This window comes from Lepisosteus oculatus, chromosome 6, assembly GCF_040954835.1.
Source record: "Lepisosteus oculatus isolate fLepOcu1 chromosome 6, fLepOcu1.hap2, whole genome shotgun sequence".
Classification (NCBI taxonomy): Eukaryota; Metazoa; Chordata; class Actinopteri; order Semionotiformes; family Lepisosteidae; genus Lepisosteus; species Lepisosteus oculatus.
This window is the reverse complement of record NC_090701.1, coordinates 12,922,128-13,066,306: the sequence shown is the minus strand read 5'-3', so window position 1 is coordinate 13,066,306 and position 144,179 is coordinate 12,922,128. Positions and strand designations below refer to the sequence as shown.

Here is a 144,179-nt window from a genome sequence, read left to right as displayed (position 1 = left end):
GCTGGCTTTTAGTGGTGAAGTTGAGATAATTCAAAATGTTGGCAAAAACAAGGACTGCAGGTGGAAATTTCTATCAATCATGTCCTTACATCAAAACCCTGGGTGTTGAGTGCAAACCTTTTTTTTCTGATGAAATATGAAGGTTACTGTGGCTTGATTAAAGCCACAGAAGTTAGCCACTCTGTACCAGCTGCTTATTCTCAGATCACTACTAAATTTTAATTCTCTGGGAGACACTTTATGTAAGGTTTATAAATCTCTTGTGTATAAAATTGTGCTGTGTTCAATTTTACTGTGAAGTGACAAGCTACAAACCTTCAAAAAAAGTTTTATGAAGTTTGATCATACATTATACAGATGTTAAATAGAAATAACTAAATATACAGTATAATGCATTAGTTTGAATTAAGTATAAACTGAGATGCCTTTCACTCAGTCTTATTTATAAATAACAATACAAAGGTACGAATAATTTAAGTTAGAATACCATGGGTTTTATTAAAAAAAAAATAGTCAGAAACAATGTTGTAAAAGATGTAACCTGGTAATTCCCTGTACTGATATAATTTATGTTTTAGTTGCAAAGCTTTCGTTTTACTACAACTGAATTTCTCTTTGAATGTGCTTTTGACCTTTATTCTAAACTTGTTACATATCGAGTCCTACTGTATCATAGTAAGGAAAGTGGTCAGGAAAATCCATCTACATTTCAATTTCAGGTGTGGTAAGTCTGTGTTAATTTAACCATTTTAATTTAATCAGTAATTAATTTAATGGTATCATATTAAAGATAAAATATCCCTGTCCTCCAAGTCGAACATAAATGCCATTAACAGGTGTTAGAGCCAATTTAAAAAGAGTAATGGGTGAGGTACTGTAAGTGTTTCATAGTGGTAATTTCTCTGTAAAAGTAAATGCTAAAAAGCAGCAAGACAAGATGAATTCATGTTAGACGTAACCATAACCATATGCTGAAACTCATAGAAATTCTATCATGCTTTGTATTGTTTGTGAAAGGATCTCTTTCATGATTTTGTGATTAGATTTTTGTAATTGTGAAAGTAGTTTAAAGTACGTGATTTGGTAATTTTGAAAGCAAAAGTATTTATAATTTCAAATTAAGCCTTGGAAAACTTTTGAGTGAAGTGACTGGCAGTCAAGACATGTACTGTACCTCCAATTACCAGGTCTAATAGTACTCCACAGCAGTGGTTCGCTACTCTAGTCCTAGAGAGCCACAGGGTATTCTGGTTTTCATTCAGCCTAAGCTCTACAGACTTTTGTTGAAGTAATCTTGTACTTTATTGAACAAATTTGACTTGTTTCCCGGGATCAAACCTAAAACACACCCTGGCAGCGGAAACATTACAAATTGAGGACTTGGCTGTGACTTTTTGTTTTCCAGAGGCTGCTTTCTTCCACTGAATGAAACTCTAACCTAAGACAGGGTTTATATTTGCAGCTGGTCAGTGGATTGAACTTTCAATTTATTTGGGTGATTGTTTTACATAAAATGTTATGACTACTGTTTAATGTGGCTGGCATAGTGGTGCAGTGGTTTGCATAGTTGCCTTGCAGCACTGGGGCCCTGGGTTCGATTCCTGTACACTTAGCTCTACCTGTGTTCTCTTGGGTTTCCTCTAGGTCCTCTGGTTTCCTCCCCAAGTTGAAACACATACTAGTTGATTAATCGCCCTTAATCGTGCCTGTGTCTGTATTTGCCCCCAACGTACTGGCTGTCCATCCAGGGCGAGGCTTGCCTTGTGTCTGTTGCTTGTCAGTATGTTAGAATATACAGTACAAGCTCACCTAACTAAGGGCAAAGAGCATTGCCAACCCAGTACCCTCAATTGATCTTTTTAACAATTTGATTTATTCTTGAAGAGAGGGTGACTGACACTGAGTAACAATGCGCGCAGTACGAAACAAAGCTTATACATAGAAAATCTGAGCTTACGAGCTAAAACTCTGGAAAATGGGGGCTGATTAAACAGACTTTAAGGTTCGACAAAGCTTCTGCATAGGGTTTTAAAGTTTTGCACTATCACAACCAAGTGCAATCTAAGAATATTTTAGTCTCCACTGAAGCTCATAAGTTTTTTTGGGGGGACTGCTGTTACGCTTACCAGACAAATGACGTTGCGACTGAGGATTAAAACGAATTTTTGAGTTGTCATTGAGAAAGAGCAGTCAGGGACTCACAGGCACAGTCACCCCATTCGCCTCCAAAAGAACATTACTCACATGTCATCCGAGAGAACATCTGAACTTGATTTCTTATATTGGTGTTTAACTTTGTTATTCAAAGGTATGTCGTTTACAGATTTGATTTTTAAAACACTTTTTTTTTGCTTCTGTAAAACTCTTTGATTATTTCCTGGCTGGGTGTCTTCTTTCTATGAAGTTGATTTTCATTTAATCGTTACATTTGCTATCGTACTTTGCTCTGCCCAACTCACCTCCCCTCAAGTTTTGTCAAAAAGCAGGATCTCCAGCTACAGGCATCAGCCATTCCTCCATGGCAAGTCCCGCTTGTGGTTTGGTTGGATCTGTGTAAAAAATTGCACTGCTTTGTGCTTAACAATACACCCTCTTATGTCTGGGAACACCAGGCATTACATAACATGTACGTTCTTGGCTTCTTAGGTACAGGTTGGTAGTACAGTAATAATCATGGCAAGGTTAATAAGACACATATTGATTACAGTAAGTTGTACAAACAAGTATAGTGCTTCACAACTAATAAGAGCTTATTATTTTATTTATTAAATTAATAATAAAGAAATGATTACAGTATTTCCAATACTATAAAACAGCAAGTCACTTTCCTAAGAGTATGGTACTCTTCCTCAGTGCTCAGGTTACCTGAATAGATTCTGGTTTCTTAGCATAAAGACCAATCAATCAGTCTCCTCCTGTGTTCTCTCTTCTCAGAGAAGATTTATGTATTCCCTGTGTATTGGATTTCCTATTTATCTTGACTTGAGGTCTACTTTGTCCTATGTCCTAAATTCAAATTCAAATTCAAAGAGCTTTATTGGCAAGACTGATGAAGTTCAGTGTTGCCAAAGCAATAACAGCTAGCATAAACATTCACAGACATTTACAAAAAAAAAAGATTCTTTGGGGGGCCCACTCTCAGTTTTCCATAGGCTGTGAGAATACGTACTAGTTTGCCAGTTCTATTGAGTTCTGTTGAGCTTCCTTGCCCTTCCCCTAATAGGAATGGAAAGTGGAACAGGAGTGGGAATTCTGGTGCTACTGCTATTCACTATTTTAGGGAAAAATATTTGCCTGATAGAGTATTTCTTGTAGTGCTGCAGTTCTGTAGTTCTGTCTTTGCGTCTCCCTGCTAACAGTGGAAGAGCAACCTGTCCTGTATGGACAGCCAGGTCTGCCAGTCCTGCCCAGTTTCTAAAGCAGTCACCGAATCAGGATGGTTACTGTTTACTTGATTACAGTTTTTGACATTCATCACTCACCGTTCATAAAATAAATTTAAGTTCTCTTTTGCAGGTACACGTTCTCAATATTGAGGATATCCAGTATCCAGATTGGGAAAGTGCTTCATTACAGGCCCTTACTAAAACGCTACATGTGGAAACACCAACAAAAGCAGCACACATACTGTAATCATCTGCAAAACCCTTAGACATGCGGTAAAAAGAAAGCTGCTAACCACATAAAATTAGTCTCAGCTATCTAGATTTATCTTAGATGTTCTAGAAGTTCTCTACGACACCTCTACAGCTGTCCTTCTGCAGCCACAAGAACTCTTTGTCTCAACATTATGGTTATAAATTCTGCCAGCACCACTCAAATTTTCCCTGCTTCTCGCTGGCAGCCTGCCAAGTGAAGGACTGCTCCAAAAACGTCCAAGGGCAATAGTGACACACAAACCCTGCAAAACAATAAAATATATACAGTATGTCAAAAAGAAGGAAAAGGAAACCACAGACAGGTGAGGAAAGGAGAATATACTGCACCTACTTTGCAGACATATTCCAAGAGTATGAAACATAAGCTAAAATATACATTTAAGTTTCTTTTGAGAATTCATCAAGGGAAAATAATATACATTTATTATTCCCTTCTTTAACAAAGACACCTCTGTAATAAATAAATGCTTCCTTCAAAGGAGCAATGTCCACGTCAATGAAGTATTGTGTTTATTCTGATATGTTTTTTTATAATTAAACATTTAATGCATTTTAGTGATTTTTACTGCAACTGGTATATAGTCTACAAAGCGTTATTTGTGCACATCAATATGGTTTCTGAGTTTTATGTTTCAGTGGATCTGTAGAACTATTGGAGCTCATGTTTTCCGTGATGCATTGCTTCAGATGAACCAGTTGAACCAGTTGAAGGTTTGAAACAGGTCATTAAGGGTTTTTACATTTTTTTATTTTTAAATGATTCACGTGTGCAAAGCACTTGTTTTGTGCCTGATTGTGTTTGTTTTTTACTACTGACCAGCCCTGAATGGCAGGCATTCTACTAGAGTATAGATATATTCATTTAGGTAGTTTTGAAATATGTTTAAGAACAAAAAATGTCTTTTTTTGCTTTTATTTCTTAGTTCTTTAGTTCTTGGTTACTTAAATCTGTTTTTGAAAAATAAAAGACAAAAGATTGTCAAGGCTGAGGAGGCTTATATGTTAAAAGAAAACTCATATAAACGAAGCATAGGTTTGTATAGAAACAGCATATGTAATGACAAACTCCTGTTAAACCACTTTATGTAGTAGTACACCATTACAATTGACCATAATACCACTGATAAGTACGACATGATCCATGGAAATCTTTAGTTCAAAATTAAATTAATTTTGTTTAGACATTAATAAAGTTATTTTCAACACAAGGAGTTATTAAGAGTATTATTTAAAGGACATCTGGATAGAACACAAAAAGGCAGATGACAGATGGTTAAACTCACACCTTGCATATGGTCACAGAACATTTTCAAATGTTGAACTTCCTATTGTAGTTTTAGGGGCTTTTAATTGAACCTAGATTAAACCTAGAGCTAAGCCTTTATACAGATCCAGAGTAAGCTTTCTACATCAACTTTCCAAATGAAAAAAACAATCCAAACATGAACAAATTAAAGGGTTGAAATTAAAACAGGGGTTTTCAGCTGTGACAGAGGGCTCTGACAATCCTGTTAGGATAGATGATTTGATTCTGACCACCATGTCCCAATTTACTCACTACTACACTGTACCTTATCCTGGCAACTTGCTTGCCTTTAAGAGAAGGTGATGTATGCTATTCTCACCATGTTTCTAAAATAGTAATTTCATGGTATTGAACGCTGTTGAAGGTATTGAACCACTGAAGCCACACCATTCTGTGAACATGTTTCAGCTATATACAACAGTATGGGCATCTACTACACATTTACCTTTTTTGACAAACAGCCTTTATGAGCTGAAATATTCAGTATTCTGAATGCAAGGAGCTTTAACAGTTCATTAAAGGATATTTTGGGAGAATCGAGCAAGATCAAATATTAAATGCCGTTTTCATGTATTATCTGTATTGTTCATAATTAAACTATCATAAATCGATATTTATGATGAGACTCAAAGAAGTTAAAGAATTAAAAGTAGCCAAGTATGTCTGGAAAACTCACAAGTATTTAAAACCATGTTAAGAATTTTATAGGAAAAAATGGCTGTAAACATAAAGCCAAATGGATTAACAACTGGTTTGTTGTTTGGTGATTACAAACTGAGGACCAGAAAATAAATAATCATTGATTCCCTTTATACAAAACCAAATACAAATGTGACATTTGGCTGAAAGACAAATGTAATCTGTTTAAGACAAACTGTTGAACTGAATATCTGAAAATAGAGCCTTTTGTCTCTTCCTGCAACTCAGGTGTCAGTTGACAATCTTTTTTCAAACTTGTGACATTTTTTTTCAATTTGAGTTGCCCAAAAAAGTAACTTGTTCATCTCCAGCTTAAATGCTTCAGGTCCTCTTGAACATTAACATGAGTTTGTTGTTCTTCAAAAGAAAACAGCATAACTGCTCTACTTCTCCCAGCTGTTGCTGGAGGGATGCCAGAAACATCAAAACAGAAGCAAATGTGTCTCTCAAGCACTGGAGAAGCACAAGGGGATTTGAGTATTTGAGTATTTGTGTTTAGATTTATAAATGTAAAGATGGAAATTAAAATCTTAAAAATAACAAAGTCTTTAACTGTAAACATTATATTTCAAAGTACATTTTTAGATCCAGAAATCCATAAATAGATTTAACATGTAAACACATCGGGCAGACTTTCACACTGTGTCAGTCAGTTGCAGAGCACTGCTTTGTGTTTGCAAGTTTAGCACTACCTCAGAGGCCCAGTATCAACCAAACACAATCGTTTTATCCAAAATATAATTTCCACCCTCTCCCTTCCATCCAACTTTCTCCACTGAAGCAAGCTGGAAACATCAGTGAACAGTATTTGTCCTTTACACACTGGTATTCTCAAAGAAATGGGAAGAGCAAAACAATTTCTGTACATGTACCATTAGACAGTCTAATAATTAATAGAACCATACTTCACCAAAGTCCTAACAATTTCCTTTTTCTCCTGCTCTCTGATTGCTAGATTTACTGTTTATTATTCTGTTCTGGAGTAGTTTAGCAGCATACTACTGTAGTAGGGGAACAAGTAATAGGTTTATTCCAAAGAAGGCTCATACCCGAAGAAGGCTCCACAGCCGCAATGCTGTGTTTTCTTTCTTCTCTTTTCAGCATCGAATAAACCTGTTTCTAGTTCCTTTGCAGCCTACGCATGCTGACGCAGCTACCCACCTGATCTACTACTGTAGTAGCTGTATACCTGCACTACACCAGTAATTTGTAAACCTGCTATTACAGGGTTTGCTTACCTACTTTATAGAAGCATGGTAATACTCAGGAAGGACTGCAGCGGGAACAGAATGTGACTATAGGTTTATATCACGATTTAACTTTACAAGCTTCTTTACCAATTTTGAATGATACTGCAGGGATATAAGGGAGATATATATATATACTGTATATATAATGCACAATGGTAATGTACCACTTGATATTAGAAATGGAAAAGGACGAAGATAAGAAATAGTGCCAATTTTAAAATATACAATGTGTTAGTGCTATGTGCTGTAGTAGTAAAAGATTGAGATTAAATTCACCGTACCTTGTGATGAAAAAAATCCTTAATTTATGTTTATTGTAAGTTCCATTTTCTTGTTCATTGTCAACAAAGACATTTTATACATCTAACTTATGACTGATTCTCATCCTGGTCAGTTTGTTCAGTTGACCAGGGAGGAGCCTTAGGGGTGAGTAAGTGGACAACTGCGTTTCTGCATTTCAAGATTATACACATTATTACTATTGGGGAAATAATAGTAATAGTAGTCTTCTGTTTTTTCTTAATCAGGCTCTTCAATTTCTTCATTCTTATTCTCAAATAGAGACACTTCTGATGTGATCATCAAATTAAACACACTTATTAGAAGCATCATGGAATAAAAATGTGATTCATACAGTAGTTCAGCTTATGCACATTTGATTTTGTTAATATAATCAAATTTATGCTTGTGTTTGAAGACAGAAGTCTTTGCACAGTAATGGAATGATAGAAAATTGGACAAATAGAACTCCAGGACTGTGAATTTCCATGAGCAGCCATTTGTAAACTGCTGATCAGTAAATCTGTGACACTAAATCTGATACTAACACTATAGACATGGGCAGACTGAAGTATTTTTAAAGAGTAAGGGGTTGTTGTCACACTGTGTCTTTAATTCAGATCCAGAATCTTCCTGCACTGCACCTTCTCACACCTGAATGTGAATGTGTGATAAGTAATTGACATGCGTCTCAGCAATAATGTGTGATTTAGTCCGTTTGAAAGTTGCCAAAAACCTTGCAGACATTAGTACATAAGGCTTCTTTTTTTGTGATATTCTGTGAATGCTCTTTTTACCGTTAAATCCTGTGTGTTCATTCTTTTACTGTAATTGATACCAAAGATTGAAATGTTCTGAGTACTGGTAACCAACAAAATAAGAGGACCTGCTTCTCTATAATACTAATTTTTAAAATGTTTTATCTAATAATAATGATATCATGGGTAATTATAGCACAAATGTTCTGTGTTGAACTTTGGTACAGTTTTATTTGCAACTCCAATATTGTTTTTATCCTTATACTGAGTACCCGATGTTGTGCCCTGACTACTGTAAACGATCAAACAACACAAACATGACACTGATCGGAAGGCAATATTTAATACATATTTAAAGCCAAACAACAAGATTTATCGTGACACAAAATCTTTTTCTCCCGCTTTCCTTGATTTCTGTGAAATAAATCATATGACTTTGAGATTCTTCGTTTTGGCAAACATGAAGTATTGAATAATGGCTTTTCACGAACATTTCTAAAAGATCACATCTGTGGGCTTTTGGGAGAGGGTAGCCAAAGAACGCGCAGCCTTGAAATATCCCGTGACTTCCTTTTATTTTGATAGGTTACGCAATACAGGCTGCAATAATGTGATGCACATTCTATTTTAAAAAATGGTTTTGTTGGGCGTGGATTCAAACCAATTGACAGGATCAAGAATAACACTCCACTTACCCAGCACAACCTCTCGCTAGTATTTTTGTATTTATTGATCAGGGTTTTGAATTCTCTAGATGTGTGGAGAACATATTCTTGTACTTATATTCAAAATTCTTCATGCTTCAAGTTTGAGGAGATAACATTTTGAAACCGCCTAAACATCTTTACAAAAAGTCAAACAGACTGTTTTTGTTTAACGCGTCTAATAGTTAAACATCCTTAAATACCCCTTGATTCATAGCAATATCACATCACAAAACAAAACAGAGTTTGCAGTTAAGTTTGTAAGGTACTTGAAATTGTACTTTCAGGAATAATACATGTATTCGTAATCACCCCGACATTATTTACAGTGGATGCAATAAAAATCATTGTTTTATAACATTTGTATACAGACAAATACTTGGATTCCATCTACTTTTTAGAGAGTAACAGCTGTTAAGTGAGTTACTTGAGTGTTTAGAAGAAAGATCATGTGTTTGCACCCACAAGGACTGAGAACAGAAAAAGTAGAAACAGCTGTTTTGTGAAAATTGTAACTAGCCTAAATGTAACTGTAAAATTAAACGGTGATGAGACCTTTAAAACTATTTTCTAGATTGCAGGCAAATGAGAGGAGAAATTAAACCATGATATACAGTATTTAAGTACAATTTTCATATATTTGAGTTTATTTTTTTAATCTTGCACCCACTATCAACATTTCTTTTACTTTCTTTGTGTACTTATTAAAAATATCCACAAGAAGGAAAATGCCTCTTTGACATCGAAAATTTGACAGCATGGTGCACTTTTTATTTTTTCAATCTTATTTCAGGCTTAAACATTGAAAACAAAGGGTAAAAGAACAGCAAGAGATAAATTGTGGAAAATTGTACTTCTCTGTCAAAGTGATCCTAAAACCATTAGTTGCTATAGCTACCTCAAAATAGCAGAGTTAACATCTCTCTTAGGCGTAAAAATAAATGTTTCCTGTTTTGACATATATGGATAGGTAAGACAGGAGAATGAAAGTTCCCATAGAAGGTCAACCCAGGTCTTTTTGCTGTTCAGTAAGTAACATTAAAATCTTTAACAACACCTATTATTCACAGATACAATAAAAATCTCTCTAATGTGCTGCTGCTGTCTAGAGCCTTTTAACTTTCCATTACTCAGAAGTCCCCCAGACTGTAACTAACCAAGCTATATACAGTACTGTTCTTTAAATTACAGAAAATACAGTACAGCAGTAAACAATAGTACAAAAAAAATGAGAATCTGAAATCAGGTATGGATACAAGGAACTATATTACCTAGATTGAAAACATTGCTTTAAACTTCACCTTGTAATCTTTTCAATGTTTCAGATGTTAGAGATTATAACTAATGATTAATGAAAGTAATACAGGTGTATACTGTACTTGACTTGTTCTTGTCTAAAACAAATATAATCTTAGTTTCTTATTTCTTACAAGCATTTTCAAAAGGGTTATTTTAAACTGACAGAAAGCAAACAAAATAAAAAAACATTACGAATTTTTTCTTCTAACATTACAAATTACCCTGTGAAATTGTTCACATGCCAGCTGACTGTTGTGCACAAACCTGCAATACAATTTTGAATAAAAAAGTGATGGGAATTTTGGGTGGATGAGGTTTAAAAATTGGATTATTCAAGGACAGGTATTTTGTTCATAGGGCTTTTGTGTGAAATAGCCCATTAATTCTAAAACACTGTAGAAATCTTAAGTAATACATATATATACAATGTAAACATATTCAAAATATTTTGTGCCGGTTGATGTTAGGAATTCTTTTTGTTTTTGTTTCAGCTGTCTGAACCATCAGAATTTACTCATCTTAAAATAATTAAAAAGTTGATCCTATTAGGACCTAGAAACAAATCTTGATAGTTGTATAGCTTTGTCAGTGGAAGATGTCATTGATCGAACTGGAAGATTGATTGTCTGCAAAAACAGTATTTAATTGCAATACATCAGCTGATGTAAAATAATTTTCACAAACGTGACATTCCAATAGTTCTTTTAAAAAAAAAAAACATGTTTTCTGTCTGAGGTAGTCACTTCCTAAAAATATACAGTGAATATTCTTAAAACCAATACATAATTATTGAATCAAGAAGAAAAAGACGTTAGAATTTATATTTAAGTAGTACTTTAAATGAATACATTCATAAAACAACTTGTGTCTGAAATGCCTGTTACTTTTTCAAGAACAATATTAGGTTGACCTTGTAAAATACTTTTGAATCTTTATGACTGGGTGGCTTAGTGGCACAGTGTTTAGTATTCTTGTCTAGCACAATTGGGGCCCTGGGTTCATTCCTGGGGTGCTATTAGTTTGGAGTTGTTTGTTCTCCCCATGTTCATGTGAGTTTCCTCCCACAATCCAGAGTCATACTGGTAGGTTAATTGGCTTATTGAAAATTGGCCCAAGTGTAAGTCTGTGCATGTCTGTGCTTGTATCAATGTGGACAATGGACTGGCATCACATAATTGGCTTGGGCTTCCCCGCCAACCTGTGCTGGATACTGGATACTAGATACTGTATCTGTATTTAGAAAAAGGATGGATGATTGTTTAATTGTAACATACAATTTTGAAGTTCCCAAGAGAAACAACTTATTCTGTAAGTTTAGAACATTGAGAGTTGTCTTGAATGCTTATGCAGCTGTGTGCAGTGTCCTTGAGGTGTAATACTTCTTAACTGAGGCTAAATTAATTGTCAGTTAAATCATTACATTAGGTCTCTGAAACCAAACCAAAATCAGGTAATCTGAAGACAGGTTAAGCCCCCTGAAAATAATTATTCTCTTCCTAAATATATTTATAATTTTACTTATTTAGGGACATTGATTTCCTATGTTGTGGAATCCGCAGGTTAAAATACATTTCTCCTTATTAAAGCATTGTTTGAAATACAGAAATGTATTCCCATTTATTTGAGCAAAATCCTTTTGTTTACTAGAATGCAGGTTTCTTACTGGACCTTTAAAGTGTTTTGTGTCTAGATGTGAGGTAGAATTCTATATTTCCTAGGTCTGTTGAAGGGAGCTGGTGGTCATAGAATTGTAAATACTGTATCTGTGAAATAGACATGAAACATTAAGCTTTCACCTGGTCAAAGAAATCATGTTCTTCAATGCGATTGGTTATTTCCTGTCCTCATTTTCATAACATGATTGAATTTGTCACGGTTCTTCAGTTTGACAACAATTTTTGTTTTTGTTGTCATCTGTATATATGCAAAAGTTATATATATATATTATATATATTAAAGGTACACAAACTAAAAAAATTAAATTACAGAAATGAGCTATTTCAGATTTTAATTTAATGCATCTCAGAACAGATACTTCAAAAAGAACACAAAGGGTATGAACTCTTTTTTGCTATTATACAGTATATCATAGAATCTATGTCCTTTCAAGAACATCTGAAAAGCAGCTTAAAGAAAAAATACTTTAGGATTTAGGCATCATTAATAAGCACAGAAAGCATGCTTCATTTTAACAGCGAGGACATATATCTGCCATGAATTAATCTCTTAGCCTTTGTTTCTTAGCTCATCTCTTTCCAGATGGTTTACATATGACAGAGGAATTTCCTTGATTTTTCTTAACCTGTTTGCCTACCTTCTGGTTTAATGCTACTGTTTTCTATTCCGTTTTACTGGTATTGCCATGATAGAAATGCTATTTATCAGAAAAATATATAATAACATTATTAATACTGTAAGTAGCCAGTTCCTTGCATTTTTATCCATCCATCCTTTTTCTCTCTGCTTTATTCAATATCAGAGTGGCAGTAAAGCCAAGAAATATGTTTAAATGGAATTTAAAATTCACTTTACATACTACTGTAGTGTGTATTGTACAGTAATCGAATGTGTTTAATTCTAACAGAACTTATTTTTTTGCATTGATTTCCGCAATGATCCTTTAAAAACTACAGTCACCGGAAAGCTTTCTTGTGTCCTCAGAACCATTTCGAAAAAACATGCAGCACAAACACTGAAATAGTATCCAGAGCTTGAACTTGAATCAATATAATACTGAAAATGAACAACAATGAATAAGTGCCACTGAACGTCTTTCCACAGTTTCAGGAGATAACCGTAATGTACACAGTGCTGAACTTCCAGAGAGTGGCACTAGTCCCAGGGATACATTCTGTTACTGCACAAGCTGATATGATGTATTGTTTATTTTTACAAGTTACAAATGTAAAAGGTAAAAAAAAAAAAATCAAATTTAAAATTAAAATCAATTTAGATTATGACCTGCTTCTATATTTACAAAAAAATGAAAGTACAATACTTTCAGATTGTAATTAATAATAACAAATTGCATAATAAGTAGATGAAAATGTTAAATAAGCTTTATTGATTAACTAAAAGCATTTCTGTTATATTTTGACATACGTATGTTTTTTTCTTTTATATATGATGTATGTATAAGGACCACAAAGATAAAAATTAAAATAGAAATTAAATGACTCATTCTTTGATGATATATCATTAAGAGTTGAGCATGGCACTATATCCTATGAAAATCATGATGCTCTTTTTGTTGTTTAAGCAGGACTGATCCTGATTAATACTCACATTGGAGACCAACATGAAATTGCTATAAGAGTAGTAAGAGTTAGTTTTTGCAGTTGAGATTTTAAGTACTTTAAAATAGCTCCCAGCAGCATGTTCAGTGATCAGTGATTTTTTTATTTATGGTCTACATTATTAAAATTGTTAAGGTGTACTATTTAAAAATGTATATTTTTTTTAGCAACAAAACAGAAAATGCTTTCTCATTGTATTGTTTGTAAGATATTTTATTTAAAAATTATTGCTGTTTATGTGGAGACTGCAGATGGAGGGGATTTGAATTTGTCTCAAAATCCTAATTTCAGGATTATCCCTTATTTTAATCAAAGACCTTAATATTCCAGTTAGAATAGCTTTATCCTGAACCTAGAATGCACATACTAACCTTGTGCTCTGAATATACTGAGCTTTCATCATTATAAGAAATATGAAATTGTGACCTTTTGGCCCATTTGATACTTTAATCAGCTTGATATACTACCTTTTCATGTTCCAATCTTCTACAACAGCAACAAAAACAAGATATTGTATTTGGTGACTATGTGTATGTGCAGTGAAAAACAATCATAAAATCAAAGCACTGCACACACATGAATGCACAACAAGTGCAAGTGTGGGTGGAAAAAGTATAGACAATTACTGATAATTTGAAACTGAAGTTTCTGAAAACCGGAAACTTGGAATAAAATTAAATATTACAATATGCACGCTGCATCTATAAATTATTTTTGAAAATATTGACAGTTTCAGAGTGTCCAATCATTGTATTGTACCCACTGTGTACAGCCACTGTGTACAGCCTGGTCTTCAGTGGTTTCAGAGTAAGAGTAAGAGTAAGAAGGCTTGAATCTGGAAATAGAGACTAAAATCATGCAATAAATCCTGAACATCTGGACCTAAACCATTTAGAGCCAGATACATGAACATAAGAACCCTCAAGTCCATTCTAAATTTCATTGGCAGCTGGGGCAATTTACAGAATATGAGAGTGAGGCTATGTGCTGATTCAGATTAGTTTTAGTTACCACACAAACTGCAGAATGCATGTTAGACTGAAGCTTGTTTAGTACTTGAGAAGATATTCCAGTAAATCAGTTCTTAAGTAAATAAACAGACTGTTTCTCTAAATGCTCCACATAGCTTATTATAGCTGCCCTTCTTTGGAATGTTCTGGAAATTCAGTTAGCCAAGTGATGTAGTAATTTGACTCTTCCCTTAGATTGTGTTGTAAATTAGTTAAATATTTATCTTAATACCCCCTATGTCTTGTGTCTTCTGACACACTAGAGCCTGGGACTTGTTTGGAGAGGTTTTGTATGGGACAGGGGCACTAATCAATATAAATATTCTCTTAAAACCTCCTGACTCACAATCATATTACGCATTAATATTATTAGCTGGTTAATGCATATTATTAGTTATGGAGATGAGTACTGGGAAATAGTTGTGAACATATGAGAATGCAATATAAGTAAGATCTAGCTGCATTAAAGACATCTCTATAGGCCTAGTGATATTGTTCATAAGGTAGTAGTGGGTGTCTTCCTCCACAACAGAAGAGATAATATCGGATGGTAAGAATGACCTGTTTATTAGCAGGGCATTCTTTCAACAGCTCCATGCCATGTCTTCCTCAAAGGCAGCTCATAGCTAACATATTGTCATGCCCTCTGCAGCCAGAGAGCGCTCCTAATCTGTCCTGTCCCTAGTTTCCTGCTTTGCTGTCCTTCCGGTTTCCCTCTTTCCTTGGGCTATATATTTCCGGGTCTCTTATTCTGCCTCGCTCGGCATTGACGTTCGGATGTCCTGAGACCCGCCTAGCACCAGGTCGCCTCACGTCCGCTACCTTAGGGCATAGGTTTCTATACGGCTCTCCAGAACTCTTTGCACTGACGAGCCCAGGCTAACTCCCCATTCCACCGCCTCACATAGGGTCTTTTTCGCTCTCCTGCCTCTCCACGGCTTGTCCCTTCCGACATCCGTGACACATATAGCACTGTATGCTCTACACCTGGATCAATTCTGTCCCTATCCCTATCAATCAACAGTGTTTGCAGGAGGAAGGTCAGGAAAAACATAAGGGCAGTGATTAAGGGTCCTCTGCACACACACTCCTTAATTTGTAGAAAAGTGACCTGACACTGCTCGTCTGTAAGATTGGTTTCAGCACAGCCCTTTGGGTGAGGTCTGCCAAGGGATGCTCAAGACCTTGAAAGTTAGGAATCAAGTGACGAGAGCAACCTGCAAGGCCCAAAGCATCTTAAGAAAGCTGTAACAAGGCGATCCACAATTATTTCAGTTTCGAGACACAGGCCATCCATCAAACTAGTTAATTTACTTTTCGTTAATCTACACAAAACTGTGTGGTCCCATTTGTTGTGTGATTCTCGCATCACCCCCTATTCCAGCATTTTTAATACTCAGTGTGTCCAAATTATGATTCCTAGGGCTTTCTGTACACAATGGATAATAAGGTTCGTACATCCTGCAGCAAACAAACCATATCTTCAACTTTACCTTGTAATTGCTGAATTGCCTTCGGCTGTTCAGCAACATATTGCTGGGATTGGTGATGACTGAAACAAAAAGAGGACCCCTTGTCCATTTTGTAAGTTAGAGATATGGATCTAAGTTTGTGGGGTTGGAGATGAAGTATTTCACTGACCATTTTAAAGAAAACTGTTTACAACAGTGACTAGAAGAGTTAATTGAATTCCACAGATTTTCCCTTATACCAAGAGCGCATACTTGCAGAGATATGCAAGAGTCAGGCCTCACTTCTGGCTAAATTTGGGAGCTTGCAACCAGTGCAAGAATAGTTTAATATGATTTCCTTTTATATTTCGGATCATTTAAAATAGGATGATTAAAACTAGGTAGGCCAGGGACTTAACTACTCTTGCAAAACCCCTGTCTAGAATAAACCCAGTATATAATGGTAGATTAATCATTTTACAATTAATACATGGAAAATCAGTATGCTTTAATATCTATAAGCTTTTTATTATTCTTTTGCGTTCAACACCTTTTTGTCAATAAGAACATTTCAAGATGCTCACAAATGGGACAAAGCTGGAAGATGAAAGGCTTCAGTATAAAAAAATTAGCAAGTCATTTTCTAAGATGCAGTTTACAGTCCGTTAAAACTTTCATTACATGTTTTGAAGACATTTTCAATTGAATATTTTCAGATGGGAGGTTTATTGATCTAGAGCTTTCTCTTTAAATAAAATTCTGCTTTGTAAATGTGAAATGCATTGCAAAGTCTAACATTATGAGGCAAGTCCAACATTTTTCTTCCAGGAATGTGTTCAGTTTTTCCAATACTATATTATTTTTTATTCTTCTTTTAGGTTTGATAAGTTAATTCTTTGACAAATTCTATTCTTTGGAATCTTGTACTGAAAATAAAAAAGTCAGTAACAAAATTTTTCAAAATTGAAAGGAAATGGAGCAAATTACTGTATATAATAATTGAACAGGAAGAAATATGTTTTTTAGTACTGTTCCAAATCTTCATTGTAGAGCAATTGCAGGGTCAGTCTTCTTGAAGTCCTACTTTTACTTGTGGGTAAGATTTAGTTCAGAGCATCCCTGAAAGCAGAAAATAGCCTTATAAATAAATACATCAAACCTGTTCTGTTCTTTGGTTTTAAAGATTATAGACCAGTTAAAATATTTAAACTTTTTTATCTTATCTTAAAGGTCTTCCTGAATCGATAACTTATTTTTTTCTTTTGAACTTGGTTCATGAATTCAGAGGTCTTTGAGCAATTTTCTTTTTCCTTCAAAATTTTGGTGTGGCTAATTCCTTTTTTCGTATATTCCTCTTATTCCTATCTGACCTCCCTTCTGTGTCTGCTTAACCCTCATGAGATCCAGTGCCCTGCAAACAAATTCACCCCCTTCCATGATATCCCATTACGTAGAATTCCAAATGATACAGTACTGTATATATAGTACTTTTTTAAATTTAATATTTTTATCATAACTTGAAGGCTGAAACTGACACTTACAATGTGCATACAAGACATTAAATATAAGCAAAAACTGTAAATAAAAAAAACTCAAGTATATTTATTACATAGTTATTTACACTCTTTTCTATGGCAAACAAATTAATTTACAGTAGGTGCGCATAATTAACTTAATGTTTAATTATCCTTAATTAACCACCCAGTTAGTTGAGAAAATTAATACAACTGTTCCTGAATGTACCCTCGATCATGTTATGCATTTCAAACAAATATTCAATCGCGAAGACCAAATATTAAAAAAAACATAATTTGTATAAATAATTGTACCACTCAGACACTGGAACAAGTAAAGGTTTGCTGAAATGAGAAGAAAAAACACTATGTTTTGGCTGAGGAGCCTTCTTCGGGTGTGTGATGTCCCCAATGTCCCCAACCAACTAGACAGAGCTTTGTTTGCACAGAAGCATGGGCCAAATTAAGACCTCCAGGTGTGCAAAATCACTTATCCAGAAATAATTGTAGATGTAGTTGCAGCTTACATTTTTAAAGATTCTTCCACAAAGTATTGAGTTAGAATTAATCAACATACTGTATTTTTTTATTATTTTTCTCTGCATATTGTTTTCTATCCTTTAACTTCTTTCACCTACAGTATGTCCAGTATGGGCATTCAGGTTTTAAGAATATTCACTTAAAAATGTGAAAGTATCATTTAATAATTAAATAATAGAAGGTTGCAATTTTATGGGACATCATTTGAAGGGAAAGTACTTTGTCATAACATCCTGATCCATTGCAGCAGAAAAGAAATGGGAGATGTTTTTAACAATGTTAAAAGAGGAAGGTCACCAAAATAAAAAAAGCTTCAATTTATTTAGTTAAACAGGCAAAATCCTTTTATGTATTTAGATATTAAAAAATGAACTATAAGTACACAGTAATGGGAGCCGGTCCGGGCTCCCGCGAAGCTTAGTTCTGGACCCTATGCAGACGGTATAATCCATAAGTAAGTGGAGAAGGACAACAGGGAGGATACGATGAGGATCAGGGTGGGTTGACAGACAGGGGGCATGACGGCGGTGATCTGGTGCTCGGGGGGTGTGGCCAAGGCAAAAGAGTACAAAGAGTCCAGGGGGGAAATCCGGTGCACAGTCCAAAGTCCAAAACCAGGTGATCCATTTAAGACGAATCAAAACATGGTTAAAATCCGGAACGGGATCCAGAACAGGGACAGGGAATAAAAACAGGCTAACGAGGCCAGGCGCTCAAAGCCCCGGACTCAGATGGTCAAGACTCCGTGATGAAACCTATGCCGTCGGGTCTCTCCTGGACCCGCTGGTAGGTGGGCTTACAGGCCTCCATCTCCCAATGCTGAGCCCAGAGTAGCAAGAGCGCTGGGCTTAAACAATGGGACATAAAACAGGTTGCAGGTGCACATAATTAGCTAAAATACAAAAGGGCCAGAGCGCCCTTAAGAGGAGGGATTCTGCTCTCAACATACACACATACAGTATGCCATGTCAAGAGTATATTCCAGAGCAGAACCTGGAGCAAAATAGACTGAAAGCTGTCTGCTTTTGAAGAAAAAAAAGTCAATTTAATTTACTTTTGCAAATCGTTCTTGATTGAATTTACTTGTAGTTGTGTGTGCTTATGCATTGAAAAGTTGACATCCTACATGAATTCAATCAGTTTTATTCTGTTCCCCTGTCAGAATGCTATCCAAGTACACTCTTCACTGTTAAATTAATTATATAGCTCCTGTTTGGCTGGACTAGCCCCAAGACAGAAAGAAGCAGATGGTAAATTGGACCAGCTGGTGTGACAACACATCTTTTTATGTATATGCAGCAGATACAGGGTAAATGAAATGTGCTTTTACATGACTCTACCAAGGACAACTCCTTTTACCTTCCTCTGTTGTTTAAAATACAATTAAAAAAATAGTATGATTTAGGAAAGACCTAAAATTCTAAAAGACCTAAAAATTTAATTATATTGAATTTAGCTATCCTTTACAGGTGATGGTACAATATTAATAAATTCTGTAATATGGTAACACAATGCTGAAATTCTGACATTCAGACCTAATACGATTTATTCCAAAATACTATCCTTGAAAGGTCTATATACCCTGCAGAACCTTAAAGATAGACATTATCTTAGATTGAAATAAAGATTTGTACAGTCTGTGCCTGTGAAGGAAACTTTGAAAGAATCAGACCTGGGGTAGGAGTTCACATTGTCTAGCTAGCTCAGAGATTGCAGAGCTGTGTTGCATGATATAATGAGTAATGAAATGAAGTGTGACCAGTTTTTTAGTCAGCTCTGTCAAGTTTTAAGAAAATATTATATCAACATGCTTTTGAAATTGTTAATCCTTTGGGTATACAAGAAAGAAATTTAATGTGATGGTTGGTCGACATCTTCCTAGCTAATTTTACAAATTAGAATTTTTTGCTTTGTAGTAAGATTTGACCAAGAAAATGAAATGTATTGTCTACCCTGCTGATCTGAAAGAGGAGTGAGGAGTATGAAAATATTTTTTGAAACAGCTAAAATAAAGAAACTCTGTGCTGAATTGCAGGTGATGACAGCTGGAGATGAAAGCTATGCAGTGCTTCGTGTGTGTGTTCTATTACATGTACTGTCTGAATGTCTGAAACAAGTCACAAACTACCCTGCCATTCTATCAAAGTCAACAACCTGGTTTTATTCAAGCTAGATAAGATCCTTGACTCAATTAAAACCTACCAACCAAACAAGCAAGATGAGTCAAATGGCTTCCTCATATTTCTAACTTTTTTTTAAATCTATAAAAAATTATCTGTGTTTGATTGTCCTTCTGCTATCCCAGAAAAACCTTTTAAAGTCTGTCCTTGTATATATTATTTTATTTGTTCTTCTGTGATTACTGTGAGTATATTTGCCCTGTGTTTTAACACTCTAATGTGGTTTTAAAGTCCATCTTCTTAAATGTTCTAGGACTTTGTCCTAGGTGGTCTCCCTACATTAGCACCCTGCCCTCTCCAAATCATCACACGCAAACACTAACCATCACCACATACTCATACGCACTCCACACCGCACATACTTGTGCACTGATACAACGCTCCTTCCTATTTAAACCCTTTCTCCTCAATCCACCCTCGCTCACCACTGAGACTTTTTCCTCAGCTAGAGCTACTCAACCCTTCGATCCTGAAAGTCTCTCGACCTTTCGATAACGACCTTTTTGCTTTACGTCCAAGACTCCTCTCCTTTGTCTAATGATTTGGATCCCGTCGCTTCATTTTCGGATTTTCGGCCAACTACCTCTCCTGCTACACACATGGTCCAGCTATCAACCTACGTTTGGGCATTACTGACACCTACACTCAGGAACATTGACTCTGCACTTCTTTCCCATGCAACTGCACTTTTCAATTCCCACCCTCTTGTCCATTACAAGTCTAGAACTATTGCTAATCACAGTCTGTGATTTTTTTTCCTTCTGAAAATGTATTCCTTAAAATGTTTAGCACAGTGTATTTTCAAGGAAGAAGTCGAGATGTTTGCTGAAGCAAGCTGTTTAAAAGAAGTTGACAAAAACACGTGGAAGGATTGTAGAGATGCTAGTGAATAGAAAAAGAATAATGATAATGATTTATATGGACATGCACAGTACATTTGATATGTACAGAATTTACCTATAAAATACATAGAGTATGTTATTGTATATTGCAAGTGGGTATGAATAAACATGTTTTTAACATGTTTTTTTTCATGGACAAGCAGTTCCATATTCACATGCATAATTTAAATATGGATGACATTGTTAATGGAAGTAATCAAAATCACAACCACAGCAACATAAATCTTTTACTTTTATTATTATTTGTATTTATCAATTATTTATACCATATCTTAAAACATGTGAACAAGACCTGTTCCATTTCATTTCGGTGCTATACTCAGTAAAACATTATTCTTTTTTGAGACTCATTTAAATGTAAAGATGAAATGCCCAAGAGGATACAATGTTCCTTTAACCTCATGCATTGCAATATTCTGCACATCCAAACCATACATATTAATATTAGATGCCAGATCTCGAGCAATTTGGAGTTCGGTTTTAGCTATAGACCAATGGAACATGTTTGGTGTATGTTGATATATACCCTTAGCAGAAACCCTTCTCAGATCAGGTCAGTTCATTTCATTCCGACTCTCCATAGTGTGTTACTTATCAAAAATAGAGAGAAAGACTAAAACAAAGTATGCAAAGAGGAACTACAAAACCATTAGCACAACTCATATTTAAAGCTTTTACTAAGATACAACCATGAACAGTTGTTTACTCCTTTAGCCTAGATAACCGGATTATTTGTTATTGATCAACTAAATCCTTAAATCCAAAAAAGCAGTCTTTCACTGTATTCAGGATTTCTGTTTTTAGTTATGCTACAAAATTAATAAGTCTCTAACACCTGGATCTTTTTAAGCTACTGTCTGGCCTGTTGTACTCTGATTGACTTGAAACTTGGGAATTTTTCCTACAGTAAAGTATTTGAATTACACATGTTGCAGTGTCACATTTTTTACACTCATAAGGGGTCATCACTTGCTTGTTGAAACATACCTCATACAGCTTATAGTTGATTCAGTGCATTCAATGAACACCTTCATAGTATAAACACTCAGGAAAACACATCACCTACAGTACATCACACCAACCATTAGAACTGCTTGCAGCTTTCTACTTCTAGACATTGTCATTTTGTTATTTTGTAACTTTTGTGATTTGTAAAAAAAAACATGTTTTTATTGAAATCTTAGTTCTGTGTTTTGAGCTGAATTTCAAAGTTAGTAAATTTAAAAAGTAAGCAAAAATGGTTAAGGAGAGGAACAGAGCAAGGTTGTGGTGATGAAGATGAAAAGTCCCGATCTGAGATACAGTATATTATTACTATTAATAAAACTATTGTTGTGGTTACAGGTCGGCCTGTCTTTTAAGTGATCCATCCTAAAGTGACAATTACTGTACACATGCATGTTTTGTCTTTTGATGAACGACAATCTGTCAAGTAATATTCAACATGCATTGAACAGAGATATCCCTTTAACATAATTGCAACAAAAATGTTAAACCCCTTCATTGATAATATTATTTATGACATTCATAGATTTCTGTATATTCGAACTAGTTCTAACATTAGTTATACCTATGAAAGTACTGTACAGCAAATAATGGAGAACGTTTCTGATATATAGGAATTCCTGCCTTGGCAGCTAACTGTATTTCCTGGAAACACACCATAGATTTCTGTCTGAAAACAATATCATATTCCAGTTAGTACCAAGGAATATTTAGTTGTAGATAAGGACATTGGAAGCTGCTCTGCACTGTGCCTAATTGCCTAGACAAATTTTGTGAACTACTGGATTTCATGTACCTTGGAACGTTTTTTGTCTCGCTCAATAAAAGTGTTTTCTCTACACAAACACTGTATATTATTGTGTGAACAGAGGACAGTGCTCAGAGAGGAAATCCCATTCTGGTCACAAGAAAAACTGGGAAGTATATCAGGTCGTGATGAAATTCCACTAGTGAATTGTTGTCTGCAACTTCATTTTGAGTTAATTTTGTATATGGTAGCAGCTATTGTAAAATTGGGGTCTTTTTCCACCCTGATGCACAATGCCATCCTGTGTTCAATTTGTACATGCTTACCTACTGACACTACCTCCCCTATTAGGCATCTAATTGTGATTCTGAAAGAGTTCTAATCAGATGAGTTTTGCTAAAAAAGTGATTGCTCACTGACTGTAATTTCCCTGCAGAGTTCTTGCTAGGAAACAGTGACACTAACCTGGTCTTGGAAATCTGCACGCTGTACTTATTTGCAATGAAGGAATGTGTATTTCTCTTTTGGATCCCCCAAAATCTGTATTTAAAGGTACTCTAATATATTTTACTATATTGCTTATTGCTCTTTCTACAGCACTGTAACTAGTACCTTTACCTCAGTACTACCTCTACTAAAAATCTTCTGACTCTCATACACAGCGTAGAGGAGAGAGAGGATCTTGTCTGCTTGGGTGTTCAAGTGGTGTCAGCAATATCTTTTGAATGATTTCTTTTGCACCCAAAAAAAGTAAGGATTCAAATTTAACCAGAGACCATGAATTGGCACAGAATGATAAGTGTAGTAAGTAAATGGAGTGTTAAGAGTTAGAATTTATTTTAAAATACTCAGAAGACTTTTAGTATGTCTGTTTAAGGTCTGGGTTCTCTCTCCTGTTTTTAATTTTGATTTCTGAAGAGCAGACACCCATCTTGTAAAACAAGGTGGGATTTGAAACCTGTGAAATTAGGTGGGACTTGAAGTAAGAAACAGTAGTGAATATGGGTCAATATTTTATATTTAAAATTATTTTTTATATCTTGAGTGCTTTTTTCTGTTTTCACTTCTAAGCTTCTCCTAAACTCAGACTGTAATACTGCTTTCAGTTGTAGTGCACTTTGAGATTCACTTATGAGAAGTGCACTATTATTATTATGGAAGCATATAAGATATTTCTACTAAAAAGACAGTATAAGTGCACATTTTGCACCCTTTAGATGATATTTCTTATACCTTTTAAGTGCATATTCAGGCAGTTCAGACCTGCTTTATGTTTCGCTCTGCTGAATTCTTTTTTATGATAATTTTATTGAAAGCTTTTGAGTAATCCCTTACACACATCCTTTACAATCCATTGAATCCCCAGCATTTAAGGATTATTCTCCTCACGGTTTGTGGACTCTCCTCATGTATTGAAGTGATATGTATTCATGGGCATGTACTACTTTGCATTTCCATTAACTTCAGAGGGAGAACTGACCTTTTTGTGTAGCATATACAGTTGACACCTCCCATCTCTCTGTGCTATAATGGCTTATTCAAAAATGTTAAGTAAATTCATTTGAAGTTTTTGTAGGCTTCCTCTTAGAATATTGCTGCCACCTTTAATAATGTTTAATTCCATAATAGTTACAGCATGATTGTCACGATCACTCCTCCTCTTAAGGGAGCTCCAGCTCGTTTGCCTTATTCCCCACACCTGTCCCTTGTTCCAGCCTCCTTCCTGGCCCTCTTTAAAAGCCAGACGCAGTCGCCAATCGAGGCTCTGCATCTGATTTCCATATCGTGTGAGCCCAGGTCCTGATGCGTCTGGCTCCATCATGTTTTTAAGTCTCTGTTCCTGTTCCCCTTGCTGGTTCTAAACCAGTTCCTGGTTTTAATCCTTCGTCGTGGATGGATCACCTGGCCATGGACTTATGCTTGTGTTTTTGGATTCCCCGTCTGGATTCCTTTTGGATTGTTTGCCTCCTCCACACCTCCCCCGTGCAACAGCGCACTTTGGACACACCCCCCTGTTTTCATCCCCGTATTCCTGCATGACCTTTTTCCCCAGTGTTTCCTCACTACTTTGGATTGTGTCGTCCGCATAGGGTCCGAAAAGAACTGTTCATTACAATGATATGTTATAGAGATCAGGCTTTAAGGCCAAACTATTCTGGCTTGTAATGGAAGTTAATAAGTTTAACATTAAGTACACAAAGATGCTAAGATATTTTATTGAAAATGTGGTTGTCATAGACATATAAAATAAGCATGTCCAGCCTTTTTTCAGAAGCTACATTTGTTTTCTGTCCACAAAGAAACGTACATTTAGAAAGACTATACAGTAGGGGTGCAGTCAGTGTAAATGCAAAAATGCTACACTATCATTCTTGGTATTTCAATTTTTTGAGAGTAAACGATCTATGAAAAATGATTCATTAGTGAAGAAGACAACATCTAAAGCTATTGACTTTCTTAGCTCTCAGTCAGTAAAGTTTAAATTAGTAATAGGTCATTATAAAGCATCTTTGCCTAACATTAGACCACTCATTATATCTATTTCAAATTGTGTGTTAGGCTTTTTTACAACCAAATATTTTTTTTTAATTTTATTTTAAAATAAATGTGAATTTTATTTTAATGTTTTAAAATGTCTGTTCAATTGCTTTTGTGTTGTTTTCCAACATAAAGTATTACCTGCTATTTCTAGTCTATATGTTACTGTTCTAAAAGAAGGAAATAATATTGAGGATTAACTACAGTACATGCAAAAATAACCCAAATTTGATAGCAGGAATGAATCAATGTAAAGGCCTGCCTGTTTGGACTACACATGCTGTATCTCCCAGTACAAACAGTAAACCAACACATTAGTATTGTTCATAGGCTCAACAAAGAAACTACAGTATGGGACCCATTACATTCACAGTCAACTACTGCTTAACTGGTTAGTTAACCTCACTTGTTTTATAACCCTGTAATTAATCACTTACACTTCATTAATGTTCCATTAATCTATCATACTATAGGTTACAAAGAATTAAAAATATGGATTAGAAAGTTTCTAAATTGTATTTGCAGCTCCTTCAGATAATAACATTATATTAATAAAGTACTAAAACAATAGTATTAATGTGATATATCTTTGGGTACCAGTATGTAGCATGTTTATAACTGTTTATAACACCATCAATAATATGTTAATAGATAAGTAATGGTCAGTAAAATAAAGGCTTAAACTATAGTGTCATTGTTTTTTCACATGCATACCTCTCTAAAAAAACATACTTCAAATTCAAATTCTTCAAGTCTTCAAATTATTTCCACTTAAATCCTCTGGTGTGGGTATCTGTGGTTTACACTGAGGATTTTGAAGACCTCAGTTAAATATACCCAAAGCCTTCTTTGCTCCTGGCTAAAGTGAATGGTTTCTTCTGATGTACAGTATGCTTAAAAGTCAAATCCTCTGGTGCAAAGACTGGTCTTTTCTAGCAGGCAGACATGATAAAATGCGGAACCTCATCAGCATGCTCAATTCATTCTGTCAGTTGTGACATTTCTCCAGGTTTTCATTGGCCATGAAATGGTTGATGTAATGAATTTGGGGCCTTTAGGATCTCGGTACTATTTACGCAGCCTGGTATAGAATTATTCTTCATTGGTTATATTTGCTATATCAGACTATCACTGTAAAAATCAAGTGCAAGTTGGACAGGTAGTCCAACTTGCACTTGATTTTTACAGTGATAGTCTGATTTATCATAAATAAAGTTTCTGAAATATTCTACTTGGTTAAATTGTGTGACAGTATTTAAAACTGTCTTATACCATGATTATAACTAATTTTTCATTAGCTTGTGTTTTACCAGTCTTTTTACTGGTTGGGACAGGCACTGTTAAGTTTTAATCTGAGTTTTACCTAAAGTGGTCTCTGATATACTCCAGAGCCAATCAAAACAAATTACAGTACTTAAAATACATGTATTAAATATCTAAATGTGTAAATTATGTGTAATTTATGTAATGTTATTAATAAATTATTTTTTAATTAAATGTTAGAAAACGACTGAAAAAATGCCCATGTTTATTTTTAAGTATTTAAGGATTTTTTCAGGAAGCTGGTAACACACAACAGGAAAGGTAGACTTTGTACAGAATCCTAACAATAGTCATTTAAATTATATTCCTCTGTCAATCTTTACAGTGCTCTTTCTCCACCAGGTACTTACTTCAACAGCTTGCTGCAATTTATTCATCTGCATTGTTTGATTTTTTTGTTTGATTGCAATCACAGCTGGACATGTTTTCAACTCAACTGTACTTTCTCAAATGACATGTGCTGGGCCCCTTCTTCTTACGCAACCTGATTTTTTCTGCTTCTTTTATTCTATCTTAAATCTAAGTTAAGATTGCTGCTGTGATCAGTATTTTGCAGCACTTAACTGCATAATTGTCTTTTGTTTTGCATATTTCTTTAATTGTACTTATATGTTTGAATGTATTCCGGCCTCTCGTTTTGTTCATCACTAAGTTTGTAATGGCTTGTCTTGACCTCTGGTTCTAATCATTGTTTAGCTTGCGATCTGACTCATTTAAATTAACGAAAGCACTGACAAGTGATGACAGATGAGCTGATAAGCCTGAAGACCCCTGATTCCATTGCTGTAAAAAGTGAAGTTCAAGAAACGAACTCCAGAAAAATAAACTGAACAGAGAACTCTACTGATCACTGTTGCTGATCCCTGTTGTCTACTTATAAGGTGTTGTTTGATTTTAGAATAGTTGATTGCCATTTTACAAAATGTCTTATGAGTGATTGCACAATTACAGCCGGTGACAATGTAATTAAACACAGTGAAAAAGATTACTGTAAGTTAGTAAGTTGTGGATTGAAAAAAAGCTTGATTATGATTTCTAATAAATATTTTAGATGCATTTTTTCAGTTCTTCTATAACCTTCTGCTCCCCCTATTTCTGTGCCTTATTTAAACAAACCTACTGTATCCCTGGGGTCAATGAACATCTTTTAACAATTTCTGAAAGTAAACAATACCAGCAGTATAGTAAGGTTTTATATACTGTATGTAGCTGTCATAGTGTTTCAGTACCAAGGGATCAATGCGATAAAAAATCCAAAAGGATATACATTAATTTAGTTACAGTAAGACAAATGTCATTTAAATTAATAAAGCAAATGCACAGCTAGCTTAGAATGACACATAAAACTACATTTAGCCAAAGAAATGTGGCGCTTTTTGTTTTCTTTTTATAGAATTTGTTTTTTGCTTGGAATAGCTTGATTGATTTTGCTAGCTCATTGCTATGTTCCACTTTGTGCGTGTTTATGTCTCTCTGTGTGAATGCATTAGTCTCGGTTGTGAGCTGCCCTTTCTGCTCCTCAAAATTTCAGTCTAATCTGAGCACCACACATGCCAATAGATGTCTGTGAAAAGATCTGAGTTCTTATACCAGATGGTGTTCTGAACATAATTCAAGTAATAAAGTGGTATGTTATTTATTTACACAAAACAAAGTAAAACACATTTTAGAATGTCTGCATTTTTAAATGAATGTGAAGTGAATGAAACGCCCAGAATAAATACATCTATGGTTAAAAAAATGAACTGATCTGAATTTAAAATTAAGAAATCCTTTAGTATTGTTGGTTTCTTGTATTTAAAAGTTTAAAATACTTACCAATGATGTAGAGTGGAAAACCAGCATTTTGATTTGTTTAAGCATATGCAATGTCTTGCACATTAATCATTTTTACTGTCTTAATAGTTTCTGTTTTTTAACATTTATGCAGGAATTATTTCTCATTCTTGAATCCATCCCCTTTTTTATCAATAACTCTGAATCAAGTCAAAGATCTATAGTCTTAAAATGTAAATCTTATGTAGTAAATGATGCATCCCAAAATATTTATAAGTAATTTAATGATTTACATAATAGTTAAATAATTTAATAAATACATAAGTACTCTATGAGTGGCATCCTGTTCAGGGTGTATCCTGCTTTGCGCTTGTAGCTTGCTAGGATAGGCTCCGGCATCCTGTGCGATTCTGTATTGGATAATGTGGTTAGAAAATGGAAGGAGAGATAAGTACACAGTTTACAAAAATGTACAAAGAATTAAAAATGAAATATGCTGTGACACCAAGTGGTCATAGGGTTTTACTGCATGACATGTTGAATAAGGGAAATTATCTGGACTGGCGCTATAGGACTGACAAGAACTGTTTGAGTTCGGTTTTCATGTTTTCCCCTCTTACCCCAGTCATGTTTAACCATTCTGTCCATTACCTGCACTCTTGTTGCAATTTGCTATCCTGCCGTTAGTGTGTTTGAATCCTGCTATAAACCCCCCATAGACTGGGCACTATGGTTTACAAATGGGACTGGTGGTGAGCAACTGTGTGAGTTTGCATTGTCACTGGAGTTCCTCATAAACAGTTCTTTCCCTTGTGATCATTCTACTTGACGATGCTTTTATTCAAAGCTACAATTTCTCCTTGACCATCCTACTTATAATACTATATTGGTATGATGTCAGAAACAGGAGGACACAATGGAAGATATCTACAGGGTCACCATATCCATTCAGCAGTAACACAGAGAGTCAGCACGCATCTCTTCAGGGATCCTTAGTACTTATTACTCTGTATCAGGGCTGAGGCTAGAAGTACACTGTCACAGGCATCAGGCTAAACCAGAGGAGATCAACCATCTCACTCTAGGGCTGTAATACCTAGCAAGCTAAACTGACACCCCAGTCAACACAAGGATGGCCACGAGCTCAGAGAGAACACCACCCTATTTGAGTGGTGAACAATCCTAATCTTTTTGACTCCCCGTGCACAGATGCATAGTACTGTACAGTACATATGGTGCTAAAAGGCAGTATTTAAGAAAAACCAAATATTAAGTATAGTATTAGTTTATTAGTATTACTATAGTATTAAATACCAAAATGGGAGACAAACCAATTAATAAATTATACAAGTGGAGAGAATAATCATTTAAATAAAATGTTACAATGAAACCCTTCAGTTTAGTAAAAAAACAGTACTGTATCTGTTTTTGTGTATTCATTTCTTCCCGTGAAGCAGCTCGACTTACTTGACTGGGATTTCTATTGGCACAGTTTAAGTAGTGCTGTCATCCCCCTCCACTTATAATCATTTTTCAATGACTGCCAGACATTTTGTGTGCCTGATGAGCAGCTTCTTTGGCAGGAAACGCTTTGACAAATAGCATTCTTGGCCTCCATTTTAATTTGCGCCACAGTTTTGTTCAATGGAAACACCGATTTTGGTAACCACATGGATGGCGCGCTCACATGATGAACATCCAAATCAAGATTAGATTTTCTTTAAAGGTTGTATTCTGCTCCCTCAATTGGAAGGCAGTTGTAACCCTAGGAATTCTGTATGAAAATACAGACCTGAAATGCGGGGGTGTATATCTTGAAACACTTTTAGAATAATTTGAGCAGGGACTTGCAGTATGTCAGTATGTGTGTGCTGCAAAGGAACAAGTAGAGTTCACCTCACCTCATTCCTGAAAAGGGCTCCACAGATGAAATGCTGTGCATTTTTTCAAATAATGAAGAATTATTATCAAGAATAATCCATTTATTTTTTTTATAAAAAAGGTACTGTATGTCATTATCCTCCCTTGAGTAAAACCAGGCAGTAAGGTTGGCAAAATATTTGTTCAAACTTTTAGTGATGGCACAGTCTTCCTGTGTATTGCAAACCCTATGTTGTATGTAATGGAGATCATGGTGTAAAGCTTAACATATGAGAGTTTTTTTCTTTATTTCACAATCTTAATTTCTAGACAATTTACGGTGCTGCAGATATGCGTATATTAAGCTTGCGTGTTTTTATAATTAGAAGCAACATTAATTAATATCCAACATTATGCATGCTATTTCGGGAACGCCAATCTTTCGCACTGATTACACACATTGCCCTAAAGCACTTGCCATTTTACAGTACAGTATGTGACCTTCATACTCCGCAGACCCATTCAGTTACTTTCACAATTTACTACGAGTCCTGTTTATCTCCTGGCGCACCAACAGGCAAGTCCAGGTTTCGACATCGTAGTGTGTTGTGGATTTCATTTCCATTTATCCTCTTTTGTGTTCTGTACATGTTTTCCCATATATTTAGATAAAGTGTTTTTTAAACGTGGTTTGAAAATATATTAACTGGAGGGAAGGGGTTAACTTAAAAAATATCCGTGCCAAAATAAATCTAACACTGGTTTGTACAGTATATAGTTAATATATTCATTTTAAAGAAAATAAAAATAATTATATTATCTTGAAAGGACATTGTCAGACTGTCTGTTCGTTTTGAATTCTTTCGGACTGGTTTTGATCATTTTTACGTTAATTTAAAACCATTTGACATTCCCCTTGCTGAGTTTATGCGCTTACTGTACTAAAGTTATCAAATAATACGCTTTCCTCTGCCGGGGGTGCTAGTTGTGTGAGGGTAACCTCTGACAGTGAAGGGACGGTTAAAGTGCCGGGGGGAAGTTGTGATTTGCTGCTTATAAAAGTCATAGCTCAGTGCTTTTCCCTTTTCTGACTAAAGTAACATACTCGATCACTGTCAGGGCTGTGGATAGCCTGTCTTCTCCAGAAGGGACAGAAGAAGTGAGCGAATCAAAGCAGGGAATCGCGTTCTGTTTGATCGTCTTTTTTTTGACAGCTTCAGACTCCGCTGCTGAAATAACACATATTTTGCAACTGGGACAGTGAGCGGAGTTTGGTTGCTTTCTTTCATTGGGAGTTATAAAAATATATGTGTGTATTTTTATATATATATAAATCGATGTGCTTGACCACTGAAGAGGAAACAGCTACTCATTGTAACACTTCCCGATTCTATGAAAGCGAACCCGATGAGTTCTGAACGGAGTACTCGCATTTTGGAAAGCTGACAGAGCAATTATGATGAGAAATACCCTTATTATAATTTTCTTAACATTTAGGTGCCTGTCTTTTGTAAGTAATCTTTATTTTTGTTGTTCTTTTATATGTTATGCATTAACTTTATTTTTTATTGACATGCAACGATAAACGTTATCATTATTACTATGCACGAATGTACTGTATATACCTTCAGTAAAATAGCAATTCGCTGACAGAATTGTGATTTTTAAGTAGAAGTACAAAACTGAAGTCTGTCTAATTCTTCATCTTTATGTTTCTTGGAAAGCCATAGTGGTTTGTAGAAGGATGTATTATATATTATGTGGGCATATTACAGAGGGCTTAATAAATATTTAAAGAAAACTTTTTAGAAGTGTAAGTATAGATTTATACTGTTAAGTAGACATACTGTAATTCTGTGGTGATACTCTACCGAAATATTAGCTGTTTCGGATTAAGTTAAGCAGGAAGTGCTGTTAAATATTTACTTCTACGACGAAAAGTAGCAGTCTTTTAGGTTTATGGATGTGTAGAGAGAAACATTTTGATAATGTCAAGGAAGACCTGACAATGAGTCCATTCGATTTCAATGGAAACGTAATGGATGTACTTCATATTGGCTTCTCATGATTACCCTTTAAGATTACCATCAATGTGAATTAAAGATGTCTAAATAACAAGCTTGGTTTCTTTTCATCCAAACTAATTAATTATCACTAACAGTCAATAATTGCTATAGTAGTAACAAACACTAGCTTAGCCTTTGAGTAAATCTGAATGCCTATAAAGTAACTTTCAATCTCAATCTTTCAGTAATACTTTCAATCTCCAGATTTTGTTCAAGATGTCTAAGGCTTCTGTACAATACTGTAGCATACTGTATACTGTGCAGAATATATTCACTTAGTTGATTTGGACAGAAAAAGTGCCTTCAAAGACAACTCTTTTATTTTCTACGCAATGGAAAATTTACCACACATACTGTCTGCACGCATGTATTGTGATATGTAACCACTTGATAGATTTTGCTAATAAAGCATTTGAAAGTTTGATAGATTTGCCTCTTTTCGTAGATTTTCCAGTCTTTCATTTGGTTTAGTTTTTTTTGAAAGTGTTGTAGCTACAAGGGTTTGTATCACTGCTTGTTACTAAAAAGGAAAATGTACTAGGTTACTGCCCATAGACACTACATAATAAGATCATGTCTAAATTGCTATTAAAAAAATAAGTACTTGTATAACAATTAAGACATGTTTTGCTGTTAACGGCTGCTTATCATCAATAAGATATGCTAAGTATGGTTGCATAATGTCAATGGTTCAGACAAAAACAATACAGTTGAGATCTAATGTTTGGAATTTTTAGTCCTTTTTATTTTCTTAAATATTACATGAACCTTTTCCATGAAACTTTTTCTGTGGCGGTATTAGTCACAGAAGCTGTGAGCATATGCAGGCACGATATCATCTACTGTACTGTAGATACAGACAAGACTTGTAAGCAAAATACAGAACTGTATATGTAACAGATATTTGATACAGTTGTTTGCATATTCGTTATTGAGCTACATAAATACAAATTGTATCACTAATGCCATACCACATTACCTAAATCCGTAACAAATGGAACTTTGTTTGTCTTTAAATGCAATGATAAAGAAATGGATATGTTTGGAGGCACTGCAAGAGTGTAGGGATTAACCCATAAAAGGCAACAATATTTTGCACATTTGTAGCAACATTACTTTGCATATTTGTAGTTGTATGCAATAATACTTTGAAAGCTGCAGTGTTCATTGGGGTTTACATATGCTGATAAAGGTTCTTCAGGTTTGAAAATTGTTGAATCGACTGAGATGTACCAATAATAATCTTGTTTCCAGTAACTGTCACTACGATCACAAACAACTGTAAATTCATGCCTTCAGGCCTCCTACCCTGTCACGCTGAGAAATAAATACAGGGTATTTTTAAATGAACTCCAAGTAGCTGTCAGTTTCTTTATTAGGAATGATTTTTTCTAGTATTTTTTCTTATTATCTCTTGACCCAGGAATTGGTCACATTCTGGTAAATTTGACTGGATCTCTGGGCAAGGAGCATACAAACCCAATAACAACAAGGACAGTCATAAACTACTTGCCCGGGCTGTTTCTTGAATGAAATACTGTAATACTGTATATATAATGTCAAGTCTTTTCAGTAATCCTAGTGGGCTTTCTAAGATTAATTTCCCCGATGAGTAGAATGAAGACTGTGAGGAAATCTTTGAACTGAGTTTTATTTCGAGCATGTAGTCTTTTTTTCCCATTGCTTTTTAGAAAATCTAGTAAAAGCTGTGTGGGCTGAGGGTTACTAGCAGCCTGCTGCAGTCTTTCCTGAATAAGGATTTTTTAAACATACCTTCCTTACTTCTAGAAGCAGGACTTAATAATGCAAATATCTGAGCTGATTGGGACATATGATGATCTCTACCAGATTTATCAGCACTGTGCTCAAATCAGAGCAATCTTCCTCTGCTAAAAATAAACATAGAAGAATTAGTCAAATATAAACATAGCAAGATGACGATGACAGTTGTATTTACAGGTATGGTATTCTTCAAATTGCATTGTGTTCCTCATTGGTTTTACAAACAACAGGTATTACAAATACACACATCTTTTCTTATGTATGAAAATATTGAGAAATATTAGTTCAGTTTAGCTTCAGTCGAGTTACTTTACAACTGCACTGCTAATATATTGTGATTTTTAAGTAACTTGCATGAATGGACATTCTGTTAAACTCTTTTACTTGTAATCAAAGTAAGTACATGATTACTTTTACAAATGATTACTTTTCAAAGAAATCAAGATGCTATATGGAGAAAAATAATGTGGTTTGATTCCTTTATTCTTTATTCATCTTTCCCTTGTTGATTCATAATTTAACTGGATGGTACCATTTGTTTCCTGATTATAAAGAGCTGAATTTGTTTACCACGCTTAATGAATTCTAAAACAGTTTGTTGCTTATAGGCTCACAAGGTTTAGATAATGGATTGCCTCTAAGCTTTGCTGAAAACGGAGTATGCAGTAACCAAAATTAATTTCTTTATCCCTTGCTCAGGAGTAGGATGCATGATACACATCCAATAACAAAGAAAACAAGCCATATTTGTAAGCGCTTTTTTATTTATTAAAATTTGAGAAACTGAATTGATAACGAAGTGCAAACTCTCTCTTTATGTACTTTTCCAAAGGACTGTCTCAAACTTTCCATCCCATACCTTATTAATGTGCTTAGGAGAGAGTGTGTCGTAATGCAATTAAATTTGTTCTTAAAGTTTTTTCCATCTTTTGCCAAGAGCTGGCATTCGTTTTATATCATAAGAGAAATGATCTGGGTGGTGCTTGAAGATGGGAGGTGGCACATAAAACAAGTACCCAGCCAAAAATCTTGGAGTTTCAAGTTAATCACCAAAGGACCTACAGTAGCAGGTCACCACTTGAATGTCCAGAAGACTGTGCCTTTGTACCCCAGACCTAATACAGAAATAAGCCACAATTATTGGTAATGTACTTTGGAGACCCATGTGGACCATTGGATCATTGTGATTAATCCAGACCCAATACCTTTTGTTTAGATGATCCATCCTGGGCATATGAGGATACAGGTAGAGGCAGGTACTGTACATCAAGTCAAGTTTACCTAGGTTACCTGGTGAATGGACTTAAAAAAACTCCTGTATGTGGCCAAGTGACCAAAAAACCTGATAAGAACTGAAGCAGACACTTAACACAGTATGTAGTGCTGCCAACATTTTTTTACCATAGTTACCTGCCTTTGTAAGGTGTAATAAGCATTGAGAAAACAAATCAACGTTTTTTTTTTAACAAGTCCACACAGCTCTTATGATGATATAAATTGCACGTTATTTGGAAATGCCTATATTTAAACTTTGCGAGCAATAATAATGCAGATATCATAATGTGTCATCTAGCTGGGTGGTGCACTTCAGTGATGAATGAAGTGGGTCCCCTCCTACTACAGCACAGTTGAAATCGTTTGGGAATTAGAACACTATATAACCATAATTAATAATTATATATTGTTATATAACACACTAATTATTATACAGTATGTGGATAAGCATTTTGTTTAAAAATTAACCAACTTCAATTACATCTAAGGATTGTTAAAAAACTGAAATTGGTATCTGGGATGTTGGTTTTGTCAAGCATTAGGAAGGAAGAGAAGTCCTAGGAAATTAATCTCACTTGTTAATTGATTCATTGTTATTTAAAGTCAAGTGCCATGGTAGGAATAAACACTGAATGTCATTTTCTATCAAATAGGAAATGAAATGATATGTAGTTAATGTAAAAATCAAAGAAGTCTGCTAAATTACCCAAGCATTTTATTTTTTAAGTTACGAATCAATATGAATTCTCTAGAGAATTACCGTGCATTTTTCTGATATACTGCAAGCCCCAGAACATTGCACTATTCAAAGGTGAAAGCTCCATCTGCTAGACAGAAACAGTGAATCTAAATGGTTTGCAGTCTCTTTGCTTGTTGTTAAAATGCACTTAGCAGGAGATCACTGTAAATAGGGTAAAATCTATTCATGTCTAAAACCACATTATGGAATTAAGGTTTGACTGTTGTTTTATTGAGCTCTGTCCATAAAGTGGAAAAAATAGCAACTAGGCTCAGTGAAAAGTGATGGGCTGGTATCAGTGGCCACAGTTTATACAGAGATCTGAAACAGTTTGTACAGACCACCCAAACTGAACAAACATGCACAAATAAATTGGACAATATGTCTGTAAATGGTCTTACTTCGCTGATTGTCTGATGCAGTATGAGATACATTGATTTCTTGGGTTGAGTCCCTGCCAAGCTGAGTTGATGATTTTGGATAAGGACCACTAAGAAGCCGTTTTTCTTCTTGTTATAATGAATTGGCTTCGGTGAGATGATCTGAACTGAGCACTATTCACACGGATTTCTCGGTTTGCAAGTGTCCCTTGATGGGATTAACAGTATAAAAAGAGTATCTTCCTCAGCACTTAGTTTGAAATAGAGTTCTGTGAGGCTGTAAAAGTGACTCAAGGGACATATTGTAACTGCAGCATTTAAGCTGAAGTACTACTATTCAGCATGTTTAAAATGGAACAGCAAACAAACTACTATAAAATGGAAATGTTTTGCTTACTATAATTTTAACATACATCTGTATTTATGGGTAACTTTAGGGTTGTAATTGAGTACACAAAAAACAAAATAATTAGATAAATCTAATTAGAATACAGGAAAACTGACTTTTAAAATTTGTAACACTGACATACCACTGTACTGACATACCATTGTACAAGCAAAAATTTTGTAATACTTTATATTCTGAGAGGTATTAAAATGCAACAAATGTGATTAGTTCCATTACTCATTTGTTGCATTAATAATGCATTTCAATATATAAACATGCTAGTTATGAATATTTCATAAATATTAATCAGATTGTTAGGAAAACACAATAACATATTAATAAAACATGTGAGATAGGTGTCTTAAATGAAGTAATAATACTTTCCAGTAATTCTCAATTACCGTAGGTGCATAAAAAACTCCCTTTATTCTAACACATACATAGATACATACAGTACAAACAAGCACACATTCTTTCTTTTGTTCCGAAGAAACTATTAATTTTGCTTGTGACAAATACATAAGCCACAGCCACTCATGTGACCTGTTCATTTGTTTTGAATGCTTTGAAATAAAAGCATCAAACACTCTGCAAAGCCTACTTGACCTCTTATAATAGTAGCAATGCTTTGATGGTTGTTAGTCTACATTGCGCTGTGTCCTTGGAGATGTGTGGGTTCTGCTGTGAATCCCAGTGGAATGAGAATGGATGTTTCTAGCAATTATACCATAAGGCTATAGGTGTGTCAACATCAAGAGGCCTTATCAACTACAACTTGGTTTGGCCAGTTGCTTCATTCACAGGCCAGTGTCTCCTATATGCATGGGAATCCCCCATATGCTTTCTGTTTACTTATTATTACTTATTATATCACATGTACAGTACTGTATGCTTACCAGTGCCAGCATGTTAAATCGCAGCATAAGCCACATTACAAGGGATTCCCAATTACCACCCACTCTCTGAAAAGGAAATATCAAATTTCACCTCAAGTAAAAAGGAGGGTTTAGAAAACATTGATTGTTTTCCCTGCAGTTTCAGTATTTTTCCAAAGTGGCATAGTTTCTGTACTTGTCTTTCGTAATTGGGAATTGTGTTTTCGTCTCAGCGTATTTTATACTTAAATGTCTTTGTGGATTATTTACATGTGTGCATGTAACCAACAGTACATATGTAATATGAGCCCCTATTACTATATATAAAATCCTCTACAGTATATAATAAATATGGAGATTAAATTGATTCAGAATAACTCATGTTCACAAATGTGTTGGGTAGTAAATCATGTTTTCTATATGCTGATAAGACTAATATGTAGTCTGGGAGCCCATGTTTGTAGTTAAAGCGACAACGTCTATTTGTTTGGCAGCAAAGGTGAACTAATTGCCTTCCATCTTTCTGTTTCAGTGTAGGGAATGGCATTGGGGTGTGCTGGAGGAAAGCATTGAGCAATCATCAGTATGTAGATCCTCCATTTGAAGTGAAGCTTCCTTGAAATAATTAACAGTTCAAGCAGGATGACCTTCTACCATGAAGTAAAGGGGAGTGCCTCTTGTTACAAGGGGAAAATGTTTTTCCTCTACTGGAGCACTGCCCCAAATCTACTTGGCATTTTTAGATAAAGGTTTCTTTTCTCCCTACCAATATGCTTATAATCTCTTAATATTTTTGAAATATGGATTGTAGTGTTAGGCTATATTGCCCTTTCTTTGACAGTAGTTGACAAGGATAACCTAAAAAAACATGCATGAATTTAGTTTAACTCTTGACACCTGTAAGATTACATGGGGAAAAATGTATGCAGTTTTAGAACAGGTCCCGAATCTTTCTAAAAACATAACTGGAATAAACAAAATGGAAAAGATGCACAGTACAAGATTTTTTTTAAGATCACTTTATTGGCCATATACAATTTCTTGTAGTAGGAATTTGTCTTTTCAAATACCTCAACTTGCTCTCCATGAGACACACAGACAGGGAGAGAAGTCAGAACACAGGGTCAGCCATTGATACGGCCCCCCTGGAGCAGTTGGGGTTAAGGACCTTGCCCAATAGAGTAGGATTCCTCTCCCAGCCGCAGGATACGAACTGGCAACCTTCCAGCCACAGGCGCAGATCCTTAGCCACAGAGCAACTGCACCAGTCCGTTAAATAAATTCAGAATACAGTACCAGAGATTTCTCTGATAGCATGAAAACAATGCGTCAAATGTGTAGCACCAACTTTTCTAGAGGCTCTTTTCTGATTCTTTTAGGTTCAAAAGTAGTAAGATCTGATTATACATAAAAAGTTGATGCTTTAGGAGCAACTGTGTAGAGCAGCTCAGTAGGTCCCCTCTGTACTAGTTTTGAACATGGTGGCTATACTTATGTATGCAAATAAAGTAGGTAAACTAATAATGGTGGCCAAGGATAGAGAAGTGGCAGTAAAGGTCTCCCTTTAACCAGACAATTCAAATATTCAGGTCAGGGCAGGGGAAGTGGATCACCAAATTGGGAATAAGATGTGGTGAATTTCTTTACAACTCATCATGATAGATTGCCCTCGGGTGATCTGGTCAGCCAGAACTGCCAGGACGATGCACTGGGCATGGTGTTACTGCCCTTGCTTTCTTCATAAATATATTCCCTAACCAACGTCACTCCCTCTTTTGCTTTTAGCCAGGCATAGATCAGATGTAATGTTTCCATCTTAGAAGAACACTTCTCTGTTGCTCCTGTAACTGTGTGCATGCCCTCTACGCTTCATTCATTCCTACTAGAACAAGCGCAAGGGCAAGCCGAGCAAGCCAAGTCAAGCACACAAGGGCAAGTTCTGCAGAGACAGAATCTAGTCATCTCAGCAGGGGGTGCCCAGTGACACCTGGACCTCAACCAGTTAAAACTGTAGCTTTGGCCCCAGAACGGGTGTGCCAATTGGCTAGAGGTCTGTCACAGTCTGTCACCTCCTCTATAGAGAGCAGTAGGGTTTCTTTGACAAGGTCTCCAAGTGAAAAGTGTTTCAAAAGTTGATTCTGGCCAGCAAACATGACCCTGTCTTAAACCCCACGCTGGTTATTCTGCAACTGTTTTTCGTGATCTCCTAGAGCAAGGCAAGTGTTAGTCCATGATACAAGTACATACTGCAACTTGAGTATAACATGGCAAAATTGACAGTGTCTCTGTTGAGTAATTGTCTGCCAGTGCTTTACTTTGCCCTTTCTTTGCTTCCCAAATGTCTATGACATATGGCAGCATCCGTCAGTATATAAGGATTTCACCCTCCATTGCCAGGGTTGTTGAAGTCTCTCTGACATCTGACAAGGAGGCCCTTGTCTTAAAAGCCATGCTGTCTTATGCTTCAAGTTATTCTCTCATGGCTCAGTGGTTGTCTTTTACCCAAAAGAAACAAGGTTTTGCATGCATAACCTTGGACTTTTGAAGGAGAAGACAATTGATTAAATGCTTCATTGCAGTAGGTCCCTCACTAAGAGATCATGATTTTGATTCAATAGTTATCATCAGTCAGAAAGGAAAGCAAGATATGTCTTGCCAATACAAATCTGAAGTGTTTTGCAATCCAGCATTTCAGTTTTACTGTATGTCTCATTCATCTATAATGTAATGTCTGATAAAAAAAATAAAATTTGAATCATAATGATGTTGATCAGTCAACCAGCAACTGACAAATTATTCTGGTTTACTTTTTGTAAGGTCAATGGAATCCACCCAGAATGTCGCTTTTTTGTGGAAATACAGAGAGAAGAGGTAGAATGCTATGACATTCTGAAGAAATTAGGAGGGTCAGACTCCAAAGGTAAGAGAGATCTAATTTATATATGTATTTGATTTTTCTGTGCAGAAGTTCAGAAAGTCAATCTGTGACTTGTGGTGGTCCACTACCCATATTTTGGTCCCATTATGATACTCCTGTCATATACCTTTACACTCACCACACCTGATAGTGACAATTAGTAACCTAAAGATAACAGCAGATGAACTAAAGGTCTAAAATTAACAGAATAGCTAATCTGCTGCATTTTAGTTCATAGTTTCTTTTTCTGTTTTTTTTTCTTCTTTTCCTGCAACTTCAGCTTGGATTTTTATACTTTAAAATGGATTCTTCCAGCACTGAAAATCAGTACTGCACAAGTTGAACCCGTAAGAGCATAGAAGTCTTACTCACTGGATTGTGAGCATGTTAGTTTTCCAGGGAATCACATTCAACAACATGACTGCCCAGTTCATTCCACACACATAAGACACTTTGCCTTATGTGGTGGGTGCATAGCTGCCCAGCTGTAGTCACAGTCACCTGAGGATATAAAACCACATTCAGTACTGCCATTCACTAAACAGTGAAATGCAAAAGTAGTCTCAGTTACTGGGGGATTATGTCACTGTAACAGGTTCAAAATAAAGTACATACACTTATTTTACAGGTCCTTACATTTAAACTAATCTTAAAGTAGTCATTGGGACTATGTCAGTAAATTTGTAGAGTATGAATTTCTGAATCTTGTCATATTCTTATTATTTATATTCTCCTCAAATCAAAATAAAATGGGTCAGTTAATCTAACTGATGAAGCTTTCTCAACCAAATTCCTCCAATCTATAATTTTCTTCATCTTTTGAACATACCAAAACTGAACATTGAATTCTACTCTTTTATTAGAAGATTGTACTGTGTAATTTGAAAAGTACTTAACGTGCTTCATATTACTGTATGTAAATATCATGAAACATCATGTCCTTTCCTTGCTTAGATGAATCAACGTATTCAGCTAAATCCCTTTTGTATCTTAAAAGAGGTGTTTATGTAAAAAAGAAATGCACACAATAATATCTGGTTAACAGATAGTGCTAAAAATCCTGAAAATTGTATTTTAAAACCGTCCAGTACCTTGGCATAGAATGGCATAGTAAGGTCATGCTTTATATGTAATATGTATGATAAGAAGAACATTTTCATAATTTGCTTTTATTCTGACAGAAAATGAATGAGTTGATGTTTTGGATTGATCATTTACTTCACGTAGTATCGTTATGGAAGAACTGCTGGTTGCTGAACAAATATGGCAGAAGTTCTCAAAATATAGGATGCATCTATCAATATATTCACAATGCAAAAACAATGCAAAAACACCTGCTGTTAAATTTGATTTGAAAGGTTCACTGATATATGTAAAAATTACATGTAAAATAAAAGTTTACGTCCAGCCATGAGTTACTATTTTATGCCTAAAAATATCAGTGTTCAGAGATATATGGTATATTCCAAAACATTTAAAATAAAAAATACATAGTTTAGAAATGTAGATAATTTAGCTTCCACTTTTTGTATTTAAGAATTTCACAATATTTTTTGTATTTCTATTCAATATGGGCTTTTAAAGCTGTAGTAATCTCTACCTTTTCTCTTCATGTTCCAGCTCATACTGATTCAGTTAACGTAAAGAAGCTCCAAAAAGGAGGATTAGGGGAGATTTAAGTACAATGAACTCTTAAGGAGCTTTGGGGCATTAGGCATCCGCTTAAATGTAAAGTTCATTTATTGTGAAACCTTACTCTGAAATACATCTCTTCAACAGATACCTTCAAATATCAATGTACTATTGCACTGGGTTTTAGGATTCAGATACTGATACATTTGTGTTTTCTTCCTCACAATTTTTTTCTTGCTCATAAAAATAATAATTAAATATGCAGTAATATACTAAACAGCTGCATAACCTTTGTTCATATTCAGCTATTTTCCATTATTTATGCTAAAAGAAATTAAATTGTATTTGTGTAATAGGCATCTGAGGATGACCTATGGAAGATGGCCATCGTTTTTTGGCATATAATATGGACTAAATATTTTTTTGGACATTGGTCGAGAAACCATGAATATATTTGGCACAAGTAATGAAGTTAAAGGACTGAGTTAGCGAATACATCAAAAAACAGAATGTTAAAAAGCCAAACCAGCACAACACTATTTTGAAGTACACAAGTGTAAAACCCAATTGTTAAATGGAAAGAAGATTTACTTTCTGAATTAGTTACCGCAATGGTTGAAGAGGTTTCCTAATGTTTTTAACAGCATTATACTATTATTATTATTATACTCCTTCCATGTGCACCTATCACTTGAACTTGGTTCGGTAGAAAATTTGTATTTCTAACTGAAGGCAAATTCACAAGAGAAAATTGTTCAGACTGGAAGACCCTGAGGGCTTCTGCAAAGTGAAGAATGTTCAAAAAAGGACAGTATACACAGTATAAGTCACAAAATGGCCAATCTTGAGTAAACTGAAACCGCGTAATCTGTTCTATCACATTTTACTGTAGTACGGCTTCATGGCAGCTCAAAGCGACTAACAAAGAATGATCAAAAGTGAAGCAGATAAATACATTTGGAAGCCAAGGTTGTGTATACACAAGGGCCAGGTACTACACAATAGGTATTTTGGCCACTCTTTAGTCACAGTTTACTTACTCTCATTAGTAACATTCAGTAGTTTTAATTTAAATGAGATATAGTTAGTGGGTGGCATTGTAACTATCTAGTATCACATGTAGCAGTACACTGCTGTCTGTTGTATTTAGAACAGTTGAAAGGTTTAGAGAGATATATAGTAGGGCTTTTAATGACTTATTCATTGACATGCTCATAAAACAGAGCTGAATGAGTGTGCCTGTACCTGAGATTTGTGAGACTGCAGCTGAAAATGAGAGCTTAGTTTTGTTAAGTATGTTATTGTTTTTTAGATGATTCTTCTATTCCTTCTTTTCCAGTCACTGCATTGTCTGCAACGGGGCATTAATCATTTGACCTCTTCAGTTTCTGGTGCAGTGGTAGCAAGCACAGTGTAAAAAATACAAGCAGACAGATGGAAAATAACACATTAGCAGCATTTTACTTACTGTCTAGTATTTCTCAAAGGTCCATTCCAGCCCTGCTTTTTTTAAAAAGTCAATAAATCTGAAGAAAACTTTCTACAAAGTTAAAAATAATTACCTATTTATGTAATACTCTCTTAAAATAAACAATAAGTTAAAATAAACAAAAATAAGTTATTTATATATATTATGTTAATTTAAGATATCAGAAATAAGTTTCATATGTAAAATATTTTTCTTATTTTTATATAGTTTTGGAACATTGATTGATACATTTTATTTCATTATACTATCAGATGTACAGTATTGCATTACATTTGGTGCAGTTACACAAAGATTCCTAAATGCGTGTGTCTGAAAAATGTCTTTATTTAGTTGGGGTGCTATTGATAATGTTGAATATTTCCGTATTTGCTTATAATGCAGATGAACAGACAACAAATAATCTTCACGTGGTCTGCACACTCCAACACTGTTACATAATTTGATTAAACGGATTTTCTGGGACAAGTAATTCCAGTACAGAAGCATAAAGATCGTTGTCTCTCTGCCAGAACTTATTGGTCTGTCCAATATCAGTATCAACTGGATCACATGCCACATTTACTATTTTATTTTTTTTCATCTGTTAAATTCAGCAAATAAATTGTAATTTTGTATTAAAATGTGTAGAAATATATCATGCTTAAGTTTGTATCCTGCAGAGGTTGTGTTAACTTCTTTTTACTTTGAGATTGTGTGAAACACGCAATTTGATCAGGGGTGCCCAAACGGCATACAACTGTAATCTTACATTTTTTACCATGCTTCTACTTTGAAGGTTTTTCCAGGATTTGGGAGCTCAGAGTTTTAAATGCCTTAATCAGGGCAGAATACTTAATTTGATTTGATTAAATTGATATACTACCTTAATATGTGTTAGGTGTGTTTTCGTGCAGATACAGTTATGGGGAAAGTAATGATAGTGAATAAGCCAAATATGTTCCAAAGTGTGGAGTAAATGAAATCTGACATGTTTCATTTCAGTAAATGCAGAAGTTCTCAGGGCAGAGGTAGTCTGAGTTTTGAGAACAATGGAGGTCCTGTGGCTATCTTAGTATGAATGACAGTATGAATGACACTATCAGATGATAGTGGTGTGCTTGCAAACATAATACACATCAAGGTTGGAAACAACAAAAAATAGAAATAGTGATCAGGCAGCCGTGGCCAAACAGGATCAGCCACGAAAATTAGTGATTGTAAAAGTTATTCAGTATTTTTTTAAGAGAAGGCTATGAACAGGTTGTTAAGGGTCAAGCCAAGAAAAATGCTCTAGTGTCATATTGTGAAAAGGTGAAGTGAGGAGTGAGACTTTGATGACATGGCGTTAATTGAGTTGAATTAATCAGCACTTGCTGATTAAGTAAAAAGTGAAGAGTATGGGAATAAATGTGAATGCTCTAGTACATGGTGCTCATTGAAGAGTTAAACTGAAGAGTATAAGAAACTGGGTGTAAGTGAGTGCATACAAAAAGTGTGCAACATATAAGGATATATCTAAAATGTAATTTTTTTGTAAAAACAAAAGTGACCTCCTGACATTGTCAGAGCTCTGGTGCCAAGTATGCCAATGTCATCACTAGGGGCAAGTTTTATCAACTTTTTGTTGATGAAATCTGAACAATTTTAATTCAACCAGTGCTGCAGGTCATAAGAATTCTATTGGCTCTGACCATCATCTTTGTTAACATAGGAACCCAATTATTTTATACAAATGCAAGTTTTTCTGTCACACTACCTTTCTAGAATAATGTTTCTAGGCTGTGTTTGAACATGAGCAACACTTTCTATATTGGATGGAAAAAAAAACTTTATGAATCCTATAGGCTTCTCGTATTGTAAGCAGTTATTTAATTATTGCCTAAAAATACATGTAAGTATATCATTTTGCCTTACTACAATGAAGTCTTAAACAACCCAGATGTTAAAGTCTTTGAAATGTTTTTTGTTAATTAAAATTATAGAATAATGCTAGAATGGTCCTTTGGTAAGATTAGATTAAGGTCCTATGTAGATTCATAGGACCTTAATCCAAGAATGGTAATTACACTTATGTTTTACTCAGATAAACAAAACCCAAAAACCAATTAAACTAGAATCAACTCCCAATAACAAATGGAATGTACAGGGTGTTTCAAAATGTCATGGCAGTTTGTATCAGAAGAATCCAGGTGCAATAACATAGCACGTTAACTTTTACAAATGAGTTTTAGTAAAACCTTATTTGCAGGGTTGTACAGGGTTCTGTTTTTAAGAACACAATGAACAGAACTGACCCTTAACATTAGTTGAAATAAATATTTGTATTGTCATATTTTTACAGCTTCAGATCAAGACATTTATAAAAAAAACTCCTCGCTTCTTCAACAATAATATATTCTGTGTTCTAGCAGACCATAAATGTTAATAATCTGTATTATAATCTGTATATTTTGTAATAATCTGTAAACAAAATGTATTAATCTATCATACATTAAGCAAATACATTTTAGTTTATGTAATTATATATATCCAAATATATACCCAGTTGTCACAAAAAAAATCTGTCAACTGACATTTAGTGAGAGCTTGACATTTTCTGAAAACAGTTCCCCTCTCTTACTCTCATTCTAAACATTTGCAAAATAGGTCAATTACAATGAGGTTAATTCATTGATTCTGCTTTACTGAATTGAATGGAGTTCTGGAACATCAAAGCGATTAAGTAAGTTAATGGATGAAAGAATGACCAGTCATTAAGTGAAACATGTCGACCAGTTAAAGTCAATATATTTAAACAATTACAGCAAGATTGAGAAAGGAAATGGCTAAAAACTTTGGATCTCATTCCTTCTCCCCTGCTCTCAATAGGTACATAAAATAACTCCTACACAAAATATATCTTGTCTGGCAATTATGTTATTTTACAACACCTCAAGATAGAACTGTGATTTTGCCTCCTTCTCCTCAGCCTCTACTTACTTTTTAAGCTTTGTCTGTCAAGGGGAGTAGCAAAATACTGACTCTCTACTAAGGGTTTGCTACTGGTCAGACAAGTGAATCCTCAGTGATTATCTAAAGGACTGGGAATACCTTTAAAGGTGAAACCACAAGGTGAAACCACAGTCAATACTCCAATTTGGGCTTCTGTTCTAGAAATAACATATCATATGAGTTCTTTGTCTGATTTATAAGTATTGAGTACTTATAGTATAGTATAGTATAGTAGTTACTAACTACTGTAGTAACAAATGTAATATCCATCCATGTTTTTTTTTTAAACTGTAACCAATTCAGGGTCACAGGGGAGCAGGAGCCTATCCTTGCAAGCAGTGGGCACAGGGCAGGATACACACTGGATGGAATGCCACTCCATTACAGGGCAGACAAATACATACACTCACACAAATGCCAGTTTTCCCAGAAGCCAATTATCCTGCCAAAGTGTCTGGACTTTGGGAGGAAACTGGAGCACCTGAAGGAAACCCAGACAAACATAGTGGAAAGCATACTCACCTCATTCAGATAGCACCCCAGAAACCAGGCAGATAGCACCCCAGAAACAAGAAAACAAAAACAATTGTTAAATTGTATCAGAATTATTTTTCAAGAGATCCATAAATCCACAAGCAACCACAACAGTTATGGCTTCAGCATTATTAAAGTACCAATGAAGGCAAATTTTTCATTTTTTCCCCAAACACGTGTGACTGATTTCAGAAGAAATGCCAGTCATATATGGCTGACAAAAATAAGATTAAAACAACAACTTAAATGCAAGAGTATAATTTCAGAAACGTAGAATGCTGGAAAAGTGAAATGTTCACTAAGTCATGCATATCTTACAGACAGTATCTTTTAGCAAATTACTGTTTCCTGTACATAACCCTGGCCTTTTCGGACTATTGCAAGATACAGAGAACTGAAAACAGTAGTCAGTGATATAATCTGGATAATGCTGAAAGCAGAAACACCCCCAGATGATGGTCATATTCATATTTTTAAATCACCTGAATCTGATGTTGTGAGAAATTATACGAGAATGTAATTCTTATCAATGGAAGTAGCAGGTATTTGTAATGATATTCAGTCCCTTGCAAGGTCTTTGCAAGACCATTAGCATTATATCTCAAGCATATATCTGATGAAGGAAGTTCATGTAAGCCATGAGACTTTTAATATTCAGTGGGGTGAAAATGACAGATCAGTACTTCTGTAGTCATGCACCCTCCGGCTTATATTGTAGATGTAGAAAAAGTTGAATTTACATCACTATAAAATCATCAAAAAATAAGGAGGATCAATAACGGGGTGTGCTTATGTAAAAATAAATAAAAAACTACATATTTGCATTTATATGTAGAAACAGGCATTTCACATTTGAGCTGCTATTTAAACCAATTTTCAGACCAAATTTGTGTTCTTTAACTATAGTTTACATTGTTTACCTTTACTTCTTTAGATATGTGCATTATATACGGTATCTATATCTTATTTGTCCTATTTTCAAGATAAAATCCATTTTACAAGAAGTCATGGACAGCATTGAAAGCATAAAGAAAGTTGAAGGACACAAGTAACTGATGAAATTGTTGCTTTTTATGATTGCATTATAATAACCCACTGCAACTAGGTCACCCATAAAGGAGAAAAGGCATAATTTATAGCAAAAAAATAAAGGCAGGGGGATTTCCTGGTATATGATAATGGATCTGGATGTGAGGTTTTGTGTAGTACTGTACATCGATGGAGTCCTAGTAATGTGTCTGATTCATATAATCTGCATGATATAAAGACCAGCCTTTAACTTGTTTAAAAAGAAAATCCCTTTTTTACTGTAATACTCATCACTACTCACCATATTTAGTAAAGAATGACAGAATGAGAGTAATGTACCGTAATGAATTTAGTATTCTCAGTATTTTGGTTACAAATAACGCTATGGATAAGTATCTTAAATACCTCTAGACATTAAGTATTTAATAGGTGCTTGAAGCAAAACTGGCTTTCATTATTCTGGCTTTGAGAATCTTAAACAAAATTTGAAAACATTTTTGCACCGCTAATAAGTCCATTAATAGAAAAGGTCACGAATGATGTGTCCCCAATATTGAAACTGCTCCGTATCTAATGTGGAACTGGCCTTTTTCTGTTTCAAATAACTTGTTAGTCGATTGAATTCACTGCAGCATCTTCTGAACAGTGAAGATGGACAAACACACATATAGCTCCTCTAAAATGTGGGACTGACACTTTCAATAAGGTTGTGTTTTTGTTTTTCCATTCCAAACTTCATACCCATCAATAGCACTCATCTAGTTGCGAACTGTGAGAGTTGTATGCACAGCTGGCTAATGGCTCACCTTAAAATCAAACACCAAATCCCTAATCTACAGCCCTATCGTGTACTAAGCCTTTATCTGCTGAGATATGTATAAGATCTGATTAAATCTTTCCTATTACATATCAGAAATGTACTGCAACTGCCCAATAAGATTTTTGAATGGATAATTACAGTACATACTTAAGTATACAGTATGTATGGCTAAAGTACTGTACTGTGTGTCTTTATTTGTTTTTCCAGGTCACTTCCAAGTCACTTCATAGTGATTGCATAAAACATCCCCTGAGCAAACAATATGAATAATTTCAGTTTTGATATTTAATTATTAATAAAATATATATTTTAAATAATTTGAGTAGTGTATCTACTGTAGCAAAGAGCTTGATTCTTTTGAGAATCTCTCTTCCTTCTACTCAAGCATAATTAGTTTAAATGCAGGTCTTGCACAAGCTATGACAGGCTATGTGCATATTTGACTCATATTTGACCTCTCTTATGTATTAATGTAGGATACAAATTCACCCTGACATTTAAGGAGACACATTTTTGCTTTAATGGCATTTCCCTCCATTCTCAGGATTTGTGTTTTTGAGAATGCAAAGGTTTTTTTGTTTTCTGTTAATAAGGTTGGCCTGATTGATTGGAAGGATTCAACTGCTAAAATACTGTATTTAACTGAAGCAGTTTTACCATAGGATTTTCACAATTTTCCTAGTGGGCAGGACATCCATGGCATATCTCTCGTGTTCTCATTTCACAAGGAAGCAATTAATACACAAGCAGCATGAGGAGAGCATTGTCCTGTCGTTGGGATATGCTTGCAGGAAGTGAGGACTTCATCAGCTTTGTACTGTGTAATCAGGTTACCATCAAGCACTACAAGTTCTGTAGTACAAAGTCACACCTGGCCAGGCCATAACACTTTGAGGAGGACATGTTGATTGTGGAGAAGTGTTCTGACTCAGGATCTCCCAGATTGTGGTTTATCCTTGACAGACTATTCGGTTATAAATTCTTATGGCGTTAGGGATGGCTGGCGAGTGACAGTGCACTGAATTAATCCAGGCTCCAGCATACCGATGACATACAGGCGTTGATCTCTTGACAAGCAGGGAATGTTGGTTTTGAATTGCCACAACCATAACCAGGAACAAGTGACTTACTGTATAGCTAACAGGATGCACCAGCAACAGCTGGATAAAGTGGACCTGAACTTGCAGTCAAACAAATTGTTTAGTATTAAGTTAGAGGATGCAAATAATACTTTACTAATGCTTAACAACCTGTTACCATTTAACTAAACATCAATGGAGTTTTACAGTATATGTAAGAAGAATCTCATATTTGTTAGCAAAAACAAAAATATTCCATTATTCACTGACACAATTTATGTCTTTATATTTTTACAGATCACAAATAATTTTGAAATAAAATTTAGAATCCCCAATATATAGCATTACAGAAAATTTGGAGGGGCTCATAATTAAAGTAAATGTGTTTTTAGAATTGTTGTTAATATACTATGCATGTCTACTTTAATGAACACAGATAGTTGTATTTACACTGTATTCTTTTCCTGAGATACAACCAGCTTCTCGGTTATCCTTACATTAAAGCTACAGTACTATACAGTATATGTACAAAAGACCGTACATCAATTGCAGCATCAGAATAGTTTTAAATGCCCAGTATTTTTTCCACTTAAAATAGAATTTGCATGACTTCAATTCATTCATAAAGTAAGCAGATTTAAATGTTCTCTAGCTAGATCTTTGTAATCAGAATGTCAATCTTTGAACATACTGTATAAATACCAAATTAAAAATGTTTGTCATTCATTCATTCCAACCAATAATGTTGGTGACAGTAAACACCTGAAATCTCATTTGTTAAACAACACTAACACATGTAAAAGAAACAAAGCACCCTCTATTATTCATGGTAATAGAATGAGTTACTTGGTTAATGTTCACCAGTTTGTTTTTTATTGTTCTGTTTTTGTTGTGGATGGATGATCAATTAGAATTCATTTTGGAAATAGACTATTAACCTATTACTGAAACGGTGAATTGAAGTGTGCATTTATTCATATTTTCTATATTTTAAACATGTACTTTATTCAACCCAGGTTACTTCAATATTCTGTTTTTTTAAATGATTAGCATTGGTAATACGTGTTTGAGCAAATGTCCAAAATCTCTGTAAAAACACTGCAGTTATTAATTTTTATTTTTTTCTGGTAGTGAGAAATGTTGTAGAATGAAAAGTGAAAAATGTTGTTTTTTTACTCTACCATTATTTTTCCATTTGTGTATTGGTAAGTGTATTATGTGTTGTTAGGAAAGTGCATTATGCCAACAATATTTTTCAACTGTTTCCTGTGAGTGATGGGAGATAATCCATGACAACTGAGTGGGATGCCAGGATATTTGAAAAAATAATGTCTTGGTACACACTCCCCTCAGCAAGACATTACATGGAGAACTTTGGTTAAACAAACACAAACATGCTGCCATATGAATAGTGACAACTGCGGAAGTAAGGGATTCTGTGCATCCATACATCCATTTGCTTTATCCAAAACAGAGTCTCATGGGAACCAGAGCATATCCCTGCAAGGGACAGACACAAGGCAGGATAAACTCTTGACAGGATGCCAATCTAGCACAGGCCACACAGAGACACACACACTCACACCAGGGCCAATTTTCACAGAAGCCAATTAATCTACCAGTATATCGCTAGATGTGTGAAAGAAAACTGGAGCACCTGGTGGAAACCCACGCAAACACAGGAAGAACATACAAACTCCACGCAGATAGCAAACTTGGAAGTGAACTGAGGGCCCCAGCACTTTGATGCGGTCTATTGCTGCACGATGCAGCCTTTTCGGGGATTCTAGTTTTGATTGAATATGTTTCTTATTGTGTCATTATTATGTTGACAGGATGCAGGGGAATGTGGGATAACATCACCTGCTGGAATCCTGCTGACATTGGGGAGACAGTCACTGTTCCTTGTCCAAAATCGATCAGCTCCTTATACAATACAAACGGTATTTCTGTTTTTATTATTTCTTTTTTCTTGTGGTCAAGTGTGCAGTGGTTTACAAGCATCATTACAAACATGAAATGTGGTTTGAACTTGTAATGCTTCAGCTTTGTTACTACAGTATATTTATTTAAATGTTTATTTCAAGTACCAAATAATGGAAGGTTTACACACTCTTCTAGACTCAATTTTGAAGTCACTTCACATAGTCCTGGATTATATTTTAAAAGGGGAATCACAACAATATTTAATTCACAATAAACAACAATATATGTCCTTGTGAAATGGGATATATTATGCTGGCAGACTTCAAGATCCCTTCCCTTATTTGCTAATAAGTATATCTGTACACCTCAGACTTGTCATTTTCAAAAGTATCACTGTCTATTCCCTTTTATTTAGTCCTAATTACCTAACAGAACGTTTTTAGTTTTCTTTTCTTAATAGTACTCCATGATTATTTACAGGTAACTTTCACAGAAATGTTATTATCATAGATGCTAAACTGTATTTAATCACATTAATATGATCATTTATGCTCTGTTGGTTACACTGCTTCATTTAGTTTTTATCCTGTAGTGCAATGCAGTGTCATCCCAGGATGTCTAACAACCTGAAACATCGGATATGCCCAGATATTAAAATCATTTTGTGTTCAGTGTTGTTATATCTGTGTGCCAAAACTGCTTATTAGGATGTGACTTGGACTTGCTCATTTGATTGTGTGTCTCTTTTAACCATCCTACAATCTTTGTGCTGATGTTTTTTTTAATCCACGGCTTAAGTGCTAAAATCCAGAAATAATTTTATCTGAAAAAAAGTGTTCACATTAAACATTTCAATAATGTGACATTTTTTTTTCAAAATTTGGAGCATTGTTTTGGACACTAAGGCTATAAGGAGCTACAGTGAATATGCAGTCTAACACTATACCCAAGGTATAACTTTTACTAGTCTTTGCATTACTGTACATGTGGAATAGTTGATAGGGCTCTGTTGTTGTATCCTTAAGGAAGCTCCTTCACTTAGATTGCTTTAGTAAAATGCCCAGCTGTATAGATGGGTGAAAATGTACAGTAAGTAACTTTGAATAAAAGTGTCAGCCAAATATGTTAACGGCAAAGACTTCAACAATAATGATGTGTCTGACTTTGAGAAATTTAATTTTTAAATTTGTCATTTTTCAATACTTAGAGGACTCTGTGTGAAAAATGATAGTGTCCATAGTTTAATTGTCCATTTACACAGTTCACAGGAATCCATGTAATGTTCCTCTAAAAAGGCATTCATTATTGTTGGACAGTAAATAATGGTGAATTTTCACATAAATTAAATAAAGCTATTTAATGACACACTATGATGCACCTTTGTTTAGATTTGTCTATGGAATATCTTTGGTTTATGACAGGTTAGATGTGTGTGTAAGTACCATACAAATAGGGATATTTACCTTTATTTTCACAAATTATCATGGTCAGCATTTCTTCAGATGCCAAGAAATCAGAGGACCAGGTGAAGTCCCACATGAATTTTGCAAGAAGGTGCAAAAAACTTGACGTGAAATGCCAGTCACCTTATAAAATCAAAAGCTTTTTCATAAATTGCTCAATAAATATCACATCTCATGAATTACTTAATTGTTCTCCGTACATTAGATTTCTATGTTTTATGTTTCCTATTGTTTTCCTAATTTTTAGATTCCAAGAAAATGTTTTCTCTTTCTTTCTTACCTGGAGTTGACAAAATAGTAAATATGTAATGTACACAGCCTCTCAGCCTTGAAATATGGATGGTATTTTACTTTCCTGCTGTGCAGATGGTATATTAAAATATTGCTGCTTTGCTCTGAGAAGGATTTCTTTTTTAACATAAAGTTAAGTCTTGTACTATCTTGCAGAGACAAAAAGCTATTTTTAAGTTGCTGCTATGTAAAATCTGTACTTTTTTTAATTCCACAGACAGTTGGCTACTAAGCTTATTAATATGTATTTTGAAATAAGCCGGATTTAAGAACAGCCCACATGGCAATAAAATCTGCATCATAGTATTGCAGTAATGTCTGTATAATGCACAATATTGTGTCTTTTTACTTGGTTTTCCTACATAGCTATACTGTACATTTTCTGTAGGCATTTGAATGACAGCATAATTCCAGGTTGGTCTCATTCGTCAAAGTATTATATTTTCTTAATATTATATTTCTTAATCCTGTTTAACACCATTTGAAAGGAGTTTGATTTAAATTTTGAAGGCTCTGCTAGTACTCGGTTCCTAAAAAAATAAATCCTGTATTTTCTATAGGTTTTTCTTGTTTTAAGTTAAAAATGCTTTTTTATCTGACAATATCATGGTGCGATGAACACATGGGTGTAGAAACCCAGCAAAACAAGTTTTTTCCCCCCAGTTTTGTCTTTAAATACCTTAAATGAAGGATTGGTCTCTATATGAATAAATGGGTATTAAATTATGTTAAGAAATTGAAATAATGAAGGAAGAAATTGCAGTAATTTTACAAAACCTTACAAAAAAAGACAAAATTATCTATTGAGACATTGTTACAAGGGCAGAGAAATGGGGGGTGGACTGTTGTGTCAGCTGTAGGGTAATTGCTGCAGAAAGGGCCGTAGTATGATGAGATGTGGAAAGACATTAAGAGAGTATTGACCATTTTCAGTAGAAAGAATTATTGCTTTCACATTTTGCCTTTAAAAAGCATATTTAATACCCTTCTACTGTGTTTGGTTGTCAACTGTATTAATGACAAAAAAGTGCTACAGAATTAAAAATGAATCTACAGTACATACTGTATAAGTTATAAATCATATTGTAACTAAAGATACTACTACTGTATGTGTATTTCATTATCTTACCTCAGCTGGTTACCTCATTACAACATAATGCCAGGAGAGCTAATGAAGCAGTGATTATGAACAACCATTGATCTGGTTGACATACAGACCTTCAGTGACCTCTTTGAAATGCATTGCTGTGTATGCTACTGTATGATCTTACTTAAATTAGTTAAGGTAGCAAACAGGTTTATTTTTTTTTCTTTAATCCTTAAACTATGTAAATCAAATTGAGATCAAATTATAATTTGCAAAGATGACCTACAAAGCACAGAAGGCATGGAGGCGCAGGGGTTAGCATTGCTGTCTCACAGCGCTGGAGCCCTGGGTTCAGTTCCTTGGGTGCTATCTGATTGGGGTTTATATCTTCTCCTCGTGTTTGTGTGGGTTTTTTCAGGGTGTTTCAGTTTCTTCCCACAGTCCAAAGACATACCGGTACAGTAGGTTAATGGGTTTCTGGGAAAATTGGTCGTAGATGGTGAGTGTGTGTTTTTGTATTTACTGTATGTCCCTTGGGATGCCCTGGTGTCCCATCCAGGGTGTACACTGCCTTGTGTCCGTTGCTTGCTGGGATAGGCTCTGACTTCCTGTGACCCTTAATTGACAAAAGTGGTTAGGAGATGGATGGATGGATCTGTGGAGTAACACTTTATTCAGCAGGGTGTTTATTTGAGTAATATGAGTGAACAAGGGTACAACAACAGTGCCTTATCTAGGATTTGAACTCATGACTTTCCTCAGCACTTCCACATAGTCCAGAACTTTAATGCTCACTGCCCGATATTAAAATGGTTCTAATGGAGGAAAATAGCTGCTGAGTTGAATTATATGGTAAATATATATTTGTTTCTGTTTTCCAGGGTTTATAAGTAAAAACTGTACAGCTAATGGATGGTCAGGTATCTTCCCAAACATAACCATTGCTTGTGGACTCCACACCCTTGCAGGGTCTGAACAAAAACAGGTAGGCAAGTTCAAAAACATATTTAGCTGTGACATAGCTAGAAGATAGACTGTTACATGTGCACCTAAATATCATGTAATACTACCAGGACTACCAAAAACTGCTAGCTCATCAAGTACAAACACTCATTCAGAATGGATGATTAGCTTTATTCACTGGTAAAAAATAAGAGAGGGATGCTCTTTGTTGTGCCCAGTTGGCCTTGATTTTGTTTTGGGTGACCAGAAAAACACACTACAATTATAGTTCTGATATAAAAATCCCACTATCTAGTATATTACTGTAGTCTAAATGCACTCTTGCATATATAGTAAGGCCATTTTAGTAATACCATTGCAGTTTAGTCCAAAATGAGGGGGCCTTCAGTTCCCAGAATTCAGTCAAGAAGAGTCTGACTTAGATGGCTGAATCAAATACACAAAGAATAATATTATGCTAAATTAAACTAATGCCATTATTTGATCACCTTACCTAAGAAATTCTCCTAAATACTTAGAGTAATTCAGCAGGATGTAAAATAGAAGATACAATTTCCTACAAGCTATAAAGTTTGATTTCCACTTTTATTATTTCAAATGTATTTTATTATTCTTTTCAAAAGCAATGCCTCTTTGGAAAAATATGCCTTAATTTGGTTATGATCCTTTTAGGAATCTTAAATAAACAAGCAATCCCTCCTTACTATAAAGGGTGAGTCAGTCTGATGATGTTTTATCAGCCAAAAATGGCAGGCAAAGGCAGTATCTGTGCTTAATAATTAGACCAGTTTACTATCAGAAACATCTATCCAAGTTAGGTTTATTTTGCAACTTTATCTTTTAGCTTCAACTGAATGTTTTGAGAGGCAATACTGAGATATCTGCTTATCTACAATTAAATAATCCCCATAAGAGATTTAAATAGATACCTTTTTAAAATAAGCAAAACTGTCTACTGGTTCTCCATTTTGGAATGGAGTATACTTTTAGTGTTTCATCCAATATTTTAGTTTAGAAAGGAAAGTGAAAAAACATGATGTCTCAGTCTAGTTTTATTGTGTCTGCCAATTTGGGCACTTCATACAAAACGCCATAAATGTATGCCTCATCAGATTAATTATCAGTCTTCCACTGCTTTGTTTTATAGAATTTGGGTTTATTTTCTTAATTTCCTGTAATGCATGTTTCCTGTTCTGAATTCTCATAAACCAAATATGAGGTATTTGCGTGGTCTTTCAATATCTGCTGTTTTTTGTATTCTGCTTAGCTTTAGAACCTGTCTGGCTTGATGGTGCAACGCATAGATATTTGAATTAATTTCAAGCCCTTTAAAGGGGATTTTCTTTGGGTGCTTGAAGTCTATCACACATTTAGACAACATGGCCAACCCAACAGAGTTAATAGCATCTTATCACAGCATCAGTGTTTGTAGTGCCAGCTTTGGAGCGAACACAGATGTTGGTGCATCTGTCCTTTGTAAAAAAACATATTATTAAAAACATATTGCTGAAGCTGACAACAGGAGGGTCTTGATATTTTCTGTTTGTGGTTTTATTTTTTCCATAGATAATTTTAAAAGGGAGGAAAGAAACTGAGGAATATTTCTGATCAGGGAAACACATTCATACTTTATTTATAGTTAAGTTTTTCACTATCATCTCTGGCTTTCATCCACCCATGCCCCAGTTATTTGAAGACCCTGTGAAGACTGCCTTTAGATGACATTTTGATGGAAAGACTTGAGAAAGCCCTTTTAAAATACTTTTTATTACATTCACGATATCGCTGATCGTGGACTTCGTATTCCCTCATGACTGAGGCAATTTCAATGGGACCAAGTGAACTGTAGCTATAATGTACTTTAAAGGGAGGCCAAATGGACTTTGACAATGAAGGCTTTTTGTTCAAAAAGTGCTTTCAGTCAAGCTATGAAGATCCCTTGTGTAGATGCAGGGCTTTAAAATAGAGATTTACAAAATAGAAGACTGTTTGGGCTTTTTCTTCACACAAACATGTCTAATGTGAAATAAATATTAGCCATATTATGTATTGCTACTGTATATTTGTCATAGAAAATGTTATTTCAGAGTCTTTGGAGGATCAGACTCTTTCCAACCATCTCTTCCCTGGTATCCTTTTAAAACGCCTCTTTCCATTAGTTTGTATTTGCATCCCTTAAGACATCAAACATCTGAGAAACAGATCTCTATTGTGCTGGCTTCTTGTTTTCTCCCTTCAGCCAATCTCCAAATAGCAGAATGAAGGTTTGCCACATAAAAATACCACATTCAGCTGGTTCTCTTCAGCTGCATGATACATAAATAGTCAAGGTTCCTTCCCACTCCTTAAAACAGCTTTCAGAGATTGGTAGTATGTCATGCACTTACCACTTTCACTCCACAGACTGGTATCCAGAAGCACTCTGTTATGAATCATTCATAGAACCTGATGCAGAAGCAACTTTAGTGACAACGTTGTGGTTTAAACTTAACCTCCTGGGTGCCAGTCAGTTTATTGAGGTCAAGTAGTTCAGGTGGTTAGCTGCGTCAGCATGCATAGGCTGCAAAGGAACAAGTAATAGGTTTCCATGCTGAAAAAAAGAAGAGAGAAAACACAACGTTTCGGCCATGGAGCCTTCTTGAGGTAGACACCTGAAGAAGGGCCCACGGCCGAAACGTTGTGTTTTCTCTCATTTTTTTTTTCAGCATGGAATAAACCTATTACTTGTTCCTTATTGAGGTCAAGATCACTGTAAAGCTCTTTGGAACTATTTGTGTTGAGTTAATAAAAAAACAGTAGACCTGCCTTCTCAATTTGGATGGTTAATTTGAGGTCAAATATGTTATAAACTGGGCATCAGATTTTAACTGATTACAACTTCCTCTACTTTTAAAATTAATCTGAAGTTTGTTTTTATGTATTGTCTTAAAGAATGTGCCTTGTGGTTTACTTTTAAATGGTATCAGTTATTCTCTGTAAAATGTCTTAGTGGTATTGGTAGATGTCTGCTGCAATTCTAAATGTTTTAAGAGATTGTGTAACTCTTATCCTCTCAGGCTTTCCATATTTGAAGACTAGGGCTTTATGTTACACATTAATTTTCATAATTATTGAATTTATCCATTTTCAGGTTCTATTATGTTTTGTTTTGTGTTTTTTAAATGGTTATTTATTTACTATTTTACATTGTCAACATGTAATCACCCCAGAATTAGGATTCTCATAAAACGTCTAAAAGCTCTAAGAATCAATGGAACGTTCAATGGAACGTGTTGTGTGACTAATTGTTAGAGCATAGACTTTGTAAATGACAGGATTACAAGTCACTCAGTGCCATTGCATTGTTACTCTACATTGTATTTAGCCGTTTGAGTTGACCCAGATTTCAAAATAATTCATTAATGTTTAGTATGCTTGACCAACTTCAAGCTCTGGATAGGGAGAATAGTGCCGTAGTGTGCATTTCTCCTATTTGTCAATGAGGCCAAAATGCATGTGGAAGTTGGGGAGTTCATTTTAAGTACTTAACAAGATAGTTTAAGGGAGCTTTAGAAATATATTGTTTGCCATTCCCTGGATATTAAGTACTATATGGACTGCTAAATGCCAAAATTAATTACTTATAGAAATCTGAACGTAAATGTCTAATATGCTTTGGATTGATTCTAAATTTTATTTAATGGTTTTAAAGTTTTTTTCTTACTTGAACAATTGCTTTTTTCACGTGCTGTATGTAGTTTTAAAGCATGTGCATGGGTCTCTCCCTTAACAGTGTGATGTTCTGCTGCCGGTTTTTGTATGTGTGTGCAAATTTAATTCTTGTGCACTTCTTCTCAATAATCTTTGCAGAGCCATTTCAAAAGCCATTTACTCTGGAAAATCAGTTATCATGCCACAGTAAATTTTAAGGGTGAAAACAATAGAAACTTTTACTGAATACACATAAAATTCAAAAGCATAAGAAGAATAAATTAAGAAATCAATTACACAAACTACTTCTTTAATTTACAATACTCATACAAACACAAAGAAAAACATAACACTATGGTGATAATTGACCACTTAGACAATCAGAGCATCTTTACAATCTCTGAGTGATTATATGAAGTATGGCTTTGCGAAATCCCTTGATCTCAGTCTCATCAATGTGAAGCAGAAATTTCACAAGTATTGTATTAAGTTCTATCCTTCTACTCTCTTATTGAATCTGAAATAATAACTAGCCTCAGTCTTTATTTATCCCCTTTTGTTTTGACTTTTTGACAGCCTCATTCAAATCAACTCTCCGACGTTTACTGAAACTGGAAATATTATGTTCTTTCATTCTAGCTCCAGAACATTATGCTAAAGAATCTTTTTCTCTTCCTTAAGAACCCCCAATAAACAGCAACTACAAAAAAACACAAAAAACACTTTGAAAACGAGAGCACAAGCTTTGGCTGTGATCGCAAAGAAAGCACTGCTGCATCATGGCATCCTTAACCACAATACCTTACGCACGCGCAGAAACAAACAGCTTTTCGGTGGCGCTGAATTCAAATGTTTGCAGAAGGTTCTCGGCCAAAATCGGTCACTTTCAAACTTCAAAGTTTGGATTAGTGAAATTTCATTCTTATAACAAATTACAGGGTACAAATTCTTCATGTTTGGATTAACGAAAATTCGTATACCGAGCGTTCTTTTACAGGGTACAAGTGTATTTCAATGACAATATATTTCACATGCATAATCTTCCAGCACAGCATTCATTCTATGAACTACCATGGATATCATTTTATCTAGACAGTGACCTATCCACTCCAGCGGGACTAATTCCATCACAATGCAGCTTGTCAAAAAGATGAGCATCCAGCTCTTCATGATTGTGACCACGCACAATCAGTCTTCTGTCAGGCTACCTTTCCTTTTGTCTCACATCCCATGTTCTCTCAAATGGGCCAAATGTACGAATCCCTCTTCCTTCCCTCCATCAGGGCCTGGTCACTCCTTTCCTTTCAGGTAGTGCTTCCCTCATAAGCTCGTCAAGGCCACAACCACCCTCTTTTTTCCAGTAGCCTCTTCCTCTGTTAGAAGCGTTTCAGCTCTTATAGCATTGCATATGCTCTGAGTCCCTTCCCATGCTGAAGCTTGGAGCAGACTCTCTTCTTTTCTGATTGCTCTTCATTAGTGGCTCTGCACCTTTAGCTAATTCTATGTTGTTTAATTAATTAACTTCATATGAAATGCCATAATGCAGCCTGAGCAACCTTGGGAGGGTGTTGTGACCCCCTTTTGTTCCTTCCTGAAACTTATTACAGACATTCGGACACGATATGTATACAGTATCACTCAACTGGCAACTATCTCATTATTGTTCCATGCTGAATTTATGCTCAAACATTTGGCTCTTTTAAATTGGTGAGGCTGGAGCAGAGGAGAGGTTAGCTGATGACACAACTAGAAGAATGACGTAGGCACTCATCTGTGGAAGATGTTTCCAGCGTGATGATGTCTGTGAAAGGAACAAGTGATGTCTAAAGTACACAGAAATATGCTATTATGATCTTTTGAGTGGAGATGTAGAATTTAGAGTTGTTTTTAGTGGCTAAGGTAACACGTAGTGGACTGTCTTGTGCTCAAACGTCTAGGGATGTTGTGTTTGTACTTTTATGACTACGTTGCTATGGTTAGTGTTTAAATTGTGTCCCATTCACAATTCATGTTATAACAGATCTTAGCTTAGTTACATCATAAAGTGGGCTGATATTGTGCAGAAGAGCTTTGACAAGAACAAACCACACAGAGCCACTTTAAAATATTTAATTAGATGATTAATAGCAAGTATAAAACATAAAGGAACAATAGATATCACATCCATCTTCTTATTGCCTAATTTAATATTTCTTGCATATGCTACAACATGCACCATGGGCAAAACTTTTCTAAATTTTTGTCATAATGAGACCTACATCTTTAAATTAATGCAGTACAATTATAAAAATAATTAATCACTACTAAAGTCTAAAGGAATTTTTGTAAAATACTTTCTGGAAAATATCAAATGTTTTGTAATGCAGAATCTTAGCCAAGCATACAGACAAGCTAGTAAACTATGCACATTTAGGGAAGTTATTCTGTCTTTAAATTTAAGTTGAGAGTAATCAATTTTGTAAATACTAAGCTGGACGTTGCTCTATGAAATCAAGCAGAAAAATACAAAGATATAGGGATTCATGTTCTGTGGGAGCAATAAGGAAGCACAACTGAGGGCACGCTATATCAGCCAAAAGGTTAATGCTACTTTCGAGCAAGGAAGACACAGTAAATGGTCCATTTTTTTCCCCAAGTGAGGAAAAACTTTCATCAGCATTTACTTACAAGTATGAAGATTTCCATAACACCGCCACTGTTGATAGGACACTGCTTATCATTGATGTCCACTGCACAGTATAAACTACCTACAGTAAAATGTCAAGACAATTCCTATTGTTTTGAAATTTTATTTCATATGTATATTGGGTTATATATCTAGATCTAGCAGACGTGATGAAATAAAATCTATAATCTCAGGATCTTTATTATTAAACTCAAGGATAACTTGTGTGTGATTGTGTGTCAGGGCAGCAGTGGTACTGTGGTTAGCAGTGCTGCCTCACTGCGCTGGAGTCCTGGATTCGATAACTGGGGTGTTAATTGGCTACTGTAAAACATGACTGTCTGTGTGTGCCCTGCGATGGACTGGCATACCGTCCAGGGCGTATCCTGCCATTGCTTGCCGAGATCGGCTCAGGTTCCTCTGCGACCCTCTTTTTGATAAAGGGTTTGGGAAATGAATGGTTGAATGGATGGACTGGGAGTCATAAACATGTCTTCTCACTCCAACACTCAACCTTGATGTCTCACAGTGGGAAAAGAAACCCTGCAGCTGCATTGTAGTAAATGATAAATGAGATGAATGTGTTTTTTGCAAAGGAATAAAAAAAGGTTATGCTGAAAACAGAAAGAAGAAACACAGTATTTTGGCTATTGAGCCTTCTTCAGGTATTTTGTATACAGTATGTACAAATATTACAGCAGACATATCAATGGTAAGGTCAAGATTTTACAGACTTTCATATTCCTATTGCTTTGATTTTGTTGATTTTTGTTAATATTTTATTGCGGTGAGTAAAATATTTATCTTAGTTCTTCTGGGAGGTTTTATTGCCAAGAATAACATCAGTGAAGGAGCCGTAGTCATGAAAGGATTGCGTACAGTGCAAACTATAAAGGTGATATATTTCATTTTTTTAAATATTTTTTCTCTCATGTTATTCAAAATGAAAAGTGCCATGGTTGTAAAAGTCAGTATTGATTTGGAAACAAATAGAACACTATGTTTTCCTGGCCACATACTGTTTACTGCTTTATAACTTGTGGTTCCAAATGCCACTTGACATTGTCATTCTGGTGGTGCTCATGCTGTTCACCTTTTTGCAAAATGAAAGGGAACTATTTTTTTTTTAAAGTAGCTTGTTTTTTTTTTCTGTGAATTCCAGAGGGCTACTTTGAATAGACATTTCTTTTGATGCCGTTTCAGAACGTTTCATTCCTGTGATGTGCCAGCTTTCATTTTTCAAAGTGCAATCATGCAGAATCCCACCGGAGTGAAAAGTGACTTCCAATCATAAGAGACAAGTGTGTCAGCTTGTCTGTTGTAATCGTGCATGTCTTTGTAAATGGGGCTGATTTACAATCAAGCAAATCGGTAGTAGCTGAATCTTGGGTTTGTAGGTGTTCTCCTTCTTTACTACAGATGAAAGCTATTCATCACATTTTACATGAAAGCACTTCAGGCAGAAAATTGCTGCCTGAACATAATCTACCTTTTACTCTGTTGTAAAGTGAGTTCTTGTTTTATTGTGTAAGATATCTAAAAACAGTGCTGTTCTTTTTCTTTATTCAGTCCAGTGGAACTAGACAGGCTTATAGGAAATTCCGAGGAACCAACATGCTCCTTGTCACATTTTTAGTTTTTCTCTGGCTTCCACACAAGTTTTTGATGACTTTGAAGTGCTGAGAAGAGCAACTGTAAAAATAAAAGGATGTACACCTGACCTCCTACAAAGCACGAATGCTCTGATAATAAGTGGCAGGGTCATGAGGGAGCTTGTGTGACATTTATTTTGCAGGGGATTTTCTTTGACTTTGTTATTTATCATACTTCAGCCATGGGGGGAGGAGGAATTTTGCCAATGCACTCATCATCTGCAAAGGGGAAATAAACTCTAAACCTCTTTCATCACGGGATGGAAAATTGATCTGTTCTTTTTAAGATATCTCACAGCATTGTCTTCTTTTAGTGACTTTCTCAAAACAGATGTCTCTTTTGTACAGGAATATCTTTTTTTATTATGTTGATTGTTCAGATTTTTTGTGATTCATTGCAGGGTAGAGACCATCATCTGCTGACTAAGTTGTAAAAATGGGTCATTAGGCCATCAGTGTTCATTGAATAACAATTGGTGGCACTTTTGTGTCAAATATTGGTCCATTAGTTTTTACTGGAGCTCTCTGCAGAAGGGATTAATTGCTATTAGTTGGTGGCTGAAAACACTAATACTGGTATTAGATATTACAAGTATTATGTATTTTCCTATCTAGGTTTTGTTAAATGTCAGCACATTAAAATCTACTCTTTGTCACGTATCCATTAATTAGAAATAGATGAAATTCTGAATACCAATTTTTGCTCCAGTTAACCATATAACATGTTCTATTCTTGACTGATATACAGGACATTCCCTCAGCAGTTTAATATGACTTTATTATGGAGTGCCTCAAAAATTAATATCTCTTCAATATTTTTCTTTGCTCTGCACACAATGTCAGATACTGTATTGTCCATTTCATTTGTATTACGACATTTTAGTTTCATTTTGTTTCTCAGTGGCCTAATTCTGATACATGTTGACATGTGAAGTGATGGGAGCTGATTCCATTTAACTGTGAAACCCATTTAAAGAAATTATTTTAAAGAAAATCTAAACAGTTTGCTTTTTTGGGCAGGGGACTGAAACAATTGAATAGATTTTGCTAATGGTGCAAAATGTTAAATAAACACGGTCACAACTAAACAATCAGAAAACAAAAAAAAAAGACAATCAAAAACAGAAAGTATTAATTTTAATTAAGGTTCTTAAAGGTCAGTGGTATTCATTTTATAATCGCTTTTGCTCATTTGCAAGGAGGCAACATTTCTTTACATAAAACTGCAAACTAGTTGAGTGTTTTTATAAAGAAAAGTTGACAGGTGAAATATATTTCACATCTTTAGACAGTTTAAAGACAGTGATGATATTTCAATGCGAAATATTCAAAAGATATGCTTACTGTAAATGCAAGCTACTGTAATTCTTTGTATTAGAAGAGAAGCTGGCAATGTTTTATTTTTGGAAACTGTCTTGAATTGGATTTAATGTAGTGACTACAGCACTTTGAAACAGCCTGTTTCGTTTTGTTTTCTTTCTATACATTCTCTTTGTCAGTTTTAGTACTTACTGTACATACTGATCTTTATACTGTATTTATGCGTTGTACTTCAGTATGTAAGTAATTTAGTTCAAAATAAATAAAACATTGGACACATTTACATGGAATGATCTTTATTTAAAAGGATTAAAAAGGTGGGCACTAGATATTCATAATCTTTAAAATATATTGAATATTAAGCAAATGTATGAGGATTCTTTATGAAGTTATAATATTCCTGACTGTTTGTAAAGTTCATGGTGATCATTATTTAGTTCTCTGAAAATATTTAGTTTGTGTTTATACACACTATTGGTGCAATATTTAGTGATTACGGTTTATGGACACTCTTAGCCAATCTTAAAATACAGCATTGCATGAGAATGTTGTTTATGAATAAAATTCCACATAATTTAATCACACTGCTACTCAAATGTTGAACATTTTTATGTGACATAATGTTATTATGCTACTCAGACTTTATTATAAAAAATAAGCTCCGATTGTTTTATGTAGAATAAAGTCATTTTTGAACCCAGTTATCACATTCTGTCCTGAGATCTATGATTAGCTAGTACATTTCTCTTGAAAAGATTGAATATCATACCATAGCTTCTCCTTTAATAATTTGTTTATAGTACTATTTTTACTTCTACTGCATGAGAAAAGAACAGATTATACATAAACTTTCTCCTTTCAACTTGCTGCTCACCATATGTAGTTTTTTTTTCATCTTATGTTTGGCCAAAATGTCACTGAAAACAAGTGCAATGGCAAATATTAATCAGTGCAGCCTATTGCTCGCATTAGTTCCAAGACAAATTCAAGTATATTTCGATGTTTTGCAGGGCTCCTTTGGCAAATTGATGAAAAGTCTTCTACACTGTCCAATTGCCTTTACTGTTCAGGTAAAACAGTTAAAAAAACAGTGGCAGATGGGCCAAAATCCCTTTTTGTCAAATAAGATTTAAAAATACTAATTTGTTTTCTTCTTATGGTGCTATGTCTCTCATTGTCTCACAATGCTTAACTGCTTAGTTTAGATTTCCCAATCAGAAAAAAGTCACAGACTAAATATACAGACTCCATACTGGAGTATACTACTTCACTCCATAGTAGAGGCCAAAGTATGCAAATATGAAAAAAAACAACTATGTTTTGTTCAGAAACTGAATGCATAATGCCTTCAATATAAAATTGGGGTTTTTCCACAACTTTTATAAAATATTTCATTTTTTTTGCAATGCTCATACTGTAAATAAGATCAACCGCCCTAGACTTGTAGAGCCAAAACCAAGGCTTTATTTGTCATAAGCACATGATAAATGTTAGAAATGAGAGGAGGCTATTTGGCACTTAGCTCTTTTGGTCATTAGTAGATAATTAATCTGAAGATCCCATCTAGCCATTTCTTGAAAAAAGCCAGGGTATCATTTTTAACGACAAGGCTAGGTAGCTTGTAATATACTCCTACAGCCCTTTAAAAAGATGCCCTTAGTCATCATTTTAAAGGCTTGGTACTGTATTTTATGTTGTTTTTTAATCAGTTAAGTAGATACAGTAGTTTGTTCAAAGGCCATCCTCAGGGACCAGAAGTAACCAGTTGTGATATAACAAGCCATAGAATTTCATAATTAAAGTTTCATAATTTCTTTCCGAAAATTGTGACTTTTCAGTTCATCCATCCCTGGCTTGCTATGATGAAGAAGGATTTGAGCACAAAAGGCCAACTAAAAATGAAAATGTTGGATTGGATATGCAACCTCTGAAATTTGACAAGTAACAAAACAACAGAAGATATAATGAGGTCAACCAAATAATTTTACTTGCCACTGTTGCTGGACATTAAAAATTTGCAAAGACAGTAGTAAAACATGTTATTTCCATCAATATAACACATCTTTGCTTAGTAATCCTAAATGAATGGTTTATAAAACATTTTTTAGTTTTCCTTTGTCAGAGAAGCTTAGCACTCAAAATGTATTATATGTCCACATCCTTAAAGTCCTTCTGTATGTCATCTGGATATAAACTTAATAAAAAAACATTTTGAATTATGTTACATTATTTTCATCAAAAGCCACTGTGTGACTGCTTTTTTATAGGAATCAGTTCTGCTCTCTTTGCTGTGTGGTAAACTATATTCAGTTACTTTGTCTAACTTCACAACACAACTTCAATTGCCTCCCTGTAAGAATACATTTTCCCCAGATCCCAAGCCATTACTGACAACCACATTATAATTTAACCATTATTTTACTTTCACTAAACATATCAGTGAAAATTGTATAGTAAAGTGAACATGAAAATGGGGGGGTTATATATAGGGTAGGTGTTAGGGTTTTGTGCATTTACTGGGACAATTGTTAATTGTAGCAGTAAATCACAAAATAATTCTTCGATGGCTTTTAGAAAATTGACCTTGCAGAAAAACTCAACAATGCACACACTTGGATACTAATACACGAGAATACATTTATTAATACAGTACATAAAATGTGCATATAAACATAACAGATCTTATAGTTAGGGTTAGTAGAATACAAAAGGTACAGTGCCTTGCGAAAGTATTCGGCCCCCTTGAACTTTTCAACCTTTTGCCACATTTCAGGCTTCAAACATAAAGATATAAATTTTTTATTTTATGTGAAGAATCACCAACAAGTGGGACACAATTGTGAAGTGGAACGAAATCTATTGGATTTTTGAAACTTTTTTAACTAATAAAAAAATGAAAAGTGGGGCGTGCAAAATTATTCGGCCCCCTTGCGTTAATACTTTGTAGAGCCACCTTTTGCTGCGATTACAGCTGCAAGTCGCTTGGGGTATGTCTCTATCAGTTTTGCACATCGAGAGACTGAAATTCTTGCCCATTCTTCCTTGCAAAACAGCTCGAGCTCAGTGAGGTTGGATGGAGAGCGTTTGTGAACAGCAGTTTTCAGCTCTTTCCACAGATTCTCGATTGGATTCAGGTCTGGACTTTGACTTGGCCATTCAAACACCTGGATACGTTTATTTGTGAACCATTCCTTTGTAGATTTTGCTGTATGTTTGGGATCATTGTCTTGTTGGAAGATAAATCTCCGTCCCAGTTTCAGGTCTTTTGCAGACTCCAACAGGTTTTCATCCAGAATGGTCCTGTATTTGGCTGCATCCATCTTCCCCTCAATTTTAACCATCTTCCCTGTCCCTGCTGAAGAAAAGCAGGCCCAAACCATGATGCTGCCACCACCATGTTTGACAGTGGGGATGGTGTGTTGAGGGTGATGAGCTGTGTCGCTTTTACGCCAAACATATCATTTTGCATTGTGGCCAAAAAGTTCGATTTTGGTTTCATCTGACCAGAGCACCTTCTTCCACATGTTTGGGGTGTCTCCCAGGTGGCTTGTGGCAAACTTTAGACGAGACTTTTTATGGATATCTTTGAGAAATGGCTTTCTTCTTGCCACTCTTCCATAAAGGCCAGATTTGTGCAGTGTAAGACTGATTGTTGTCCTATGGACAGACTCTCCCACCTCAGCTGTAGTTCTCTGCAGTTCATCCAGAGTGATCATGGGCCTCTTGGCTGCATCTCTGATCAGTCTTCTCCTTGTCTGAGCTGAAAGTTTAGAGGGACGGCCAGGTCTTGGTAGATTTGCAGTGGTCTGATACTCCTTCCATTTCAAGATGATCGCTTGCACAGTGCTCCTTGGGATGTTTGAAGCTTGGGAAATCTTTTTGTATCCAAATCCGGCTTTAAACTTCTCCACAACAGTATTACGGACCTGCCTGGTGTGTTCCTTGGTCTTCATGATGCTCTCTGCGCTTTCAACAGAACCTTGAGACTATCACAGAGCAGGTGCATTTATACAGAGACTTGATTACACACAGGTGGATTCTATTTATCACCATCAGTCATTTAGGACAACATTGGATCATTCAGAGATCCTCGCTGAACTTCTGGAGTGAGTTTGCTGCACTGAAAGTAAAGGGGCCGAATAATTTTGCACGCCCCACTTTTCATTTTTTTATTAGTTAAAAAAGTTTCAAAAATCCAATAGATTTCGTTCCACTTCACAATTGTGTCCCACTTGTTGGTGATTCTTCACATAAAATAAAAAAATTATATCTTTATGTTTGAAGCCTGAAATGTGGCAAAAGGTTGAAAAGTTCAAGGGGGCCGAATACTTTCGCAAGGCACTGTATATATTCAAATGTGTATATATTACAAATACCAAGAGATACATACTGTACATTCATTTATACCGTTTCGTTAATGAGCTTTTACACTAGATACTCAAAAGATAGTACATCACTCATATGAATTACTGTAAATTGACATCAACTAGGGTTGAGGTAACAATTGAATTCTCGAGCTGCAGTGTACAGTAGAATGTTGAATACTCATCCAATGTAAAAATTATAATTTAATAATTGCTTACACTTATATAGCGCTTTTCTGGACACTCCACTCAAAGCGCTTTACAGGTAATGGGGACTCCCCTCCACCAATGTGCAGCATCCACCTGGATGATGCGACGGCAGCCATAGTGCACTAGAACGCTCCCCACGCACCAGCTATCAGTGGGGAGGAGAGCAGAGGAATGAAGCCAATTCATAAAGGGGGATTATTAGGAGGCCATGATTGGTAAGGGCCAATGGGAAATTTGGCCAGGACGCAGGGGTTACACCCCTATGTGGATTCAGATCTCCACAGGCTGTTGCTGTGTCCAATTGGCGTCCCCTGGCTCAGAGCCAGGCAGTCCTGGTGCAGCTGGAGGTTTGGGAGAAGGAGAGAGAGATTCCCGCTGCGGCGCGCTGGCAATGCCTCTCTGAGGACATGGCTAGTTAGATCTGGCTGAACTAGCAGCACTTTTTTGTGCTTGTAAAACAAACATTTACAGCACAGACGTACATCATGTTCTGTACATGTTCTTCAAACCCTTGTGTACACAGTATATAACATTTAAGCAGTCTGTCATGAATATTTTACTAACTTAAGGTCAATTGTTTTCAAGTAATATTTAAAGAAAGTTACTTGCTAATTTAAAAAGTTGTTCCTTTTTAACTTAATCTTCTTACACCAATGTTTCTCTTTTGCAGTTGATTTTTTACCTGGTGGTGAAAACTTTGTACACTCTAGGATACAGCGCCTCTTTCATAGCACTGACCACAGGGAGTGCAATTCTCTGTCTTTTCAGGTGAGGATTCTCTTTTTTTTCTTCAAAAGTACTGACAGTTAATCCTTAGGAATCTCTGTTCTGCTCTTCAAGCGTTCCTTTTTAGTTTCATGGGTGCAGATAGGTGAAAATAATGTTAATGATGTTAAATTATGCATTTTATATGGCCCTAGTGAGATTGTTTACTGGGTGATAGAGAAGGGGTAAAGAATTATTTTGAACAGATAAGCAAACTGGAAGCAAGCTTCATGCTAATGTTGATAAAATGAAAAAATCTGGCTACTAGTGAAAAGTTCGATTTTTTACCTCTGTCTATTATTAACCACCATTGAGGTTGCTCACCGTTTCAAATATGTAGGAATAGTAGTAGATGAACATTTAAACTTTGTAGAAAATACCAATTGCATTTTACGAAGGCCAGCCAGCATCTATTTTTCATCAAGAAGCTGAAAGGGTTCGGTTGATTTAAAATGATTTAGAGAGGCATTGTAGAATGTTGGTGGAAACATTTCCTTTGGTTTTGGTTTTTAGTTTTTACTGTGCGGTATCCTAAGTATAAAAAATAAAGGGGAAATTGGCCAGAATTGTTAGTTAATATTGCTAGTAAAATAATAATAATAAGTGGTCAACCAGAGAAACAGCTTAAAGATCTTATTACAGTATATTGCAGTTCAAAGGAAAGCTCAGCTTATCATTGATAACCCCTCCTACCATCTTCATTCCCAGTTTCAATTGCTACAGTACCTTCAGGGTGACTTTTTAGAATGCCTATACCCAAGAAAAATGACTACGAGAAATATTTTGTTCCCTGTGCAATTGGTCTGTAAAACACAGATCTAAGAAGTTTCCTGTCAGCTATCAGATTAGTGTAACGATAATGTAATATGGGCTGAGCGAGATGATTATACAGTATGTATTGTTGAATGGCTAGAACTACTGTATTATTTTTTACTTGAGTTAATTTGATTGAATGAATTTAATGTTGAGTGTTATTTGTTTTTGTTGCTTTTTATGGTGATGCCATAGAATAATTTCCACCCATATGTATGGACAATAAAGTTCTACAACAATAATGTTTTTTACAGTGCTTACGGGTTTATTAACACATTTATAACAAAGGTAAACAAACATGTTGAAAATATACATAATTGCCACTGTATTATTTGGAAAGAACATGTGCTTTCAGTGTAACATTGTTTTTCATAGGACCTTAGACTGATTTTTAGTTAGGTAGTTTCATTCAAGCCAAACACAATAGCCCATCAGTACCAGAACTTATCCTGGTTTCTCGGAATGAATCAATCAGAGAGTATATGCCTCTGCTCCTGGGTAGACCACTAGTCAATCATAAGACTACCCCAGCAATGTAGGATCCCATTAATACAGCCGAGTGAAGTACCTCACTCAAGGGGGCAACAGCAGGGTCTGCAGCAAGGGCTTCAACCCACAAACCAACAGATATGAGTTCAGAGAACTACCCACTACGTTAGACTAATCAAATGGGAGACTGCATTGTGTGTATAACATTTAAAGCATGTAAATTAAATTAATGAATATGATGTCATTTTGACACAAAGGCACTAAAAGAGAGGAAAAAAAGTCATGATTGAATGGCAGTTTGTATTCCTACTGTTGATTTTTCTAAGCGCTGGTGTTTATCTAACCCTAGGGACTTTTCCATCAAATGCTAATCTAGTTGTCTGCTCACCAGAAAGCTGAATGGCTTTAGCTAGTCTGAGTTGGTGAGATTGATTATCAGACAATGACTACTTTAAACAAAGAAAATCTGCCTGAAGACCAAGGACCATTTAGATTAAGCAATGTGCCACAGCACTAACTTTGCAATTGGTGGAAAAAATATTAAGGATGGAAAATATCCTTTTAGGCTTCCACAATACTGATATAAGTTTCACCACATACTGTATAATAAGACTCATATAGGTATGATTTTGTTCAGTGTCAGCATTGCTTGGGGTTTTTGAAAAGGTCACAGATTTCACTTCAATCGGGAAAATAACATTTTTGTTTAGTGGGTTTGAAGCTCTGAGACATACTGTACCCATGACTGCAGTTTATATCCAGGTTCATATAGCATATGCTATATCTATGCAGTAGTAAACTTACAGTGGCAGAACATGTATTATGCTTACTTCCATTATCTTTTAGAAAATAAGATTTATTCTTTAAGGGCTCGAATGATATTCAAGAACAGTATTTCAAGAATGAGGATGACTAATAATTTATTATCATTTTAGATTTTTATGTGAAATATTTCTTTGTACAGTACTTTGCACTCTGTATGTGCACCAGATTTAAGTAGGATAAAGAAAGACCAGTCAAGAGTCATGACTGATACTTTTCTACGAAGTGTGTAAACAATGTAGAGTGTTAGGGGAATTTTCCAAGTATAGTCACAGTCTCTAAACATTCATCTTAAATAGATGTGAAGTATTCAGCAATGTTTCATTCTTTGTTTCTTGAATAGCGTCTCAGCATTATATATGGACATTTTGGCTTATTATGTATTATGTTTAAATGAAATGCATGGCAACTATCTCATAAATAAAAGAAGAACATATTAGCAGATCCTTCCAACTACTTATTCATACAATACAGTAGAGAAGACTGGCCAGTTTAACTATCATAGATTTGAGAGGAATGCCAAAAACTGAGTTGTACTTTTTTTTAAAGGACAAAAGTAGTAGCAATGTGTAGCAATGTGTAGTAAGTGGAAACACTTATTATCAAATAATAATTATCAGAACTTTATTTGTATCATACTGTATGTATCATGTATTTGTATCATATGTGAAAAAACCACGAAGTGTGAAGTATAAAGACTTAGGACTTTACTGGGAAGGCTGTTTGGATATCATGGATAATTCAAAATACACCATGCTTATCCTGGAGTTAACCAAGTCTGTGGGTCATGTGAGGAACCCAGCTACAGGACAGAACATGCAAGCAGATACGACCAAATAAATATTGCTCTCAATTTCCAAACAGTTCTGCCAACAAATATTAGGTAGCAAATCACATTGGAACATTCCTGCTGCACAATCCTGCTGTAAAATGTCTGCTGCACAATCTGTACTTATTCACTCATACATTGCATTATATAAGTCTTTACAGTAACTAATGAGCAGGAAGGGCCGCATCATGTCACAGTCTGTGGGAACTTGAGTGCGAGTTTGCGACAACATGGTGACTTACAGTACTTTCACAAAGGTCACGATTCTAAATGTGTCCATTTTTTCTGTATGATCAGTTAATTTATTTTGTCACTGAGATTTAATAACCAGTCTCGGAGTTGGGACTGCAGTTCTTCTTTAAATAGTCTGTTATTGATGAGACAGGCATGCTTGTAAATTTAGCACAAGTGGAATAACTGGTTGACTGTCGGGTTTTTAGAGGCTTTGCCGGTTACTGTAGTAGTTCTCTCCGCAGTGTACCTTTAGAAGCAAACATGACAAATACAGCATACACTTTAAGAAAAGAGGTTGCTGAAAAAATTGGGAATTTATTTCACTTGTCTAAACATATTGGTGTACCTTGCCACATTCAATTTTTTCTAATGCAGCCCTAAACAGGCTCAGGGACATCAGACATTTGATTCACTTACTAGCGACGGAGTAGTCACGGTATTTAATGTCACTTTTTTGCTGGAGAGAGGATTGTTTCATTTCCCTTCCAGAACAAATAAATGCATTTTTTTTCAGTGGTGGGTTTATGGTTAAAGGAAAGAAAGCAAAGTAACTTAAAGTGAAATTACACTATTTATTTTTTATTCACAGGAAACTTCACTGTACCCGAAATTACATCCACTTGAACCTGTTCTTCTCTTTCATTGTGAAAACAGTCTCTGTCTTTGTCAAGGATGAGATTCTATATTCATCTTCCAGTCTTACACAGTGTACAGAGGATCTTTCGCTGGTGAGGATTCATTTCCTGTTGTATTTCAGGATGTGCTTCTCCATTTTATCTGCCTTGTCATATAAGATATCAATCATTAAAGTTCCTTAAAGTCCCAAATGGTTCACCATTTTTGAAAAGATGCTTCTTTTTGCTAACTACTATAGTTTAATTGCATGGGCGGTTCGTGAAACTCCTCAGCAAAAGTAAATAGTTGATATCTTAACTTTTTAACATTTTTAAATGTTTTTTTTTGGTAAACGTAGGTTAGACATGCAACAAATCAAAATGGTCATGCTGAGTTGTGATACACTTGAACAATCCTAAAGTGTGCTCCCCATCAGTAAGAAGGATTCATAGGAAGAAAAAAAGAGTTACTGCAACATTTACAATATTTCTGATACAAGTGTACAAAGAGTGGTAGATACTGTATGTTCCATTATCTACCAAGCAGCCTGTACCAGTAAGACTCATGTCCAGCTTCCCTTTCACCTTTGTAAAGGGGTGACAGAATGAAACAATATGATGCAATAATGAAAAAGATGCACTGCATTATCTTCTGAAGTCGGAATTCATGTATCTTCAGTATAATAATACTATAATGATAAATGATACTAATGTATCATTAAGTGTTTTTGCTTAATGCTAATTATATTTTAAAATATAATTTCAGATTGGCTGCAAGGCGAGTTTGGTTATTTTCCAGTACTGCGCTATGGCAAACTATTTCTGGCTATTGGTGGAAGGCCTATATCTTCATACTCTGCTAGTGGCAATTTTCTCAGAAAACAGACACTTTAAAGTTTATCTCCTCATTGGCTGGGGTAAGTAGTGATTTTCACTTTATTGTTCATAATATGAGGTGTGAAGTCCAATGTTTCAGTGTGATATATCATGTAAAATGGTAAAAACAAAACTGAGGAAATAAAGAGAAGTGTAACATGTTGCCAGTGTCACTGAATCTTAGATTTACACTCCCTGCTATCTACAGTATATGAGAATAAAAAGCTCTTTGCTACAAAAAGAGAAGTAAAATGTACATAGAACTAATATGTGTGATCAAAACTAGAGGAAACAAAAACAACGTTTTGAATAAAAAAGTACTGTAATTGAAGTAAAAAGTATAAAAGTATGGCAGTTATCATACAGTCTCCTATTCATAGTATTAATTTCCTATCAATTCCTATTCAGTGGAACTCTTATTTCCATTTTCTGTTTTTCATACTGGTAAAGCTCTTGATTACTTGCATGTATTACATCTTTTGTTAATTAGGCATTTTAACTGTTTTCTGCATTCAACCATTGATTTCCTGCTTTTGGTTTGTTGTTACCACGTACTGTCAAAAATAGAAATCCATTCAGGCTGTTCTCAACCTGTCTAATCAATCGTTGCTCCTTTACAGATATCTAAGCAGCTCTTAGGTTACTATTTTTGGAGTTCCAGCTGAAGGGCTGTCTATTTGCCACATTGACTGAAGTATAAATACAGATGTTGAACATGTTCTCATCATCTTGACCAGGATGTAGTTCCCCTCATTCAAACAGACTAAACCATTTAATACTAAGATTAGTTGAAAGCTTTTAAAATTATGTTCACATTTTGGTGGGAATTACAGTTAGGGTGGGGGCTTGATTTAATCCTATTCTTAGTTATGCATAGGTGTAATTGCTTAAATTTCAATTAGTGAAATGAATATACAGTAGTCTTTACTGGAATTAATTGTTTCTCCACCCAAATTATTTGGAATTCCTGTCTCATTTGTTGGCTACTAATGGGAAATATAGACCTCCTCGGTTTTTTCTTCTGTAGCTTCAGCATGCCTGAAGACCTCAAACTCTCTGAATGTCTTGGTCTGCCCAGAGTCCTGGCAGAGCAAAGAGTTAAAAACGCCTTACTGTTTTATATTACTTGCTGTCTTTTCCCTCTGTTCTGTTAGCAAGAGGTAAGAAGTGAGGACAAGGTCTCTCTCCTCTAAAGTATCTCTGTGCCTTAAAGTGTTACAAAACCTCACCTCCATTGTGAAACATGGCTGACCACACCCAGCCACCATACTGCACATACAGAAGGAGGTCCAGTTACCAGGCCCATTGATCAGTAGTGCAATGTACAATTTCTGTTTTGTGGAAAATCATATTCATATGCATTAAACCTGGAAGGATGTATAAGTGAGTTATATACAGTACATGAAAAAGAAACTAGTACTTTACATATAATTAACTTTTTTATCCCTTCACTTTCACATAACCCATACTTTTTGGGTTCAAATTCAGATTTTCTGCTGAATTTTAAAGATTATTGTGCCAACAAACAAAGTAGGACAGTTTGCATATTTTAGGTTAATCTATTTGGATCCACTTAAAATCATATCTGCTTCTTGATACATTTCTTCATCATTCACCTAACATTTTCTTGTCTTTTGTATCAAGTCTCTTTTTAATGTGCAACCTTTAAAAGCACGCTGAGCAATTTCCTGGACAGGAAATGGTACAAGCTGATTAGCTCTGAACCTGTGGATGCAAAAGGATATAGAATCACCAAAGTAAAGCATTTCATTTGAATGTGCATTTACTTCAGCCTTCATTTGTGGTCTGCCTAAATCCTGTTGCTGACCTGAATCTCTGTAGTTTAAGATGTAACCCTAATCGGTGGTTTCCTGTTCTTGTGACTCCCTTATACAGTATGTGTTGTGCACAGTTTGCTGCACATGCCTAAAACCAAGATAGTAGAGATCTTAACTATGATGAACTCAAGCTAATAAATGATATGTTAAAGCAATTTCAAAAGATATGCTTTCAGATCTTCCTTTTTATAAAAAAATGTCTTGCCGCCTTGAATGGAAACTCTGACGCCTAACCTTTCAAGCCTCAGTTGAGAAACAACTCTTTTCTGGATGACAGTAAATTAAAAATAAAAAAAACTAATAAAGAAGAGAAACAGCTGCCCATTATTATTACATACGCACAGTATTTAATATTTACAGCAACATCCTACTGTATGCAGTGGCCTATGTATTTAAAATGACAACAGGGTCCATCTTGGAGTGGAAATATGAGATGCAACAAGCAACATAATAAGCCCTGGGAGTGTTACTGGCAAAACCAGGACTTGGACAAGGAACCTCCTTGTCACAAGGCTCTCCTTAACCACTGGATTATCTGATCTGAAATGGATGTTTAAAAACGGTAAAAAAATCTGATATATATTGTACGGCAGAAAGAGCGTGAATTAATAAAATACTGTAAATGAGTTGGAATTAAGGTAAGAAAACAGGTTTGAACACCAAAATCCATAGCAAGTAAATTTATAAACAATACTAGGACTCTTCTTTATAGTCAAGTGAACAATAGTCAGGTAAAGAATCTGAAGACACAAGCATCCATTTATTTACAATAATTAAAAACTACATACAAGAGACACAAACAATTATCTTAAAATTATTTACAGAGACAGAATATTTATTTCCAGCACTCGACGGAAAAAAAATAAAAAAACAATTGGTTTCCGGCGCCAGCAAGATGGCAACAGTAGAAAGCCCTTGCTGTGTGACTGTTTTAATGTTTATTTATACGTAAATGCTCTTGTTTTGTCTTGGACGCTCAATGGCTGTCATTACTTATACCAGACAAACACTTTTAAAACTGAGGACAGACTCCTTAGGGTCATCAGACAACTGTTTTCACATACCGGACCCCATCTGCCGGACCGGACAGAGATGCAACAACAGCAGGTGGGCAGACGCCTGGGGAGACGAGGTGGCGTATTAGCACATCTACGGAGGCATCCGCAGAGACCACTGCTGCCATTTAGTCTATTTTGTTAGCTTATGTTCAGTCACTGGATAATAAGATTGACGAGGTACACTGTCGGATCAACATGGAAAGGGACCTGAGGGAATGCAGAGTGTACGCCTTCACTGAAACCTGGCTGAATGCATGCGTCCCGGACACCGCCATCCAGCCAAAGGGGTTCACCGTTTACCATATGGACAAAAACCACCAAGCAACCGGCAAACACAAAGGAGGAGGCGTTTGCTTCCTGGTCAACAGCAAATGGTGCACGGACGTGGAGGTAATTTCTAAATCCTGCTCACAGAATCTAGAACACCTGACCATAAAATGTCGACCCTTTTATTTGCAGAGGGAGTTTTCCCCCACCATTATCATGGCCATTTACGTTCAACCTCAAGCCAGCGTGGAAGCAGCTCACAGCGAACTCCATGGCATTATCAGCAAGCATGAAAACTCCTACCCAGAAGCTATCTCAATTCTAGTTGGGGACATCAATCACTGCAATCTGAGGAAAGTACTGCAAAAATGCATTCAGGACATCACTACCGAAAAGAGAAGGCAATATTCTGAACCACTGCTACAAAACAATATAAGGAGCAAGTCCTTTTCGGCAAGTCGGACCACATACGTAGCTTTCCTTTTGCTTCCGGACTACTAACAGAGACTGAAGACCTCCCCCATTGCGAATGGGTCAGTGCGCTGTTGGTCTGAGGAGGGGGAAAGCAGGTTAATAGACTGCTTTGATTGTACAGACTGGGACGCATTCAGAGCTCCCGACAAAGATTTAAATGAGTATACAGATGGGTCACCAGCCATATTAAATACCGCACCGACAATTGTGTACCAGAAAAGAAAATTTGGACATTTCCCAATCAGAAGCCATGGTTCAACAACGAAATTCGCAATGAAATAAAAGGTAGATCCGCCGCATTCAAATCAGGGGATTCAGCTGTACTGCTAATCATGGTATTAGAAAGACATAAAACATACTAAATGGAGCTACAGAGTGTGGCTTGAAATGCAAAGGGTCGACACCCGGAGGCTGTGGCAGGGATTACAGTCAATCACAGGCTACAAGTGCTGCAGCCAGGAGATTGACATGAACAATACATCACTGCCTGATAAGCTGAACCATTTTTATGCCCGCTTTGATGCTCTGAACACAGACTATTGAGAAGACCCCAGGTGTATAGGGAAAGTTTGCTCTGAAACTCTCAGAGCAGGACGTGCAGAAAACTCTGAGTAGGGTGAAAATCCATAAGGCTGCAGGGCTTGATAGGATACCACCCCACGTCCTCAGAATATGTGCAGTCCAGCTGACCACAGTATTTACGGGCATCTTTACCTCCTCCCTGTCATAGTCCATTGTCCCCACCTGCTTAAAAAGCACCATTGTTCCACTCCCCACTAAGGCAAAAGTGACGTGCCTTATTACCGTCCAGTAGCATTAACATCTGTGGTGATGAAATGCCTGGAGAAGCTGGTGTTGTCACACATCAACTCCTCCATCAGAGAGTCCCTGGACCCCTTGCAGTTTACCTACCAGAACAACAAATCAGTAGATGATGCTGTCTCCCTAGCTCTACATACGACCTGGACACTAAGATCTCATATGTGAGAATGCTGTTTGTGGACTACAGTTCAGCATTCAATTTAATCATACCCAGCCAACTGGTGATAAAGCTCCGGGGACGGACTGCAAGGTTGTACTCCCTATTCACTCAGAACTGCACAGCAAGACACAGCAACAACTGCATCATTAAATTTGCAGATGATACAATTATAGTAGGCCTGATCAGTGATGATGACGAGTACACTTACTGGGATGTACTGTAAGTTGTACAGCTGCTGAGATGGTGACTTTGCAATAACCTTGACTTGAACAAGAGTAAAACAAAATAACTAATACTATACTTTTCGGAGACACAGGCAGCATACTCGAAGCCCACTCAGTATTGATGGAATGGAAGTGGAAACAGTCACCAGCTTTAGTTTTTTGGGTATTCACATTTCTAATGACCTAACCTGTACTGTGAACATTGACATTATGTTGAAGAAGGCTCAGCAGTGCCTCTATTTCCTGAGGTGCTTCAAGCAATCGGGGATGCCAGTACTTGTGATGCTGAACTTCTACTGCTGCACCATTGAGAGTGTCCTCACCAACGGGATCACCGTGTGGTATGGCAACACCTCTTCTCAAGAAAAAAAGGCACTGCAGAGAATGGTGAATGTGGCCCAGAAGATCATCGGCTGTGGTCTCTACGAGATTAAACAGCTCTATGTGGACCATTGCCGTGGTAGAATTCTGGCCAACACAGAGGACAGTCACCACCCCAGGCATTAGCTCTTCACCCCACTGCCCTCAGGAAAGAGATGCAAGAGTATAGGGACACTTACCACTAGATTCTTCAATAGCTTCTACCCACAAGCAGTGTAATTGGCGAACACATTTGGCTATGCTCCTCGGACCACACCTACACCATCTGCCTCATTATAATTTTATTTATTTCACATCTGCAGTCATTGTTTAGATGTCTGCATTGTTTACATTCCAACTGTTTACTTGTACATTATCTACTGTTTGTTGTATATTGTCTTGATGCACTGTCTGCACTTTGTGTTTTACACTTTTTTTTAACAATCGAGAGACTTTCTGTAAGTAAGAATTCATTGTATCAGTAAGTCTACCAGTTACATAGGGCAATAAAGTTCCAGTTCAGGTTCACTGCTCCAGACCTTATAGAGCTCAAAGCCAACCTCGCTCATCTCCTCAAAGATCGACCAATCTATTTGACGTGATTCAAGACACAGCTGTCAAAAAAAACCCTTCACAGAACAGTCTGCTTTAGCTGTCAAAAAACCCTTCACAGAACAGTCTGCTTTCTAAAATCATTTTTCCTAAACCAAAAAAAATATTGTCAGAGAGTCCTTCCAGGCAGGTATTAAAAAGCAAATAAATATTCCTCAAGTCATAAAAAACCACAGTCCCTACAGGCTGTAGGAAAGTAGTGCTTACTCACAGCACTCTAGCTTCTTCAGTTCGGAAGGATGAGAATGAGAATTATGATGGTGGCACATTTGATACACTGACATACAATCTTCTAAACTTGTCATTTACCTCTTAGCTTGCTATTTTGTAACTATATTTGGGCATCTTCCACATACGTCTCTGTCTGTTCTTACCTATCACTCAAAGGGAGAATATTCAGTATTCGGATGGAGCCATTCACATACTGTATGCGGTAGCAGTTTTTCCTGTGGCAAGCTTGCCAGAGCTTAATGCTCTATCATTCAGGACACCCAACTTCACTTTTCACTTGCTGAAGAAGATCAATAGGTGAAAGTTGTGGTGTGTTATTCTTTCTGTTACAGTAATGTTTCACTACTGTACTTCTTTAAATCCACCTAATATGGAATCATGTAACTAAAGGGACATTTTCGATTATTCACATTATTGATTCATTAATGATAAATAATTAAAAAATAATATACATACAGTATATAGCAAGTATAGGCTGTGAAAAAAAACATTTTTCTTCATAAACATTTTATAAATCAACATCTTTAATTTGGTCACTCACTGTGGTTATTTTGGGAAACCGGACTATCAAGTCTAATTTTCTTTTCCAAGACCAAAGTAAAGACTGACTTCCGATAGAACTGAGTGGTGGTGAGGAGAAAGGGGAGTAGCTACAGTATTAAGATATATATCTTAATATACCCCTGACACACAACATTATACTGTATATAAAAGAATAATTAAAAATGCAAGTTTGTTTACAAATAATACAAAACAAACATAATTCGTGGTTAAAGTCATACAGTTGATTTTGTTTATCTTGCACACTGCACTGTGTAATTAAATCGTGTTTTATTATTTTTATAGGAATTCCAGCTGTGTTTGTAATTGCATGGATTGTGGCAAGGATATATTTGGAAGATACTGGGTAAGTAGAGAAGTCAGTGTCAGCAATGTTGTTAGAAAATATTAGATGGGTTACAGGAAAATGCTGTGAACCTCATTTAAATCTTATTCCGTTTGCATTATAGAAGCAAGCCACATTGAATATGTTAATTCATCAATAATTCACTGATAATTATAAACACAGTAATAAAGCTAAATAATATTTTTTCAACATAGTCCTTAAATCTGGAAACTGTTTCTTTGTCCAAATCTAGCTTCCACTAATTAGTTGATGGGCATATTAAAATGAGTGATTGACTAAACATATTTTTTAAACATGCCATTTTTTCTTTTGTTTTTCACCCCATTTAAATTCTTTATTGCCTTTTTTGCTACACACATTGAAAGAGTCTGATGAATATCTCTACAAAGGTAGTAAAAAACCAAGACAGCGATTATTCTAATCCTTAAAAAAATACAATTACAAGGCAAAACCTTGAGCGAACAAAACAGTTCCTCTGGAGCAGTGTAGTATGGGATATGTACTGTATCAGCAAGAGAACAAATTGTACAGAACTCCTATTTTGTCATTATGTAACTTTTGTCACCAAATGATAGCTACCAAGTTTAAAGTTAATTGGCCAAACGTTTTTGAAAAGAACAACTAGAATTATGGGACATGTTTCAGCAAGCATGTAATGACCCAGTGTGGGCGTACAAAATATTGCCACCTCTAAGATGGAATTTTATTCTTTTCTTTCTGAAAAAATTAAATATTATGAAATGACATGCAGTAGGTAAGAAAAGTATAAACTGTGTTGGTAGTTAGTTTCCCTTTATAGGTTTTTGGTTATACGCAATTCATTTAAGCATATCGAAACTGCAAACAATATGTAGTTAAAAAAATCATGGCACTAAACTATATTTAATAAATGTGAACTGAAATTCACATTTAATTTCAGTAATTTTAACTAGATTCCTATGATCCACACTATGCAATCCAAGGTTCAAGTTTGTGTTTGCAATAAAAATGGTTAACCTGAGTGACAGTTTCTCTTTGTGGTCTCCATCATTGGTTAATCATGTACTGTAATTGTGCAAAATGCGTTTCAAAGGCCTGTCTGACAGATTTATTCCACTTCAAGTGGCTGTGTTAGAAAAGGGCTAGTTATGGTACAGTACACTAAAATTTTATTAGTATATTAGAACAAATACTGCCAGTGTATTTGGGTTTTTGAAGTAAACACCTAGAGTATGTCCTTCAGCCTTAGAGTTTCAATGCCCCACCAATGTGTTTCTGGGATCATCTAAGTATGCATACTTGAAGACGATTACCAGTTATTCAGTGTAGTGTTTGTAATAGAAATGCTCTTGTATTGTCCTTTGTAGATGGCCAGGAGAGCTAAAATAAAAACAAGTTTACTATTTTTTTCATTACTCTACTGAGTAATGCACCAAAACTAAGTTTTGAGTAGACTTAAACTGTGCAGGTCGATGTGATCCACAACACAATGGATGTATCTATTTATCAACATAATACGAGGGTTAAACTGGATGGATGATAGAAGTACACAACATTTTCATAATACACAGGATGAAGAATATAAACTCAAAATGTGTTGTTTTCTTAGATTACCCTGGCTAATTTCTTTTTCAGTTGTTGGGATATGACTGATAAAGATACTCCAAAATGGATTATCAACAGCCCAATTATAATTTCCATTGTAGTAAGTACAGCATAATCTTTTTTTTTTACATACTTTGTGCTCATGAGTGATAATGAAAAAATATATATTCTTTAATCCTGTGGTGAAATTGAAAAGTGTGAAGCCACAGCATTATACAAGATAAAACACGCAGAAGGAAAATGTATCACAGCTGAGGTTCACCTCTCCAGAGATTCATGTGCATATTTCATTGTACCTCACTTATGAGAGTCTGCAGGCAGTGAAATAGAAAGCAATGCTTGAATATGTATAAGCTGATGTATTATTGCAGTGTTCATCTACATCACTTGACACTGAGGGAATGCTGAATAAGTGACATTCTGAGATGCAAAATGAGACAGAAATGTGCTTTGATAGGAATTTCTATGCATCTCCTTTTTTTTTTTTGAGAAGCAGTAAAAAAATCTTTCATTTAATTGTTTCTGTTTCCTATCCTTTTCACTCATGCTGTAATTAAGCCTTTCAAAAAAACAAGTCAGAGTCACCCTATAAACCTCTGAGAGCATGTTTCTTTACCTGATCTTCTCTGTAGTGGGGCTGCAGGCACAGAAAGACTGCAGGTGTTTGTTGAACTTTAATGGTAGATGACATGGGTCCCCAATTATCTGTAAATCGCTTCGGGATCCTTTATTATACACTAATTTGTTGGTGGGTTTGTTGTTGTCTTAAGACTTTGTGAACACATCGGGTAAAACATGAAGCTGACACTCCACTGTTAGACAAGACCGTTGAAGATATCAAATACTGTCTTACTTTGGGATTTTCCAATCAGGGAATGTGTTTGAGTCTTAAATGACCCTGATGAAATTATTCTGATGTACACAAATGTAATTAAAAACATTTTAATAATAAAAAACACTTACCATCTTGTTATGACCCCAAGTGTCTAGGGGAAAAGGGGTGTAACATTTAGGATAGTTCTTTTGGAAGCAGGGGGGGTTTTGGTGAGGGACTAGGAAGCGTGATAAGGGTAAGGAACTAGAGTGGTGCCAAAGGAAAGAAAATAAACAAAAATGGAGCTGGCTAGGACAGTGAGGGAAAGCTAATCTGACTACAAAACAAACCCCGAAACACACGGTCTTCGGTGTCTTCAACGCCCTAGCTAACCTGCACTGACTACCCAAAACCATACAAGACAAACGGCACTCACCCGTACTAAACTAGTGTACTAATACAAAATCAACTAAGTGTGTAAGTGTATCCAACAACCTAAACTAACCTTATATACAGAAGTTCACACAAAAACACAAGTGAACCAGAAAGACAAATAAGGGAAAACAAGAGTAATAAATAGGAGCAGGGTACAAAAAGAACACAAAAGTTGAACATGTAACACTGGGGCAAGGTAATGACAAAACAAGGATGAACACACAAACAAACGAAAGTACAAAGAAACTAACGTAAATACAACAAAACAACAAAGCCGAAGCTATACGAAAATACACACACACAAAGCAAAACAAACCAACAAACGAAGCCGAAGCAATAACCAGGAGCGAAGCGAAGCGAAGCGATAACCAAAACCGAACAGGACCAAAGTCAAACAAAAGGCCTCTTCTTTCCTAAAGCCTCCATGTTATATAGTGAATAAGATGTGTTCTGATTGGCTGAGGGCTGTTTGATGATGACATCATATTGAAACAGTGGTGTGATGGTTGGCCAATGGGGAAGGTAGAACAATCAAGGGTCAACAGTGTGGACATAACAGAAAAAACACACACAGAACACACACTGGGACGTAACACATCTTAACTATAAAAAAGTGCAAACGATAGCATTCGGAATGTTTACACTGCACAGTCAGAGCTGGGACATGCAGATCAGACAGACATTTAACAGAGGTTTTCTTGCTTGCATACACAAATACTGTATACTGCAGTTCTGTAAAAAACAGCATAATTAGTGTAGAGAATAAATGCCCATTAGGGTATTAGACCTGCTAATTTAGAGTACCCAGATGACAGGGGCGTTTTTGGCCTTGTGCAAGGGAGAAAATGTTCTGTTCTTATATGATCTGTGAATAAAGATTACACAGAAATTAACCCTAACAGATAGTTAAGGGTTTTTACCATTATCCAAGAAGGCATGAGATGACTGTACGTCGTTATTTCACATACTGTACCATTTTTGGACTATGTAGCACTGCAGCTGATACAGTACTGTACATGCCTGCTCAGTCATACCAAACAAATGCAGAATTAAAATATATCATAAGCTGAACAATGCACAGACATTGCACTGTAGATTTTAAGATTAAAAAGAGAGCTTTATTAAATACATGTAACTACTGTGTTACTGTAAACTAATAATTCAACATTGCAAGGTGCTGAGAAGTAAAAAAGACAGTAGCTGAGGCACACTAAAGTATTTCAGTGACCCTGACGATATATTCAACCAAATAAAAATAATAAAGAAGGTGATCCTTTTGGATTGAATGGTTTATTGTTTTTGCTTTTTGTGGTGTTCATTTTTTTAAAGAAAATATTTTTTCTTTGCCTTTCTTTCAGCTAAATTTTCTTCTTTTTATAAGCATAATAAGAATCTTGGTACAGAAGCTGATGTGTCCTGATGTTGGAGGAAATGATCAGTCCCAATACAAGTAAGTTTCCATTCAAGACATAAAATAGACAGTTTGCTTGTTTGGATTGCTTGGATTCATTTGGGCTTTAGCAAGACATTTCAGGCAACATTTTCTGGCGCTTAACATACAGTACATGTGTCGACTCGACGTATCACAGGATTTTGCTCCTCCCTTTTTCCCAGCTGCAGATGACATGTTAACAATTAAAAATGAAAAAGTGTTTATTAAAAACAGCAGCTATTTGATTCCACGTCATGTGGTAAGTCTACAAGTGTCAAATGAGTTTTAAAAATGCAAAATGAAGGATAACATCTTCATTAAACAGAGCTTTATTTTCTTTTTTTTTGGTAGTGGTTTCTGTACCTTCACTACAGTTTCCAGAAACTGCTTGTGAAGAGGAGAGTGTACAAGCTTCATTTTACACTTGAAGATTATTTAAAATATACCTTTATGCAAATATTGCCTATAGTGACTTTAACAAAACAGCAGGTGCTAGACACTGGGAACTCTTTTATCTAAGGGGACTTTCAATGATATCTTTTGTGACCTCAACTGAAAGCTTTTTAAAGTTTTTTAAGTGAGCAGAATATATAAATGTCTGAGGAATTATTACATTTCACTCAATGTTTTTTTTTTCCAAAATTAATAGTATAGTGTAACATAGTCTATAAAATCCTGACAGAGTCTATCAACTTACTGTGTGCACTGGGTTAATATGAGATGTGTTTTTCCTCCTTCATTATATTAACAGGCAATCTGATATTGAGCTTTAGATTTTCGCTTCTCCTATGATTCCTTGATTCTGGTCTGTAAAGTGCATTAGGAAAATTTCCTACCCATTAAATCACTGATGTTACATTAAGATCTAATTGCCAGTTTGTTGTACTGTGCAGTACTGTAAGTTTGAAACCAATTACGTTTATACATTTCGTGCATTTTAGCAATAGACTAGAATTTAATTCTTATATACATACTATACATCTGCAAAACATATCAAATATAACAAATGACATAAAGTTACCAGGAATTATATAAAAATAAAACATACAAACACACTGTAGTTTTCAAATTTGATGGCATAATAAAATACCGCATTGTTCTGGCCAAATCATATCAGTCACTGGCCTTATAAAATGTGTGCAATATAAAATGTCATATTTTGCCTACATGTAAAGTATTTATACAGTTAAACAGAAAAATCGCAAATTGTTTCTGTTTTGTATAATTTTACTGAGAATAATTATAGAAAGTGTAGAATAATAGCTTAGAGAGGAAATATTCAATTATGGTGTAAAAAGCACAAAATGAAAAATGAACTAAACTAATTTCATACATTGGCAGTTATAGACAATTCCTTTGATCAGAAATCATCACTTAATGATTATTAGTGTTATGAACAAAATAGAGAAAATCCAGGCTGCTGTCTCAACATGTGACATGATATAATTCAAGTAGCTACAAAAATGGATTACAAAGAGTATGCACATGCATACATATTTCCCACAGTGTAATGGGAAAGGTAAATAAGACTGCAAAGAATGATGGATGCCACTCATCTTTTCTGAGTGATTAGTCCACTGCTGCTCTTTTATTAATCACGTCTGCAATATTCAGAGACGAGCTGACAAAACCTAGAAATCATCTACTGGCATGATGGGAGAAGTGGTGGATAATCGTCTTAGATCCCACTGGTCACATGGAGACAGAAGGTCATTCGCTGTTGAGGGAATGAGATCCAAGAATTTGCATTTACAAAGAGAAAAAAGGCTAACGAAAAAAAAAAAACAGGTCCAAATGTGATAACATCTGTATTTCACTGACAGATTGCTTTTTAAGACCCTTTGGGAAAACAGAAGGCAGCCAAATCTTTCATTTTCCCACATGGCATTGCCTTAACTGAGCTATCTCCATTCGATATCGCCTGTTCATATTTGTTTGTGCCAATCTATGACCCTCTTTCCACGTGGTTATGTAAGAGTAGCAGTCAAAATGAAACTGTCCAAGTGCGAGTATAAAACCTGCTATAAATCAGGTGGTGAGGGTGAGGATGTGGTCCTCTGAAAGAAAAGTAAGGGACAGACACTCATTCACTCACGCACTCACTCACTCACTCAGCAAGCACACTGTTCTTATTAATGTAGAATAGGGCTTCGTAATGAGTGTTTAAAATAGACTTGGTGTAACCACTTTATAAAAATAGTTTATTATAAAATACATGAGTTAGTACAGTACCTTAGATGTAATGACACAGTGTAATGACTAATTAATAGTCCATTCAACAGCCTGTGTTGGAGATTATGTCCTTTAACCAGCACCAGATACAGTATGTGGGAAGTGGTTTGAGTATAAAGCCCAGAATATCGAATATTTCACTGGTTATTACTGTATGTGACAGGTAGTATCCCTAAATGCTCCATCACTAACCCTCCACCCATCCCAGAGGGAAACATTTAGAAACTGCTTTTATAACATTTTGAGTTCATATAATGAAATCAAGTCTTTTAAATAAAAGCATCTGTTTCTGGATCTTGTAGACAGAGTTTTACTTAGTCTTAGTTTTATCCAAAAAGCCAGGTTGACATTGTGTTTCCTACAGCCCTTGATCTGACTTTGGGAAGTGACTGATCAAACCCTTTTAATTGCATGTAAGATCTACAGCTGAAATTGCGACAGTCCCTTGTTGTTTAGATGAGACTTCTCAATCTCATTCTGAGACTTGAAAGTAGCACACACAGTGTGTCGGCACTTCTCGCACGGAGATGGATAGGCATAATGAGGAACAGTTAAGCAAATAATATAACAGTTAAGCCCAAATGGTTAAGTTTCTATGTACCCAAATGGGAGCACAGATAATTTTATGTGGTTCATTTATTATACATAAACATTGTATAATGTTTATTGTACAGTGATTTGGTTGATGCTTTTGCATGAGGCTGTTAAACAGGGTAAAATTATTAAAGCAAATCCATTAGATACACACACAAAAATACAGTAGCTCAGGTAGAGCAGTAGGACTTTACATATATAAAGAAATCTAATTCATAAAGGAGAGAGAGATATACAAAAGCAAATATGTATCATGTATTACAATTAATGCAAAGCACTACGTATAATACAAAATAGGAAGATTTTCTTTTATAATACGTCAGGAGTGGTAACTATGGCCTTGATACTGTATATGTTCATGGAAAATTCCCTGTAACTTGTGTGGAGGAAATACGTAAGTATATGTGACGTTTTCTTTGCAAAATTTGGTGTCAATTAAAAGTACCATTGTTAAACTTCGTTACCATTTAAACTCCCTTTCTGTTAATGGTTAATACTTGGCTGTCCTTCAGTGTTTTAAAATTCGTACAAAATTATTATTTTCTGCGGCTTTTATTTCAGTGTAGAGTTAACCTGGGAAACATCTCCTTATGTCCACTGCAGAAATAAAATTGGGTTCTTTACAAATTCAAGGGGTCTAATAGTTTACTGTCACAATTTACTGGAAAATAAATATCATGCGATTATCTTGTTTTGCTTTTCAGAAAATAGTGACTAGAGGAAAATACTGTCATTATCAAAATGAAAGTGTTACATGATTTTATAGGATTTTTTCAGTGTTTCCTAAAATTATTACAAATTAAAATTACACCTATTGTTTACTTAGGTTTGTAGTACTCTAAATCTGTACTCAACCAGAAAAGAAAGTGTTATAATCAAAAAGAGTAAAGACTGTGCTCAGGTAAGGCACAGAATTGTTTTGTGTTTATTACTGCCATATTTACTGTATTTAGCAAGATGAGACACTAAACCTTATAAATATGACTTAATTCATGAATTCATGGTTACTTTGTAAACACTTCACATACTGTATTTAACAGCGCATATTGATAATAATGGTTTTAACTTGCTGCCAGTGAAAACAGACTATTTTTTATTTCCATGGTTTTGGTTCAGTATTCTTGGAGTTGCATGAGAAAACGGATCCAAAACCATGGAAATAAAAAAGTGTGATTAGCACAAGGATTGTTTTCCCACACAGAAGGCATTGCATGTGGGTTTGACCTAAGGTTTTGCCCTTTGCTTGATTTCCTTTGGGCTCTCTTTACTTTGGCTTGCTGGATATAATTTGTTTCAAACTTGTGCTGTAACATCATCCTTCACTGCATGTTCCAGTCACAAGGATCCATTTCCCATTTCGTTTGAGATATTTCAAGATACAGATCAGTTGTTAGCAGCCATGATGCATTTGTTTTCTTTACAATTAATGCTTTGTAGCTTTTTAGACTCTGTAAATGTACTATACTCTACTGATAAAATGTGACTGTTTTCAGGAGACTGGCCAAATCCACTCTGCTGCTGATCCCATTGTTTGGAGTGCATTACATCGTGTTTGTTTCACAGACTTTGTCACCAGAATATCAAGTATCTTTTGAACTCGCCATCGGTTCCTTCCAGGTAAAACCTCCATTTGACTTATTACCATGTCATCAAAGGAACTAACTGTTTACAAAAAAAGCATCTAATGTTTTTTTTTTTTTAAATGTGATTGCAGGGTCTTGTGGTTGCCATCCTCTACTGCTTTTTAAACAGTGAGGTAAGTTCTTTTGAGTTGCACTCCATGTATGAAATGAGATATTGGATTTCAGACAGGGTAACATAATTGGGATAACCATCCCTTTATAAAAAGGCAAAGATTATAGCCTTAATCACACAGAAAGATGTAGCTGACATCAAATGTAGCCATGAGCTTTTTCAGCACTCATACAATGGATATCAAATTTTACATTTTGCTAACATATATGTGCATGATAAAGAAACCATTGACTTGTTATTGACTTATTAAGTTAATACTCTCTGTCTTCAAGATTACACCTTTAAATGTCACGAAGCGTCTTTCAGGACCCTATGCAGACAGCACAATCCGGAAGGGAGTGAGAAAACACGGGGAAAAAGACTAGGATAGGGGCTGGAAGAAGAACAGGGGGCATGTCCAAGGTGCGCTGGTGTTCGGGGCTGTGTGTCCAGGGCAAACAAGTCAAAGGGAGTCCGCAAGATAATCCAGGGAAAGCCAATGTCCAAATCTGGGTGATCCATCGTGACACAGATAAACGGAGTTAAAAGCAAGAGCCGGATCCGGCAAAGGGTCAGAAGCTCCCTGATCCTGGACCCAGATGGTCAAGATGCCGTTGTGAAGCCTATGCCGTCGAGTCGCTCCTGGACTCACGAGTAGGCGGGATTCCGGGCGTCCATCTTCCAAAGCTGAGCCCAGATTGGCAGGAACGTCTGGCTTTTATAGCAAAGGGGCAGGAACCGAAGGCAGGTGCAGGAGATTACGAATAAAACAAGGAAGGGCTGGAGCGTCCTTAAGAGGAGGGGTTTATGATCATGACATTAAAATGTGATAAAATTGACTAAGAATCATAAAGTCACTTTATAACAACACCCTGCCCTAATGCTGTTTAATAGCACTGTAAGAGATTTGATTCTTAAATTATATCATTTTAATGTTGTTGGATACACAAATGCTGTCCATTACTTATATTTGTATTGACCAAATACCTCTGTTGAGGGTTTGAAGCTAAATCACAAGTAACTTTATTAGGTTTTTTGTTATACAAAAATATTAATTTAACCAAGTAATACATTTTTGACCTAATGCTTTAAAAGCTATTTATTCCTGCCTCAGTTATTTTATTATACATTTACTTTTTATGGTGCCGTGATGAATTATGTAATTCATCATTTACACTAAGTATTCAATTACTCAGTAAATACTGTGTCTTATTAAGGTGTTTTATATACATTTTTATAATACTGAAAAAATACAAAATCACTGATGCATGAAAACATCGAGCCCCAATTCATCAATAGTACAGTACTTAACTTAATGTTACTCATGTTGCTATCACTTCCCAAAAATTTCGTTTCTGACTGTTTTTTGGAAAACTCTTTTCAGGTACAAGGAGAACTGAAAAGGAAATGGAGGAGTATGTGTTTGAACTGGCATGTGAGCCGAGACTATGGATTACACAGATCTGTTTCCAGAAATGGATCTGAGAATACAACCCATTTTCATCGCAATTCAAGGGCACAGTCTTTCCTACAGACGGAAACCACTGTCCTATAAAAGAGCTGTTTTGATTTGGATATAAAGACCATCTATAATCTGGATGATATGTGAACATCAGACTATGTATAGTACATCTTTGAAGAAAAATAAGATGTTCACATACTGCTGCGATATTCTGTTCTTATGTACATGTTTTATAGAAAAATCAATTCCAGGGGCCTTTTTGTTTTCATTGTATTAATTATTGATTCAGAAAACCCACATTATACATCACTTATTGTGAAAACTAACTCCTGTCATACTCCTGATTTGTTGCAAAAATTATTCCAGTCTCAATAAAGACTGACAGGTTTAATATTTTTTAAGAAATAAGATCAACCAGAAAAGGAATCATAGAATAACTATTTTCAGTTTCTTTTATAATTATTTCTGAAAATTTGATTATAATGTTTTGCAAAAACCATACACCAATCTTAAGTTTGTGTAACACACTAGATTACACATTATGTTTGAGTAGATAGCTGTGACAGCATGAGTAGGCTGCAAAGGAACAAATGAAGGTTCGTTCCAATGTCAAAGGTAAAAAAAGAAGAAACAACCGTTCGGCTATAGAGCCTTCTTCAGGTATGAGGGAGAGAGTCAAAGAAGGAGATAAATAAGGTGGAGGAGAACAAAAGATCGAGTAGTTAATAAGGGGCAAGGAGGAAGTGAGAATGAGTGTCCAAACCCGGGAGGAAACGGAGGAAAGTGGTGAAAATTCTAAATCTGCAAACGAATAGAAAGGATTTAGAAGGAGACGAGTCTGTTGTTGAGAGAAAGGGGAAGGAGTGATCCAAGTTTCAGGATAATTGTGGTTTGGGACTTCTTTCTGCAGTAGGAGTTCCAAGACCCCTCTGTGAGGATACAGATTGAGAGATCAGAAAAAGTTTGGCCATTAGAGGTGAAAAGGGAAACTATTGGTATGGATCCTTACAGCTCTCACGTTTCCTTCTCTTCTTCCTGTCTCAACAATGTAAACGGCTATTTACATTTAGGGTAAAAGTTACCACTTCTTCAATTGATAGCATTTTTTAAATTATTGACAATATCTTTGCCTCTGTTGAAATCTTCAAAATACCATGTAATTTCTCTAATTTAAATGAACAGCAGAGAGTAGGAATCCTTATAGTTTGTAGTGAGCAGTAGACCAAAAAGGTGGAATTATAAAGCATAATTATAGTAATCACATTACACTTCCAAATCAGAAATTATTTATATTATTGTATTTTGCATTGTTGTTCAAGGGGCTAGTGACTTTTGATTGGTGAGCAGTCGCTTGGTAGATTTGTGCCTGTAATTTATATTCAGCATAAATGTTACTGTATATGCAGCAATAGTCTATAATAGAGTTGCCACCTATCCAATTTGTTCAGGTTAGATAAGTCAGATTTCTCCATTAGTTGAAATTTGAGAAATGGGACCCTCAATGATGTACTGTATTACAATCCAAGGATAATAGGTGCACAATATCACTAAGAAAAAATATGTGCAATTTTTGTTTGGGTTTTCCTTTCTAATTTCTCAGTTCTTGCACATTTCTACAGTAACTCACCAAACACTAAGCTTCAGAATGTCACAAAGTGCACAAAGACAAATTAATTTTAAATCACAGGAGATATGTAATTGTCACTAGTGTTATAAATGCTTCCTAATTATCCTTTAAGTTGTCTTAAATGGTCGATAGATAGACATACTAACAACCATGTAATTGTAAAATTTAACAGCATAAGCCTTGTTGGACAAGAAAACGTATTATTGAAAACAACCTGAAAGCGTCTGTATTTTGCACAGTACAACCTGATATACAGTATTATGAACAACATTCAAGATTTAATGGAGAAGTAACAATAGTATCTTTAAAGGTCAAATAGTTACCCACATAGAAGTACCTTAAATACTTAAGTAACATGTCAGTTTTCATGTGCGTTCTATGTGAATGCCAGTAAGGAGCCCTTAATAACTCTCAGTGAGAGTGCAGCGAAGCATCACATTTTACAAGTGATTCTTGATTGTAGTTGTCAGGACATAAAGTGTGCTACTGCGTATTTGCAAATCGTTAAAAATTGCATTGAATCTCCTAAGACACATAATTTTTCAAAATCAACATATTCATAATCAACATAAATCAACAAATGGCTGCAGTGCTTGTTGAACGCTTTGTTCTGTTACCTGGTGTTTTTCATATTTGTGTGATATATCCTACTAAGTCATGCAGCCCTCACTTATGAATTGACTTTTCATTAAGTTGTACAACTTATTACTTCTTCTTATTAAGATCTTTGCACTTAAAGGTGTCTTAATATGCTATTTCATCTAATAAAGGTAGCTTACTATTTTCTGTAGTAATGCTAAAACGGAATCCAACCATACTGAATGGATGTACTGAATGAGAAGATACAGTAGAGTAAAAGAGGCTGCAAATGAGACAAGGTCATTTTGACTCCTCTTGCTTATTTGGTTGCCTGTAGTTGATCAAAGAACCTAATCAATCCATTATTTGAACATTCCCAATGAACCAGCTTCCATAAGAGGCTTAGAGCATTTTCCAAAACAGCCCTATAACTCTGTGTGAAAATATCACCCCTCTCTTATTCAGTGATTCACAGCAGAAAAATCTTTTTCAATGGCACATAAAAGTGGCAAGCCATGTAGGTACAGAGCCACAGTTATGCAGCTTTGATAAGAATCTTTATAGAGTCAAGCCCGAAACTGAGGCTAGTTTTGACCATTAAAAACCAATAACTGAGTCAGTCAGTTTATTGAAGTTTTGGATAAAATTATAAGAGACAGATGCCCTTTGGCTCCTTTGAGGCCATGGCTGGCTGGCCCATTACTGTGTGATCTGTCTGCAAAACCACAGTTAATTAATATCTGGGGCCTTCTGTGAGATTTCATGAGTACTTTAAAGATCACCACCTTCCCACCAAATATAAATATAGCTACGTACTGTATGTCTCAGTTTTCCCATTTGTTTCAATGTCCCATTACGTAACCAAACACCAAGAAATAAAGTCCTAAAATGTTTTCTCCGGTCACACGCTGAATGTGTCAGTGAACAGCTGAAACTAAACTTTTTCGATCTCAGATAATCGCTCTGAGCGCCTGCTGTCAAGCCAACAAACGTCTGGTAATTTTCCATCCCACAGAATTTTTAATAGACAAGTTTCTGATTTCAGTATGTCCCGAGTCAAAAAAATGATTATTGTTCTGCCCCATGAAGACATTTAAGGAAAACTTGCTATCTCCCTCTATTTTGATTTGCCATTCACTTCAGACTTCGTTAAGTTTCTGCCACTTAAATGATGAAATCACCATTTCCAAGCGACAGCTTTCCATTGTTAACATAAAGAAAAATTATACATTTCTTATAATTATAAAAAATTATAAAATTATATTTATATAAAATTATAAATAATATAGTGCATATATTTATGAAGTGAATACAATTATATGTTTATACTATAAAAACATTTTAATTATGCTCCAATCTATGAGTTGGACAAATAGAGAAACTAATTTTTAATCAGTATTCCATGCTATGGTAACAGTACAACTAGTTATAACAGAGCAAAATTAAGTTCGTTTTGGATTTTCTTTACCCCATACATTCAACTGGGAATAACACATTCTTATATATATCTGTACCATGTTGTGTTTTTCTTAAGGACAGGTAGAAAGGGGTAGTTTTACGGATATTGAGTAATCCACAGTAAGTGACAATCAAAGAGTGTTGGAACATATGTAAATGTTCCTAAATACAGAACACATTTGGCTTTTATAGTTCCTCTATGGTGTTAGTTGAAGCTTTTTTATATTAGTGTTATACTGTATATACATTAATTTTTTTTTGCAAAATGCACAGTTCTTGGTTTGAAACCGAATTCCATGTGAAAAAATGAAATTTTCTGTTCAAGGAATTGTGAATTCTTATGTTTTCATCAGAATTAATCATTAATTGTAAAGAAATATACAGTATCCTCTTTTTTAAAAATCAGTTACAGCAGTTTGAGCTGGCACCTGGAAAATATACTTAGCGCAATTTTGTGACCCCTTTATAACCTCAGTTTGTTTAATAATAGCTAATAACATGATTACTCTGCACTATGTGAAGAATAGACCTACTTTATATACAATTACTAGTTTCTTGATACATTAATTTATTCATTTTAATTCCAAATCAAAAATGGTTTGTGTACTAAACAGATGCAAGACAGATATCGTAACAACATCCTCTTTTCAGTCATGTAAAAAGTTCCATCAATTTCTAACTTTGCATATTCATTATACGGTCTTGTTGGAATAATTGTTTTAGCATACAGCATACACACATACAGAAGTGCACGGCTGCCACCAAGAAAAAAAAGATCCTCGCCCTTATCTCGTAATTCCTACAAAGTTATCTCGTATTTACGAGATAGTAATTCTCGCATACTTTATGTGATCACGCAATAGTACAATTGTCATATCTACAGTATATCGCTACATGGGGACTCACAGTTTTAAGCAGTGGAACTGATTGCACGTATTGTACTGGATAACTGTTCATAATGGAACCATCATTGCTTTGTTCTCTAAATCCCACAGAACTGGTCCTCATGCTTGTAATGATTATGTTCATATTTGCTAAAAACTGCAAGATTTCATTATGACTAAACCCCAGTCGAAAGTAAAATTAATGCAGTACAAAATGCAGTACAAATTGTGCAGCACTGGACATTGACACGATCATTGAACCGAAGGTGCCAGCCAAGCTCACGGTAGCTTCTAGATGCGTTCGGTGCACAACGTAACAGGTTGTACTGTACTGTACATACACTGAAGTAATCATTATTATCTCGTAATTATGAGATAATTTGTTGTTTTGTAATTACAAGATACTCAAGCCAGTGCTGTAGAATGATAACAGTTCACTCAAGCAGTATCGTCTTTATTCTATTTACTTGTAGACAGAATGCCACTTGGGATACATACAGTACTGTTTTAGTTTCCAGACAAAAATGGTCAGAACTGCCAGACTAAAGAACCATGGCACATTCAAAAGACTGTTTCTCACTGGCAGGACTCCACATCATTTAGAAGTCAGACTTGGCAAATACTCTACCAGTTTAGAATTATATTGGTTTTAGTACTGTAATATTTTAAAACTAACAGCAGCCTCTGTGCCTGAATTAAATTCTTCCAGTTTTTTTTCATGGTAAATTTTATGTTTATGCATTGAAAGCATAAGTGAATGTTTTATGGTCCTGGCAGCAAGGTGATTCAGATCCTTCAAAAGCCTTCAAGTGTAGACGAAAGACAAAAATCACATATTAAACTGAATTGAACAATATGATACCGTAATACAAACAGCATTCGACAACATTGCCCAGTCCGAACTCTTCCAATACAATAAGATCAAATAAATCCCTACCTGCAAACATCTTTTTTCATTATTCCAAAATTGAGTACTTTTAGGTATGAAGGAATTAAATGCTATCTTAGTCTCATTAACAGTTACAGGGATAATAGGAACAGAAACGTTTTTTTCTAAAATCAATTAATGTATATTACATAGTATTTTATCCTAGTGTACAAATAGGAAAAAAGATGCAAAATAAAAGACACCATTAAATGATCCACCATCCCAGGATGCAAGATACCTTCTTTGAGAGTGCTTAATTTCTTAATTCTTTTATTTGCTCAGCCTGGTAGTTACTGCCCCAACAATGACTGCAGAAAACATTATCTCAGAGTAAATTTTGTACCCCACTGAGTATCAGGTAAAATTATATCTGTCTTATGTACCACATTATAGAGGTACAGTACATACTATTAGTACAAGTACAGTACACAAACGCATTAATGTGCATTAGTACAGTACTGTACGTTAATATTACAGTACACTGTATGCTGTACAAACCTGAAAGCAAAATGTTCCTTTTTGAACTATGTATGACTGTGAGATGTGAAATTAAAAGACAGAAACCTATACCTCACCTCCCAAAATGCACACACATCTACAGCACAGATGCAGTTTGTTGTAAAATAACATTTATATACTGGTAATATGAGCAGTTTGCATGTAAGGCTTCCAAATTAAAACCAGCTTCAAAGCAAATGGCTTTACAATCCTTACAGAAACAAATATTGATATAATACTGTATATATTAATATATATAATTAAAATATGGATCAATAAATCCCACCAAAGCTTATTAAGTTTTTCAAATGACAAGGAATTGCAGAAAAGATCCCTTGAATGTAAACTATAAAACATAAAAGCTCATTTCGTGTTACTAATTATTTCAGTATTTGAATGTAGTACCATAGATTTATCTGATTTTCCGTTTGCTCTCAGTGCATGACAATTCTAATAATTTGTGTTCCTACAGTATATTATGTGTACAAATATTCCAAAAAAATGGAAAGATCCTTACATTTAAACATAGAAAGACATTATACTAATCTTAAAAGGTTTGTTACTATAAATAAGGCTGCAAACTAGAGAAGGCCACCCAGTCTGCTTACAGCTAGCTGTTTTGTTTTGAAATTAATTTTAATGGATTAATATAATTTAAACTATTTGCTTTTTTCTCTTTGTGCCAAATAAGTTTACAGTTTAACAGTGTGTGAGTTCTGTTTGAGATTTCAAATCATCTGAATTGATCTCCATGCATATTGTTTCTTACTGGGATTTATTATGTGTAGGTATTCTGAACTATTGCACTAACCAAATATCACAGTGAATGGTACTCTGCACATATACATCAAAGGAAATCAAATCTGGATTTTGAAACTCTACAGGCCACCTTCCAAGCTTTTTATTTAGATTTGTAGTCATGGTTACTCAACGTATAAATATATTTTTTAAAGTTCCATGGTTAGATCGTCAATAATGGTTCAAATGCCAGACAGAAAGAGCATTTTGAAGAGATGGTATACTGTGCTTAAAGTATGACATATAATTTACTTTTAAATAATAATATATCATAAACAATATTGTACGTTATGTAAGATGGCATATATTGTATTATTCAGATAGGGAGAAACGTTTAGTCTTATCTCCTTAATGCCTGAGATTTAAAATTTAGTTTGGCATTACTTATGCATATTTTATTTTAAAATGTTGGAACAAATACATTTTCTGCAGTTGGACATTTTGCCACTGATTGTCAGAAATTTGATCAAAATATTTAAGGTCAGATTGTATATCCACCCCTGGTTGTCACAGCCCAACAGAAATCTGTCACACTGTGTCTGAGGCAAAATAAAGAATAATTAGAAATACAAACAAATGGAAATTAGGAAGTACTTGAAATAGCTGTGGTTTATTTCATTATTGAATTCAACATTTAAAAGCAGTGATGAGAATGAAGAATGGATAAAGCAGGGCATTTTATTGCAGCAATCTGATTGAGTATAGTACCTTGCTCAAGGGTACAATTGCAGAATCCCAGTTGGGATTTAATCCATGAATTTGATCCCATGACCATCCAGTACACTGCTCTAATTAGATTTTACAAGACCCTAAACATAATTATAGACTTGTCTGAACAATTGTAATAATAACATTGGTAGTGTTTATCTTTTTCCTTTGTTTTAGGAAGGATTATCTCATCCGCAGTGTTTTTCATGGCAATGTGCTCAGTTCATATGTAAGCACCCGTATTGTTACTCTTGTTTGAATATTTAATTGTCCTTGATACTGTCCAGTCAGCTTTAATGGAAATATTCAATACTTCATTCAATAGCTGCTCAATATTCAAGGTGTTGTAACTTTTAAGAGTGGCAAATGAATGCTGTCTTGTCACTCCAGGCTCTACCACTTATTACTTTTGACATGAATACAGTAAGTATGCTTTTTGGCATTTGTGGGCTTTGTATTAGGTTGTCAAGTATAATCAATAAATTGTGCAATATAATGTACTGTGGTGATGCTAGCACATGATAGAGATGTTCTCTTTTTAGGTTTTTTTTTCTTTTGAATGATGCTTTGGACTGTCATTCCATGAAACCCTCATATTATAGGGTAAACTTATTAATTATTAATTTCATAATGTGTATTCATACTTTAATATTTCAAAGGGAAATATTATAGAAATCTAAAAAGGAACACATATTCAAAATTATACAAATATGCCAGGTAAGTGTTTAATTTTGTGTATTCCATATTTAAGGAAGCAAACAATGTGGTAATAAATAATATAATGAAGGCTGGGGCTTTTCCCAAGTACATTTAGATATATTCTGATATAGTCAAGCACTTAGCACTAATATACTGTATGTAAGTGTTGGAATCTTTTTACCATATATCTCTATAACTGCTAGTTTCACATTTACAGTAGTTTAATTCTGCTTACAGAGAGCACAACATTGAGCAGTTATAATTAAAACTCGTATAGAAGCACCTAAAAACATAACCACTTGTTGCACAACTATGTAAAGCTTACCTTTTCAAACAAATATGGAATTTCAAGTTTGTGCTTGAAAGGATACCAATAAAAATAATTTATCAAACATATACTGTAGTGGCATCACTATATCCCTGACATCTTCTCTATGATGTCTGAAAGATCATGACCAAGTTTTCATTAGAATAAATCCAAGGGAAACTGTTATTTTTTTTTACAAAATGCAAAATGCATAAATGTTATTTTAGTGTGACCCATAATCACAAGGTTTTACATGTACAATGCATTTTACATATAGAGTAATGAAATATTATAAACAAGATTGAAAATATATGAAGTTGCAATCGATGATTGATGGGTTTAGAAAAAAAGGTAAACTAGTTTAACTCCATTCTATGTTTTCCAGCTTTTAATATGATATTAAAAATATTGATTTGGATTAAACTGAATGAGAGAACAACTACCAAAACAACAGCACCTTATGACACTGATATATTTAATTTGTCTCAGTAACAAAGTGCTTCCCAGTTGTCTATTTAAATAATTTATTTTAAAAATCTATCTCTGTAGGCTATTTGTAACATAATACATTCAACTGCAGTGTCTATTGTAATATTGTGACTGTTTTGTGCAAAATTATTAGTTCAGATAATTCTTTCATTCAATGCTATATATAACCTATTTTGCTTTAGCTGAATTGTGTGCTTGGAATTATTATCTTCACTACTGATACTTTTCATTATTGCTGGTATTTTATAAAGTATAATGCACTTGTTTGTTGGATGGATTAATTGTTTTAGATTCTATATTGTGTATTACAAATGCTATATATAATAAATGTTTCTTTATGGTGTAAAGACAATTGTTAATAAAAACTTCTTTTCTACATTCAGTCTCATTTTCATGGTTTTTATTGGTGTAAACTATGGGTAAAATACCCATGCAGAGTACTGCACTTTTCATTTTAAGATTTTGAATCTCTTAAATATTTTGTTATGTTGTTAAACATTCAATAATGCTAAAATAAGTTTTATAGGTTTGTTCCAATGCCATAGCAAAATGCAATCAGTTTCTATTTGCAGCTACCTGTAGTCAGCAAATAAAGCTTTGAAATGATCTAACGGTTTTCTCAGTTATTCACTTTACTTCGCCAACATAATAAAAGGCTACGAATGCTGAGGAACACTGATCAGCTTATCAGTTACTTTTATTCCATTATTTGAAATTGTACTGAATTAATAGTTTCAAATTACCCTGATTGCTTCCTTTAAAAGTTAAAATTTCATAGTTGTCAAAATTACACCTAAAAATACCCATAATGGATTTTGTTTCTAAAATTAATGCATTTTGTGTTTTAAATCTGTTGCTAACTTTCTTGCCGTTAGTATGTGCCATTTCTACAGGGTATATAGAGCATAATAACTACTGTGTTCAACTATCCCTGAATTATGTCATAATTATTTCAATGTTGTAAAGTGGAGTAAATCCAAATTATAATGTTTCAATTAAATAATGAGTGTCCATTGAGTTAAACAGGCACACTCAAGGTGTGGAATGTTAATTACCTCCAGGTGCATGGCTTAGGGCTATCTGTGGTTCCTTACTACTTAAGGCATGGCTGGTATGTTCAGAACATTTTAAAGGAGAGACAGAGTTAGTAATGTAGACAAGAGTGGACAAGAGTTTCTTTGGAAGAGGAAGTTAGGAGTTTTGATTGTTTTTTTGCTTGGAATGAAAGGATTTTAAGAGTTTGGTTCAGCACATTCCTTTGTCTGATTACCCTCTTTGCTTTTTGAGTGCTTTTTGAATGTACTTAAGTAAAGGCTTTATAATAAAGGCTACAGTATGTTTATTGCATCACTACTGTGATGTCAACTCTGCTGGCGCTGTATGTTACACCAGAACCCTTGTCTTATACAGGGGCTGCAAGGATGAGGAAAATTACACTGATGGTACTAAATGCTTTCTCTTAATCTGTGAAAGAGCTGCCATGTGGGAAGATTGACACAGTAAGAGCATGCCTTTCTTATTAATCAAAGAAAGTCAGATGGTGCTTTGGAATTTGTGTGCTAAGGAAGCACACAGAATAAAATCTCAAGCTGCAACTCTGACTGACCAGCTTGGTTCTCGTTTTCTAGAATACAATGCATCGGCCCAGATTCTGGAAGGGATAGTGATCACCTGCATTGTTTATCGCCCCTTTTAGCTTGTATAAATGGCCTGTAGCGAGGCATAGATTATTGCTCAGAAAATTTTAAATCCAGTCTGATACACACTTGCAGTAAGTCCTACCTGGGAAGGGGAGAAAAAAAAAACACTTAGCTACAGCAGTGTAAGAAATTCTCATCTTTAGTTGATGTCACTGATTTTCTCACAGCGACAAATGCAGTCTACTATCAATCAGTTAAGTTTTATTGTTACAAAGTGTTCTGAAAACCAAAGAACCAGCAGAAACAGTGTTTGCTGGCACTGAAGCCTGTTTTATATTCTGTCCTGAAAGGTTTGTTGCATAAATTATAGTTTAAGGTACAGTATAAAAAGAAACAATCTCCAGAAGCAAGAAACATGCAGTAAATGTGAAGATGTAGTCATGTAGATACAAAAACCTGTCCACCTGGGTAGGACAATTTGTCCTCCACAGAAGGCTGGGGATAAACAAGGAAAGTGATCAGCTTATCGAGTCTTCATGAGGTTGGTGTAGCAACAAAAATGAAGACGAGCATCTGATGAAACAGTGCCCTGAAGATATTAAAACAGCCTTCTACAGTATTTCTTGGCAAGAGAAAGCAAGTAATCTTTAGCTATTGTAGCTCAATGTCAGAGCACTGATCAGCAGAGAAACAAATTATTCAATGCCTGTCTCTGAAATGTTGATAATGGCACTATAGTCTAGCAGTTGCATATGCTGCTGACTCAGTTCTTCAGCATTTGTTTCAATTCCAGACTGTGCACAGTTTACATATACTCTCTCTGTTTGTATTTGGGTTTCTCCTGGTGCTCCTTCCAGATACAGTGGCTAGATTAAAATGTTTATGTACAATACATTGTCCCTGTGATTGTCCTGGGATGTAGTTCTGCTTTGAACTCTTTTCTTCCTGGAAAAGTTCTGGAGAGTTGCTTGAGTTGGAGAGTTCAGATGATTAAGCAGCTTTCTTATAATGGATGGATTGCTATACATTTTTAATTTCGAGCAATAGGAAATATTGCTCAAACTTTTTCACAGCTCATTTCGGTAGAAGTATGATGAAGTAAAACACTAGGGTATTTATGTGGATCCATGATTCAATATGCTGTTCTTTTTCAGAAGATGACCATGCCTTTTTGATTTTATACAGTAGATATATCTTTTAGCAACTAATTTCTTTGCATGGAGAACACGAAAGGTGTTCTGATATATTTGCATGTAGCTGTATATTAATTCTTAAAGTCAGCATCTTAAGCTGCATCCTACAGTAAATTTCACTTTGAAGGAAATATGAGTTGCTTTCTGTGATAGATGCACATCAGAAGCTGGAGGACACTCAGCTGTCTTTTTTTTATTTTATTAGACAGACTGTAATGGATTAGCATCTCATCCTGGATAGGCTCCAATGTGGAATCCTGTGCTTCCAAGATAGGCTTTGTATTGCTGTGGTCCTTACGAGGAGTGAATGATGTTCTAAAATTGGATGGCTGAATGATTATACAAAATGGGCACGTCCAAAATTATTAATTGAATGAGATCCAGACTTTGAAGGCCGAATGGAACTGTTTGAAGTGAATGAAAATTCAGAACAATACTAGCGAGTTCACTGTAAAAGAGTCTGTGGAATATGGAACCCATTACATTGTTGAATCTAATCTGAGGTCCCCCACAAAACTGGTTGGATGAGATTTAGTAGTATGTTCAGTCTCCCTGATGTCTAAGGTTGTAAAAGCTACATGAAAATCCTGTTGTACAAGTTTGTTATACAAACTAAATAGTGTAATCAAAAGTAAAATCCAGTACCATCTGTGAACAGGTAGTGTCAGTTTTAGATAAGAAGACAAAACTTCCAAAAGCTTGAGATTGTCAAGAATTCTCATGTGTTTTAACATCATGTGGCCTAACATCTGACTTCAGCAGCAGTCATGCAACAAAACCTAAGTGTGCTTCCAAACATATTTTAAAAGCTTTAAACACATTCTGCAAAGACTTTCTGCTTCCATTCAATTTAGACTCAGATCCCCAAATCCAATTGACAGGTTGTGGATATATGACTTCCAAGGAGCTCTAGTGGAAATAACTTTCAATTAGGCTAAAATCCTTTTTTCAATTCCTTGGTGCTGTCTTAAGAGCATTATCGGACAATGCAGGTTAGGATTTAAGACAGAAATTGTTTTTATTCCTGCCAATCACATTTTTTTCTTTAAAGTAGAAAATTAAAAACTAAAATATACAAAGACAACAGAAGAAACTTCTTTATACAGTATATTAAATAAAAGGTGTGTGAACCATAAATGAGGTACACCAGCCAGAAGAGGAGAGTGGACCCAGCTATTTAATTCTCTATTTAATTCCCAGGACATCGAAGACATTGGAAACACATTTGCCTGTGCCATCCACTAGGTTATTTAGGAAATAATCAATTATGTTTCCCCCTTAAAGACAAGAGCTACCTTTAGCTAGTAACTGAAATGAAAACTACAGCATGTCTAGCGGGATATTTTAAGACATAGGTCTTACTCTCCTGAATGGAAGGTCCTCACTTAAAAAAAATAATGATCAAGTTGAAGATTTGGAGTACAAGATGCTCAGTTTCTAAACTAAAAAATAGATTTGAGAATCTATTTGAGAATCATGTCCATGGTAGAGTATTTCTCATTATATATTTCTGTGTAGGAAATGAAAAGAAACAATGTTTTGGCTGTGAAGCCTTCTTCCGATGTGCAGCCTACACATGCTGACACACTAACCTACGTGAAATATTTCTGTGTAGTCTTGCTCACCGAATCAGTGAATCCATACAGGATTGTCTTGTGTAGGACATTATGTAGGATATTATCGGTACATGAACAGTGATTCCCATTTCAGACACTGTATGCCCATTTCAGGATGTCATTGTTGGTTTCACAGAGACATCCCTAACCAGTTACCTGCTTGCACAGCTGCTCACTTTGGAAAGGCAGCCTGATCTAGGTAGAGACTGGGTGATATAATGCACATTCCACTTCCGCTATGATGGTCTGCATAGTACTCTAAGGTACTGTATACTGTATGCAACTCTCTCCTTCAGCTCCTTCTCTACCACATACTCCCTGACTTGCTTCAAAAGTCTCTTCTTCTTTAAGGTCAATTTTTCACTTTAATGTGTGAATTGTGGCTGGAAATTTACATTATATCTAAGTGACCCTACTGAGGCAGATGCCTATACTGTTAAGTGAAATAAAACTACTTTGATAACACACAAATGGAGGCCATTACACTAATTTTGTTACCTTTTAAATTATTTTTTGCACCTGAACCAGTATTATTTTGTTGTAACAAAGGGGTTAAGTTCTTGGACAATCGAGACTCTTTATGAATCTAATTTATGTATACACTATTGGCATTTATATGCTGTCAGCATTTTTTAGCTTTATCAGTTTCCATTGTGAACTTTCTAAATAAAATATTATTTGAAAGAGCCATGACTGAAAGATCAGACAGCCAGAAATGTGGAAACGTGGCTGGGATTGAATACTTCTACAAGGTAGAAGATATGGCAGTATACATATTTTAATATACCCGATGAAGGATCCACAGCTGAAACATTTCTTCTCTTTTCAGCATGGAATAAACCTTTACATGTTCCTTTGCAGCCTATGCATGCTGACACAGCTACCTACTTGAATATATTTTAATATAGTGTTAAAATATATTTAAAATAATTTATAGCTAGAACTTAGCAGAAACATTTTTTTGTAGATGTAATGGCATTTTGTTACAAATGTCAAGTAAATTCATTATTCTGATTAACATCTGTAATCAAAAGGGTTAATCACCTGTGAGTGTAATGTAAAATTCATAGGCTAGTTCATTCATTAGGAATACTTCTGCATCAGAATTATAAGGTCATGTAAGTTTTTCTTTTGTGAATATTCACATTCCTTTCAGAGAATGCATATAACCTGTCATACAATATGTGTGTGTGTCCTGATCCATACTACAGTACCTTGAATCCCTAAAGCAGGAATGCTATCATTCAAAGTTTGTTTTTTAAATGCTTAAAAGCACATGATGCTTCACAATTTCCAAAAAAGAACAGAAAGTGAAAAAAACAATCTGGCCACTTTCATGTGATAAATAAAAAACATCACCAATTCCCAGTTTGGCTATATTAATCTGAGCTTATTTTTAGCAGCTGAGACTCATAATCATTTCAAAGAGAATAATTTGTTTACAAGTCCATAATGCAGTCACAGGACGTAGGAAGGCAGGTTTGCACAGGAGAAACTTTCAGGCAGCTAATCTTTGTGATGCTTGTTTGGAGACATTAATAAACAATGTCTCCCTTCAAATAACTGAGATGGCTTGCAAATTCAACCACATTGCTTGTCACCGAAGTGGTTTTCCTAAGATGGTATTGGTGTACCTTTGTAATGTCAAACAATCATTCAAGACAAAGTGCTCACCTACTGGATTGTTCCTTCATTCGTATCACTATGCTATGTGACCTTGTCAAATACAAACATTTACTGTATATATAACTTTTGTAGATGTCTGCATCTGACAAGGTCAAAAATATATACAAATGGGGGATTTTTTTTAGTTTGTGAGATCTTTCTTAAAACTGAAAAACGTACGCAGATAAAAGTAACATCATAATTCTGCTGGATCTTTGTCATTTTTATGTACAATTTTCTCATATGTTGCTCTTTTCATGAGGGACATATTTTGCTCTTGGAATTGCATTGGCTGGTTCTAGCCCTTGATGTGTCTTTCAAATATAAATTATAAAATGTATATTACACTACATATACATCTTATAAAACTCGCTGTCCTTATTGTTAACATAAAAAATGTGTATTTAATAAAATAATTAAACTTAAGAAATTAGATTACACAGTCATTCAATATCTATTTTATGCCACCCCTTAACCAGAGCAGGCTGCAGGAGACCTCTAAGCCACTCCAGTGATGTGTTAGTAATGAGCTGTGGCTACAGTCCTGGAAGAACTTAGCCTGGGAGGGTTGGTTAGATTTGGATTAGCCAGTCAAACTGAATGTGCCTGTTTGCAGGGGTGAAAGAAAATGAGAACCCCAAGAGAAAACGATTGCAAAGCTATACACCCAAGAAAGGTATTGATCCCAAAACCCTAGAGTTTGTGAGGTAGCAGTGCTTGCTATTCAACCAAGTCATGGTTAACACGGTCATCTTGCGTGCTTTCTTTAATTAACAGGATTTTTACCATGCTTCCACTCCTTATTCCATATGCGTCTATCTACCTGAATATGACACTCCACAAGCAAAAATCTCAGAAACTTCCCAAAAATATATTATTCAATAATATCCTGTTGACATGACTGACAGTGAGTCAGCAGTATCAGTTTAAGAAGTCAGATTCTGTATTAAAATACTGGTACTTGTCCTGTCTGTACAAAAACCTGACTTCTACCATGAGGTGACTATTATCAAGCCCACACAGTTTAAGAACAGGAATCTCTTTAGGTTTGAGTAGAGGGGTATACAAACTTTGGCAGAATTTATTAGAAGTGTTGAAATCCTGAAACTATACAGAAAAATGTTAATCCAAATGACTACATCAGGACCAAAAGTGAAAGTAAGCACTAATAATGAGACCTGAGAGTGAATTTAGGTCAGTAATCAGGAAGCACTTCTCTACACAAATGGTTGTGGGGGGGTGTGAGGAGCTCAATAATTTAAATGACTAACACAAGAAACAAAAATGGTGGACTTTCAGCTCATATGTCTTGATTAGAAGCTAAATAAACCAAGGATCTCATCAATTTAAACCTAATCCAAACTAAATATTGATTTAGTCTTTTTAATGTTCAGAAATATATTTTCAAAAGTATTTTATGAAAACCCAAATGAAACATCCCACACATTTGCTGTGATACACAATTCATATTGGAGATGTTTTAAAACATCTCATAGATATTGTACTAGATTTTAGTTTCCTCTCACATTAATTATGTCCAAACAAAATAGCTTCATCTCTGAAAAACGATTTCTCCTTTGTTATCTTTCAAATATTCTAGCTAAACACAAGAAGTAAAGAGCATTAAAAGAAGCAAAGTAGGTCAAAATCTGTATGTTTAGCTCCTATCAACATTTTAGGATCCCATTGGGCTTTGATAAATGCAACCAACAATACCATCCATCATACTGCTTATACTGTAGCTTTCAGCACTTTAACATTACAAACTGAATGCATAAAATATACCACCCAAAATTTCATGCAGTCTCTTATAAAGAATGTTTTATGTTTTATTGTGGATTGCACCAGGCGTAGTCTGTTATTTCAAACACATAGTAAAGCAAATGATCTTTCTTACTAGGGACTGCTCGTCTTGCGTTGAGCTTTTACAGGCTTTTTTGCATATTTGTTCATTGCTTGTTTACACAAGATATAGAATTTAATAGAGATTCAAAGTGATGCATTTTTGAAAGCGTTTTTATGAGAATGTGTGATGAACTAAGACAACTGCTACTTCAGTAATATCCAGGGTTTAATACATACTGCATTCCCATCACTGCAGTCAGTGATAAGCCCCTGGGATATTTTTTATGGAAACGTGTTCATGGATAATAATGTGGAACTGCAAATGGGTTTATATACAGTGCAGTATGTACTTTATCCTGTGGCTATTCTCTTCATTTATGCATAAATTGATTACTAGGATAGCATGGGAAGCACAGAGGCAAAATGGACAGCAAGTTCTTATGCTGAGTAGCCTTCAGGTTGAACTTGTGGTTGAACTTTATACTGTCTCTGTGCTTTCATGGGTGTACCTGGGTGCTCTTGTTTCCTACCAGCAATGAGAGAGTTAGGTTGACTGGCTGCTCTTGATAGTTTCATCCTTCTCACTATTGCAGTGTCTTGCAAAAATATTCAGACCCTTGTGCAGTTTTCCCAATTTGTTGCTTTAAAAAGATTGCAGACAAAATGTCTAAAACACTTCAAAGAGAGAAATTAGCATCCTTAAGCTGGTGAAGATGATCATTAAGAAGCTGAAGTCACCCAGACACTTCCTTGATCAAGCTCTTCATTTACATGTATTTACATTTATTTTTGTGAACACACATTAACTGATTTCCAAGTATATCAGTGATCTTCTAGTCCAGTGTAATGAGTTTCATCAGGAGGAGAAAGTGCAATACGGATCGGACTGCCACCAGGAGCTTCATTTCACACACCAACCCTAATAATAAACAAGAAAGCTCAAGATCCAATGATCCCAGGAAAGTGAAGGCAGAGGGCTTACCATTTTTTACCGTGGTAAGGCCAAGCAAAGATTGAAATCGCTTATTCAACAAGAGAACAAGTAAGTGCGGACAAGGAATATTCTGATAACAGATATATTTTCTGGGATTTCGTAATCTATTAAATGCTAAATACCAGTTATGTGATCTTAAAACACAATATTTAATGTGTAAAGGAAAATCTAAGTCCATAAGGAAAGACCTCCATTCAAGATGCATTAATAGCAGTTCAATTTCAAATTTGAACAAAGCTAGCTGCAGATCATTCAAATTTCAGCTGTGCAGCATGAAATAACAGTCACTTCCCTTCCCATATGAGTGAGTTTGTGAATGCTATTTTTGATAGCTATTAAAATTGTTCACTGTGACAGCATGTAAAAATTGTTCTCCATGTTGTTTGTTGACTTTTGTGCTCCTCTTTCGTGCTCCACGTTGATTGGTTGCCAAAATGAGGCGACCTTGCCATACTTTCGTGGCGCAATACGAGATTTTGGAACCATGATGAAAAGTCAGGAGGGAATGTAATTAGTCACCCCCTGCGATTCCTAGGCGTATAATGTGACACCCCCTTGGACAGAAAAGGCAGCGAGATTCAGCAACTGCAGTAGTTAAATTGACATGCTCTCCGACTAGAAGTCATGTCAAGACATTCCACTCTTCTTAAATGTGAATGGAGCAGGTGAAAAGTCCAGTTTTGTTTTGAATCCTTGACATCTCAGGTGAATCACTGGTGTAAAAACAAAGAAAAGAAGAGTAAAACCACAAGTAGGGAGGCAGAACTCTCGTCTGCCATTGGCTTACAGCTATCACTTAGCAAAATATATTGAAAAGGGAAACTTTCTTAAAAACTGGCTCCCGGTAAAGTAACACGTTGACCACACAATTAAATGGCTAGTTTTTTCAATCACATCTGTGGCTTTGCTCCAGCTTATCTCGTCATTCCTTCCATGCCAGAGGACACTCTGCACTGTACAGCCACAATAGCGCTAGAGGCCTATTTCAATTCTTTGGCTTTTATGTCCTTAAAAACTAGAGGACATTTCAGGAAAATAAAATATGCATAACTGGCATGCACATTCCAGTTCTTTAGCATTTTTTTAAATGCCTGGTGCTTGTTTACATGTCATACTGTACTGTAAACTGGTTCTGAAAGTCTGTTATTCTAGTTTTGTAATCAAAAAGACTTTTATCAGACAGTATTTCAGCTGGTTATTCACTGTAACAGTGAAATGAACAATAGGCAACCCTTTTTTCAAGTATGTAACATGCTATGTGTTTGCCCCATCTTTGGATTGTCCCTGTGTGAAACATTTTCATAAAGGAAGTGATATCCTACAACATAACAAATGTACTTCCCCTCATAGTGTCCTCGTGTCCTTGTTTCAAAGCTACATACTAAAGTATAGTTTGTGATCACCTTGTTCACTTAGGAATTCTAAATATTTGAATGAAGTCTTTTAATAACCTCTTTTATACTTCGGCCTGTCTGTGTATGTGATTTTTGTAATGAGGTAACCAGAGTCTACACAGTATTCTAAAGAGATCTAACCAGAACATTGCATTGCTTGAATATGATATCCTATATAACCATATTACCTGCAGGAACATACAGGAAGACAAAGAAGAGTTAGCATAAGCAACTGAATTACTTTCATACTTTCTCAAGTTCAGCACCTCCCATCTGATATTCATTATGTCCTTTCTTACTGCATGTGCTCCTCTGCACTTGCCAGCATTAAATTTCATTTCCATTTGTCTTCCAAGTTCTGATTAATGGCTAATATGTTTCACATGCAATTGGGGAGAAAAGAATGGACACACAACCCTGACAAAGGTGAATCTTCTACTAGAAGGATAAACATTTCTTTTAGTATTTTTCGAACTATCCATTATCGGTGAGCTGCTTATTAAGAAAAGGGTTGTGATAACTAAGAGTCTGTCCTGCAAGCAGAGGGAGAAAGGCAGAATGACACAGTGGATGGAACACCTGTCTATCTGTGAGCACACACACATCAATAAGCTTAGTGAGCATGTCTTTAGAAGTAGGGAGAAAACTGTTACATGAAGTGAAAACCTATACAATTATGGAGAAACCATGCACACTTCACACAGAAGACTCTCCAGGCCACGGTCAAAGCCAAGACCCATGAAATGTGAGTCAGCAGTGCTTTGGGATTTGTTCGTTTTTTTTTTAATTGACAGACTGGTTCTGCTTCTCCTTAGGTTTCACCAGTGCGGCCGCTGTTCTCTTTTTCTTGCAGTGACCTAAGCTTTGAATTAAGTCGTTTTTAAAGATGACCCAATCAGACATTGTTCCACCTGGACCTCGTTGGGTAAAAGTGCACTTAACGAGCTTTCGGGTGATTGACAAGTTGCAATGCCTCACTGCACAAGCTGTATTGCTGGTCAGAGGGCTTAAAACAAATTGACAACTTTTTGTGAAGTACATAAGCTATAACTATAGTATTCTCATTCCAGAAAATGTTGCGCTTCTTTTTTCCATCAGTAAATAAAAATATTATTGAGCTGCAAAAATACCAGTCCTATAACCTTCATTGCTCTGTTTTTATTCACTGCACATCTGTACACAGTATACTGTAAATTATTTTTTAAAGATATACTGTATGATGTACTGAATCATTAATTTGGATGAGACATTAAGTGTGGGAAATGGGTAGAAAGATAGGATGCCATGTACCATAGGACATGCACCAGGTCAGAATCTAAAGACTCTTCAGGGACCAGTTGCCTGAATAGTTGTCAGTCGGCTTTATTAAGACTGATGACAAGAGTGGACTGTAATCCCAGTAGACTTCTCCAGTCACCTACTTTCTATTGTCAGAGGTCTTTTTTCCCAATGAAATATCCTTTTTGTGATCATAATCCCTGTCTGTCAAGGTTTGCCAAATTATATAAAAGTCTGTCCTGGGAAAGCAGAGTACTTGGTTCAAAATCCCAGTGTCTGACTACATGAAGCAATTGGCTTAATTTTTAAAGGAAGTGCATTCAATTTTACATTTTCTACAGAGTGATATATTTGGGCATTGCTGAGAGAAATATTTAACTGCCTTTTCTAGATTGTTTTTTAAACCAGTATTTCATTACTGTTGTTTGAATAAGGTTTTAGAGAATTTCAGCACAAGTTCAAGTGAAGGGTAAAAGACAAGACCTAATGCCAGACAAGATACCACTAGATATCAGAAACATTGCTGAGTATATCTGAGATCTTAAAACACTGAGTAATTCTGAATTCTCATTTCAATTTGTCGATATGATGAAATATCAACACTTTGTACGCCTACATTAAAAGTCCCTGCTCATCCAATTTTGCTGGAAGACATGTTACTCTTTAAAAAAACAAGTATTCTACACAGTGAATATTTGTCTCATTTGGAATTTACTTCAAAGTAATCTCAGCTGGCAATATGTAAGCTAAATTCTGCAAAAAGATGTTCCACATACCACACACACATTCCTTTGCTAGCCCACAGCACATATTAAGCTATAGCCATATTTTACCAGAAACATCTTCAAGGTGCACTCATAAAATTTAAGATAAATCTGGTTTTGCGCAAGATGTTTATTGAAATTGTAATTATTAGTTTGTAATGAAGCTAATTGTGATAATGGAAGAAGTGGTAAAGAATGTAAGAATTTTTTATTTATGAAGTTTATCTAGTGAACCAAATAAATTGTCTACTGTTTAAAAAGATGTGAGATACAGTATTTAATCTCAATGGAATCCTGCTCTCTTACACTCCATGAAAGGGCAAAAAGGGACATTACTTAATGCATTTTTTTTGTAAATCAAGAACAGCAATTACCAAACTGAAGTCATAGAGTCCAGTCTCAAGACATTGGTTATTAAAATAAACCTGAGCTCTAGTTCATGTGTTGAGAGCTAGGAACAAAATTATTTACCAGTATTGATCGTTCTATTTCGAGTATATAAGTGACAAGGCATCCAGACAGACTAATTATGTACTAATTAATCTAAGAAAAGCTTGCTGGCAAAAATGTCGTATTGACTTCATGGCAACATCAACAAAGTACAAAATAGTTACATTAAAGGGGAACAGCATTTCCTGAGATTGCATAAGAAAATTAAATGCTTATTATTCCTTATTTAAAAACCAGAAACATTTCAGTAAAAAGAATATGGTTTAAGAAACACACATGAGAAACAACTCTTCCTAAATGTTATGGGTTTCCTGCTTCCACACTGGTATTCCGGTGCTACTGTATGGAAGTTGGTTTTGTTAAAACTGAAACTTGTTGAAAGCTAAGTGAAATGTTGTTATAGATTTGTTTTTACTTCTCCATATTAAACCTTAATTTCTTATTAGAAAACATAAATCTGTACTATAGGAAAAGAAAACCAATCAAGTATCAACTAGTGGGGTAGCTTCTTCAGAATTGTAGATGACATTTAAACTATACTGTGTGTCACTTGTGACCAGATGCAGTCCTTGCACATTATGATCATTGTTTTGGTAGATTTATTGCAGTTGGGATGATGAGAAGATATTTTGTGAAAATGCCAGACTTCTCAAGTGTTATTGATCTGAAATGCCAGATTTAACCATCGCCATAAAAGTTTTGTATCTTTTGAAATCTGAGTAATAGCTTTGCCAAAAGATCATGATGCTGTCTACATCTTAGTAAAGACAGAAAAATGCTCTATTGGAAAGAATTATAGTATGTTGCCTTTAAAATTGCTTTCTCCATGGAGACCACAGAGGTAATGATCAAGGAGTCGTCAGGGAAAAATAATGTTCTCCTATTCCTATTTACTATTTACTGTTTAGGCTGAATTGTCATTATTAAATAAGATATGATAAACTATCCGAGTCCTGGTTCTCTCTCGTTTTCCACTTCCAGGACTGTCTAGCTAAACAGAAGGGAAAACAATATTAGATAAGTTATTATCAGTACATTTTTAAGCACACAAATAAAATAAAATAATTTGTGTGAATTTGTAAAACAATATCAATTTGTATATGTTGTATTCTTTACCATCAAAATATGTATGAATTTTATTACTTCTTAAGCCTTATTAATAAGAGTTTAAACATGTAAAACTTGTAACAAAACAATTTTAAAATGTTTAAAGCAACTGTATGAGGTTGTGAAGAAAACAATGGTGACTGATACCAGCCTTGGTGAGAACATTTAACATTCTTCAAAAACATGGTGATCATAAACAACTACTTTCACAACATTTGGCAGCCAGTTTAAGGAGTAAAAGACAATGAAACTATAGCAATTCCATACAGAACCTGAAATGGTCATTCCAAAATCAGACTTGAAATCAAGACTGGAGGTCTATCAGAAGGGATACATGAAGGGAAAATGTGTTTAGTTAATCCAAATTTACAACATCAGGCAGTCCTGTTAGCCCTCTGTTATTTCGGACATCCCACCTGAGAGAGAAATCTAACAAGATCTAAAATACTCTGGAACAGCCACCTAATACATGGTATGGTACATGAGACAGCAGCTTTGGTCTTAGCTGAAACAGAAACAGCTCTCTTTGGATGCTGCTAATATACATTAATATACAGTATGCACAACCATCGTGGTGAGAGAATTTCCGAAGCTCAAACCAAAATCTCAACCAGGGTCAGAGTTTTTGTGTCTTTATTTTACTGGGATCCGGCTTGTCAGCTTCGACTAAAGTGAAATATTGTAGATTACAGTAATTTCCAAGAAACTGCCTTAAACTAGCAATAAGATAGCAGTCTATGCTGCCATCACTCCGCATCCAAAGGAAGCCTTGTTTTTTAGATCTCTTAAAGAAGGACTTAAATGACGTAAACACAATTAAATCACTTTGTCAGAAGTAGTGTCTAAGAGCATATCCAAGCATGGAAAAAAATTGAAACCCACCCAAGATATACTTGGCCTAAAACGTAATACGAAAGAAAAAGCTCAATTAATCTCACTTACAGGAAAGGGTTCTGATACTTTTTGATACATTCCGATACGTCATTTTTGGGTAGTGAGGCAGTAATCCTGTTTTAGTGTTTTCAGATGCCAGTTGTGAAATTCCTGACAACAGAATCAGAACTATGCCAGGTGTGTGGCCAAGAGTAAAGACAGTAAAAACTTGGTCTCAGAAGGACACACAGTAGTGCTATAGCCTGGGAAAGCACATATGGAAGTTTTTAACACTTTGAATTATTTATGCCTCAGTGAAATGCAAACAAACAAACCTGGAAAAAATGTTCAAGGCACTGCCTCAAGAGGGATTTCAGAAGAATCTAGGCTAATATCATTTTATGTCCATTTATGTGCATTTGGAAGTTATTTATAGTAAGCTCTCCTCCTGGTTATTTCAACACATCAGAAAGGGCAGCTTATACATTTTGTGCTTGCTTACATATTATTAAAGCAAGCAGCCTACCACAAGCTAACTAAATGAATATCACAGTAAAACCTTAGGAATGTATTCAAATTAGATGAATACAATTAACCAATTCCATTCTCTTAATAATAAGAAGGTATACTCCCTGCCATGGCATCTTATTTACCTGTTTTGTTCAAGTCCTTGTCAACCTTTTTTCTTTATCTAAAGGTACAATGTGATAAAATTATAGAAGTCTATTTTTTTCATTTTTAAATCAAAAGCTATTCATTATCACACTTTTCTTTCTATCTGTGATTCTACAGAGGGTGTATAGCTGGAACATTCACCATTTTCATTACTACACAGCCACAGTAGAGCAGCTCTCCAAGTTTGTTTTTGCGTATTTCTTAGAACTGCCCAGTGCTTCTCTAGTATTGATAAAATCAGGATTAGCAACTAACAATCCCTTAAAACCGTTTTAAACGGACCTGCAATCCTTTGGAGGTTTACTTCCATTTTTGACTTCTTTATGTGCCACATGACATTTATTATAATGCTAAGAGAAAAGAAACACATACCCATTAAAATGGGTAAACCTTTTGATTTGTATCGGCCATCTCCTCCAGTTAGGAGAAATATCAGCAAAACTAAAATGGTATTTTAGATTATATAATTCCAGGACTGGTGTGCCATTCTGGGCGCATCCTGCTTTGTGCCTGTTGTTTGCCAGGATAGGCTCCGGCTTCCCTGCAACCCTACTGTATATTGGATAAAGCAATCAGAAAATGGATGGGTGGAATGAATATTATGCCATTCTTCTATGAGAAGAGCTGACAAGGCAGAACGTCTTTTTCTAAAAAAAAATGCCAATATCAAATACAAAAGCAGTTTCCACAGTGTGAGCCACAGTGTGGCTTATCTTCTAAAATTATGTTCATGTTAAGTGAATGTTCATAAAAGCATCATGAATTTCTGAGGCACAGTATATTTAGAGCAATGGTGTCTTAGGATACTTAATTATTCTTCTTGTATGTACCTTCATATTCGTATGTATAAGGCATTTTATGTGATATTATGTCTGGTTGATCAAAGAGTCACCTTGCCTTATTGCTCCAATACTAATTAAGAGCGGTTTTTGCTTTTCTTTCAACACAGATAAGACAGAAAGTAAAGCAATAACAGAAAAGTGTCTCTCTCACTGAGTCTTTTTTACTGCGCAATATATAGAAAGGAAAATAAGGCAAAAAAAAATGATTCCCTTCACCTTGCACAGAACGTGGCATAGTAAAATTGTTCATTTATAATAAAAACTGAGACTGAAAATTTATTAGAGCTACAGTATAGCCAATCATTGAAGTAGTCTGGTGGAAGCTTTAGTTTCTCAAGGTCATGACGTTCACTTGCTGAGCACAAGAAAATCAAGTGTTACTAAGAGACTGGTCTTGGGAATTTCTAGAATTTCCTTAACTTGGCTGCATCTTTTTTAAAGATTTTAACCAAAGAGTGTTTACAGTCCCCCCTCCCCCCAATAAAATATTTTGCGACATTCTGCCTAGAATTAAGATAGATTAATGATATTATATGCAAAACTAACTTAATAACTACAATATCTCATTCCCTTTAGGAATCATTTTCATTCAGATGATTTTAAAGCATTTTTGAAAGCAAATCCAGCATTCATTTTCTCAAACTAATGCCTCAACTTTAAGACAAGCACCACATCTAAAAGAATTTACAATGACTAGGATTTTATTTCCACGAGTGCTAAACAGAATTATTAAAATGCTTTTAACAAGGAACACCTTTCAGGCGTGTGGTGTCTTTAACAAGCAAACAGTAACCATGAATCGCGAGACGTGAATATTAGCTCATTATGCCATTTCACACTGCTTGACGGTACAACCCTGCAAACTGACTTAAATTAGAATCTGTTTAAATAATTCTTTTTTTTCTTAAGGTTGTGAAAACATCTACAACTAATCAATGTTCACCTTCCCATGACTTATTCACAAATTAATGCATTTATATAAACTAGGTGTATGAATTGTTATAAAGAAGGAACAACTTCAGGTATCTTGATGTGATTCGTGTCATACAGTATACAATAAACATAAATATTTATGGAATTTAAAATACTAGTATAATAAGTTCAGGTGTATTACTTTAAGATGTGCCAGCATTATTTCAAGCTTTCTGTAATGTAGATCTGTTTTTATTGCTGTGGCTTTTAAAGACAGTAATAAAGACAGTAAACCAAACATAATACCTTTCCATTCTTTCTTACAGCATTCTCTGGGGTTTCACAAGATAGGAAATAAGAACAAAGAGTTGATATCATCTTCAAAAAGCCCCAGAATAAGCAAGATGTGTCTCCCACTCCAGGGCACAGATTGCTCTTCACTATTCCTAGCAGGGGCACAATGCTCCAGATTCACTTATCCTACAAAGGGTCCACGAAAGAATTAATTTAAAGTGACTTTCGTAACCTAGCTGAACCCAGCTAGCTCATACATAAATAAAGATAATGGTTTAAAAGGCCCTCATTTTCGTCTTCTGATCCCTCAGGCCTGTCTGTGTCCTGTTGTATTCTGTTTATTTGTTTAATATCCAGCGTTTTTGGTCCCTATACAGTACCACCTGCTTTGAAAATTCATAAGGTATGTGGTCAAAATTTAAACTTACCCTTAAATTCTAAAATAGAAAAAAGGGGCAATAGAGTATCTGACTTTGTCCACCTATATTCTCATCACTGATACTGTATAAACAGCAGTTACACAGAATTCAAATATCAGCCTTTAAGTCAGTGCATGAACGTTGGCACAGCAACACTTCATTCTTTCATTTGGTGTCTGTGAAATAAAATATGGTACTGTAGTAGATAAGTGTTTCTTTTTTTAAACATGTAGATGTAGAATAACCATATCTATCCTTCAGAAAATGTTTTATAACACCGAAGTAGGACATGATTTGATTAAAATTACTGGAGCAGCTTTTTTTGGGCGGGGGGGGGGGGGATCATTGAGGTTTAAGATATTTTTCAATCCTTCATAAATAACAGAGAAACTTCAGGGAAAACCGATTTTATATTAAAAAAAATCAAATATAAAAAAATACTGTCAAGAAGAAGGTGTGGATGCATCTCATTCATCACCAGTTCATCTAATATCATTTGAATTTGCAAAGGTAAAGTACTGTACATGCCGTTCGATCAACTTAAGGCCATTAAACGATTACAACCATTTATCCTCAGTCCTTCCTTCATTAGGTGTTCTCTTATTTGGTATTTCTCAAGTAAAAAGTCCTGCAAGGGTTCCACAATGAAAACTGACCCCTGATTTAATACTAATTCAAGTTAAGCAGGTAAAGGCACACTTTTGAGCAGAGAAGAGTGTGTCTTTGACACATTTTTATGCCAAACTCCTGCTTTTAAAGTTTTAAGAAATGTTGAAAGCAAAGTTGTCCTGATGAGGAAACATCTGCTTTATAAAGCATAATGTTCTTTGTAGATCCTAATATTAGGCAATAAAGTCAGCAACACAAACATGTTTTCACAAAGTAAAAATTACTGAACTTATCCTAAAATAGTTTTTTTTCAGCACTGTATACTTTATTTAATGTGAGAACTCACATCAATGAGAAATATATCAGAGGTTGTCTAATTGAAAAATAATAAATGCGGATTCCAGATTACTAACAATAGGCAGAAAATGTTATAAAGTTGTGTGGGAAAATGGGTTGCAAATGCCCACAATATGATATTTTGATTATATAGGAAAAAGTAAAAACAAGAAACTTTAGATATGTAGCCATGGGTTACAAAGTAAATACCACACAAGCACAATGTGATTACTGTGTATGTTGGCTCTTTTTAAAATTAATTTGATACCCAAAATACAGATGGGAATTTTGTCCTTTGGAAATCTTTTTAAAAAGCACTGAAAGGAAATAATTATCACTGTCCTGATAGCACACGTGGGAGAATCATGCCCAAAAACAACTTGAGATCAGTAAAACACCAAGGGAAACCATCTCAGCTCAGAAAGACATATTATTTTATCATTTGCTTCACATAATACAGATGTCTTAACTCTTTCGCTGGAAAAACTGTATGTTTTTTAAACATATAATCAGTCTGGAGACACACTTGCAGATAGTCTAAAAGAGCCACTGAATGAATTTTTGAAGGACCATATTAACAAGATTTTCCTCCCAAGATACATTAACAATGGCCTGTCCTTAGTACAGTTTCTTCGGGGTTCTTAGCGATCTAAAGACTCTACACCAATGTCATGCAAACCCTGTCCTCAAAGTCACCCCCTAAGCTCTCCCTGTCTGTGTGTCTGTGTCTCATGGAGAGCAAGTTGGGGTATGTGAAAAGACAAATTCCTAATACAAGAAATTGTATATGGCTAATAAAGTGATCTTATCTTATCTAATTTCACTTCATTGCAAGTCTATCTTAAGAATTATCTTAAATCTTAAAAGATTAAAAACATACACCAGAGACACATTTACAAACCTCTGACCTACTGCTACAGCAACTTCTGAAGTTTATGAAAACGTAAATGTCCAGTAAATGACAGAAATGTGTCCTAAATGTTAATAACAAGATCAAATTCAACCATTGTTATCAATGTGGTACTTTTCATTTCCCTTACTGTAAATATAAAGTAAGGTGCGGATTGTTGACAGGTAAAAATATTCCTGTAGAAAATCAGTTTAGTCAGGTAGTACTGAATATTTGTGATATTGTGAGAATAACCCAATATGCAGTAATTCTCATTTTAATTTTCCTTCCAAATGATTTTATCAGCTGGTTTAATTGGTCTTGAAATCTGTTTGACTGAACTAATCATGTCTTCAGCACACCACAACTAATGTTTTGGTAACATGGATGAGCCATGATAAAAAAGGGAAATCATTTTTGGTATTTTCTGGTATACACTTGGGATGTTTAATTTAATTTATATTTGTTTCACATTCATCACCAAGGCTCACAGTATGTGCTCCCCTATGGATTAATGCTTCAAAACATATTTAAATAGTAAGGCCATAGCATAGCTATTTATTATATCAGCAATAATAATATAATAGCCATAAATAGCAACCTCTCTTCTTCCATTCATCTTGACCACCCAAAGCAGTGTTTAAAAGAAGTTCTTAGACATTTCAGATGCACATATTTTACTGCTAAAGTATATACACAGAGAGATATGTGACCTGTGTATCCAACATGTAAAATGTATACATTCCAGACATGTAACTAGACCATTCTAGTCATATAATTGATATCTACTATAACAGGCTGAGGGGTGAAGAAGGAGAGAGCCCTGCCTTTTGTAGAACCTTCATCACAATGGACAGACATTAAAGAAATGGAAATTCAGATGTCTAAAACACAGGATCCTGATACCAGTTGTTTCCTATCCGGCTGTGTTTTTTATTTTCTGTATAATGTGTATATGCTATATACTGTACCATTCAAGTTTATTAATTTTTAAGCCAGTTTCTTGAGATACTAGGTTATTCTATTTGCACAGATGTAGTAGTACTGCTTCATAATGAGACATTTGTAGTATCCAAGACAGAAAATATTTCGGTTTGATGTCCGAAAACAGAGACCACCAAAAGACAACCATTGACTTTTCTGTCAGAGCAGTAAGACAACAAACATTCTATATATGAAGCAAAGTAAGGAAAATCAAGTCCAATTGTTTATTTACTACTGAAGAGCACTTTCAATAGACTTTTACATGGGCCATCAGTCTTTATCTGTAGTGTCCAGGCAAAAATGAAAGAATTAGATTTTTCATTAATCCCAGATGTTCTTTTTATTAAATGACTGATAAGTACCTATGAAGTAGACAACTTCCATACCTAAACCACATTTCCTCATTTAGCCTGAGCTTAACCTGAAAGATAAGAAAAGCTCGATCGGAATGTGTGCATGCCAAATTCAACAATTTGGCATACTTCATACTGAAGAAGAAAGAAACCAATCAGCCAGGACTGGGCAGAAACACGTCTGAACTGTCAAGTTAAGTCATAATCTCCAGAGTGCTGGGGTGAAGTTATTAAAATCCACAGACAGCAGAATGATCAAGGCTACACAACAAGATGTAAACCCCTCATCAGCACCAAAAACAGAAGAGCCAGATTAAATATGAGGTAAAACGTAGAAAACTGAGCAAGGAGAGTTTTAGAAAAAAAGTTTAAAGGACAAAAGAGACCAAGAAAAAACAAAGTGATGGAAAAGTTCATTTCTGGAGAAAGAAAGGAGCTGTGGATACTCCAAACATCCAGTGGAGGTTATGCCATAACCAGGGCCTGCATGACCGCATCTGGAACTGGCTCGTATTTAATGTTGACGTAACTAATGATGGCAGCAATAGAATTAATTATGAAGTTTACAGAAACATGTGGTCTGCTTGTGTAAAAGAAAACACTTCCATACATATTGGAAGCTACTTTACCGTGCAACATGACAATGATCCAAAAAACACACAGCCAGTCCAACCAAGGAGATCATCAGGAGAAAAACTGCTTGAAAATCTGACTGGATTTTCAGTCTGTAGCAGATTCTCTTTCACAGATTTACAAGCTGAGGCTCAGCCTTACAAACCTAGTGACCCCCAGGGAATGAGCAAGAGTAAGTTGTCAAAACTTAATATAATATTGTAAAACCAGTTTGCCTTACCAGTTACAGTACATGTACAGAACTGTACTTTGCTTAGTTTTAATTTACTGTTAAAAAATTGTTTTTGGACTGTTTTAAAAATATTTTTGTTTATTTTTACTGTAAATAAAAAATACTGTAAAAATTACAGGTCCAAAGTTCATCTTTAATAAAAAGTGAGTTGTGGAGAAAGCCATGGCTTGAATCAGCATCTTTTATTCTTTTATAAAAGAAAAGCATACATTATAGTACATATGGTCCTTTAATACTATTTTCACATTGTTTAATTAGCTTTGTTGATACAAACAATACCAATAAGTAAGTAATGTTAACAAAATTGCTGATCGAGCCCAGCTGTAATAATCAAGTATATCATGCTTACATGCATTTTTATTTCAGATAATATCCGTCAGTCCTTTCTTTCCTTTGTGTAAACAATAGTACAATGTCCTTTTAAAACATGATTTCATACATGAATCATCACACTCCACTCACAAATCCAAGTTAATAATTATAACAAATCCTTCCTAGACAACGTATTGATGCTACAATGTGATATCTCCAAAAATAGTTGATGTTGGCTCTTTTCTTTTAGAGTGTCAGAAGCACATGTGGACAAACTCACACTGCTGCCTCAGGCACGCCTCTGAGTATTTAAGCTCCATATCCTGAATCAGTGTCAAAATGATTCCTCCAAAAGATGAGTGATTTAAAAGTCCATGACAGTGACATCTCTAGCGAGATGCACTAAGAGCCCTGCTACAGTATGCCCTTCCTCTTTTAACTCCATTACTTAATGTACATTGGAATTCTGAGCGAGACCCATTGTGCAGAAAGACTGGTCCTATAGTGCAACTTATGTCACATTCATGTCAGCTTTGTAGATTACTTAACTAAAAATAGTTAAAGTAGGTTGAAATCTATAACATTTCCCAGAATGCATTTGTGTAACAAGGAAAGATGGATTCTGTCCTGTAGGTAATTACAGAAATATGAGGCCTAGAACAATAAAGAACATTATTTCTTGTTCAAGGCTTCATTGTGTGCTCTGGTTTCTTGACACTTGCCAAGCTCTCAAAGGAAACAAAAAAAATATTGTTTCTTCAAATTACATGGTACTTGTACCCATGGTGATTTCTGTCCATAACACTTTTGTTCCGATGAGGGGTTTTGGTGGGTTTTCTCAGAAATCGCAGTTTATTCTGTGCCTTGCATCTCAGAGTAACATGCTTTTTCAAAGTCAAGGAAATAGATTAAAAAAAACTGAAAGCCAGCTTAGGATGTACAACCATAAAAAAGAAAAGATCAAAGGGAAAGCATCCTTCTCCCAACTGCTAAAGAGTTCCTTTTCTTCTGTTCATGCCAAGCAGCTCATCACTAAGACATGAGCTCTCTCACAGGAGGCACCATCAATCGTTATGAATCCCATTAAGCCCATGCCTGTAACTTTACTACAGAAGTTATAAACCATGACAACATTCTACCTAAATTGATAAACTTTTATGTGTTTATAAAATTTTCTTGACTGTAATGTTAGAAAAGAAATCAAGGACATCACTTGCATGAATCGATTTAGAAATGTTCTTTCTCACCTATGGAATCATTCACCTGCCCTGCGCCTGTTGCTTGCTGGGATTGGCTTCCCCACGACTCTGAAATGGAAGAAGTGGTTAGAATAAGGATGGATGGATTGAATCATAATAATAATAATTAATAATTGCTTACACTTATATAGCGCTTTTCTGGACACTCCACTCAAAGTGCTTTAGAGGTAATGGGGACTCCCCTCCACCACCACCAATGTGCAGCCCCACCTGGATGATGCGACGGCAGCTATAGTGCACCACAACGCTCCCCACACATCAGCTATTAGGGGGAAGGAGAGCACAGTAATGTAGCCAATTCATAGAGGGGGATTATTAGGAGGCCATGATTGGTAAGGGCCAATGGGAAAATTGGCCAGGACGCAGGGGTTACCACAGAGAGTCAGGACCTCGGTTTTACGTCTCAGCCAAAGGACAGCACCTGTTTACAGTATAGTGTCCCCGTCACTATACTGGGGCAGTAGGACCCACGTGGACCGCAGGGTGAGCGTCCCCTGCTGGCCTCACTAACACCTCTTCCAGCAGCAACCTTAGTTTTTCCCAGGAGGTCTCCCATCCAGGTACTGACCAGGCTCACACCGGCTTAGCTTCAGTGGGTTCCCAGTTGTGAGTTGCAGGGTGATGTCAAGCTCTCAAAGGGAAAAAAAATTATGTTCTTAAAAACAAGGCACACTTCTGCATTTGCAGATTTCTATAAGGGACACAAAAAAGAGAAACTAATCTGAATCCTCCATAAATTTAGCAACAAACTTTCCTATTTGCATTTCTGCTTATTCTTTTTACTACTACAAAACGTGTAGCGATAAAACTGGGATGATTATGTAAAAGAAAGCTGTGGAGACTGATTACATAGTGTCCTGTTCTGTACAGAACATGACTTTTCCAATTTAAATATTGAAAAAGTGATGCTTTCTGAAGGGTGACATCGTGGTGAGTTGGTTAGAATTGGTGCCTTGCAGCACTGGAGCCCTGGGTTCAATTCTGGACCTGTGGTGCTATTTGTCTGAAGTTTGTATGTTCTCCCTGTGTTTGTCAGGGTTTCCTTCAGGTGCTCCGGTTTCCTCCCACAATCCAAAACCTGCCTTGTGCCTTTTGCATGCTGGGATAGGTTGTGGCTCCCCTGCCGCTATAATTTGGAAGAAGCTGTTAGAAAACATAAAGAGAAAAACACAAATAATGATTTTGATATACTGTAAATTGCACTATTCACAGATGGCTGTGAGAATCTAACACATTACATTATTTAAAACACTGATTATTTTTTGGTGGAGGCTATAGCACAGCAACACAATGCATATTGAAATTATATGCTACAGTATGTATTTTATTTTAACCCATTGCTTTGCAATTAACAGCCTAACTTGCAGTAAAGATGAAATATGTCTGATTCCATTTCACTCCGGAATAAATCTCTTGTGAATAAATAGAGAATCTGCGGCAACAAATAAGATTTCAATCATATATACTATATGATCACTTGTTATTCATATCTCATGAGCATAACTATAAAAATATTTTTTTATAGAAGCAATAAAAACTATGGTGTTGATACAGTAGGAGCAAATAATCACTCGTTCTAAAGCCAACATGAACCCCCAAATCAGTGCTGAGCTAAAAGAAATGTATTTTTTGTAGTGCTATCCCTAACCCTAACTGGGGTTTCAACTGAGCAGTTACAGAATCTGTCATTAAAGTCCTCCAATCCAAGCTACTGTAGGACTTGGGTTAGCAGAAACATTAAATGTTGACTGCTGTTATCCCTGTAGTTGGAATTTAAATGACACAATTTAAAGTTTTTATTATTACTCATTAGAAGTGGTTTTTAACAACTTCAGATCTGACTCAGTTTTGGGAAACAATTATTGAACTGTGCCATATATAATACAAGCCGCCAAAAGTCTCAGAAAAAAAGGTTGAGATAGGATCAAATTAGCACACGTCCTAAAGTTAATTTGGGCCCCACATACCAGGGCTGAATGTAAAAATGGTCTAATTGGTGCAGAAATGCTAACCCTAACCCTAGCTAGGGTTACAACTGAGCCTTTGGAGATTCTCTTTCTGAAGTCCTCCAGTCATCAGATTTTGAAAAGTTCCCCAAACCAAGAAATATGAATCTTAAACTATCAAAGCCATTGATAAAAGCTTTTGGAAATGTATTAACTTCAATAATCTATCGTCTTTAGACACATTTCAGTCATGTGAATAATACTGGTACAATGGTATTTAATGAACATGCCACATACAGTACATTGCAAATAGCATACTTTTATTCCTTCAGTTTTCTATGCCAACATTTCTCAGATATTCATGACTTTAACAGTACACACTAACCCTGCTCTTGAGTCTACTGTCTAATCTAATTTCTCTCCTCTATTACAGCTACCTTCCAAGATTCTTCTTACGATGTCTGACTGATAATATCAGTCCTTCTCATCTGGGTTTTGGAACTTCTAACAAACACTGTGCAAAGAATTCTCATAGTACATTCCCCACCCAAATTTAAATCAACCTTCAATACAATTATCTCTTAAAAAGTTATGCTTCAAACTAGAGGGCCACAAAGACATATGTACCATTTTCTAAGCATTTTCGCTGTAACTGACAAAAAGCTAGTGACATTATTTTTGTTAGCTTTGGTCTGCTCTTTTCTGTTCCCTTTTATATTTTTCTTGGCTTCAGTTTTGATGAATGACCTCAAACTATAGGACCTGTTTAGTAGCAACAAGTTCAAAATTAAAGGACCTTTGACATTTCAGATTTTCAATATTCTCTGAAGAATTTGCTGTTCTTTACAGTACGTCTTGTAACCACAGTAACACTGAAATACTTCTCATCTTTAAAAGGTAGATACAGTATCAGAGGTTGTTCAATAGATAAATGCACCCCACAATTAAATTAAACACGTGAAAACAACAACAACACAGTGACTTAGTAACCGATTTAACCAATTTAGTGACTATTATACAGTACATCAGGTTACAACTGCCTCAGTAAGAATGTAAGACTTTGAGCTTAGTGTTAATAACATGTACAGCCTAGTTTCTTAGGCAGCATCTTCTCCTGCCTTGGATTCACCTGATACTACAGTATAACTCTTCCATAACACAATTCATACTCACACCAATGCATTAAAGTTTGCGGCTCCCAAGTCGATGAAACAGTATTGGTGCTCACCCAAAGTGTCAGCTTGGACTTTGTACTCCAGATAACATTGCTGCGAGCCTCTGGGTGGTGCCATTACTGGACAGTGATTAGGATTGCCCAGACAGTGAGAATCATTGATGGGCTTGGATCTCCAGTTATATTACAACATCGGTCCCTTTGACTTGCCATGGGCTTGTGAGCTTTCCATTTTGTAAGTGAGAGCGATATCATACCTCCAGCTGAACTCTCTTGTGGGACTCCTAGTGTGGTCAATGGCAGATGGCTTCGACAACAGCTGGTTTTGAAAGTACTGTATGTGTTCACAAATTCCTCCTCCCTCCTTGTACTGGTTTGAGAATCCTAACGGGAAAGACGTTTGGATCAATAGCTGTTGAATGCAAATTAGGAATACAGAAGAGCAGTTACCAAATCAACAATACAAAATAGAAACGAGGTATACAAAATTCTATGATATTTAACAAAACTGAACAGTTTACAGAATGTGGTTACATGTTTCAGCCATTAACAGTGGTACAGCTTTCATATTCCATCAGTCTCTTTCTGTTTTTACCTCTAATAAAGATTGCTTGCTAAACTGAAACTTTGACTTTGATTTGTAGTCATAATGATTTTCTTGGCTGTAATAGTTAACCGTCTTTTCACTTACAAAATGTGTCATTTCTTCATTGTTAAAGTTTAGCTCAATCCTCCATTTTACTCTTTTAACATGATAAATCGAAACAAATTCTTATTAAAAATAATGTCCTGGACAGTATCCATTTATACAGTATTTCATTAACTGCAGTCATTTAAGAAAAGAACATTACTCAAGTCACAACAATTATATCCAACCTGGAATTTCTGGCTCCATCTGGTAGTCAGTCCAGAGCCCTACCCTCTGCTCCACACTGCTGTCCCTCAAAGCACTATACTTTAACTTTCATGTGCTCACTGAAGTTAAAAAAGTCAAAACTATTGTGGGAGAAATTTAATTTCAGACAAGATAATAGCTCAGATTCTTCATTTGGAATTGACATTGTATAACTTGGTTTTTCAATTGGTTTTCCTATAATTCGGAGTGTCTTCACTCAGTGCACATATACACTATTGATTGCTCTCATATTCTGTGAAAATCTTGTTATTTTTGCCATAAATGTGTAAAATTGCTTTTATGACGTATTGTCCACACATTCCAGTTTATTGAAATACATGATTTATTTGTAATTGAAGCCTTCTGCTTTCATCTTATACCACTGAAATGCACTTTCATTATCAACGTGTGATAGATCTACAACTCCACCTGAAATCCTCAGGATATTTTCCATTGGGGTTTGTCATTCATTTTCTCGTGAACTGTAGGGCTTATTCTAAAATTCTTCTTTTAAGATTATAGATGAATAATTTAAATTTAATGTGGAATGGGTACAAAACCTATTCTGTGATTGTTTTTTTCCCTTTGAAATAATCTTTCTTTCTGCAATCTAGGAGCTTTTAGATAGAATTCAAACAATTTAAAATAAATTATTAAATCCTTAAAGCAACTTCAGAACAAAACAACAAATAGCACCCTCAAGATGTTTAGGTTCATTTTTTTGGTTGTCTTCCTTCACATAAGGCTTTCAGTATGAAGAAAGAAAAGAGGTTAAGAAATTTGTATAAGTTGCCAATTAAAGGCATCTTACTTTTAAACAAAATACCTAGTACCTTAACTCCCTGCATTAACAAGAAACTGTTTTGAAAGACTGGAGGCATGGCGATAACAATATACTGTACAGTATGGATTCCATTAATGAGAACAGGGTAATTAACACTATGCTGATAGTTTTAAGTTTTAATATACTGTATATATTTAAGAATATATACAGTTGAGCAATAAAATGAATACTGCGTATATTTACAGAGAATATGGGTTCCATGTGCCGTTAAATGAAAATGTACAACTGATCACAGAGGAGGGATGAGCGAAGTGTCCTTGTTTATACTGTAAGAGTTATGGCCTGGGGGAAGAAGCTGTGCAGGTGCCAGTTAGTCCTGGTATTTAGGGCTCTCACTCTTAGTCTCAGCTGAGAGGGAAAACACTGGAAGACAGAGTGGTCGGGGTGTGAGAGGTCAGCCATGAATTTCCCCGCCCTCCTTGTCATTTTAGACAGATATAGATCAGTGAAGGGGGAGCTGGCCGCCGATGGTTTTCTCTGCACATCGCACAATGCGCTGTAATTTCTGCTTTGGGTGTGATGATCCAGAGCCTAACCAAACAGAAATAGAGGATGTAATGACTGATTCTGGTTTGGCTGTGTAGAATTGGACCAGCGGCGCTTGTGACAGCCCAAGTCTCTTAAGCTATCTAAAAAAATGCATGCGTTGTTGGGCCTTCTTGGTAATTGTGGTGATGTTCCTTTTCCATTTAAGGTCCCGTTGGATGACAGTTCCTAGAAATTTGTAAGATTCTGAATGTGCTAAACATGAAACCATGGACTTACCAAAGGAAGGAGCGGGGTGGGATTCTTCATGAAATCAATGGCCATCTCCACAGTTTTTTGTATATTCAACTCCATATTGTTGACTCCACACCATGACACCAAGCAGTTTATTTCCTCCCGGTATGTGGATTCGTCATTGTTTGAGATAAGACTAACCAGAGTGGCGTCGTCCGCAAACTTGAAAAGCTTGACAGATTCGCTGTTAGATGAACAGTGGAAATCCTTTGACTCTCAAGTCTTGAATAGAGAATGTTAAGCTGGTTTGCAAGTGAGGAGTCTGCTGCAGTATTAGAAGGTTTTGATTTATAGTTTGTAAAGAACTGGAGATCCTTCTATATGAATGCACAGTTTAAGTAGAACTGCTGTTCTAGTTTTTTCCTGTATTGCCGTTTGGCAGTCCTGACTGCCTTATCAAGTGCATACTTATCCTTTTTACAGTATATGCAAATGTCACCACTTCTATTGGCCTCTTCCCTGGCAAAGCATAGTTTTCTAAGCTCAGCAGTAAGGTTTTTTTTATTGTACCTGCAAACAGTCTTTGTTGTTATGCAGGTTTCCTCACAAAATCTGATGTAAGAAGCGACTGCATCCGCATAGTCATCCAAATTGTCATTGGGGGTTTTGAAAAAGTCCAAATTGGTGGAATCCAAGCAGTCCCTTAACTCCTCAATGGCCTCAGTTGACCATATTCTCACTAATTTTACCTCTGTCTTAATAACTTAATAACTTATGTCCATTTGAGTGTTAATATACTGTAGATATTTCTCTGCATGTGAATTATTGTTTTCATGTATTTAAATATAAATATTTTAACCTTTTGACAGCTCTGTGGACACATTTTACAGGAATAAATTAAACAAAATATGTATTACTGACAGATGAATATATATATATATTAAGATAGCTTTATTTTAATTAATTTTAGATGCAACTGTCATTCTCTTTTTCTTTTTCTTTCCTTTTCTTTAAAAAAATCAAAAGCTGTTATTGAGTGAGGAGACTCTCACCAGAAGGTTCCGTAGGTATTTTTTGCAAATTACCACATTTTTTCTTTTAAAAATGGTCACTTGCTTTTCACAACTCATGTCTGCATTCCTTATAAACTCCCTCTAACTTTGGAGCTGAATGGAACAGAAAATGGCAAAATAGCCCTGAAGTCAATAGTTAAAGCACAAAGTCATTCAGATATTAAACATGGAAACACTACACAAAGCCAGAAAAACAATTGCATTTACTTAATTTAACTGCTGTACCTCAGGGGAAAAGGTTCAAACCTATAGCTTTAGTTAAGAACTTGCAAGTTAAATCAAAATATACTTGTTAAAAGTAAGCCATAAAGTAATTTCTAAGGAATTGCTTTTGTGTACGCTAAGTATAAGTATACTGTAAATATGGGATATAAAAAACCACCAAGTGTACATTAAACAGACATTTATAAGCTATAAATGGGAATCCAGAAATCCCAGGTGCAGCAGATGAATAACATGTATTATTTATGCTTTTATTTTGACAGAAAATGTTGTTTTGACTGAAAAATTGAATACAAGTCCCTTTTCAATCTCGGGAATAGCATTTGTCCACACACAAAGAAGTGGCTGGAAAGTGTTTCAAAACCTGTGATTTTATTAATTAACTCACTGAAATGTATTCTTCTCATTTCAGATCAAGTGGCCTGCTTGAAGATGATTTTGTTTTTTTGCTTTTGGCTGCATGATGTGTATTACTGTAGAACAATTTCAGTGTAATTTCCAGATAAATGTAATCTTCAATAAAAACCCTTGGACTTCAATTTCCTGTGTCTTTGAAGTATTGTGTCATTAGCCAAATATTCTGGAATATGTGAGAGAAACATGAATGGGAATCTTATAACCGTGTATTGACTGCTCCCACACTAAAGTGCAAATACCCATGGATGGACAGATATATTTCATTTGTACAGATACAAAATACTATATCTCAACATTAATCTGAACAATTCCTTATTCTACACTAAGGCACCTGAAAGCATTTCATAATATTAAAAAAAGAAACCGCTGTTTCTGTATTAAACTGACTGTGGACCAGTGGGCCAGATCTGATATTGAACACAAACTGGTACACTGTAATGTTGGATCAATTCAGACAAATAACTTAATTTTGCAGGACTGCACAGCAGCCCTGAGTTCATTCCCAGGAGTGCAAACTGCCTGTATGTTTCCTGACTGTCCAAGTGGGATTCCTCCGGATATTCCAGTTTCCTCCCACTGTCCAAAGACATACTGGTAGGTTAATTGGCTTCTGCGAAACTTAGTGTATTCTGCCATGCACCCGTTGTTTGCAGTTACAGGCTTTTGCTTCCCCGAGACCTTGTCTTGGGTTAAGTGCTTAGATTTCAGATAGGTGGACAGAGTTTACTTTTAACAAAGTGATGCAGAAGTGAAATTAAAATAGTAGGCAAGGTGCAATTTTAGGGCTTCAATTTCTTTGTTTCAGTCATTAGAAAAACATATCTTGGGCAGCCAGGCACATTTACTGTTTTCCCAGAAAACACATTATTATAACCTCACCTTCTGACAACCTTATGTTACAGCAAAGAAACTGGCAAACACATTGGATTTTGACCTTTTCTGCCTTCGAAGTCTTTCATCATAGTGACAGATCATTCTTCTTTCCTGTTTAGTTGATAGAACCCACATCAGACAATCTTTTTTATTAATTTTTTGACAGAGAAACTGCAAAACAAGGGGGAAGAAGAGGCAAAATAAAAGAGAAAAACAGACACCGACCACCTGGTGCACTGCTTATTGTTGGTTTATTATGTCTTTTGGCAAAATTAAGTTCCAAAGTTAGACCCCCGTGGTCTAAAGCATACAATTTGATGCTTTCACTTCCACAGTCCAGTTTTCTCTGCAAGAGACAATGAGCTCAAATCTCAGATTGGACACTGCTATAGTACTAATGACAGCTGTACTGTATATGTACAGTACTGTATACTGTACTCTACTCTCCAAGTAGATGCTACACATAAGAATGTGTTTTTTCAACTGACCTATCTGGTTAAATTAATGATACAATTAATTTGAAGTAAATGTAACTTATATACTCCATTTTGTTATTAAACCAGCATGCTAAAGCTGTCATGAATTTCCATGAATTTGCAAAATGTTATTAATTTCATTAAAAATAATTATGTATTCATTTTCTGGGAAGCCCAAGCTCTGAAACAAAGGTTACTGTCGCCCTTCTGTTTTGACGCCACAAAGCTGATATTTGCTGTACAAATTTCCTGTTCTCAGAAACCATAATACCAACAGGCGGAGCTGAGCTGCACAATCACTCACTCAGCAGAACGTAAACTGTGTCAGGAAGAATTAACAACAAGTAGCAACTTAAAGGCCGGTGTGATTACAAATGTTGCTCTGTCAGCAGAGGAGCCAAACATGACTTCCGGTGAGAGATAAACACAGGCAAGCTGTAACTTTTCAGCTGGGCAAGTTCTCTTACAAACTGAGGTGACTACTCCAGGATGCAGGCTTAACAAACCCAGTCCTTGATGGAAGATTTTTTTTTTGCCTCATGTTGTTCTACCAGCATTGGTTTCTTACCAACACCTGTATATGATCATAAATCTGGATGATCAATATACAGTATATTTTTCCAAACCTTTGCATCTCTACAGAATGTTTTAAAGTACAGGTCTGACACTCCTGTCTGGAGTCATTGCACTGTTTCTAAACGATCAATTTGTATTCCAAATGTTACATTTTATCAGTCGCAGCCTTCCAGAGTTCCATACAAATGTTATACATACTGTAGTTGTGAAATGAGTATTGAACTAACCTTCCCATTGCAAGTATCACACCAATTGTTATCATACATGTGACTGAAATGATAAAATGTTCTATTAGTAGTCTGACATCATCCACACATACATTTTCCAACTGACTCACCCAACTCAGGTTTGTGCGGGAAACAGATCCTATCCTGGCAAGCAATGGGCACAAGGCAGAACCCTGAGCACATACAGTACTGTACAATACAGAGCAATTCAGTTCTTATACATGAATAATTTGGTTATGTGTCACAAAAATAAATGAGGATCAACGGCTGCTTTTTAAAATTGCCACTGACTTTTTGTTCTTCTTGTGTTGGTCTCTGAGAGCATCATTATGTAATTAACATATTTAAATACTTCAATTAATATATTTCCCACAGACTTTTGTGTGTGTCACCCAAGGTAAGTTTCAATTTAATTTTATATCTGGGCATTCAACCTAAAATCTTTCTCTGGCCTTAACTGGATCAGCAGAGCCTATGGAAAGAGAATGTTTAGAATATTTAGAAAGTCCTGAAAGTGGGAAAAAAAACATTCCATGTTCATGGTATAAATATAAGTGAATCAAGATAATTCTGATAAAATTACAATTATTTGTATAGCAAAATAATGCCTGGTCAGTACCTGGATGGAGACCTCCTGGGAAAAACTAAGGCTGCTGCTAGAAGAGGTGTTAGTGGGGCCAGAAGGTGCTCACCCCATGGGCTGTATAGGTCCTAATGCCTCAGTATATTTGGACACAACACTATAAAATGGCAAAACCAAGGAAGGTTCTGACTCTCCATGGTCATTAAAGGGCAGAGTCCGGGCATTTCTTTGAAAAGAATAAAAGTGTTACCCAGGTGTCCTGGCCAAATTTCCTCCTGGTCTTTACCAATCATAAGATAAAATCCCTTTATTAGCCATATACAATTTCTTGCCTTAGGGAATTTGTCTTTTTGGATAACCCAGCTTGCTCTCCATGAAACCAACACGCACACAGACAAGGAGAGAGAGATGCTTGGGGTCAAAGCACAGGATTAGCTATTTATATGGTGCCCCTGGAGCAGTTGGGGTTAAGGGCCTTCCTCAGGGGACCAACGGAGTAGGATTCCTCTGCCAGCCACAGGAGTTGAACCAGCAACCTTCCAGCCACAGGCACATATCCTTAGCCACAGTGCCACCGCTCCTCCCATGGTCTCCTATTAATCCACATCTACTGGTGTAGTGAGTTTACACATTAGCACTGGTGGAGGGGAGTCCCCATTACCTATAATTGCTTCCAGTGGAGTGTCCAGAAAAGCCCTATATAAGAGTAAGGAATTCTTCATTATTATAAAACTCACTACAGTATGTGTCATAGAACAAGCAGTACTTAGATCTACCCCTCCACATACATAATTATACAACTTTGGCATTGTATAATATAGCTTGATTAAAATTGAAACTATCATCACTTTGAAAACATCTTACCTTCAGCAGAAGCAGACATTTTCTATGCTACTGTATCACCAACTTTTTTTCTGAGAATTTTGGATGCTTGTACTGTATATGGCACCTTTCAGTAATTAAATCCCAAAACTGAAACCCCAGTTAGGGTTAGGATTAGCATTCCCACACAACATTGTTCCAGTCAACCATGGGTATTTGGGGCCCAAATTAACTTTAGGATGACTGCCAATTTGCTTTAATCTCTCTAATTTGCTCTAATAATTTTATTTTTCTGAGACATTTCACAGCTTGTATTGTATAGAACAACATTCAGTAATTGTATCCCAAAACTGAGTCAGATCCGAAGTTTTAAGAAAACCGCTTCTAATGAGTAAAAACTTTACATTGTGTCATTTAAATTCCAACTAGAAGGATAAAAGCAGTCAACATTTAATGTTTCTGCTAACCCTTGTCCTACAGTAGTTTAAAATGGATCCTCTTATAAATAGCATTTTACCAGCATTTTTCATGTGACTAAAATGTATCAAAAGATGATAATACTAATAAATTAGTTAATACTGTAAATTTATAGAAGCTTTTATCAATGGCTTGGGTTGTTTTAGTCTCATCTCTCGTGGTTTGGAGAACATTTCAAACTCTGATGACTGGAGGGCTTCAGAAAGATAATCTGCAAATGCTCAGTTGAAACCACAGCCAGGGTTAGGGTTAGCATTCGCGCACTAATTAGAGACTTTTTACACTCAGCTCTGGTATTTGGGGCCCAAGCTAAATTTAGGACGAGTGCTAATTTGCTCCTATCTCCAACTTTTTCTCAGAGACTTTTGGCGGCTTGTATTGTACAGTATATGACACCGTTCAGTAATTGTTTCCCAAAACTGAGTCCGATCAAAAGTTGCAAGAAAACTACTTCAAATTAGTAAGAACTTTACATTGTGTCTTTTAAATTCCAACTAGAAGAATAACAGCAGTCAACATTTAATGTTTCTGCTAATCATAGTACTACAGTAGCTTAAAATGGATCCTCTTTTAATACATGATTGACCAAGATTAAATGAACAGGAACTTCAGAAAATCTGCAGAGAAGCTGCATTCTTAAGTTAAAGGTTGCAATAAAGTATGCAACACTTAATTTTGAAGACACAACAGAAATGCTCTGTTAGTTTTTCTTTATTTTTTTTCATAATAAAATTGTACATATGCATGGATTTCTTTAAGGAAAATATGATGAATGCAAAGTGCAACCCTGAAAGCTTGTACTGAATGATGTCAGGACTGCCATCTTATTTTCAGGTGAAAATACCTCAGTTAACAACACACTACAGTACAGCATGTGCAAATGCTGGAGAGAGAACAGAAAGCATATTGATTATTTACTGCATTGTACACAAATGAAAAAATGCTTCACCTTACAGAACAACCCTACCCAGTACTGAACAATATCAGCATAACGGAAGGTGAAGTGTTACAGGGATTATGAATGCTGACAGGCAAAACAAATTGCTTGGAGCAGATGGTATTTCCGCAGTTTTAATGAAAGGGATGTTATTAACAAACCGTTAACTAATTTGTTTCAATAAATACTAAACACGAGGGATGTAACAACTACTGTAAGCTGAAATTTGCTTTTGTAATAGGCAACCACAAAAAAGGCCAAAACAGCAGATAATTAAGGAGCATTTCTTTAACTTCTATTTTATTTAAAGTTGTGAGAAGCTAAATTAGATGATTATTTACAGTATCGCTAACATTTTCTAAAAACTGTATGGATTTACAGCAGCCCCACTTCCATTCAGATCAGCTAGGGGTAGACCTAGCACACAAGAGACCTGGTAGCTTTAATGACCAAGTAGTTAGGATCTCTAAAGTCACCTACAGCCCAGTGTCACCAGTAACTACACTGTAGTTTATTTTGGACATTCTGGCTCAGAAGGAGGCATGCCACCTAGTGGCCCACAAGCATCCCCTACAGCAACAACCTGGTTGTTTTCTTGGAGCCCTGGAGGTCTCCTATCCCAGTACTGTGTGGTGAGGTGCAGTGGCTCTGTGGCTAAGGATCTGCACCTGTGCCTGGAAGGTTGCCAGTTCGTATCCTGTGGCCGGCAGAGGAATCCTACTCCGTTGGGCCCCTGAGCAAGGCCCTTAACCCCAACTACTCCAGGGGCGCTGTATAAATGGCTGACCCTGCGCTCTAACCCCAAGCTTCTCTCTCTCTCTCTGTGTCTCATGGAGTTGGGGCATGCGAAAAGACAAATTCCTAATACAAGAAATTGTATATGGCCAATAAAGTGATCTTATCTTACTACTCAGGCTCAAACTTACTTAGCTTCTAGATCTGGGAAGATCAGGCTAACTACTGGCCTCTCCTCATTAGTAACCTTTCTTGCTTTTTAATTTTGGAGTTTATTTTGGTACCATTTTTTTCTTATTTAATGCTGCCTTATTTACTCTTGCCAGTCCTGCCTACTAATACATCATAATTATTTATGCATCCGTGTGTTTGTGTGGTGAGGCATTACTATCAAAGTATGTGCAAAGCACAAGATAATATTAGCTAACTCGTAACAAACAGAAATGTTTGACAAACAATGACAATGGCTTCTTTATAAATCAAATGGCATATTTTTTAAAGGTCTAAACTGTCCAAATATTGTTTTAGGTCTATGTTGTTCAAATGATTTTTGGAATAGTTAATAACATAATGAGAATCAATAGGAAGACCACAAATATACTGTAGGAATTACAAGCATGTGCATGCATCAGCATGAGAAGAGATCATATTTGGGTCAAGGATTAAACTGAGCCATTGTTTAACATCTTAACCTTGGCTGTGTTCCAGTAGACAGTGCACATCCACAGTAGCATGTGAGTTTGCAATATATTTCACAGCCAAGCAAGAACTAGCCTCCTTACCAGCAGTTCATAGCATGAAGATAAGAGCTGATGAAATATGTGGTGTCGTTATCAAAAAGCCCAGGGATGTTTCTGAAAACAAAAATGGCTAGTGTTTCTACAGATAAGCACTATTTTTGTTTTAAAGTTAAATATTGTACTAACCACAACATTACACAATGATTTTGAAATAATAAAATGAAACCCATTTCAAAAACCACACAGAGAGATATTTCTGATACTCAAGTCTCATGGTTTGGTACATTTTTAAATTAGAATTAAATAAAATTAATTCAACTAAATAAATAGCCATTGATAATTTTCACAGCTGTTAATCAAATTGTTTCACCAGTAGGCTGTGACATTGGTTGTGAACTACTTTTTATCAGAACTAACTTTTTTTTTCAAAAACAGAATAATGTAGTCATTTAAAGCATTACAACAGGGGATGCTAACACAAAATCGAAGAAAAGGTTGCTATTTAAGTTTTGCAGAGGAGCATTAAGTACTCGACCATACTGTGCCAGATAAGACATCTGACAGGCCACACACCACAGTGCCTTGCTGGAGAGTTTGCACTGACTGGAGGTGTGATGCTTGTCTCTGAATGAAGATGTTTCAAACATTTCTTAGACAGCTGTCAAGTCCCAGAGACTGCTCTCGCCTTGCAATTCAAAGTCATGCAGACAGACTGAGGTCGACTCAGCCGCCACAGCAGGCTGCCTCTCAGATAATACTGATCCCCATCAGCTAATGACAGCGCAGACACAATTTGGCATAATCTGGTCTGGTTGGCCTAGCCCTACATCTCACAAGATCACCTTAGCTGACTGAATCACTTGAGTGCCACATTAATTACAGTCTTGCTGCGTGACTTTAACAACAGCTAAAAGCATAGAGGTAACTTTGTGGTACAATATTAAGTGTACAGGATGTTCATTTGATCTGAAGAGGAGAAAAAAAGTGCTTGACCATGTTGTCACAGATAAGACTGTGACATCTGACACACTACAGACCTACTGTATGTGCTCAGCTGGAAAGTTATTAGATATTTATTTATTTAGAATATACACAGTTCACACTGGCAGCTTATTGATTGATACTGAGATGTAGAGGTGAGATGTGGACCTTGAAACTTGGCAATGTTTTCTGAATATTTGAGAGACTTTGGAGAAAATAGCCAATGGGATATAGACATGTTCACAATAGAGCATATTATGGGTATTAACCAGAAGTTCATTGCATTATTATTTAAAAATTTAGCTAACTTTTTTACTTATTTTACTTTGGTTATTCTTATTTTTAGTTACCAAAATTTTCCTTTACATGATTCAATGTTAATATTCCATAAGTTTAAAGAAGTAGTAAAACAGAATAAATGAAGCAACCGTTTCTCTAACATTGGTCTTCTGTTACAAGTGAAAAGTTGGTGTGCTGAATTAAATTGCAGTATGGCCCGGGAAGCTTGTCACAGACAAGACCTTTGTCACACACTGTGAGTGGTTGCATCTGTATGTAATATTTGAGAGTTACCCTCAGGTCCGTACTGATATAACGTACATGAAACAAACTACTTAAAAAAAGAAATGATACTAATTAACATAAAATATAAAATTAAAGCCTAATACTGTGGGCTAATTCTGAATACCCCGAATTAAAAGTGTTTTACAAGTTGTTGAAATTGTTTAACAACTAAAAGTTAACTAAAAACAAGAAGTTCATCATTTATTTCTTTTCCTGTCCTGAATCACTGAGATATAAGATCTGAAAACTTTAGCTAAAAGCTGACTGTCAAATAACCAAGAAATTGAAAGACTGACCAGTCTCTTTAATCAAACACATGTGCTCTTACGCACCATCCACCATTTAAACAGTCTGGTGTTCTTGCTATCAGACATGGCTGTGCAGCTGAACCTCTCTAATCCTCCCGCTAAAGCTAGCTTCAATATCCCTGGAAATTAGATAGCCTGAGAACATGTTTTGCTTCTTTTGAACTCAATGACCCCCTTCTGAATGCTTTTTGGGGGGTCTGACATATCAATAGGGTTCTGGGTTACTCACCAAGCTACATGTCAAAATAAATCATTTTAATGATGAAAACGACGCAAATGGGAAAGTACTGTACAAGAGAAAAAAAGTCAGGGAAAAAGTCCGATCATTATGCAATACCACTGAGCTCTAGGTGTTTTTTCAAGTCCATAAGGTTTTTTTTTTTAAATGCTACTAACAGTCGAATAGCTTTTTTTGTGATCAGAGTGTATCAAGATGCATTAAAAACGTTTTCCTAATGGAACTCACACATTACAATCTAAAGCAAAGGGTAATTTTTAATTAAGCCCAACAGGTCTCCTTTGCACACCTCAAGGGTGTTTTAAATAAAAGATTACATTTTTTAAATATTTTACTGTTTACATTTGATTGACGGTACTAAATAAATGTTAGTACAGTATTGATTAATCAAATGTGCTTCGTCTTTACTGTTTTAAAAATATGAATCTTTCTGTACAGCCTAAATACAGCTTGCTATTACTGTATGTAGAAGTGAATATACAGTATTATTATTTATAGTAGTCATAGTACTGTAAGGGAGTACTATACTACTATAGTACTACTGCAAATTCCTTGGTTAAGACTGTGACCTGGTGTATCTGTAATGAACTAGAAAAGTGCACCTGTTAGCATTCTTTTATTTTGTGCAGTGGGACATTTAACTGAGGATGCCATCTGTTCTCATAATTGTGCAAAAGTTTTCAAGTAGGTCAACTTTATTCACTTCTAAGCCAGCAATGAAATTGAATTAAACAATATGCAGAAATTAGCTTCTCATAATGGTGGGTTATTTTGAGTGATTTTAAATATTTGTTACCCTGGAGAAGGGTAATCCAAACCATGTCCTGGTGGGTCTGTGTTTCTGCTGGTTCTCTGGGCCTTTTTAAAGCACCTGAATTTGTCAAATTGAGAAACGTTTTTAATTCTGTCCAATTAAGTCATTAACGTGTCACCTAAGAGATATTAGCTGCTGAACTGGAATGAAAGAGAGCAGACCTTCAGGACCAATGACATCTCTGCTCTACAAAAACATTGGCTGAATGTTTTCCAAATCAGCATAAGCCCCAGTTATGACAAGATTTTGCTTCCTTTGTAAAAATGTTTTGTAAAAGCCTTTCTTTTTCATATCGACATTAAACCTAGCTAGATTTGCACATTTTGTTTTCTCACTTCCTTAGTGAAAACAATGGGATATTGTTTCTTGATAAAAAAGCCTTCAAAATATGCTAATGTGGACTAATTCATGGTATAAAATATTTTAATTTTACAGTACTTTTATTATAGCAAGCTTACATACATATGACTGAGTGTCACTTTTCCAATTGGTGTGCTGTAGTTACATGAATATTATTACTAGCAAACTTCAAATAAAGTTCAGGAACATAAAGTTCTTCATTAAAAAAGCTATTGATCCTAACATGCTCTATTCAAAAGGTGAATTTTTCAGGTTATTTTTTTTATTCTAATTATCATCTATCTTTTGTCTTTTATGTTTATGGGCCTGTTTGCCATTTTAATTAAAGATAGTGTCAGTTATGTGTCCTTTGTAACCATGGAAACCAATATCTATACTGAACTGTTATCACACATAACTATAGCACCAAACAACCACTAGCTGTTTTTCAACATTTTCAATATTCTTCTTTCAATTTGGCTGAAAATGCTTTTAATTAGCATGTATGAAATTCCACATTTTATAGCTGCTTTGCAAAAGCTACTGTACCAGCTGAAACTTTTAAGATTTAGAATGTATTTAGAATTTAGAGAAAGAAAATGTATTTCCATCAGGTTCTTTCCCGATCTTCCAATAAAAGCATTCCACTGTGGGGGAGAACAGGATTTCTGCAGAATGTGTATACCCTGAAATTTTGATTTGATTAAACATTAAATTTAATCAAACATTCCCCTCCTTTTTAACATAGAAATTTATATGGATTTTACTCAAAACTCTTCTTAAAAGTAAGTTGGTTCAAAGAATATGTTTATGAGGAGTAGTAATCACATACCAGAAGATCATTTTATTTTCTAAATGGCTTTTGGAAACTTTTAAATGAAACTTAATTTAATATAAGCTTTGTAATGACAGAATATATAATGTTTTTGAGTACAATAATAATTCATTTTGGCTGATTTCTGCACAATAGCTTACTTTCCCAGTCAGGAAAATACCCAGAGTTTTAATTCACTTCAGTATTAGGTCTTCAGACATGAATCTCCAGTAAATCAACAGTCAGTTCTATAATGACTGAGTCATTCATTTCTTGAAAATGTGATATTAAATATTTTGCATTGACGAATGGTTGAGTAGACCAATTTTCTTACTATCAGTTTAATCACCCAGTACCCCTGCAAGAAGTTGATTCTTTCCAAAACGGTCTATCTCATAACATTCTCTTTTTGAACAGTATTCCAACACTTCTTTCCTTACACTGGAATAGTCAATTATTTTCCTTTTTATACTCCCTGAAATTTAGTGTCATGTTTGGCTTAATACTACTATTCTCATATAAGTTTGAGATTTACACTTTATGCTCACATCATCTGAAATCTGCACTATAAACAGACAAATCTTTTTTATCTTTTTCAAATCCACATCATACAAAGCAAGGCTGGGAGTCAGGATGTAAAATAGGGACAGCTCTTGTTGATATCACTGGTATCTTAAAAATATTGTCTGAATGACTTAGAATCCTAACTTCTTGAAAAGGGATCAGTCAATTTAACACTGGTATCCCAGTCACAACTAATGATATAGGTGTAACGACAACATTTCTTTTAAAGAAATCAGGGTATAGTACTAAACAGACCTTACTACTTGTGCACATGGGAAAGGCATTTCAAGATCCAAAATTCTTCGGATAGCATTCTGTTATTTATAAACGGTGGACAACCAATGTTTTATGAAACAGACCATAGAAGGTTTTTCTATATTTCATCACTGAATCTCCTAAACAGCTCAAGACCAAATAAAAACAGGATATGTTCCTTGTGTTCACCAGTTTCTGTGCCAATAGGTCAAAACATAAAGAAAAAATAGGGATACCATTCATCAAGAAGGGGAAAGGGTTGGAGCAACAGAAATGGAAGAACAGAGGTCAGCTAGCTTGAGAGGTGAATGCCAATATACAAAAATTACAACATGGAACAGTACATTTAATTGCAGACAACACATACAGTATCCTAAAACAGCCTTTTCATAGGTTAGATGTGGAACTGAAATCTATACTTTATATTATTATTGTGACGTGAAACAAAACTAATTATTGGATCATTCTAAATAGCTGTGCCTAAGCTGCAGAATGGTCCACATCTGACAGCCTCTGTGTGACAGCATCACATGGAAAAATATAGAAAGTGAATTTATTTGTGCGCAATCTGTCCCTTTGTCTGCTGCTCCATTTGTTCAAGAACCTGTGACATCTGAAACAGATTGGTTTGTTTCTG

At 35.5% G+C, this 144,179-nt stretch overlaps 1 protein-coding gene across 2 annotated transcripts; it reads left to right on the top strand.

Moving 5' to 3' along the window:
* The first annotated feature begins 31,110 nt into the window (after positions 1-31,110).
* vipr2 (vasoactive intestinal peptide receptor 2) lies at positions 31,111-101,732 on the top strand. 2 transcript variants are annotated; one of them, XM_069190992.1, is made up of 14 exons: positions 31,111-31,607; positions 40,420-40,522; positions 51,908-52,015; positions 55,721-55,824; positions 70,374-70,471; positions 74,245-74,383; positions 75,036-75,186; positions 82,038-82,098; positions 83,713-83,782; positions 86,290-86,381; positions 90,683-90,806; positions 90,904-90,945; positions 91,217-91,346; positions 92,308-92,394. In XM_069190992.1, the coding sequence occupies exons 1-13, from the start codon at positions 31,554-31,556 to the stop codon at positions 91,307-91,309; spliced, it is 1,239 nt and encodes a 412-aa protein (XP_069047093.1). In that variant the 5' UTR covers positions 31,111-31,553; the 3' UTR covers positions 91,310-91,346; positions 92,308-92,394. The 2 variants fall into 2 exon arrangements, with proteins under 2 accessions (XP_069047093.1, XP_006634570.2); XM_006634507.3 differs by lacking the exon at positions 91,217-91,346 and having other exon boundaries at positions 92,308-101,732.
* Positions 101,733-144,179: the final 42,447 nt, after the last annotated feature.

What these genes read in the sequence shown, in the direction of transcription:
- vipr2 (XM_006634507.3), top strand. Translation starts at nt 31,554, where the DNA reads ATGATGAGAAATACCCTTATTATAATTTTCTTAACATTTAGGTGCCTG. An exon ending in GCAATTCTCTGTCTTTTCAG is followed by an intron (nt 70,472 to 74,244) that starts GTGAGGATTCTC and finishes TTTTATTCACAG; the next exon opens with GAAACTTCACTGTACCCGAA. An exon ending in CAATTATAATTTCCATTGTA is followed by an intron (nt 83,783 to 86,289) that starts GTAAGTACAGCA and finishes CCTTTCTTTCAG; the next exon opens with CTAAATTTTCTTCTTTTTAT.